The sequence below is a fragment of the Phycodurus eques genome, chromosome 11, assembly GCF_024500275.1.
Source record: "Phycodurus eques isolate BA_2022a chromosome 11, UOR_Pequ_1.1, whole genome shotgun sequence".
In the NCBI taxonomy this organism is placed as follows: domain Eukaryota; kingdom Metazoa; phylum Chordata; class Actinopteri; order Syngnathiformes; family Syngnathidae; genus Phycodurus; species Phycodurus eques.
Window position 1 is genome coordinate 19,999,849 of NC_084535.1, and position 133,507 is coordinate 20,133,355.

Below are 133,507 nucleotides of genomic sequence, written 5' to 3' on the forward strand. Positions count from 1 at the left end.
TAAAATGTTAACTTTTACCTGCAAAGAATTGCATTCTTGTTTGATTCCACTTGCACACTCAAAGTGAATTTGGTGTTGATGACTGTAGATGCATTGTTGTAGCCGGCTTTCACATGAACCAAACTCTGGTACACACACTGAAAAAATTAAAGTACAAACGCTAAAATTACACACATGATATAAAATGATTCGGCTGCGTTTAGGAACCCCACTAAAAAGGTCCCAGTTAAATCTGAGACAAAACACAAGAAAGATCCAAATGTTTTCTCACGTTATTTTAAACAAGAGTACTCAGGTTAAAGACCAATCCAGTTGAGCATCAGAACCTACAAAATATCCAACATAGCCCTGCATACAATCCGACAAGCTTTTACAGAAGTATGTTTCATTTATGCATGTGCAACCATATATAAGGATGGGATTCGGGAGGATACATTGACATATTCTTTGCTGGAGAGAGGACGCAGTTCAGTTCGTGAATTTGGCTGAGGAGACCTTGGGTCATGTAAGATACAAGTCCATATATAGTTAAACCCAAAATGATTCATACGCTGGCCATATTCCGAGTTAGAATGATTCTTTTATTTGGTGGATGGGTATCTTACTATGTTTGAGTAGGAGAGGATAGAGGAAAGTGGCAAAAGACTGTAAGACATGCTATCAGTCCATCCATTTCCTATCCTGCTTGTCCTGTTTTGTGTTCCAGCCAGAAGAAGATGCCCGATCGACAATTAGACATTCACTTTAACTAAAAATTCAGCCAGGCTGATTTGGCTAATTTAATTAACTGTATGGTACCAAATCGATTAATACCACGTTATACCACACAGCACGGAGTGAAAACAGATGTTTTTTTTTTTTAATTAAACGGTATATTTATTTTTATACTTACATGACATTATTATCATTATATTGTTCATCTGGATCAATAGTACATACATACAAATAATAAGTAGCTAAAATACAAACACATAAAAATGAAGAACTGTAATCATGTTTTTTCTAACTAACAAACATTTCGTGTGAAGAGTCATGGAGACACCAGGCTGTATTTGAAAAAAGCCCTAAAATATCCATCCATCCATTTTCTGAGCCGCTTCTCCTCACTAGGGTCGCGGGCGTGCTGGAGCCTATCCCAGCTGTCATCGGGCAGGAGGCGGGGTACACCCTGAACTGGTTGCCAGCCAATCGCAGGGCACATACAAACAAACAACCATTCGTACTCAGTCACACCTACGGGCAAGTTAGTCTCCAATTAATGCATGTTTTGGGGGTGTGGGAGGAAACCGGAGTGCCCGGAGAAAACCCACGCAGGCACGGGGAGAACAGGCAAACTCCACACAGGTGAGGCCGGGGATTGAACCCGGTCCCTCAGAACTGTGAGGCTGACGCTCTAACCAGTCGGCCACCGTGCCGCCGCCCTAAAATATACCTTATTTATTCACCAAGACCTTAAAAAGTAATTGATTGTAAATGAATCAGTTTAGTGGGGATGTTTACCTTGTAGCAATAATCTGAAGTGTACAAGACCTCCACTTCATGGGGCAGCTGGTTATGAAATATTAACAAAGCTTGGTCCATTTTCAGAGTGGGAACTGCAGAGACAAATAAAACTGATTTACAACCTGCTCGTGACACTTTATGCTCATCGTAAATATATGACATCAGATCTTCTTCAAGATCACAATCAGCATAATCTACTTTGTAATGGTGTACTATTATTCTGTTATTGTTCAAAACAGTACAATTTCTACCAAAGCGAAGAGGGAAAGTATCAAAAGGATCTATGTTTATTTAAGAGAATACACTTCAGAATGAAGCGACAAATGGAAGCTGTTCCATGCCTTATCTTAAAATAAATGAAATGACACAACAAGCACGATGCACTCTAGTGAGGCATACAAGAGCCGTCATCGAAGAAAACTTGACTTACCGGATGCGATGTGAGCTCCACAGCCACTGGTGAAAATAACAACTAAAGTCACCAACGCTCGCACAAGTGTGATCCGCTCCATGTTGCCACTTGAAAACGCTTCCCCTGCTCATCTTTATCACTCCGATATAAAGAATGGTCAAAGGGCGACTTGCGTATGAAGTTTGTGGTTCTTGTCATATGGTTGGTGATGTTTGGAATTCACACTAACTACAATTTGGTAATAAAACGTAACAAAATGGGTCGACCTAATGAGAATTTGTTGTTTTGAAAATGTAATACTGCTCAGTTTTGACTGACTGTCAACAATTCATTTAACAATACAGTATGTTTATGTTGTATGTTCCTCTGGTGTATTAGGTACCGTGTTGTCCAAAAATAACATTTGTAGTGGTTATAAAGCCTACATAACCCTGTTCAAATCCCAGGGTTCTGCAAAATAAAAAAGGAGACCAAGATGAATTATTACCATTAATGTCAACTATAACCTGCACGACTTCATTGGAAAAAAAACTGAAATCCTTTCAAGAGGGGAAATTCAAATAAACAACTGTGATAATGTGGTTGCACAAGTAGTATGCACACATAAGGGATGGTGATGTGTTCAGAATTAATCAATCACATTCAAACTCATGTTGAATGGTCAGTCCACACCTGCCACCATTTAAAGTAATCCAGTAATTTACATTTGAAGTGATTTTCTGAAGGGAGTGGAAATCTGTACAAGTGCTCTCAGCTTCATTCTCTCCTCGCACGGTTTTTAAATTGTGCTAAGCAAACAAACAACTAAGTGGCTCTCCATCCATCTATTTTCTTCCGCTTATCCGAGGTCGGGTCACGAGGGCAGTAGCTTTAGCAGGGAGGCCCAGACTTCCGTCTCTCCAGACACTTCCCCTCGCACTTCCGAGGGGATCCCGAGGGGTTACCGGGCCAGCCGAGAGACGAATCAGATGGCCCAGCCACCTCATACTGGCTCCTCTCGTACTCGAGGAGCAGCGGCTCTATTCTGAGCCCCTCGCGGATGACCGAGCTTCTCACCCTACCTCTAAGAGAGAGCCCAGACACCCTGCACAGGAAACTCATTTCGGCCGCTTGTATCTGGGATCTTGTTCTTTCGGTCACGACCCACAGCTCATGACCATAGGAGAGGGTAGGAACGTAGATCGACCGGTAAATCTAGAGCGACGCCTTTTGGCACACAATGGACCGATAGAAAGTCCGCATCACTGCAGACGCTGCACCAACCCGCCTGTCGATCTCCCATTCCATTCTTCCCTCACTTGTGAACAAGACCCCAAGATATTTGAACTCCTCCACTTGGGGCAGAATCTCATCCCCGACCCAGAGAGGACACTCCATCCTTTTGCGACTGAGGACCATGGTCTCAGATTTGGAGGGGCTGATTCTCATCCTAGCTGCTTCACACTGGGAACTGTTCCAGTAAGAGTTGGAGGTCACGGCTTGATGAAGCCAACAGAACCACATCATCTGGAAAAAAGCAGAGATGCAATACTGAGGCCACCCCCCTACGCCTTGGCTGCGCCTTGAAATTCTGTCCATAAAAGTTATGAACAGAATCGGTGACAAAGGGCAGCCTTGGCGGAGTCCAACCCTCACCTTAAACGAGTCCAATTTACTGCCGACAATGCGGACCAAACCCTGACACTGGTCATACAGGGACAGAACAGCACGTATCATGGGGTTCAGTACCCCATACTCCTGAAGCATCCCCCACAAGACCCCCCGAGGGACACAAAACTGTAGACTGGTTGGGTGAACTCTCATGCACCATCGAGGACCCTCCCAAGGGTGGAGAGCTGGTCCACTGTTCCACGGCCAGGAGGAAAACCACACTGCTCCGCCTGAACCTGAGATTCGACTTCCCGACGGACCGTCCTCTCCAGCACACCTGAATAGACCTTACCAGGGAGGCTGAGGAGTGTGATCCTCCTGTAGTTGGAACACACCCTCCGGTCCCCCTTTTTAAAAAGGGGTTCCACCACCCCAGTCTGCCAATCCAGAGGCACTGTCCCCAATGTCCATGCAATGTTGCAGAGGCGTGCCAACCAGGACATCTGCACAACATCCAGAGCCTTTAGAAACTCCGAGCAAATCTCATCCACCCCCGGGGCCTAGCCACCGAGGAGCTTTATAACCACCTTGGTGACCTCAATCCCAAAGATAGGAGAGCCCGCCTCAGAGACTCCAGACTCTGCTTCCTCATGGGAAGGCATGTCAGTGGAATTGAGGAGACCTTCGAAGTATTTTCCCCACCGACTCACAACGTCCCAAGTCGAGGTCAGCAGCGCCCCATACCCACTATACACAGTGTTGATGGTGCACTGCTTCCCGTCCTGAGATTCCGGATGGTGGACCAGAATTTCCTCGAAGCCGTCCGGAAGTCTTTCTCCATGGCCTCACCTGAACTGCTCCCACGTCCGAGTTTATGCCTCAGCAACCACCAAAGCTGCATTCCACTTGGCCAGTCGATAACCATCAGCTGCCTCAGGAGTGCCCACAGGCCAAAAAGGCCCAAAAGAACTCCTTCTTCAGCTTGACGGCATCCCTCACCACTGGTGTCCACAAACAGGTTTGGGGATGGCCGCCACGACGGGCACCGACTACGTTACGGCCACAGCTCCGGTTGGTCGCCTCGGCAATGGAGGTGCGGAAAATGGTCCACTTGGACTCAATGTCTTGGACTCCAAGACAGGTGTGAAGTTCTGCCAGAGGTGGGAGTTGAAGCTCATTCTGACAGGGGATTCTGCCAGAGGTTACCAGCAGACCCTCGCAATACTTTTGAGCCTTCCACCGGGGTGAACCCCAATGTACAGGCGCCGAGCCGGGGGGCAATAAGTATATCCACACCTGCTCAGGGCCTCTTACCGTGGGCAACTCCAGAGTGGAAGAGAATCCAACCCATCTCAAGAGGACTCGTACCAGAGCCCAAGCCGTGTGTGGAGGTGAGCCCAACTATATCTAGTCAGAACTTCTCGACCTCACACACCAGCTCAGGCTCCTTCCCTGCCAGAGAAGTGACATTCCACGTCCCAAGAGCCAGTTTATGTAGCTGGGGATTAGAATGACACGGTCCCCGGCTTTGGCCACCGCACAGCTCACACGGCACCCGACCCCTATGGCCCCTCCCACAGGTGGTGAGCCCTCGTTACCCTTTCGGGCTGTGCCCGTCCGGGTCCCATAGGTGTGCAGGCCCGGCCTCCAGAGGGGGGCCCCGGTGACCCGCGTCCGGGTAAGGGCAACCTAAGTTAATTTATTTTGTTAGTCATCGGGGTTTTTGGAGCCGTGCTTTGTCTGGTCTCTCACCTAAGACCTGTTTTCCATGGGTGACCCTACCAGGGGTGTGAAGCCCCAGACAACTTAGCTCCTAGGATCATTGGGACACAAATCCACCACGATAAGGTGATGGTTCAAGGAGGGGACTAAGTGCCTCTGATTAACCCCAAATACAGTTCAGAGGTTCTATAGTTAGTATAGTTCCATGTTTTTTTTTTTTCTTTCATCAGTTTTGTACAAACACTGACTGGTATTTGGAACTGCTCATAATTCCCTTCTCCTCCGCCAGAAACCGCTGAACTTTATTTAGGGTTAATCAGAGGCACTTTGAATGGGGGCATGAGTTTGATTGTGATTGATCAATTCTGAACACAGCCACACTATGAGGTTGTGTTCATGTGTGTGTGAGGTAAATGTTATGTATGGCCAACGTGCCCCCTCATAAACAAGGACTGCATCATACTGAGGTGGTTCTAATATTATGTATCTCTGACGACTAAAATACAGTATTACAAACGTCTTTTGGTAAGATGCAATATAGTTTTACACCACTGCAAACTACACACACAGCAATAGATGTTGTTAAAGTGAGCAATATAATCTTTGTAAGGGATAATTTTGGATACAGCTTTCTTTGAAGTACACAGTATAGTGGCTTTAATTGAAATCAACTTCCTCTGCATTCTTTTGTTACAAAGCTGAAGTAAGGTTCTCATTTCCAGATCCAGTCGAGTGTTAAAAGTCGGCCACTTGTCACGTCCTGTGCCTTGTTTCATTAAGCGCTTCATTTCCCTGAGCGGTCACTGCGACAGATGAGTTCATGAGGGCGTCCTCATAGGAGCAGCTCATTGACCTTTGACATGAACTCCCCTAGGCCAAGGGGCAGCGCGGCCAATTGTTGCACAGTGACTACTCTCAGTAAACTGTCATATGGAAGTTTAATACTATGTCTAATAAATGCATTACAAAATAGTCTGGTCTTATTTTTGCACTGAGATAGCCGGAAGCACGAGTTCAGCAGGAGGGGGTTTACGATTAAACCACTGTCGTCAGATGGATTTGTGCTCAGGCTTCTACCAGGGCAGCTAAAATGAGGACCCTGGTTGCAGCTCATGTGTTGGTTCATTCCAGTTGCTGTCTGAGCACAGGAAGAAGCTGTTGCTTTCGTGTATGAAAGAAACCACTCTGCAAAAATGGTTAGTACACAACCTCTGATACATACACACCGATTAGAACCCTTAGGTGTACATCTCCTATAGAGTTACTTGTATTCATGATTGGGGTCACAGTAACAGTGGTAGTATTGTATTAACATGATCTAATACTGCATGTTTATTAAAATTGAATGGCACAAGTTTGATTCTGTGAAGATACTTTCACGGCATGTTTGGTGTATGCACATGTACGACGCTAGTGTGTGACTTTGCTTATTGTCTGTTTTCTGCTGCCACTGATCAGCAGATTAGTGTTGCTAAAATACCTGTTGATGTCATTGCTCTCTTGTAGGCTCACACGCGTGTTTTCTTAGTTCACGAGCAGCCTTTTAAAAGGCCCCTCCCCTGCAAAAACACATTATACATACATCCGGAAATAGTGATGTGTGGCGGAAATTGCCATTAGATGTGTAATTCATGCGATTTCGCATCATGTGCCCAATGAACAGAGGGAGGGCAAATAAGCCCCCCTCCCCTCTCATGACGACCAGTACACATACCTTTGTACCCGCCAGTTTTAAAGCAAAGAATGCAGCATCTCATTGTTTCCAGATGGGGTTCCTGCATAGCCAATCACAGTTTCTGTTGGTGTAACTGCCCCCCTGTCTCTCGCTCTCACTCCTTTTTTCATTTCAGGCTGCTAAAATCCAAAGTTTGACTGAAGAGGAAAGAGCTCACCTTCTCCCACTGCTGCAGAGCGCCCAATGGGTGGAGGTGGTGGGACGGGATGCCATCTACAAAGAGTTTCTTTTTAAAGATTTTAACCAGGTTCTTTATACGTCACGCATACACACAGTCAATAAGCACGATGATTAAATCAATATCCCCTCACCTAGGCCTTTGGCTTCATGTCCAGAGTGGCACTTCAAGCAGAGAAGATGGACCATCATCCCGAGTGGTTCAATGTTTACAATAAGGTACAGTGTACCCCCACATATTTGCGGTCCAACATTTACCAATTATCATATTTGCAAAATTGTATTAACTCCTAGCTGGGACCATCTTCATTCAACATATTCTGAGCAATATGCCTCATTTAGACAAAGGTAGTGCTTTGCTGCCATCTTGTGGCAGCTTGGTGCCAAGGAACTACATTGAAGTGAGTTGAGGGCCTTCATTTAGACAGAAGTTGTGCTTTGCAGCCATATTGTGTCATCTATAGGGAATTATATCCCTTTTTAGTGGGACGTCAGTTACCCACTTTTGCTATTGGTGGCAGGGATCAGTCCCTATCACACGTGACTACCAGGGGAACACTGTATACAGCAATAGTCACCAAACTGTGAAACTGAGCTATTTTTAAGGTACCGATTATTGTGAAGGGCTACCAGTTTGATATACACTCCTGAAATAACAGATTTGCTGGAATTTCCTTTAATTATGTTGGTATTAATAATCATTTTCATCATGTGAAGACACTGATCACAGATAATATCCATCCATCCATCCACAGGTAGTCCTCATGTGGTCCTTGGGGGCTACCTGGAGCCCGCAGGCACCATTTGGTGACCCCGGGTATACAGAATGTAGCTTGGCTGCAATTAGGGTGGCGAAGGGGTGGAACATCCATCCATCATTTTATATCGCACTTGTCCCTATTAAGGTTGCGGCAAAACTGGAGCCTAACCAAGCTGACTTTGTGCAAGAGGCAGGCTACAGCTTGGACCGGCTTCCAGACCGTTGTAGGGCAAATACCGTAGACAAGCAAGCATTCACGCTCACATTTTTCAAGTAAATTTTTTCTAAGGGTAGTTAATTCAAGATAATTTTGTAGCTAGATTCATACACAATACAAACATACTATAATATTAACACATACGCGAAACAAACAAGAAAGGCAACATTTAGGGTAAGTGTAGGACTTAATATAGGCAGCACAGTGATTGAGTGGTTAACACATCTGCATCACTCTTCCGGGATCTGGGATTCTAATCTCCACTCGTGCCTTCCTATGTGGAGTGTTTGTGTTCTCCTATTGCATGGGCTTCATCCCACAATGGCAAAAACATGCATGAAAGTTTTATTTTAGACTAAATGGTTCATAGGTGTGAATGGTTGCTTGTTTATATGTACACTGTGATTGGCTGGTGACCAATTCAGGATCAAAGTCACTTGCGGTTGGCTTCAGCTCACCTGTGACCCCAATGAGAACACAGTGGTATAGAAAATTATATTACCCAAAGCAGCATATTAAAAGATCACATTTTAGCATGTGCACAGATGGTAATGAATATACTGTATCAAGTGTTGGTTGTTTTTGTACAAGAATTGGAATTTTGAGACATGGCAGATATACAGTATGGTAATATATTAACATTCATAAAACTGATTGTACATATGCAAGACGTGTTAAATGTTACATTTTCATGTGTCCTTTTGCATGTTATGTTAGTGAATAGTGACACAATTGTCCCTGTATTGTGACCACCCAGGTGCAGATCACACTGAGCACACACGACTGTGGAGGGCTCTCCCAGCGCGACATCACTTTGGCCACCTTCATTGACCAAGCCTCTCTGATGTAACCACAAGCTGGAGAACATACGACATACGTTTAGTTTACTTTCATCTCAACACTGTGTGCCTAAAGTACCCAGAGTAACCTTCTGTGGTACTTCCAATTGTGTTGAATAATGCTGTGGCGTGTAAAGTGTCAAATGTGCTTTTACAGGGGTCTGTCGGTGGTTTTGCACACAGTGAGGTAGCTTATAGAAATTCTCATTGTCAAATGTTCATCTTTCAGGAATTAGTTTCATATCTATATACATGTGTGTGTGTGTGCGCGTGTGTGTGTGTGTGTATATATACACACACACACACACACACACAATTCCAGTCATTTTCAATTAAATCTGGCGCACTGTGACAAACGGTCCAAATTCCAAGATTTTAGCTCACAATAATAGACGATCCAGATAATAGGTGTAAGAGGAAAAGAGACAATTTACCACCAATGTTCCCTTACAATTAATTAATTAGTAGTGGGGAAAACACCTAGATATAGTATATTTTGGCTACAAACACCAGTATTGTTTACAACAATCGTGTGTCTTATTTACACTAAAAGTGTCCTGATGCTTTTTTTTTTTTTGTACTCATACTTTCATCCCTTCTTGTTTTTACTAAAATATTCCACCCTCCTCACCAAAAACAAAACAAAACACAGCATATGTATTTTATTGAAAACATATTGTAAGTAAATCTTAACACTAAATCGTTCATAGTTTATGCTGCTTAATTTTGACTTTTTGATTGTAGCAACCATGGGGGCTATTTGATGCAACTTTGATGAATATCACAAGTACATAGTACATTTTAAGTAAATTGTCCTAGTGTAGACAAATCTCAGACCTTCAACCAGATTGATTGATTGTGTGTGTGTGTGTGTGAGAGAGAGAGAGAGAGAGAGAGAATTTGAGATGGCTTGAAGTTGAAGGGCTGACTACAGTGTCCACCCCCAATAAGCGCACTGGACCTTAATGACTTCTGATACATAACAATCCCTGAGGGTGTTAAGAAGAAATAAAAGCAGTATGAACGGAAACCTTTGCTGGCACAGAGGTGAACGCTCATTGTTACCTTGCATCATAAAAAACATCAATTGACATTACAACACACAGTAAGTCAATCATAGAGCGCTGCTATTATTTTTTTTTCAACTGAAGACAGACTTGTGCAATTCAATTGTGAATATTCGTCCTTTGAAGATATATCATTGGTGGGGAGCATTGTTGCCATCGGTTTTTGAAGCAGGAACTATCTGAATCAACATTAAAACCCTGATAGGAGTGCAGCTCAGGCTAGTAAAAACATTCATATCGTCATCTTTTGAAAACTATTCAACATTTGTAAGAATACAAACACCCACTAGCCTGATGATAAGCTATCAATAAACATGATTACATTTTGATAACCATTATTACAGACCAGTCTCCATTCTATCATTTAATAAAAGAAACAGTTATTGCACAAAGAGAGAAACAATGCCATGAATATAAAACATGGTCCTTTGAGTGCAGAGGTGAAAATGTGTTATCTTGTCAATCAATAGCCTTAACCATGGCGGATCGCTACAATTGTTTTCTACATCAAAAGATAACGCAAATGCCCTGACCGTGTTAAAGTTTTACAGGTGTGACTTTTAGAATATAAAAGCAAACAGTTGCTCTGTAGGTTTGCACTGAAAGTAGAAGTACAAAGTGAGGTAGATTGAATTAGGACAATTATTAAAATATGGAAGAAGTCATGCACTTGACTCCAATCGCTTCATTGATCTTTTAAATGTGATTTACCTGTAGTTACAGTGTTGTTATCAAATGGGTAAGACGACCAATATACTGTAGCTGTTAAGCTTTGGGTTACACTAGCTGTTCAATTTCAAGCATTTGTCTGATATAATGGGATGTAAAACACTTCCACATTTGAAATAATTCTCCCCCTGTCTACAAGTCCAACTACAAATGTACAACAAATGCAGAACATTTGAAAGTAATGACATTAAGTGCTATCAAACGAGGCTCTAAAGTGAAAGTAGAGGATGACTGAGTGGTACTATCAGGTGCTTTAAACAGGAACCTGATTTGTTCCTGCCAGCCCATTGCAGTGCTGTTATGTTAAAAATGCGAGAGAACAGTTTTCATGATGTGCAGAACTGGTCTTGTGCAGTTGGATCCTGTTTCACAAGCGCAGCACAACATGAGGCTCTCAGTGGTCTGTGTGTTTTTTTTTGTTTTTGTTTTTTTTTTGCGGAGTCATCAGAGATTGAGAAAATGACAGCAGCAAACTGAAATGTTGCGGCTTTAAAAACATATGTTGCCTATGCAGATTGGCTAATCTTGAAATGAATCTAATGACAAATACATTCACTATATTATGTAAATCTAATCAAACACCAAAACACATTTAAAAGCGAGCCAGTCTTTGAGTGATTTGCCTCTGGGATGATTACAAGGATGTCTTGTGCTTTAAAAATCTTTGCAGGCGTTTTTATCTGCAGCGACGCAGGGTAAGGCAACCATTCAACGATGAACTCTGAGTAATGGGAGGTGATGTGCAAGTTTCCCCATCTGCAGCGAGGTCAGAACAACCCTGATCCTTTTAGTGGGCTTTGCCGTTACCGTTCATGTGGCTGGTGCCCGACTTGGCCACCTCTGTGCTGTAGAGACAGTCCAGGAAGGCTTGGGAGATCTCCGTTACCATGGACCTGTCTGGGATGGACTGGGCCATGCCATAGATCGCTCCCTTGGAACAGAAGGGAAGGACAACAGGAGCACGTCAGCATACTGCTTTAAGTGTCAGCTTATCGCTACTTTTCCTAGAGTACCTTTACACCTGCATATGTTTCAGGAACCATCACATACAGATCAAATCAATTGGATTTTCTCTTGAGGGATTCAAATTACTACAATAAATAAAATCCCTCTGACGTGGAGCTGTCTGAAGAGTCCTCTCACCATTCCTGTGGTTTTCTCTTTGGGGTTCTTCATAATGATGGCAACCTGTTCTCTGACATCACTAACAAAGCGTTCCACAACACCCAGCTGGGTGTGCAGAACTGTGCAACAAATGTGGATGCTGTAAAGAGAGTATAACATGAAAGCTGGTGAGAACTGGACTGTGCACTGTGAACCATGTTGGAGGTGCTGCTATCTGGCTTCTACATTACCTGGATGGATATTGAAGTGTGTTCAGATTCCAGCCCTTTGACGTCAGTGCGTTAGACAGACGGAAAATATCGAAATCATTCGACCCTATTGCCACAACTGACACTTGTGGATCCCCGAACACAAACACACCTTTCATCTTTCTAACCCTGTCAATAAGGAAACAAATATAGCATTTTATTTTAATGTTGTACTATCTGGTGGGGGAATGACTCAAAGCTATCGCATATCCATAACAGTAAAGCTCTTACTCTGTTTTGATTTTGCGTGCTACACGGACGATCTTCCGAGTGGCGTCAACATATCCATTCTCTCCCATATGCATCATGGTCGCCCAGCAGGCCGCAACAATTCCTCCAGGCCTGGAGCCTGCTATGGAGGGCGAGGCATATATTCCACCCTGCCAGTCTGGAGCCACAAAGTACTGATAGTGCCGGTACTTTTTATCACTGTAGAGAATCACTGAAGAACCTTTGGGGGCGTAGCCATACTAGAGAGGAATGTCAAAAAAATAACACCGTTTGCATTCATTTGGAAAATCACACATACAAGAATGTAAAATGCATCTTGTTTGGTTTTGTGCACAATATGGATCAGATCTCGATTAAACTTGCATAACACATAGTTGTTTAATTTAAGACTTTTTTTAAGTATGCATGTCATGGCATGTATTCTAACAAAAATGTATTTGAACAATACAGTGGCTGAAATAAGTATTTAACACATCACCATGTTTCTCACTAAATATACTTCCTAAAGGTGCTATTGACCTGAAAAGTTCACCAAATGTTGGTAACAACCCAAGTAATCCATACATTCAAAGAAAGTAGAACAAATAAGCTAAGAAATTAAGTTGTGTGTAAAGATGTGAAGTGACATAGGGAAAAAGTATTGAACACATGAAGGGAGGTGCAAAAAGGCATGGAAAGCCAAGACAGCACCTGAAATCCGGCAATCAAACAGCAATCCAACCCCTTGTCAGTGCAAATGAATATCAGATGGTTCAGTCCTAATTGATGGCCTACAAAAAGGTCTCATTGACCTTATTGTGTGAGTCAAGACACATCTCATGATGGGTACTAGCAAAGAGCTGTCTCAAGACCATCGCAAACTAATTGTTGCAAAACATAATAATGGCATTGGTTACAGGCGCACATCTCAGTTTCTGAACGTTCCAGTGAGCACGGTTGGGGCCATAATACGTAAGTGGAAAGCCAATCATGGCACCATAAATTGCCTCGATCAGATGCTCTTCACAAGATTTATGACAGAGGAGTGCAAAGAATAATCTGAAGAGTTATCCAAGAGCCAAGGACCACCTATGGAGAGCTTCAAAAAGACCTGGAATTGGCAGGTACTCTTGTCACAAGGTAAACAGTGAGAAATGTACTCCGCCGTCATGGCCTCTATGCACGCTTAACACGCAGGACCTCATTGCTGGAAAAAAGATCTTGTCAAAGCTCGTTTAAAGTTTGTTGAACAACATTTGGACAAGCCAGTTAAATACTGGGAGAAAACAGTCTGGTCGGATGAGAGCCAAATTAAACTGTTTGGATGCCATAATGCACACCACGTTTGGAGTAGAAATGGCACTGCACATCACGCTAAAAACATCATACCAACAGTGAAGTTTGGAGGTGGGAATATGATGGTGTGGGGCTGCTTTGCAGCAAATGGTATTGGTAAATTTCACATTATTGAAGGAAGGATGAATGGAAAAATGTACTGAGACATTCTTGATAAGAACCTGCTGCTATCTACGTCGATGATGACAATGAAACGAGGGTGGACATTTCATCACGATAATGATCCCAAAAACACTGGCAAGGAAACTCTCAATTGGTTTCAAAAAATAAAGCTGCTAGAATGGCCTAGCCAATCACCTGACTTGAATCCAATCGAACATCTATGGAAATAACTGAAACTCAGGGTCCATAAAAGAACCCCACGGAACCTTCAAGATTTGAAGACTGCTTGTGTGGAGGAATGGGCCAAAATCACACCAGCACAATGCATGCGACTAGTTTCTCCATACAGGAGGCGTCTTGAAGCTGTCATTGCAAACAAAGGCGTTTGTACAAAGTATTAAATAAATACCAGTTGGCGTGTTCAATACTTTTTCCCTGTGTCACTTCACATTATTACACAAACTTTGTGATCTTATTTGTTCTACTTTTTTGTATGTATGGATTACTTGGGCTGTTCCCAACATCTGGTGAAATCTTTCTTGTCAATAGCACCTTGGGAAATATATTTAATGAGAAAAATGGTGACGTGTTAAATACTTATTTCAGCCGCTGGACCTGTCCATTCTTAAGCAAAATCCAAGAGGCTGCACAAACGAATAAATGAATACCAATAAATAAGGAGGTAATAATCAGGGTGTCTGCAGGTTCAAGGATGTCAAACTTAAATACTTTTTAATTCCTTTTTAGGGCTACTTCATTGAAATCTCTCATTGTCTATATGTGATCATTACAAGTGGGACATATGGGCTCAATATTATATATCGCAATATATTCATTTTTATCATTCTTTGTACTATGTTTTCTATACAGTGCCGTGAAAAGGTATCGACCCCCTTCTCAAATTCTTACATTTTTCCATCGTTTCCCCACTTTAATGTTTAAGATCATCAAACAAATGTAAATATCAGATAAATATAAACCAAGTGATCTTAAAATGCTGTTTTTAAAATGGTGATTTCATTTCATTTAAAGTTACCTGGTCCTGTGGGATAGTAATTAACCCCCTTGTTAAATCATGAATTAATTGTGGCTAATCACAATTTTCGGGTTAATTTTCACTGATCACACCCAAGCGTGATTACCTTCAGACCTGTTCAATGACGAAATAATTTAAACAGAATATGTCCCGAAAAAAAATCAAGTCAGACAAAAGATTAAAAAAAAAGCTGCAATAAAATGACACGATCCAGAGAATTTCCACAATTTGAGAAATTAAGTAATTGACATCTATCAGTCAATCTATTACAAAATCAATTTCTAAAGCTTTAGGATTCCAGCGAATCATAGGAAGAGCCATTATCTTAACATGAAGAAAACATGGAACAGTGATCGATCTTCCCAGCAGTGGCCGGCCTACAAAGATTACCCAAGAAAACAGCAATGACTCATCCAGGAGGCCACAGAGGAACTCAGGACATCTTCAAAAGAACTGCAGGCCTCCCTTGCCTCAGTTAAGGTCAGTGTTCATGACACAACAATAAGGAAGAGACTGGGCAAAAATGGCAACCATGGCAGAGTTCCAAGGCGAAAACCACTTCTGACCAAAAAGAACAAAGGCTCATCTTAATTTTACAAAAATGTTTTTTAAATAAATAGCCAGCACGGTGGGCGACTGGTTAGAGCATCTGCCTCACAGTTCTGAGGAACGGGGTTCAATCCCCAGCCCCGCCTGTGTGGAGAGTGCATGTTCTCCCCGTGCCTGTGTGGGTTTTCTCCGGGCACTCCGGTTTCCTTCCACATCCCCAAAACATGCATGGTAGGTTAATTGACAACTCTAAATTGTCCGTAGGTGTGAATGTGAGTGCGAATGGATGTTTGTTTGTATGTGCCCTGCTATTGGCTGGCAACCAGTTCATGGTGTACCCCGCCTCCTGCCCGATGTTAGCTGGGATGGGCTCCAGCACCCCCGCCACCCTAGTGAGGAGAAGCGGCTCAGACAATGGATGGATTTTGTACTACAAATTATTTATATTGCTATTGCTCATGGTACAACCGCTGTCCAAAGTCCATGTACAATTGCACAGTTTTTAAATGGCACGTGAATCTTGATATCTTTATCTTGATATCATAAAATTGTGTTTTTTCACCATGTGCTTTATATATCACAGGTAAAGAAGTCTTACCTGAGACAGCTTCTGTGTTCCATAAAATGTATCTGTCTTCCACACATGATTCCTGCCTGACAACTTTTCATTGTTCGAATGATATCAAAGCACATTGGGTGTCATCTCGTCATATTTGTGCGGTGAAACAAGTTGTACCGGTAACAATTCTTCTTCACACTGTGCAAAATCTTCTGCTTCATTGGATGGTTGACCTCTTGTAGCCAAACCACATCCATGTTAATGAAGCTATTTTATTTTGGCACAAAAAACAACCAAAGGGCGAAACATCTGCTCACCTTGTGAGTGTCTGCAGAGATGCTAGTGACACCTTTTACCCTGAAGTCGAACGGTGCGAGTGCGTAGCCAGCCTTAGCCATGAAGACGATCAGAAAACCGCCCAGACAGGCATCCACATGCAATGGCAGGTGGTTGTGCACAGCCAGCTGCAAAATGGGTCAGGGGGAGTTTGAGGGAAATGTGCCGAGTTTCAATACAGAACAGAATTAAAGGAGAAATGCTTCTGACCTTTGCGACTTCCTCAATCGGGTCCATAATCCCGTGTGGAAATTGGGGGGCTGAGCACACAAGCATGGCTGTATTCTTGTTGATGGCTCTCTTCATAGCCTTATTGAAATGAAATGGGAGAAAAATGGATGGAATAACTGTAGAACTAGACAAGTCAAGTCACAAATGCCCCCCACCCTCCTCTCACCTTCACATCAACTTGCATTGTTTTTATATTGAGGGGAATGTGAACAAGCGTCATCCCAAAGTAATGTGCTGCTTTGTCGAAGGCTGCATGGACACTAACTGGCGCGAGACTGCAGGAATCACAAGAAAACACAATGTCAGTCAAGAAATAGCTTTCAAACTGCCAATGCCTTATACACCTGGTTGAGGAAATTGATAACGGTTTATCAATAAACCGTGATAACGTTTCAGATGGTGAGCATGACTGTTTCAAATTGTAATTACTGGTATTGTTACTATATACTCTGGAAAAGGTATTGGCCCCCGTTCTCAAATTCTTATATTTTTGCATAGTTTCCCCACTTTCTTTAAGACCATCTCAATCTCAACTGTTGTGGAATGTCTTTGGATCGTGTCATTTTGTTGCAGCTTGTTTAGATCTTTTGTCCGACTTGATTTTGTCGGGACAGATTCTGTTTAGGTGATTTCTTGATTGAACAGTTTCTGGAGGTAACCAGGCTTGGGTGTGATCTATGAAAATTAACCAAAAATTGTGATTAGCCACAATTAATTCATGATTTAACAAGGGGGGTAATTCACCATTTAAAAACAGCATTATAAGTTCACTTGGGTTGTATTTGTCCGATATTTACATTTGTTTGATGATTTTAAACAAAGTGCAGAAACTATGCAAAAATCTAAGAATTTGACAAGGGGGCCAATACTTTTTCACGGCACTATATATAGTAAGCAGTAGTTAGCGGCGCATGTGATCACCAATGTTATAAACCAATAGCGTACAAGATGTGGGATTGCAATGGTAATGACAGACACACAGAATGTGCCTTGTAAATAGTGCTGGGCGATATATCGAGAATCTCGATCTGGTCGATATTTTATTCATGCTCGATAAGGAAAAAGGGGATCCTCAATTTTATTTTCCATATTTCTTGCTACTTACTCCACGATACTTCCACCAAGATGGGGCCGTCGCTGTCTGAGCTAACTGTTCCGGACAGTTTTGTATTTTTTTTTCTTTTAATTCGCTTTATTTCCAGATCACCGCATTGTATTCGTTCAACATGACGTCATGTGTCTTCTTAATTCTAGACAGATTGGGCATGTTTAAGTGAATTGCTGCCACATAATGGTTACGTGATGAACACCTACAACAGAGCCAAACCATAAGAAATACATTCAAATAAATATTAAAGCCATAATACATTAACGATGTATTGAACAGTATGGAGAATTATTTTTATCCTATTACATAATATACTTCAATAATTGTCCTGTGGCAATGTTTTTGACATAATTTGAAAAATATGAAAAATTACACAAATTGTTCTGGAAGTTTATAGGTTGGTTGCTCTGCAGTCATAGCCATAAATGCAAATTTACTAATAATTGGCATAATGATTTCTTCCGGTGTTTCGGTTTTCAGCCTTGGGTTTCTCATTTTCGTTTTTTTTTTTGTTTTGTTTCTTTTTTTTTTTGTATCGGTCATGAATTTTCGTTTCAGCGCGTCACTAATTTTGAGACTTTTATATTGAAAAGTAATTTGTTTCTTTGTAATGTTTATGATTAGTTAAATAAACGTTCTGCTTTATAATGTGAATCAATTTGGTCTGGTCCATTTTTATACATTTCTCAACTTTAATACAATAAATAGTTGAGTCATATCGAATGTCGAATATCAACATTAGGTGGAAAAAACAATCGTGATATCAAATTTAGCCCATATCACCCAGCACTACTTGTAAGTCAGTGTAATATTGAAATTATTTCAAAGGTTTTAATTGTACACACAGTACTTTTTTTTTTTTAAGCAGAAAATGCAAATTACTTGGAGAAAGGAAATCACTGCTCCATGAAGTCTAATGAAGGTCATCTTACATTTCTGGGTATTTGACACCTCGTTCATACGCCATGTCTCTGTACGCCTTGCAGGCCATCAGTATGCTCTCCGTTCCTCCTGAAGTCACCTAAACAAAAAAAGGCAATAAGCTGCCATTTTATGTCAAAGTCCTGCTTTGTGTTGATCCATGTAACACAGTACATGACGAGAATGATGAATGTGCTTACTGTGCCACACGAGTTGGGTCCACCGTGGAAAAGCGTGCAAGCCATTCTAACGACCTCTGCCTCCATCTTTCTTACACCAGGAAAGATGTCTGGGTGAAGGGGGTTGCTCCATGCAAAATCTCCATACACCTTAGAACAAAAGGAAGTGTGACTTGGACACAGAGAAAATGGTGATTTCTTGTGAGGAATGGCAAGTTGTGAGTAAGCCACCGAAATACGGGTACAATAATTTGGAAATGTTTGCCACAAAGCATAATATGCCTCATGAAAAAACTTCAAAGGATGCACTGCCACCATGAGGTCACATAAGTATGAGCATATCTTCCTCAGCTAGCGTCTATGGAATGTATCTGGATGTGTTTTGCTTTTTGGGGGGGCTTTTTGCTACACTTACTAAAAAAGATGTACCGCCATTATGTATAATGTTACAAAACACAGCAACATATTATGCAAGACCTCAGGTTACCTCACTAGAGCTCACGTTAGCAAGTAAAGGATTTTCTCTGCTTGAGTTTTTGATTTTGTGTGTTTTACTAACAACAATAAATTTCTTTTTAGGGTTACAGCTATCAAATATTTTAGTATTCGAGTATCCTATTAAAATGTTTCTTGAATAATCGGGTATTCGGATAAATTATATATTTGCTTAGTTAAAGAGCAATTATGACTACGAGAAAGAAAATAAGCCATTTCACTTCAAAATGAATGACCAATTGTTTTTTTTAGATCATCAACTGTTTTATTTCTTAAATTCACATTGAGCAGAAAACATTTTTCTTGTCTTAAAATATTTTCAGTTAGGCAATTTCAAAAGCAGACAAAAATACAACAAATTTCAATTTCAACTTAGTATTTTTTCTCTTCGCATTGCTTGTAAGTATAAGAAAAACATAAGGCATTAATCAAAAAAGGCAAAAGGAGCCTCTTGTGCAACTTTACTTCAGCAGCTAGCCTTTTGGGACATGACAAAGTACAGCAGGAGGTTCATGGCTGTGCGTTTAAGAGCTTAGGCCAGTCTAACCAAACTAAAATGAAGACTCCTCCGTAGAAAACACAAATATTACCTTAATAATTTTTGACGAACTTTGCTACTCACAATCATTGTTTTTCCACCTACAATACTTGACTCAAAATGTAGCCACTTGCAGATACGATGCTACTACGCTGGCCATGTTTCTCACAGTGTTTGAATCGCTTAAACTGTCCCTTGACAAATATGGCAAGCACCCTGAATGAAGTCACCTTATAGTCACACACATACTCTACTTGTCACCATTGTAATAAACTGGCCACAAATTTGACGGGAGCCATATTTAATAGAAGCCTTAGCCCTCCGCAGGGCTAACGTTATTGTTAGTATACTGCATTAAAGTGAAACTCACTGATTTGCATGACGTCCATCTTGGCTCTTCCACCTCATTGTGTGTGTCTTTGCTTAAGAGACGTGTCACGTCACCGGTGTTCGCCTCTCTAATCAGTCTGAAATGCTCCCGCATTTTGGGAATTTTTTTCCTCTTTTTTCGCATTTGTCTTCTCTGACGTCGTCGCCATCTTCTCCTTCTTTTGTTGTGTTTAACGGCGGCTTGTGAACTACCGCGTAGTCGCCATTTATTTTGCGCCTACTTCTTTTTACACTTGTGTTACGATAAAGGATTTTAATACATGAGGTTCAACATAAATCACCTTCATATTTATGCAAAGCAAATTTATTTATGTAGCGCATTTCATACACACGGTAACTCAACATGCTTTACATGATTAAAAGCATTTAAAAGCAAAGAAAAAAAACCATCTTATTTAAGACTACTATGTTTTAATGTTACAGTGGTTAACTTTTTTTTTTTTTTTTTACACCTGTATGACCATACGGCATGTAAAATTATACTCAACAAATTGCTTGTAAAGGTAATACAGGGTTTCTTTAGATTTTCACTATTTACAATGGGGTTGCTGTTCCCCACCACAAAGGTTTTCCTTGCTAAGAACTGAGCTCTGCCGACTGTGACAAACATTAAAATGTGACTCCTCAGGCAGCGGAGGCCTTAATGTGCACAGTGATGCATACCTTCACCAGGAGTTTAGTCAGTGCTTCATCACCCCAGTACACTGCGCCTGAAACACAGCCAGTCTGCCACTGCACTTCATCTGCAACAACACATCATCTCTTCAGACCAGCACTCCAGTCGTTTTGAAACAAAATACAATTGATGGCCAAATTAGTAACATTTCTGGGACTTACTCAGAGTTTGGTACTCGATGATCTTGTCTAGGACTTGGCTCTGCGAGAGGCCTTTTGAAGGCAGCTTTTTAGTGTAGCTCATGCCATTCTTCAGAGTGCACAGACTAGCAGACATGTCATCTAAGGCCTTGTTCAGTTGGCTCTGGATCTATCATGAGAGCAGAATTGCATTAGGAACAATGTCTGGGTGCCACAGAGAAAAGGATTTCACAAGAGCAACAGCTGATTTTATATGTTCAGTGTGTGAAAGCTTCATCTCAATTTGTTGTAAAATGACATTGACAAGACGTGGGTGAACGTTATCTCCAGTGCACAATGTTAAGTGTGCCAAACGTTTCCAACTATGCACTCAGTCATCAGCCATGACTCATAAGAGAATCAGAGGATACAGTCAGTCTGCACGTACCGCCCCGCCAACAAAGGGTATTTTTCTGATGAGTCGAAAGCACTGCTTCTTCATTCTGGAAAGGAGACCTAAAACCAAAAAGAACAAGACAAGGAGCTTTAGTGAATGCTGGCACCTCATCGACCACAAACCTTTGACAGATGACTATATGACACATAATTACATGTCAAGAAAAAAAAAAGAAGAAAAAAAAACACTTCAACTGGTTTATTTCTGATCTCTGGTTCAACCCCCACTACAAGAAACTTTCACTCAGCAATACGATGGACAAAATTGAGCTTACTACTGACAAATTAAGGTAAATTTTTAGTCAAAGTCAATGCGAAAGGTACCAGTGAAGGTACAACAGTGACTGCAGTTCTAGCAGCTATTCTTCTAACATCACTTATGTTACGCTGTCCTCACTTTCTTGCTGGAAGAGGAATCCTTTAAGCCAGACTGCTCCCAGTGTGGTGACAAGCGTCACTCCGATGATCTGCCATGGCTCCAAGTCCCTGCAGTGCGAGTTGACCTGCCGCCGGCCCTCCTCCAGGTAGAGGAGCACCATCTGCTTGTACACCTCCAAGGCACTCTGGATTAACATACAGGCACAAACACACACAGAGTTCTGGTTTCAAGGTCACAATGCGCTATCAGAAATATTTGTACAATAGGAGCCCATCCCTGTCCTAAAATTGTAATCTACACGTTTTAGAATTTCAAGGTCACTGTGTGTTCCTTTTCTAAAGCCAAAGCGTTTCCGAAGCGGTAAGAGTCAAAGGTCAGGGGCACAGAAGCAGTACCTTTGAGGGCACAACCCTACTGTGTCCCCCAACGCACAATGATGTACTTTTTTCTAGTAAGTATGATAACGAAAACATCCTCAAAGCCAAATTTCTTTCAAAGAAAGCTTTGTTTTTTTGCCGTATTATTGCATTGCAAGATGCAGAAAGGCAACACAGCCTGTCAGCCAATAAAAGTAACACTAATACAGATCAGAATCATCTTTATTTGCCAAGTATGTCCAAAAAACACACAAGGAATTTGTCTCCGGTAATTGGAGCCGCTCTAGTACGACAACGGACAGTCAATTGACAGAACACTTTTGAGACATAAAGACATTGAGAAAAACCGTCACTGAGCAATAAAGAGTCGCTAGTTATCTGGTAATGCCGGTACAAGATTGAAGACCACTGTCTTAACGTGTTTGAAGATTGGCTCAGAACAGGTTGCGAAATGTCAGTTTGTCACAGGCCTCTCACGGTGGAACCGCTGAAGTCAAAGGCAACTAAGATCATACAATTTGGAATCAGACCAAAAAGTTGCAACCCTGTAGTACAAAGCCCTGTCATGCATGATGTTACACAACACGTCAGGATATCTCGTGCAACTTCTCTTATCTTGGCATTACAACTTTGTGAGTCATCATTGTAGTTTAGATTGGTTTACAGATTTATGTCTGAATATTAACAGTGGTCAACTTATACTTGCAAGACAGTTATAAATTGTTGAACGCTAAAATATTGCCTTGAAGTTAATAAAGATTTTTGTATTGGCGACTATCGGACCTTGGAGTGGATTAATTCTATTGCTGTTATTTCCTATCGGAAAACTACTGTAGAAACTATTTGCTGGTTGACCAGTGTCTTGGATTGTGTTTGATCATACAGTAGATCATACTGTATCTGATTTGTCAATCCAAGTATGATTCGTCATTCATATAAATCAATGCCTACGTCGCCTGCAAATGACTATTCATAGAAATCAAGATAATATTTTATTCATGATAGCTCCATTGCCCTTGATATACACATTTCTTCAATGAACAATCCAGTCATCATACAGTACAAAGAGCTCCAGAAGAGAAAAATGTCTTCCACTCACACAGATTTAAATACTGTACAGGTACATAATGACCCACGAATGTAATGGCTGCTGATGTACTTACATCGCTAGGCATTGTTGACTCGAGAGATCAGTTTTCCCCTCACACAAATAATGTCAGCAGTTTGCGGAGTTGCTAATGGCTGACGCTCCGCTGTATGTTTTTTTTCTCCAGACAGAAGAGCGAGCTAGTTTGTCAGCTGACTCAACTTCTATCACCACAGACTCCTCCCTGCAGTCGTACTGCCAATCAATACATGAAGTCGCCCAACGGCACAGGGAGACTTAATCGACCTGCACAACACCTCAAATCATTCTAAAAGTCAAAAATGACTAATAACAAATGTGAGATTATGTATGCCTTAATTTGTCATTATCTGTAGGGATTTTGTAACACAATAGGTTTGATAGCATGAGTGCTTGTGCATCCACTTCAACTACTAACAGATAGAGGAAAGTTTAAGGGTCAAAAACTTAATTAATCACAAACTGCTCAACAGAAAGAACACTCCACAACGGTGCACTTTGGGCAGGTTGTATAATTATTTTTTACTATCCTAAAGTCAGTGATGCAGCAGGCGGAAGTGGTGACAATTCTGATATTTAAAAGCAGTATTCTGTACATGGAGTTTGAACAAATAAAGAGTAGAGGGATGCCAACAAAATGCTGCTGTCACACATCTGTTGAGATAACAGACAGGTTTGGCAAGATCAGCCGCATCAAGCGGCAGATGAGCTGCTAAAAGGGACCACATGTTGACAAGAGAGTTCACATTGTTTTAGTCAGAGGTGGCAGAAGTACTCACACTCTGTAGTCTATACTGAATTAGAAGTACATATTCTTGTACTGGTAAAAGTACAAATACTAATTCAAGTCATTTAAGTAAAAAAAAGGAAACATTTTGAAATATACTTAAGTACAAAAGTCAAAATTTAATTTATATACAACACCCGTTTAAAATACTTGGCACACGGAAATAAAAACTGCACAAAAAATATTTTTCCTCCTTTATTAAGTCTTTTTCTGTTTTTAAATATGCATATATTGTGAACTAAGTACCAAAAAAAAAGTAAATTAGCTAAAGAGTGGGGTTTTTTTTCACTCTTAGACTGATTATTTTTGATTTATTATTATTAATCAGAAGCTGGTGGTCTTTAGACTAGCACAAAACAATGCATTCGCCACAAATCATTCTTGGCAGCAACACCATCAACCAATTCTCTTAAATAAGCCTGTGGCTGGGGAAATTTTTGCATAATTGAATTTGTTGCCATCGTCGTTAATGCACCCTGGTTCACATTCCTCCATGTCACTGTCAATCAATCAAGCTCTCAACCACGGTTGGCTTGCCCTCTCTTGTTACAGCTTTCATACTGTATGTCGTTCTGTCATCCACGAAAATAAGGAGCAGAAAACAGAGATATCAGTTTTCAAATGTAGGGAGTAAAAGTAAGAAGTTGTCTTAAAAAAATAAATAAATAAATAAACCAACTCAAGTAAAGTACAAATGAAAAATCTACTGATTTGGAGTATTTATTATATTTATATTATTTATTTTGTACTTCATTACTTCCTACCACCCCTCCTTGAGCCGTCACCTTTTCGTGGTGGAGGGGTTTGTGTGTCCCAATGATCCTAGGAGCTAAGTTGTCTGGGGCTTTATGCCCCTGGTAGGGTCACCCATGGCATACAGGTCCGAGGTGAGACAAAGCACGGCTCCAAAAACCTCTATGAATAAGACAAATGGGTATCAGTTTCGCTTGCCCGGACGCGGTCACCGAGGCCCCCCTCTGGACTCAGGCCTACAGGTGGGGTTCAAAGGAGAGTACCTGGTGCACAGCCCGAAAGGAAACGTGGGTCCCCCTTCCCATGGGCTTACCACCTGTGGGAAGGGCCATAGGGGTCTGGTGCAGTGTGAGCTGGGCGGTTGGCCGAAGGCAGGGACCTTGGCGATCCGATCCCCGCCTACAGAAGCTTGCTCTAGGTACGTGAAATGTCACCTCTCTGCCAGGGAAGGAGCCCGAGCTAGTGTGTGAGGTCGAGACATTCCGACTAGATATAGTCGGGCTCACCTCCACACATGGCTTGGCCTCTGGTACGAGTCCTCTTGAGAGGGGCTGGACTCTCTTCCACTATGGAGTTGCCCACGGTGAGAGGCGCCGAGCAAGTGTGGGTAAACTTATTGCCCCTGGCTCGGCGCCTGTACGTTGGGGTTCACCCCGGTGGATGAGAGTATAGCCTCCCTCCGCCTTTGGGTGGGGGGACGGGTCCTGACTGTTGTTTGTGCCTATGCACCAAACAATAGTTCAGAGTACCCACCCTTCTTCGAGTCCTTGGAGGGGGTGCTGGAGAGCGCTCCCGCTGGGAACTCAATCATTCTGCTGGGGGACTTCAATGCTCACGTGGGTAATGACAGTGAGACCTGGAAGGGCGTGATTGGGAGGAACGGCGCCCCCGATAAGAACCCGAGCGGTGTTCTGTTATTGGACTTCTGTGCTCATCACGGATTGTCCATAACGAACACCATGTTCAAGGATAAGGGTGTCCAGACGTGCACTTGGCACCAGGACACCCTAGGTCGCAGTTCGATGATCGACTTTGTGGTCGCGTCATCGGACTTGTGGCCGCATGTGTTGGACACTATGGTGAAGAGAGGGGCGGAGCTGTCAACTGATCACCACCTGGTGGTGAGTTGGCTCCGATGGTGGGGAAGATGCCGGTCTAACCTGGCAGGCCCAAACGTATTGTGAGGGTCTGCTGGGAACGTCTGGCAGAATCCCTTGTCAGAAGGAGTTTCAACTGCCACCTCCGGCAGACTTCACCCACGTCTAGGGGAGTCAGGGGACATTGAGTCAGAGTGGATCAGGTTCTGCGCCTCCATTGCAGAGGGGGCCGACTTGAGTTGTGGCTGTAAAGTAGTCGGTGCCTGTCGTGGCGGCAATACCCAAACTCATTGGTGGACACCAGCGGCGACGGATGCCGTCAACCTGAATAAGGAGTTCTATCGGGCCTTTTTGGCCCGTGGGACTCCTGAGGCAGCTGATGGGTACCGGCTGGCCAAGCGGAATACAGCTTTGGTGGTCGCTGAGGCAAAAACCCGGGCTTGGGAGGCGTTCGGTGAGGCCATGGAGAACGACTTCTGGACAGGTTCGAGGAAATTCTGGACCACCAGCCGCCGTGTCAGGAGGGGGAAGCAGTGTACCATCAACACTGTGTATACTGGGGATGGGGCGCTGCTGACCTCGACTGTGGACCTTGTGAGTCGGTGGGGAGAATACTTCGAAAGTCTCCTCAATTCCACCGACACGCCTTCCCATGAGGAAGCAGAGTCTGGGGTCTCTGAGGCGGGCTCTCCTATCTCTGGGGCTGAGGTCACCGAGGTGGTTAAAAAGCTCCTTGGTGGCAAGGCCCCAGGGGTAGATGAGATTCACACGGAGTTCCTAAAGGCTCTGGATGTTGTGCAGATGTCCTGGTTGACACGCCTCTGCAACATCACGTGGACATCGGGGACAGTGCCTCTGGATTGTGAGACTGGGGTGGTGGTCCCCCTTTTTAAAAAGGGAGAGGATGTGTTCCAACTAAAGGGGGATCACACTCCTCAGCCTCCCTGGTAAGGTCTATTCAGGGGTGCTGGAGAGGAGGGTCCGTCGGGAAGTCGAATCTCAGATTCAGGAGGAGCAGTGTGGTTTTTGTCCTGGCCTTGGAACAATGGACCAGCTCTACACCCTCAGCAGGGTGCATGGGAGTTCGCCCAATCAGTCTACATGTGTTTTGTGGACTTCAAGGCGTTCAACTGAGTCCCTCTGGTGTCCTGTGGGGGGTGCTTCGGGAGTATGGGGTGCTGTTCGGTCCCTGTACGACTGGTGTCAGAGTTTGGTCCGCATTGCCCGCAGTAAAATAGACTAGTTTCCGATAAAGGTTGAACTCCGCCAAGGCTGCTCTTTGTTACCGATTCTGTTCATAACTTTTATGGACAGAATTTCTAGGCGCAGTCGAGGTGTAGAGGGGTCCGGTATGGTGGCCTCAGTATTGCATCTTTGCTTTTTGCAGATGATGGGGTTCTGTTGGCTTCATCAAGCTGTGATCTCCAACTCTCACTGGAGCAGTTCACAGCAGTGTGTGAAGTGGCTGGGATGACAATCAGCACCTCCAAATCTGAGACCATGGCCCTCAGTCGCAAAAGGGTGGAGTGCCCTCTCTGGGTCGGGGATGAGATTCTGCCCCAAGTGGAGGAGTTCAAATATCTTGGGGTCTTGTTCACAAGTGAGGGGAGAAACAAATCAACAACAGAATGACTTCAGAAAAAGAAAATGCGTTCCCAGTCAAAGTCCTGACCTCAAACTGATTGAGATGCTGTGGCATGGTTGAAGCCATGCCACAGCATCTCAATCAGAGAGCTATTCACACCAGACATCCCATCAATCCTGCTGAACTGCAACAGTTTTGTATAGAGGAATGGTCTAAAATTCATCCTGATCGTTTTGCACATCTGATCTGCAACTACAGGAAACGTTTGGTTGAGGTTATTGCTGCCAAAGGAGGGTCAACCAGTTATTAAATCCAAGGGTTTACTTACTTTTTCCTTCTGTCCTATAACTGTTTATTCTCTAGAAAAATAGGAAAAAATAGTTTGTGTTGTATTAGTTGAAGCAGACTATTTATGATTTAGATGGTCAGACCACATTTTATGATCAATTTATACAGAAATTTAAGAAATTCCAAAGGGTTTACATACTTTTGACTCCCACTGTACAAATGTATAATGATCAGGATAAATAAACTAGACTCCAGAATTGTTTTAGCATTATTCCCAAATGTGGGTATATTTGACAAGGTGAAGGACATCAAACCTCTTTGGCCCAAAGGCTGGATGCAGTCCAGGGTGCTGCTCAGTGAGAGCAGCAAGATATTGGGCCTCCAGCTGACGTTACCAAAAAAGAGGTCCAGAACAGAAAAGAAGCAGCTGTCAATCGTTGCTCCTTTAGTATTGGATCAAAACACAGGACTGCTGCCACTCTAAGTAGAACTTCCTCATGAGGCAGATTCGTTGGTTGAAGTTACATGCGCGTCCTACGTCACCGCGGCGGAAACCGAAGTGATCGTCTTGGATTCGGACTCCGCCCAGCGATGAACCACTGGCGATCCTCACTGACTAGACTCTGGCTCCCTTGCGCCCCCAAGAGCTCCTGGCGGCCGCCGTGGCCAATTACAAAAGTTTGCTTCATAACTGGAGCTTGGCTAACAACAGCTTGGTCATATGGGAGGAATCAGAGTAGAGCCGCTGCTCCACAAGACACGTGACAAGGGCAAAGATAATCTAGCTTTTGGATTCATATCTCCCTTCAGTCTCCTCTTCAGGAGGTAAAATTCATGCTCTATTGGGTTAAGGTCCGGTGATTGACTTGGCCAGTCTAAGACTTTCCACTTTTTCCCCCTGATGAAGTCCTTTGTTGTGTTGGGAGTGTTTTGGGTAATCGTCTTCTTGCATGAAGAAGCTAAAAGGCAACACCTGAGCAACTAGAAGCACCCATCTGTCACATGTTCCAATACTTTTGCTCACTTGAAAAGTGTGTAGCTCCAAACAAAAGGTGCTCTGTCCTGAGTTGTTAAAACACATCTAGATGTAAATACCATGAAATAAAAGCTGGAATTCTGAACTTTTGTCTCATCTTCATCTTTTGATCTGAAACCCAAATGTCTTCAATGTACAACAAAAACACAAGAATTGGCCTTGCCGTTCCAATACTTTTGGAGGGGACTGTATACCTAAGACTGCCAGTATTGTCTTACACATTGCTGCTCCCACTCACTTAACAATGTAGACGCCTTTTGTTGGCTCAACGGGGAGGACGGGTTCTCATGGAACCTTGGTTGTTCTCATGCAACCTTGGTTGTTCTCATGGAACCTTGGTTGTTCTCATGCAACCTTGGTTGTTCTCATGGAACCTTGGTTGTTCTCATGGAACCTTGGTTGTTCTCATGGAACCTTGGTTGTCTCTGTTCAGTACTTGTCTCTGTTGTCATGCGTTCATTGTCCTCATTTAACACATACGGTTTCTTCACATCGCTCCCGTGGCCAAAGCTTTGTTTAAAACTTCCTGCAGGCTCATGCTGAACAGGAACTCTCTTTTTAAACTACGGGTGCCACAACAAACGATTGTTAGAATGAATGCATCTTATTACAGAGGAAGGGTCGTCTGTAAAAGACAGCTGTTAACGTTTAAAATGAGAAATACTGGATTGTGCAGTACATGCACTCTACTGTCGTCTTATTATCTTGAGTATGGCAACAGTTCACACAAAGTGTTCGTGCAAACGGTTTCGCAACCAGCCGTAAATCGAACCCTGATACTTTTTCATCACAGTTCACAGCAAAACAAAGCCAGTGGACTTAGAGCATCCTCGAGAGAAAAAATAGATCAGCTCACGAACTCACGTCAATACTGATAAACAAGTCAGCGCTGTACCATCTTGTAACAATTGTCACCGTTGCCAGTGTAAGTGTCTAAATGTGCATAAACAGGCGGAGAAAGAAATACAATTTACCCAGTAACTTACCCAGTAATCCATGTTGTCACGACGTTTTATCAGCGACAACCTTGCTTTTTTTTTGTTTGTTTTTAAAATCCAAGACAAAGGAAAGTGACCTCCAAAGCGCCTGCTTGACGTCTTGGCTCGCTTCTCATCTACATGCTATGCTAATATCCAACACAGCCGCGAGCTAACGCGGATTCGGGAAGGAAGGAACAGCCTGGGCACGCTTTGCGCATGTGCAGACATGACACCGCACTGGATGCACGTTCATCTACGTCAAATTTGCCTCCATGTCGTTTGTAGATCTCGGATTCAGCCAAAAGCATGGATACACTGTTGAACTCGGGACGCTGCATTCTTGTTTACTTTGTCGTCCGTCAGAGAGAACACAGTTTCACCGTTTGAAACATTTTTAAAATCCATGTGATTCTTCTTATGTTGTGATATTGTTTAAATTACTTGATGGGATTATCAGGCATTACAGTAAAGTCATTATTCATTTATTTTGGAGTGAAAAGAGCGCCATTTAAGTATTTTAAGAATTGTTTCTGCAGTCAGCCGTACCGTATTCCTGTGTTTCCCAACCTTCATTGGGCCAAGGCACGTATTTTTACATGAGCGGGGGGGTTTTTTTTATTTTTATTTTTAAAACCTGCACACCAGCACACACAAAAAAAAGCCCAAAAATTAAAAAGTGGAAACGTATTCATGATGTAATTTCTGCCGTCTAGTGGAAGAGCGTTTAATTGTTCTGCCTATCACTCTATGTCGCTGGCATAGATCTAGACGAACAAAGATGCATTTGTTGGAGATAAGCAGTTTTCATGGAGGTGAAATTGGATAATTTCCTGATGATCTGTCACAGCACACGAATGTACCACTGCACGCTGGTCGAGAATCACTGTATAAAGAAATATAGGAATGTTACCAACATTTTCAAACCACCTGTATATTAAAATAGAGGATATCATTGGATAAAGGATAGAAACATGAATGAAATGAGCCCTAGTTTGTGAGAATATGATAAAAGGTTAAGGATTTTGTGGCATTTTTTTTATTTTGCAAATCAGCCCAAATTTACTTTTGTGACCGAAACCATGACTGTTTGGTAGACGAAAACTCATATGTTAGTCTTATTCGTTGAAAATTTGTCTCAAATGTATTCTCTGTCAATTGACTGTCTGTTGTCATACCAGAGCAGCTCCAACTACCAGAGACAAATTCCTTGTGTGTTTTTGACATACTTGGCAAATAAAGATGATTCTGATTCTGAAGTCAGACTCGAGTCATGAATTTGATAACTTGAGACTCGACTTGACAATGTGTTAAAAGACTTGCAATTCGACTTGGATTGAACAGCAAACACGAGTGCCATTGACTTGAAAAGACTTCGGCCGAAGCACTGACAACCAACAACTTTGGCTTTTTCTTTCTACAGCTATATGTGCAACTTACTTGTTTTACTGCAGGAAATTATGATAGGGGACAACATAATACCTGCTATATGCAATAAAATAAACCCCCAAGTCCCTGTGTGCATTGTTGTGTGGGTTGTATAGCGAGAGAAAGTAGTGCAAAAGACTGCGTCCCGCCGTGTTGCTGAGGCCGCACCGCAGCGTCTATTCACAGGCGCGATCCCACTACTGAGCGGCACGGGGGCTTTGACCTGCTCCGTTTCCGACCTGGGCCGGTGCACCCCTCCTTAGGCGACCTGCTGGTCCCGAGCTCCCCCGGGAGCACCATATCGATACCGAACTTAGCGCGGACACCCGCTCGACACAGTCCGCTGCGGCTCAGAACTCCTGAGCTCAAACGATCCGCCAGCCTCAGCCTCCCAGGAACTTGGATTACAGGCACGCGCCACCGCACCCGGCGAGAGCAAGCGACACCTCTGGTGGCTTTGACTTGGAGGCATGTGACGTCATCACTTGGGACAGCGACATCTAGTGGTGGTAATATACAATCTCGCCACCGGAACCTGTGAATCTCTTCCCCTAGTCCATCAATCACCCTGGAACCTCCATTTTCCTATTGTTGTAAAGTCGTGACCCACTTTTATAGATGTTAAGAGGAATAAAGATGTTTGTGGGGTTTAAAGATGGCCTCTGAAAACACAAGTACAGTATATAACATTTTCAAATGTCATTTCAAATTCGTTTGCAGTACCGCCAAATGTATATTGCTAGCCATGACGTCCGCCAGCCATAGGCTGAGCTACACTGTACAATATTTGTTTACGGAGTACTTGCGTGCAAGGAGGAAACTTTTCTTGTCACTTTCCTACAATGTTCAGTGTGGGAACTTGGTACGCCTCTGTACTGTATTGAGAAAAATCTGAATACGAGTCAAGTGGGCTCTGGAACACTTCAGGAAACCATTGTCAGTTAACACAGTTTGTCACTACATCTACAAATTCAAGTTAAAACTCTACCATGCAAAGCGAAAGCCATATATCAACAGCACCAAGAAATGCCAAAGGCTTCTCGAGGCCTGAGCTCAAATGAGATGGATTGATGCAAAGTGGAATAGTGTGCTGTGGTCTGATGAGTCCACATTCCAAATTGTTTTTGTAAATCATGGACGTCATGTCCTCTGGGCCAAAGAGGAAAAGGACCATCTGGATTGTTATGAGTGCAATGTTCAAAATCCAGCGTCTGTGATGGTATGGAGGTGTGTTAGCACCCATGGCATGGGTTGCAGATCCCTGAAGGCACCATTAATGATGAGAGGTACATACCGGTTTTGGAGCAACATCTGCTGCCATCCAAGCAACGTCATTTTCAGGGACGTCCATGCTTATTTCAGCAAGACAATGCCAAGACACATTCTGCACGTGTCGCGTGGCTTCGCAGTAAAAGAATGAGTACTAGACTGGTCTCCAGTAGTCCAGACCTGTCTTACATTGAAAATGTGTGGCGCATTTTGAAGCACAAAATATGACAACGGAGACCCCGGACTGTTGAGCAACTGAAGTTGTACATCAAGCAAAAATGGAAAAGAATTCCACCTAAAAAACTTTTACAATTAGTGTCCTCAGTTCCCAGATGCTTATTGAGGGTTGTTAAAAGGAAAGGTGATGTAACACAGTGGTAAACATGTCCCTGTCCCAGCGTTTTTGGAACGTGTTGCAGGCAATTCGAAATGAGAGAATATTGGCAAAAAAAATATTTCTTGCACTTTTAGTCTCTTTGTTTTAAAATGCTTTTAATCATGTAAAGCACATTGAGTTACCGTGTGTATAAAATGTGCTACATAAATACATTTGGCTTGCCATCAGTTTGAACAATAAGTAGCTTGTCTTTTTAGCGTATTTAATTGAATATGGGTTAAAAAAAGGATTAACAAATAATTGAACTGCCTTCTGTTTTTATTTGTTTTCCCCAACATCCCAACTTTGTTGGCATTGGAATTTGTGTTAGTAGTTGGCTTTGCTCATCAGAGAATTCCTTTTTTTGGGTTGTGGTTCCAGTTGTTGTGCAGCTGGTGTTGACAGCTGCAATGGTGAACACATGCTTTTCCCCCCCATTTACTTGAGTATAGCAAATACGTTGCATTAGGAAAGCATCCAAAAACCTACCTATTAAATCTGGTGATGGTAGTCTTAGGATTCAGTGTGTGAATAGGTGGACTGCCGAGTTGTGTTTCTCTTCCAGGAGGCGGCGGTGTAGTGCAGGACCACCAAAAACAGCGTTTTGTTAAGGAAGAAATGGAATCCGAAGTTTTATTTGACGTAAAGATGCCATGTGCATTGTTGTAAATCGAGAAGTAGTGCAAAAGACTGCGTCCCGCCGTGTTGCTGAGGCCGCACCGCAGCGTCTATTCACAGGCGCGATCCCACTACTGAGCGGCACGGGGGATTTGACCTGCTCCGTTTCCAACCTGGGCCGGTGCACCCCTCCTTAGGCGACCTGCTGGTCCCGAGCTCCCCCGGGAGCACCATATCGATACCGAACTTAGCGCGGACACCCGCTCGACACAGTCCGCTGTGGCTCAGAACTCCTGAGCTCAACCGATCCGCCAGCCTCAGCCTCCCAGGAACTTGGATTACAGGCACGCGCCACCGCACCCGGCGAGAGCAAGCGACATCTCTGGTGGCTTTGACTTGGAGGCATGTGACGTCATCACTTGGGACAGCGACATCTAGTGGTGGTAATATACAATCTCGCCACCGGAACCTGTGAATCTCTTCCCCTAGTCCATCAATCACCCTGGAACCTCCATTTTCCTATTGTTGTAAAGTCGTGACCCACTTTTATAGATGTTAAGAGGAATAAAGATGTTTGTGGGGTTTAAAGATGGCCTCTGAAAACACAAGTACAGTATATAACATTTTCAAATGTCATTTCAAATTCGTTTGCAGTACCGCCAAATGTATATTGCTAGCCATGACGTCCGCCAGCCATAGGCTGAGCTACACTGTACAATATTTGTTTACGGAGTACTTGCGTGCAAGGAGGAAACTTTCTTGTCACTTTCCTACTAATGTTCAGTGTGGGAACTTGGTACGCCTCTGTACTGTATTGAGAAAAATCTGAATACGAGCTCAAGTGGGCTCTGGAACACTTCCAGGAAACCATTGTCAGTTAACACAGTTTGTCACTACATCTACAAATTCAAGTTAAAACTCTACCATGCAAAGCGAAAGCCATATATCAACAGCACCAAGAAATGCCAAAGGCTTCTCGAGGCCTGAGCTCAAATGAGATGGATTGATGCAAAGTGGAATAGTGTGCTGTGGTCTGATGAGTCCACATTCCAAATTGTTTTTGTAAATCATGGACGTCATGTCCTCTGGGCCAAAGAGGAAAAGGACCATCTGGATTGTTATGAGTGCAATGTTCAAAATCCAGCGTCTGTGATGGTATGGAGGTGTGTTAGCACCCATGGCATGGGTTGCAGATCCCTGAAGGCACCATTAATGATGAGAGGTACATACCGGTTTTGGAGCAACATCTGCTGCCATCCAAGCAACGTCATTTTCAGGGACGTCCATGCTTATTTCAGCAAGACAATGCCAAGACACATTCTACACGTGTCGCGTGGCTTCGTAGTAAAAGAATGAGTACTAGACTGGCCTCCAGTAGTCCAGACCTGTCTTCCATTGAAAATGTGTGGCGCATTTTGAAGCACAAAATATGACATCGGAGACCCCGGACTGTTGAGCAACTGAAGTTGTACATCAAGCAAAAATGGAAAAGAATTCCACCTAAAAAACTTTTACAATTAGTGTCCTCAGTTCCCAGATGCTTATTGAGGGTTGTTAAAAGGAAAGGTGATGTAACACAGTGGTAAACATGTCCCTGTCCCAGCGTTTTTGGAACGTGTTGCAGGCAATTCGAAATGAGAGAATATTGGCAAAAAAAATATTTCTTGCACTTTTAGTCTCTTTGTTTTAAAATGCTTTTAATCATGTAAAGCACATTGAGTTACCGTGTGTATAAAATGTGCTACATAAATACATTTGGCTTGCCATCAGTTTGAACAATAAGTAGCTTGTCTTTTTAGCGTATTTAATTGAATATGGGTTAAAAAAAGGATTAACAAATAATTGAACTGCCTTCTGTTTTTATTTGTTTTCCCCAACATCCCAACTTTGTTGGCATTGGAATTTGTGTTAGTAGTTGGCTTTGCTCATCAGAGAATTCCTTTTTTTGGGTTGTGGTTCCAGTTGTTGTGCAGCTGGTGTTGACAGCTGCAATGGTGAACACATGCTTTTCCCCCCCATTTACTTGAGTATAGCAAATACGTTGCATTAGGAAAGCATCCAAAAACCTACCTATTAAATCTGGTGATGGTAGTCTTAGGATTCAGTGTGTGAATAGGTGGACTGCCGAGTTGTGTTTCTCTTCCAGGAGGAGGCAGTGTAGTGCAGGACCACCAAAAACAGCGTTTTGTTAAGGAAGAAATGGAATCCGAAGTTTTATTTGACGTAAAGATGCCATGTGCATTGTTGTAAATCGAGAAGTAGTGCAAAAGACTGCGTCCCGCCGTATTGCTGAGGCCGCACCGCAGCGTCTATTCACAGGCGCGATCCCACTACTGAGCGGCACGGGGGATTTGACCTGCTCCGTTTCCGACCTGGGCCGGTGCACCCCTCCTTAGGCGACCTGCTGGTCCCGAGCTCCCCCGGGAGCACCATATCGATACCGAACTTAGCGCGGACACCCGCTCGACACAGTCCGCTGCGGCTCAGAACTCCTGAGCTCAAACGATCCACCAGCCTCAGCCTCCCAGGAACTTGGATTACAGGCACGCGCCACCGCACCCGGCGAGAGCAAGCGACATCTCTGGTGGCTTTGACTTGGAGGCATGTGACGTCATCACTTGGGACAGCGACATCTAGTGGTGGTAATATACAATCTCGCCACCGGAACCTGTGAATCTCTTCCCCTAGTCCATCAATCACCCTGGAACCTCCATTTTCCTATTGTTGTAAAGTCGTGACCCACTTTTATAGATGTTAAGAGGAATAAAGATGTTTGTGGGGTTTAAAGATGGCCTCTGAAAACACAAGTACAGTATATAACATTTTCAAATGTCATTTCAAATTCGTTTGCAGTACCGCCAAATGTATATTGCTAGCCATGACGTCCGCCAGCCAAAGGCTGAGCTACACTGTACAGTATTTGTTTACAGAGTACTTGTGTGCAAGGAGGAAACTTCTTGTCACTTTCCTAGTATGTTCAGTGAGGGAACTTGGTACGCCTCTGTACTGTATTAAAAAATGAGAATACGACTCAAGTGGGCTCTGGAACACTTCAGGAAACTCTTGTCAGTTAACACAGTTTATCACTACATCTACAAATTCAAGTTAAAACTCTACCATGCAAAGCGAAAGCCATATATCAACAGCACCAAGAAATGCCACAGGCTTCTCTGGGCCTCAGCTCATCTGAGACGGATTGATGCAAAGTGGAAAACTGTGCTGTGGTCTGATGAGTCCACATTCCAAATTGTTTTTGAAAATCATGGACGTAATGTCCTCTGGGCCAAAGAGGAAAAGGACCAGCTGGATTGTTATGAGCGCAAAAATACTACTTTCACAAAGATTCTTCCAAGTTGATGTATACAGAACTGTATATAACAATTCGAATTATGACTAAAAATACAAATAAAAATTACAATATTCATGATTTTGACTTTTTATGCTTGATGAAGAACTACAGTTGAACAATTCGCAACAAGCTGAAACTTATTAAATCTGGTGACGGTATTCTTAGGATTCAGTGTGTGAATAGGTGTACTGCCTAGTTGTGTTTCTCTTCCATTAGGAGGCAGTGTAGGACCACCAAAATCAGCGTTTTGTTAAGGAAGAATTGGAATCCGAAGTTTTATTTGACGTAAAGATGCAATGTGCATTGTTGATTTTGTTGTAAATCGAGAAGTAGTGCAAAAGACTGCGTCCCGCCGTATTGCTGAGGCCGCACCGCAGCGTCTATTCACAGGCGCGATCCCACTACTGAGCGGCACGGGGGCTTTGACCTGCTCCGTTTCCGACCTGGGCCGGTGCACCCCTCCTTAGGCGACCTGCTGGTCCCGAGCTCCCCCGGGAGCACCATATCGATACCGAACTTAGCGCGGACACCCGCTCGACACAGTCCGCTGCGGCTCAGAACTCCTGAGCTCAAACGATCCGCCAGCCTCAGCCTCCCAGGAACTTGGATTACAGGCACGCGCCACCGCACCCGGCGAGAGCAAGCGACACCTCTGGTGGCTATGACTTGAACATGTACCATTTCGGTTTGTCCCATAGGGGTCGCCACAGCGAGTCACTCACATGATTTGTTTGGCAGTGGGTTTTTTTAGAAGGCGACAGCATGAATGGGCTTCCAGTATGCCCTTCCTGACGCAACCCACCATTTCTTCCCCCGGGCTTTCTTTAAAAACAAAAACAAAAAACACTTGATGTAGCCATACCGGCTGGTGACGTCACATGCCTTCATGCCTTTATCCTTATAGACTAGGATTTTTTTACTTTCTGTTCTGTGAAACACCACTGTTGCTTTTTAAGTATGAAAGGTGCAATACATTATTAACGATTGATCGATGGATTGGGGGAAGAGATTCGCAGGTTCTGGTGGCAAGATTGTATATTACGACCACTAGATGTCGCCGTCCCACCTGCTGACGTCACATGCCTCCAAGTCAAAGCCACCAGAGGTTTGGCTTGCTCTCGCCGGGTGCGGTGGCGCGTGCCTGTAATCCAAGTTCCTGGGAGGCTGAGGCTGGCGGATCGTTTGAGCTCAGGAGTTCTGAGCCGCAGCGGACTGTGTCGAGCGGGTGTCCGCGCTAAGTTCGGTATCGATATGGTGCTCCCGGGGGAGCTCGGGACCAGCAGGTCGCCTAAGGAGGGGTGCACCGGCCCAGGTCGGAAACGGAGCAGGTCAAAGCCCCCGTGCCGCTCAGTAGTGGGATCGCGCCTGTGAATAGACGCTGCGGTGCGGCCTCAGCAATACGGCGGGACGCAGTCTTTTGCACTACTTCTCGATTTACAACAAACAGCCCGTGACATTTTTTTACAAAACATTTATTCCCTTTCTTTTTCACACACATGGCCCTGTGTCCAGAAATGATTGCCCCCTAAACCGAGTAACTGTTTGTGCCACCCTCTGCAGCAATAACTGCAAACAAGTATTTGCAATAACAGTGGAGGAATTTTGCCCCACTCATCTTTGCAGAATTGCTGTAATTCAGGCACGCTGGAGGATCTTCGAACATGAACCTCCCTTTTAAGGTCATGCCACAGCATCTCAATAGGATTCAGGTCAAGACTTTGACTAGGCCACTCCAAAGTCTTCATTTTGTTTTTCTTCAGCCATTCAGAGGTGGACTTGCTGGTGTGTTTTGGATCATTGTCCTCCTGCAAAACCCAAGTTCCTTTTTGCTTTAAGTCACGAACAGATGGCCAGACATTCTCCTTCGGGATTTTTGGGTAGCCAGCAGGATTTATAGTTCCATTTATCAAAGCAAGTCTTCCATGTCCTGAAGCAGCAAAACAGCCCTCAGACCATCACACTACTGCCACCATATTTTACTGTTGGTATGATGTTCTTTTTCTGAAATCCGGTGTTACTTTTATGCCAGATGTAATGAGACGCACACCTTCCAAAAAGTTCAACTTTTGTCTGGTCAGAGTATTTTCTAAGTAAGTCCTGGGGATCACCAAGATGTCTTCTGGCAAAATTGAGACAAACCTTGATGTTCTTTTTGCTCATCAGTTGTTTTCATCTCGGAACTCCGCCGTGCAGGCCATTTTTGCCCAGTCGCTTCCTTATTGTTGTGTCATCAACACTGACCTTAACTGAGGCAAGTGAGGCCTGCAGTTCTTTGGATGTTGTTGTGGGGTCTTTTGTGACCTCTTGGATGAGTCATTGCTGCGCTCTTGGGGTAATTTTGGTCAGTCGGCCACTCCTGGGAAGGTTCACCTCTGTTCAGTGTTTTTGTAATTGTTGATAATGGCTCTCACTGTGGTTCGCTGGAGTCCCAATGCTTTAGAAATGGCTTTATAAAGTTTTCCACACTAGTAGATCTCAATTACTTTCTTTCTCATTTGTTCCTGAAATCCACTGGCTGCCTGTTCAATACAGCATCCTGATCTGCACCTTCAAAGCCATCAATAACCTCGCCCCACCATATCTTTCTGACCTCCTTCCCGTGTTCATACAGTCCAGCTCTCTCAGAACTTCGTCCCCTTTCCACCTCACCGTCCCTTCTGCCCGTCTGTCCACCTTCGGGGACCAATCCTTCGGTCGCTCTGACCCGTTTTTGGAACTCTTTGGAACCTCCGTAACACAGACTCATGCCTCAAGACACATATTTACCTTAACGTTGCCCATATCGTTTGCCAATTTAATGTCATTAAAATTTTTATTGTATTATTCGTTTTCTTTTACTAAATGTTTGTACAGTGACCTTGAGTGCCCGGAGAGGTGCTGATAAATATTATTATTATTATTATTCAAATAGTCTAATGATGATACAATACAAGAGCTGCATCCAAAGTCCTACCTTTTCAGTTTTCTTTTAAACTGCCAGAAAGGTATTCATTTAACAATGCGATGCTTATGCCTTGCGGTTTCTGTATTGCACTGAGGGCTCGTTTGGGAATGAGATTGTGGAGCGTATGTTTGTTTGGTTCCTTTATGATGTGAACAGCACATTTGGTCTTTTATGCACCACCCCAATCCATCAACAACAACAACAAAAAAAACCCATTAGAAATTGGTCAAGACCCAAGCAGAGCAAAGAGAACCTTTGTGCACGCGTAGCTTCACGTGTCCTTAAGCTTGACCCCCCCCCCCCCCAAAAAAAAAAAAAAATACAAACCGTCTCCAAGGACAGCTATTCCACTGTAATTGGTGTACACTGGCTTCAAAAGCTGAGGTGAGATGTACAATGTATTGGTTGTGAAAGGAAACTCCGAAGCACATTAAAAGTGAATTCGTTTTCGTGTAAAGTGTGTTGAGGGTCATTCCGGTCACGACGCGCGCACCTCTCCGAAAAGCGCACACGTCTCCAAAGGCGCACTCCATACTTTCTAAAGGACAGTCACATTGTTGAGGGGTTCCTCAAGAGCTGTGCATATGGCATCAGGGTTGCAATTAAATGTTTTTAAGATGTTTTCCCTTTCTTGAAGAAGTTTCCTTTTCCCTTTCTCTCCCCCGGCAGCTCTTTGGCAGAAGGAGCGAGAGGAGGGGGGGCACATTGTATGGCGTCCCTGATAACAATCTGGTCAGCGAGTTGTTGGTCTTCGATTGGCCTTCTCAAAACGTCCTTCAAACAAAAAAGAGCGAAAATAAAGCCCCACCTGGTACCTCTGTTGGCTAAAATAATAAATAGATTGGGTTTAATAAATAAGCAAAGGAGAGCGTGAAGTAGTCCGGGAGTAAAAACCAGGCGCATCGTGCAGGTATCACCTGCTCGGGAGCTTGGTCGTGTGTATTGTTAAATATTGTGAAATTACTTTTTCCTAACAACTCTGCCGTCATATCTGCTCATATGGGTGCTTATGTTTGCCCACACTTTGCATAACAAACAGGATAATACAACACACTGATAAAAAAAAACCACACACACACACACAAAGATTTGACTGCTTTAAACCAGCACCTGCCCGTCATATGCCAATATGGATAAGGCGTCTTTGATTATTTGTAAATTGGGGGTATTTCGTTTATTTTAGATTTCTTCGTGCCTTTTACAACAGCAAGGTGACATCTCATATCTTGCCCGTGTATTTGTCCACTTTATTAAAAGCATATGGGGATCAGATTGCTCACCAAAACACATATTTGCACAGAAATGGAAGGAGGTTTTTATCCTTAAACTGGCAATGTTTGAGCTCTGCCATACTGCCCCCACCCGCCGCAGATCACAAGTAAAGGACACCTATTGACGTAGCTTGCAGGACTTTGAGTTCTGCCAAGTTCAACTGAATTAGTTCTAAAACGGCTCGTCTTGAAGCTGCGTGACGATATCTTCCGGTTGGCCTCTTGACGCATTCATACAGGCTGACATTATTGTAGGAATCGACATGGTAAAATCAATAGCGTGGATTTATAAATGCATGGTCTGTAAAATAACATACTGCAAGTCTCAAGCGAGGAAGTAGCTGAGATTTATCGCCTCGTGCCAATTAGAGCGTGCGTTGCGCGCATCGAAAATACGCACATTGAATGAGCATATCCGACCCAATTTGTTTTCCAAACCGTCTCAGAGTTTCGATGCATTTGGCATATATTACATTATTATTATTATTATTATTATTTAAAGAAGCTACGTTTTATATTTTGCTGCGCTGAATGACTCGGAGCAGATATTGCTGCTGTTCCACCACCGAGTGCGTCAAACGGGCCATCACACCGGAAGGGAACGTCAAACCTGATGACATATGAATATAAAACCATAACTTGTGCTTAAGCAATTTTAAGCAGGCGCAAATGAAGCAAGAATATCGTCTTGCAACGGAACATCACATTAAAAAAAGATATATTAACAGTGATACATTTTGATAATTATTTCAAAACTATTGATTGGCGCATGGAAGGTCTCAGCTGACCGGAACGTTTAATACACAAGTAGTCTATTTTGTATAGGACAAAAAGAGGAAATGACCATAAATCACAGCTCCGTGTCATTACAAAAAGTTGAGCAAGTTTAATAGAAAGTCTAATAATCAAGGTAAGTGCCTTTCATTCCTTATAAGTCATCAATATTTGTCACACCCCCCGTGTTGTCTCCCCTCATTCAAAACACAGAACGCACAAAGAGATACAGTGGGGCTGATTTAAAAAAAAAAAAATTAAAAAGAAAAAAAAAAAAAAGGGGGGGGGGGGGGCGAGGGTGCAAGACGTGCTGCCTGAAATCCGATTGGCTATCTGACACATGCTGTTGATTCAGGCGTACAAAAAAGATAAGATAAAGGCCTTCTAAAATGACAGAGATGCGCATCCACGACGCACCGTCTTGCTGCCTCCCGCTGCCGCGCGACTCAGACACTCACAGGTACGTACGTGCAAGAGTCTTTTCTTCATGCATGTACACGTACATGGATCTTACAAATGACGCATGGGTTTATCAGAAATAGAATACTGGTCAGTTTTCATTGACAATGCCACGCATGTATCAATTGTATGTTTATTGTAGTTTTCTGTACAGTTTACGTCTGGAGAAGGTAGCATCAACTAACCCCACAATAGTGTAATGGGCCTCCACATTCTGTCAATTTCATAGCTCACTGTAGCTGAACATTATATTCTCCAGATTTCTTTTTAAAATAGTTTTTATATTGGATTAGATTGTGCAAATATACCATTGTGTTGTGAATGTGTTCATGATCACTCAAAATGCGTGAAAATGTTTTCAGAATATATACGTGGTTATATTACGATAAACTATTGATATTGTTCAATTCTGTGTCGCACAATTGCAATTCCATGCTTTTTTTTTTTTGGAATAGGATGCATCCCAAAGAGCACTCTGCACCAAGTGGCGCGCACACATCCAAGAGGGCAGTGACGCACAGGAGCCCGAATTTCCACAGTTCAAAAGACTACAGTGAACATGTGCGTCAAAACGAAACGCAGCAAGCCAAATGTGCGCATTCGGGACTGCGGGGCAGACGCAGGGTGAAGGCCAACGACAGGGAACGTCACCGGATGCACAACCTCAACTCTGCTCTGAACACGCTCAGAAACATTTTGCCAGCTCTTCCCCAGGACGCCAAGATGACCAAGATCGAAACTCTGCGGTTCGCCCACAACTACATCTGGGCCCTGACCGAGACTCTGCGTATTGAGCAGCAAGACTACCCGCCTGTCCTCAGCCGGACTGGTCCGCATGCAGCTGAGGCTCACTCGGCACCATCTGATCTGCCTTGTTGTGCCCCAATAACCTTTTATCCCAAGCTACTCTACCGCGAGAATGAGCTCAGGGATGATTGGCAATATTCAAATTTCAATGCGCACACCATTTCACTTTCACCCTTACTTACTTATAAAAACCTTTAAAAGCAGCTACTTATTGATTTTTTTTTTTTATGTATGATGAGGGTGGACTTTATCTTTAAATGTGCTTTATTTTCCAGATAGATTGTTCTCGCTGTACACGTAGCACTTACAGTCATTTCAGCTCACAGGCATTTGTCGTTTTGCAGAGACAATCAATAAATTGAGAAAATAGGCACTGGACTTACAACTAAAATATTTATTTGGTATGGGTATTAAAATGTTTTTGAGATTTTTTTTTCATTTTTTATATAATAGTTGGACTATTAAATAAAAACAGTACAAAAATTATGCATTTTGTGTGTTGTCGAGCATGACAGTCCCTTGTTCCCATGAGGGTTAAAAAAAGTATCATTAACAAACATCCAGAAAGACAGTGGTTCTTTTCCTGTGAATACTGCCCTAATTATCATTCAAATCAGTGGCAAAACATGAATTTACTGTACTCTATAAGTATGGAGCGTTTACGTTGTATTGCAAATGCCAAAGCTCTTACGTGCAAATGAACATGTCCCGTCCACTCTGCCAGTGTCTACACAAGAGTGTACAAGTAGAAGCGAAATGTATTGAAGTGTCTTAAAAACTAGTGTGCAGTCTGAGGCTGAACTCCTTGCTCTCTCTACTTGGGTAAGACCGTGACCACATCGTAGCCCTCGGGCGGGGTCATTCGCTCGCGTGCGTGCTTCTCGCAGTAAATCTGGTCTTCCACAAAGAAATGTCCCTTCTGTTTCAGGTTGACATCGCAGTCTGTGCAAGCGTAGCACTCGGGGTGTCGGAACTTGTCACGCAGCTTCACCAAAATCCCCCTAAGTCACAAAAGGCAACAATTCAACATCCAAGAGGAACTCGGCTCACTTTCCAATTGAAATGAAAGCATGTGGCATTAACACTGCAAATGCAATACAGTAAATAGTCAACATTAGCACTGATTTGCTGCTGTTCGACCAGGCCAACTTCTACAGTTTTTGTACTATGATTATATTAGGACCAATTTGGCTTTCACAGCATTATAGCAGTGCTTCTTGGTTGATACCTTACAGCAGCCATTCCCAAACTTGGGGTTGGGACTCATTTTCAGATTTTATTGCAAGGGTCCTAAAGCACTAAACCACCCATTTGTTGACACGCATGCAAGTGGCCCGTGGTGCAAAAAAGGTTGTTGTTGGTTGTTTTACTAGGGTGCCCGACTCAAATTTCACCTATGACCCTGAAGCTATTTTTTTCCTTACAAGGCAAAATAATTATTGTTTATTCTAGTAAATTGTCTGCTTTGTTGTTGATCATTAATGTTATGGCAACGCATTATGCATTTATTATGTTTCTAAATTGGTCTTATAGATAAAACCCTTCTTAAAGGTTCAGTAAAAACTTTTATTTCCCAATTTAACTTCATGGACAGCAACATTGCCATACTGAGAGGTAGCCTAGTCTTAAAAGTCAAACCATACCTTTGCCTTAACAACAACTGGTCAGACTTCCTGAATTGAAAATACTCTACAGCAAGATATGATGGCAATGTGCACTAGCATGGCTGAAATATGCCCCCAGGTGGCGCTACAGTAGAAGACCAGAACAGATAAGAGTATACGATCTCTACAATTTAATAATGCATTAAAACAAAATAAACTTCAAGGCATAAACACTTACACAATCCCCGAGCCACATTTATCACAGATGGGCAACTTCTCAACATTTCCAACGGAGGAGCCAATCTTTGATGTCGGTGCTTTCACACTCCTGAACCCTGATGGTCTGTCAGAATTGCCTGCAAACATCAGAGAGACACAAAAAACACTTTAGAGTTGCTTTACATTGTGATCTTAGCCTTAGTACATCACTGGAGAATATGACCTGGAATCAAACAAGTGAAAACCTGATAACATGTTGTTGTTCAAAACAGACTAACCTGTAAAAGTCAATCAGATTATGAGACAAAAAGTAGTAACTGTGATCCGTACCCGTCTCAAGAATCTCCTGAAGCACCTTGAAGGAAGCAGACTGTCGAGGGGGCTGATCAGACTCCTGGTTCTCTTGCAGCATTTTGGAAACCTCGGAATCTTCCGCTATAGGGGGCCGCTTGGTGGACTTTGCTGGATCTGCAGCTCTACAAGGCAGATGGTGTCAACAAATTGATAAGTTTGTATTAACCACAAACAAAAGACCTCTTCAAAGCGGAATGGAAAACTTAGTCTTTCTGTGTGTTGACAAAACAATGTGTCACATGAAGCACTAAGCTAAAGCGGGCCAGCAACATAAAAGCCAGTTTTTAATGAAAGGGCAAACTATATTTAAAGTAGAGGGGAAAACGATTGTCATAGAAACAAAGAAACAAACTACATTTTGATGACAGACCAAAACCATTCATGTAAAATTACCCGATACAAAAGGTTTTAAAAGTGCACTGCAGTTGGTGCAGATGCTCTTGCATTTGTGAAACATCACTGAGCCTTACACCAAATCCCAACACTCCTGCTTCAAGTCCACCCTGAACCCTTTGAATGAGTTCAGAGCATACAGAAATTTATTATCCTATCCTGTATATCCTATACCTCTGCTACATCTTGGGATAAGGACCGGACCGGACGGGGAATAATTGACACAATTATAATTGCATTGGCAGAGAAAAATAAATAAAAATAATTGTTTTAACCCCCCCACAATTCTTGAATAAGCGGGCATAAACCGCCACTTAGCATTTTGGGGGATGGGTTGGGGGAAAAAAAATTGTGAAATTGGAAAAGATTTATTTAAAAAAAATAATAATTAAATAAATAAAAAAAAAAGACTATGTGGGGGTCCAATGTAATAATAATAATAATTGATTGTTACTCTCATAGTGAATCAACGATTTTTTTTTCTCTCATAAGCCCATCCTTACTTTTTACATTTTACCATATGACGCGGTTAACTTATTTGTACACGACAGTTAAATATGTTACACTCAATGAATATTTATATGACCAGTTAAGGTCTAGTGTTTTCAACAATGGTCAACTTATTATTACACTTTTATTGGAGTGAAGAATGTTATGTTACCTAAAACATTGTCTGTACAGTATACAATGGTTTATGGTGGGTGAAGTTTGTTACCTGGAACAGATTGTTTATATTTGTGTAATTTCTTACGGGAAAAAAAAACCAAACAAACATTAAATTTCAAACAAATCTGAGGTCGACTGGAAGCATACCGTGTTCAACTTTATTGAATCCACCGCACAACAAACTGGGTTGATATAGAAGCTTGTGAACACCTCGTGTCCTTACTTTAAGTTAATATAGTTTGTTAGCATGGTATTAGCATTTCAAGTTTAAATGACAAAAATTGTTGTCGTCTCGGTTGATGTTTGGCACTAAGCGTACTATTGTCATAGTGCAAACAGACAATATTGTGGTCTGGTCTGTCATGGTTTAACTTTCCCCAATGTAACACAAGTTCATTCTTACACATTGTCGGCCTCGTTGGTGGTTGTCAAGGTTTTGACTTCATCCACAGCCGAGTTGAAGTTGTTGATATTCTCTGAGGAGTAGAGGCCAGCTGGGTTGTTGTACTGGTTGGTCACAACCTTGGAACCAAAACCGGAGAATGGCAGAGCACTCCGGTTGTGGGCGGAGCCTATTTGTTTCATTTCCTGCCAAAGACAGATGCAACAATGATGTTAAAGCTTTGTGTGAAACTGACCAGGAAAGGTCTGTAACAGTTGTAAAACTTTTTTGGAGCAACACAGCAATGGGCTCTTGTTTCAAGCACAACAAACAGACCGTCAGCAAGCTAAATCACAGATCAAGCAGCTCACGGCACAATCATTTGGACAAATAAAATAGTGCCATGGCATCCAAGTGACACATCACACACAGGCATTACACACGCGTGTTCGTGACAAAACTGCACAGCAACTAATGTAAACTGTGTGGCCTGTGGAGAGGACACAGCCTGCCACGCATCCCACTGGCCTTTGCTTTCCACTCAGTAGGCAGGAACTGAGTCTTGCGTCAGCGCTTGGCAGATAAACTACTGTCGTCTAGGAAACCTCCTGTTGGGAAGTAAACAATGACTTCATCGTTGGCTGGAGGGGTGCGGCGAGGACAACGCTCAGACTTGCAGAAAACTGTGCAACTACCGGTAAGTTGAATCTGACGATTTCCCTCTAAATGACAGACGAGAGCGAGTCATTGTGCAAGTTCCAGTTTAGATGTTGAGTCTGAAGACACACACCCGTGGCTCTGATGCAAGATTCATCTTGTAGGGATGCGACTTTCCTTCTCCTGAAGAGAGTGGCGACCACAACTTATTCTCTGATCTGAAACCGAAGGGAATAACGTTTCTTGAAGTGCAAAAGCCAGTTACCATAGTCATCACATTGATTCTAAGTCTGTAGGTGTTTTCATGTGTATTGACACAGCAAAAATCAATACCAGTTCCTTTGAAAGAAACATGCTGCTTGCCTTTATTATTTTTGGCTTGACCACTTTTAAAACTGTACTTTTATCTTAAGTTAGACTTAAATGTGTCAGGCATCTACCAAACATTTTAACGTGGTTTAAGCATTATTTATTTTATTTTTTTAACCATGGGGTTTTACTGTAAACAGGGAAGCCCGAATTTAGAGTTCCGTGGCTTCGGTACCACATCATGCACTGAGCACAACACGCACACCACTTCGATCTACTGGAAGAGACGCAACGCAAGTAAGATGAATTGGCAGATGAAGAGGCGGAGAAGGTCCCCAACTAAGCGCAGAGAAAATTTGCCTGCGAGTATTGTTGCATGCTCTGTTTGTATGTGTTGCTGCTACATGTGTGTTAAGGAAGCCGTGGTTGTAAGTTTTATAATTACAGTAATCACCCACACGTATACTAATTTCCGTTAGCCTATGGCATTTGGCAGTTTATGTTAGCGTTAAACCAGCAGACTTTGGTAAGCTGAAATTACATGGTTTGGTTGAACATTCTGGTATTTAACTTATACGATATATTATACAATGATTAATTGTCTTTTGTCAGTTTGACAGGAAACGTCAACTGGGAGAGATAAAAGACAGTTTGAAGCAAGCATGCTCTGCCTCTTATTTGGAAAAAGTGAGAGAGTGGGAAACTGGTGCTAAATAATAGTTTAAAAAGTGTGTTTTAATAGCTTTATGTATGTTGTAATAGATTTAACTACGTTCAAAGCGTGGGGAAGGGGTAAAATTATATGAAAAATCAATATGGTCTCCATCTCGCGAATATTCACCTATTACGGCTGGTTCTGGAACGCAACCCCCGATAAACACTGTACTGCAATACAAATCTAATGTTCGATGAGTTAAAAGATAAGGGCTGAGTAAAAGAATGCTCTTTACGTAGGCATGCAACTTTGTCATTGCCTTAACATCTGGATTGGGGGTGAGCTGTCCTCCTTTTAAGCGTTTATAAGGGATGAGTCGATGCAGGTCAGACTGGCGTAGTCCCTTACCTGTCTATAGAAAGTGCCATCTCCTGTATGCACCCCTTAATTTTGTTCTGTGCTTCCAAGTGAGTCATGTTGTCTGTGGCTTCACCATCAATAGCTAAGATCACGTCACCAATACAGAGGTTGGCATCGGCTGCTTTGCTTCCAGGAGTCACCTACATAAAAGAGACAAGGAATGAACAATTAATGTTGTTTTTTTTTTAAAAGAGAAACAAACCCTTAAAGGTTTCACACAAAACGCTGCTTCTCTGGTTTACTGACCTTCACACGCTGGCCTGAATGTGTGTTATTGTTTACAGTTCACACAGAGACACAGTTACCCAAGGGGGCAGACACTGTTGGAAATAAAAGCCCTGAAGACAAGAAACTCTGGCACAGCTCTGGAATTTGTAATCACATTTAATGGGTGGGGAGGACAGCGCAATTAGAAATAAAAATAGCCGCTGCCATTCTTCTAAAAATCAACAGAGCCAGTGAAAATATACCGCCATTACATTATAAAGCACATACGCTTAAAATTCAAACTTTAGAAAAATACAAATGCTGTTCTGATTGACAGTAAAAATATTAAGTAAGAGTATGTTCATTCTTTAGTTTTCTTTTATTTTTTTGAGCAGTTTCTAATATTTGTGTATGTGTTGTACTTGCATGAGGCAGAAGACTAAAGCAAACTAAAATAGAAATCATTTATTTTAACAATTGAGCATGTTAAAACTGTTCCTGAGGAGTTTATGGACCCCTGAACATTTTATTTTTATTATTTTTTTTTAAAACACAACTGAGGTTAAGCATACAAAATATATTGGGACCACCATTTTTCTCAACCTCAGCTTTACAGCCAAACCCCCCAAAACAAGTTCCAAACAAAAAAACATTAGAAATTGCTAAACTTCATTTCGTCATGAAAAAATAAAAAAGATGAAACATTCTACGAAACACATGCCCTGCTAGCTAGAATCTAACCATTACCTAATAACAAACTGCATTATCAGTTCAATAGACACGTCACCACAGGTAGCTTTTGTGTTAGTTATCTCGTTCAGAAAGTTAGTTATGTACTTTCCAGTCGACTCGGCAGAAAGCTGAGTCGGGACCAGCACTCAGTTTGTGACTCGCAGCTACAAACCAAACTTACCCGAGAAATCGTCAGCGGCTGCTCGAAGTCTTTTCCTCCAACCAGCCTGAATCCCCAGGGCCCAGGACCCTGCACCACTACCCGGAGAGGCATAACTAACGCTAAGTGCCCTACAAATGACTAGCGACGTGTTCAAAGTATCGGCCACTCGGTCTTTGCGTTGGTGCTAATGACCTGTGAGGTGCTGAATGGCCAGGGGGGCTTTGGGAATGAGAGGGGCGGGCCTCAGGTTTGTGGGACAAGGAGGTTAGGTTCGTGAAGCCGCTCACATTTGGCGCAGGGACAATTCGAGGATCGTCTATTGCGCACATGCGTATGCCTCGCCGCTCAGTCAGTTTATGACAAATGTGTTGCCTAACTTACTTGTCGTTTTGTTTTTGCGTGACTTGTTTACTTTTACCACCCTAGACCGGAATAGTCAACTTCCACCTGGGAGGCGCATGGTCGTTACGTAAAACGGTTGTAACGAAACCATTCAAGAGTGATTACTCTTATACATAAACGATCTCAGACGCGTTTTTGCAGCAGGCTTTACTGGCCTGTGGGTGCCGTCACTCCTGTGTTACATGCAAGTTTACCATTTATGGTAGAGCTTTAAAGGATGTGGAATGCGCCACTCCCAAATCTTGAATTCCTTCCAGGATTGCTGCTCAAGTGGAGTGAGAAAACTCCTGTCTGCTGACTGAATGATATTTTTGGCTATGTTTACTAACAAATCGAAAGTTCTGAACCTATGCAAACTTGGAAAGTGCCAATTTAATATACTGTACATAAAATATAACATGAACCTGACATAAATGCTTACTTAAATGTACTCAGTGGCATGATTGGAATATGCAATCAATTATACTCTTTACCATGAATTAAAAATAAATGGGGACCAGTTCAGGGTGTACCTCGCCTCTCGCCCGAAGATAGCTGGGATAGTCTCCAGCGCGCCCGCGACCCTCGTGAGGATAAGCAGAACGGAAAATGGATGGATGGATGGTTACTGTTTACTGGGCAGCATGCTGGTAGTGGTTCTTAGAACGTCTACTTTACAGGTGAAGATCAGGGTTAAAATCCCATGTGCCAAATTCTCCAAAAACATGCCGGTTAGATTAATTGGAGTAATTTAATCTAAACTGTCCATTAGTGTCTATGTGAGTTTAAATGTGAATGGTGTACTCTGGCTCTCACTCAAAGTCCAATGGCATAGGCTCCATCTCACCTGCGACCCTGATGAGGACAAGCACTAAAGAAAAATGGAGGGATGGAAATGTTTCCTACTCCCGACTACGATTAACATTTTAAACAGCGACATGCTCAGAGAGTGTTTTCTACAGACATTCCAATGATTCAAAACAAATGGTTTTAAAAGGTTTATTAAATACTGCATAATACCAAAGTCACAGCAGTGTAAGCATCTTTATTTGAATATTGTCAATGTAACAACACTGCAAATTGAAGCAAACAAACCAAACTTGTTGCAGGTCGTGTCGCAAAGCCTAACATAATCATTAAGTTGAAAGCATTATGTCACACTTTTGATACTTCCACAGTAATTGACAAGAGCCTCAGTCAATGTACTCCCACCACAGAGACCAGAAATAAATGGGGAAAGCTTGGTAACTTAAATATGTCATGGATACATGTGAAAAATACTCATGAATGAAAATGAGGCACAATTTTTCACCAGGCATAAGGCATTATGAGCTCACAAATGGCAGCGTAATGTTCATATGCATCAAACTTCCTGTGCTCAGTAACGTTCCACACTGTGGCAAAATCCTTCAGGTAGATAAAACGCTGCACACTGAAAGCTCCATCTGATGCTCTCATCATATGCAGTCTATTTATTATTTTACATATGTACAATCCTTATCTCTGTTACCTCAAGATGACCCTTTAACATATTTTTTATACACTGCGTCACATTCAAATATCGTACATTCATACATCCTGCGATGTGTTATGACACAAGCAATTCATTGTAAGCTACATTTGTTTTACAGTCATGTTACTGTAGTTCTGTTATAGGAGAGAGATGTAAGTCACACAGACTCCCAACAAGCCCAAAAACATTTATGGAGCTCAAGTTACATGAGATTCCCCCGTAAAAACAAAAACAAAAATAAAATGTTTCGGCCAGTTGTGCTGAATAAAAGATGCGTTTGTGAGGTGACAAAATATCAGAACATTCTATAAGTGCTACACAGGCACACTCATAATACAGTATGTTGTAGTCATTGTGACAACTGTAAGGAAAAAAAACAACTTGATTTTTGCCTCTAAACGCACACATTAGTGAGGACAAAGTCCAGATTGCTACAGGGTCCTGTTAAATATGCAATCCAACCATACTGTACAACACTCATCACTGCACAAATGTAGCTAATACGCTGTGATGCAATATCCTTCCATACTCTGTATAATACTGAAGAGCTACTGATAGTCTGGCAATGCTTGATTAGAGATTGACTCTTAAACACTCATACAGTATAAATATTGATATTTTTTTTTTTTTTAACTGCCCTACATACATCTGAAGCAACAAGCACTAAGAATGACTGTGTTTCTGTTCTAGATTACAACTCGTTGAGCACATCTCAGTGTTGGTGCGGAATTTGAGGTGGACATAATTGCAGACCATGCTACATTGTTAGGACTGCGGTGTTCATAAGGTGAGGAGGAAATCACAACTCCTACACAGGCTTTTGGATGACAGCGTTTTATATGTGATTTGGACTACTTTTATTGTGGATGCTGCACTAATGCTGACTTAACTGCACTAACTGACTTAGTCATATCAGTTTGGAAACAAGACGTTGGGAGTTATGAAAATAGGTATCCGGATTTCGAAGGCCTCATAAATTGCTGCACACATTTACACGACAGGAACATCGTATCCCATCAAGAAGGGTGTACAGTAGTTTGAATCTCATGATGCTTTAAAAATCACTATTGTCTGAGACACGTTGTCAGCTTCAAATGTTCATGAGTAATCCTGTGGTAATTTAGTTTGGTGGAAATTTCCCTAAATGACCAAGCAGGAAGTTAAACGCTACCACGCCTGTCCTGTCGTTGCGCATCACGTGTCAGCAAACACTAATGCTTTACAACAATACGTATACAATAATAAGTGTCTGAAATAATGTGCATTATTTACACTGTTTACCTCTGCTATTATGAGATTTTTTTCACTGCCCGACATGTGCTTTTTTGTTTTTAACATGGTGGCTAAGAAAATATAAGACAACAGCACATTTGGAAAACTTTTTCTAACCATGCGCATGATGTGTGATAAAGGTTGTGTAAAACATTGTTTGCATTAAGTTTGCACCCAATAAAATAAATGGCACTGATTGTGTTCTAGCCAATGTTGACTTGAAAAGGTAAACAACACAAAAGACCAGCCCCCTTATATATACTGATGGGACTTGATTAGGAAAGCCACACACACCTGTCAAAATAAGACCTTACAGCTCACAGTGCATGTCAGAGCAAATGAGAATCATGAGATCAAAGGAACTGCCTGAAGAGCTCAGAGACAGAATTGTGGCAAATCACAGATCTGGACAAGGTTACAAAAAAAAAAAAATTCTGCTGCACTTAAGGTTCCTAAGAGCACAGTGGCCTCCATAATCCTTAGATGGAAGATGTTTGGGACGACCAGAACACACGTCCGTGGAGCTCAGAATCAGTCTGCCTGTCCCACAATGAAATTAGCCAAACTCGCATTAGACTAGTGGTCTACTTACTACGCTGGACTTAGACATGGTACAAACAGACATAAATTTAGACCTACTTTCTGCAACTAAATTATCACATGCGCTGGGCGCATGTCAACCTTGTTGTGCCAGCTTGTCATAGCCCGGTCTGCCAAATTGGCTAACATGCACAGCGAGCCTTGAGCTTGCACGAAAATAAAGCTATGCCAGTTTTTGCACTCTACCGCAGTTGCGCCATCTATGAAAATAGAGCCCGTAGTGTAAATGACAGGAGCAGATTGTAAGCCTGTATCTGCAGGATAAAAAAAATATCTTGTGCCAGATTCATTGTGGAGACAAGCACGCGTGTATAAAATACATGTATATACCATGCTGTGGTTTGAGCATTGCGTATACAACCATCTTCATTGTGCAATTTTACATTCTTTAGAATGAATCAATCATTTTGACTAAATGACTACTGTAACCCACAGCCATGCTTGATGACCATAGCTTGACAGGCAAGTGTGTGTTTACAGTTGAGGTTCATACACTTTACAGATTCACCTCCTTTACGTAATTCCCAGGGAAAGTACCAAACTGATTTGTCCTCTTTGAGGTACCTGAAAGAAGAGAAATACGAATCAGATCTCTTCTTTGTTCACTCACAGAACACATTTAACAGTATTAATATACAGCGTGAGCAAATGTCTGTTTTGATTAATCCTCTGCTTGTTTTAAGTAACCCCATATGACATGATATGGCAGTGATGAATCAGTACCCTGAGCTTGCACATTATAAGGAACTCTTTCATCAGAAGCCCTATATGGACGCACACTGTGACACAGTAAGACTGACTGCATTTGTCAGGAATGTGAGGCCTGCTGTACATACCAACAAACCAGCCATCATCACACTTCTCCATGACACTGACGAGATCTCCCTCCTGCAGCTCGAGCTCGTCTTCGTTCTCCGGTGCGTAACTGTATAGAGCTTGGAAACTGGAGCGAAGCAGAGGAGACACTGGTAAATGCTATGGACAGGACGGACATCTGAGACCAGTAAGGAAGATTCAGTCAAACTAATGATACACTATATGGCATAGACTATATGGCATGCACTATACGCATGTGTATACACATATATATATATATTATATATCCAAATTTATACACATATACATACATATATACACGTATACTATGTACACGATATGGTGTTTTCTGACAGCAGTCACATTATCATTAAATACCATGTGTTCCATTAGCAGCCATACATGCCTGTGCCATATATTGGCTTCACACGTGATGTGGTCTGCTTCGGAATAAAGTATCTTATAAAATACTAAGCAAAGATTGAGTCTCCCGTTTTAAAAGCGAATACTGTTACAGTTGTGAAGGAGGCACCCCCATTTATGCTTTCATGTTCACTAATATGTGCAATCACCACGTCCCGATCATTTTGCCCATATGGTGTCAAAATTAAACCCAAATGTACATGGTGGTAGGTGCTACTTACATTCCACAGTTGAGACGGCTCGGCTCTGGGCTGCTGCTGTGGGACAGGGGTTGCTGGGAAATGATGAGAGATTGTTTACTGGGGTGGGAGTGCAGACCATGAAGTGCGTTGAGAGGGTGATGGGACAACGTGCCGCAGTACCTCACTGAGGTCTCAGCTATATTCAAGATCTCATTACACACTGCTTCCTAGTAGTAGTAGCAGCAGGTGAGTCCCAGAAGAGGTTTAGGTTGAAAGGTGGGAAGTAAAGGAAGGGGTTAAAAGAGTGAGGAGTCAGGATTGAGGCAGGAAGGTAGGCCCAGTAAGTAGAATGGAGGAAAGGGAAGTGATCCGTTAAAAGCCACAAAGGAGCAGATGATGGTGGAGACCAGGAAGGAAAGCATGGAAAGGCAAGACACCAGTGTGAGTTCATGAACAAGCAAAATGAAATATTAGTTCATTTTTTAAAATTGAGAATATATTATATGCACGGAGGATTAAAAAAAGATGTAGATGCAGCTCTTGAATATTGCATTTTAATGTCATGTAGCAATGAGAGCAATAATAAGGATGATTCAAAACACAGTGGGTGAATAAAGGCAATGACAATGAGTTAAATTTCAATGTTGCATAAAATTTAATTAGACAGAATTCAAATAAAACATCTAATAGTAAAGACACTTACCGCAAATGAGTTCACATTGTTGTTATCTTGGATATCAAACAGCATCACAGGGCTTCTGGAGTTCCGGCCATGATGATCAACATCATTCCGTACAAGCTGCAAGAAAATTGGCATCTCATTAGTGGGGACCTTTCAAAATAAAAGCATACTCCCAGGAGATTGCACCACAGTTTCTATTTCAAAGCTTTATAAATCCATTTCGATTTTTCTGCAAAAAATATATTTTTTGACATAAAGCTGCAAATTGGACAAACATTAATTGTATCCTGTTAAAAAAAAAAAAATCTCTCAGTCCGATCATGTTCAACAAAATAGTCTTTACACAACAAAATGACATGACAACATTGATTTTGGTTTTTTGGAAAAGAGCTCGACATGTATCCATTCTTTAGCGACAAACATTCTATTCTATTAATTAAAATACAGCTAGTGTGAATTACCTATCAACCAAAGATCAGACTGAGAACCATGACAAGATGCAATCAATGTTGACTTCTTTGGAAACTCAAAACGCTTGTGTGTTAGTCGCACACAACATGCAGCTCTGTATCCGACAGCATTGTGATAAGGTTTCTAATCTAAGCCAATAGCCAAAACACTCGTTAGACACATCTTCCACACACAAAAGTTAGCCTCACTTCATCAGCAAACACCTATTCGAAGGGTCACAAGATCCCAGAGTGAGCCTATATCACGGCACACCATGCAGAAAGTACCTCTGCAGGGCTATTTTGTCTGTTCCCAGGGGCAGCACAGCTACTGCCCCCGTTCCCCTCAGCACCTTCCCCCTCCGCCCGAAGCCAGCCTTCCAACACTGGCCCACCACAGGGGCTAATGCTACGTGACTGATGTGGTGAGGGTGGGGAGAGCAGAAAGCCCTCCCCCTGAGGAGGAGTAAAAGTGAGGAAAGGAGTGGCGGAGTTGGGCCTTGGTGGGTACGGCGGGGGCAGAGGGGAGGCAGATGGCGAGGTCATGGGGGAGATGCAGTAAGGGCTGCCGGTAATAGGAGGCACAGGGCTGGCAGAGAAAGGTGGGGGCAGGTACTCGCCGCAGCGGTAAGACACAGTAGGCAGAGGAGGCAAGGGGGGCGTCGGGGCGGCAGGTGGACTTCCACCTCCCACGGTCAGAGAGATCCACTCAGAGGAGACAGCGTGGACCTCAGGGGACACAGAGCGGCAGGGGGAGCGAGGGAGGGGCAGGGGCGAAGTGGTCAGGCGATTACGATACAACTTTTTATAGGAGAAGAGGTGGGTATGAGAGGAAGAAAATGGAGAACAAAGATGAGACAACTTGACTAGACAGAAGAATGAAAATTAAAAGTAGGGTGTCAAGGTGAACATAGATGAAACACAACTTTGTGAACTTCAGTCGTCATGTTGCAGCTCCTTACCTGAGGGGAGGCATTGGTGCTGCGTTGTGGCGAGGAGCAGAGAGGAGGTTCTGGGTAATCCAGGCCGTTTTTGACACGTGGCCTTTTGTGCACTTCGACATAGGTGACGGGGAAGATGCCTTGGCGGTTTGTGCCTGAGATTTTGCCTTCATACCAATTCTCATCCACTCTACGAATCAGCGTGATCCTTTCTCCCTGCATACATATTGTACATGATTGCATCAAATTGAATTAGTTTTGTCTAATGTATACAGCAATATTTTTTCAACTCTGGAAAAAAAAAAAAAAATCCAATTTAAATTTTTGTGTGTATTATTATGAATGCTTGAGGATTGACACAAGAAACAGACCAGCACCTCTGCTGTATATGTTAACTCTTTCACACCTTTCTGAAAGACATCTCCACCACCGTGTCTCCCGTGAAGTTAAAGCGGGCAACAGCATCTCCGTATTCCAGCACTTGCACTGGGACATTTTTCTTGGGCTGTGCTTTCTCTGTGGGGGGCAGGAGCTGTGAAAGTAGACACATAACAAATCTAAGAGAGTTGGAAAAATATACAGTGGGTACGGAAAGTATTCAGACACCCTTAAATTTTTCACTCTTTGTAATATTGCAGCCATTTGCTAAAATCCTTTAAGTTCATTTCTCCCCTCATTAATGTACACACTGCACCCCATATTGACAGAAAAAAACGGAATTGTTGAAATTTTTGCAGATTTACTAAAAAAGAAAAACTGAAATATCACACAGCCAAAACTAAGTATTCAGACCCTTTGCTCAGTATTGAGTAGAAGCAGCCTTTAGAGCTAATACAGCTGAGTCTTTTTGGGAATGATGCAACACGTTTTCCCACCTGGATTTGGGGATCGTCTGCCATTCCTCCTTGCAGATCCTCTCCTGTCAGGTTGGATGGTGAACGTTGACGGACAGACATTTTCAGGCCTCTCCAGAGATGCTCAATTGGGTTTAAGTCGGGGCTCTGGCTGGGCCATTCAAGAACAGTCACGGAGTTATTCTGAAGCCACTCTTTTGTTATTTTAGCTGTGTGCTTAGGGTCATTGTCTTGTTGGAAGGTGAACCTTCGGCCCAGTCTGAGGTCCTGAGCCCTCTGGAGAAGGTTTTCGCCCAGGATATCCCTGTACTTGGCCGCATTCATCTTTCCTTCGATTGCAACCAGTCGTCCTGTCCCTGCAGCTGAAAAACACCCCCAGAACATGATGCTGCCACCACCATGCTTCACTGTTGGGACTGTATTAGACAGGTGATGAGCAGTCTCCACACATAGCGCTTAGAATTAAGGCCAAAAAGTTCTATCTTGGTCTCATCAGACCAGAGAATCTTATTTCTCACCATCTTGGCGAGTCCTTCAGGTGTTTCCTTGCGGGCTTTCATGTGTCTTGCACTGAGGAGAGGCTTCTGTCGGGCCACTCTCCCATAAAGCCCCGACTGGTGGAGGGCTGCAATGATAGTTGACTTTCAAGAACTTTCTCCCATCTCCCAACTGCATCTTTGGAGCTCGGCCACAGTGATCTTTGGGATCTTCTTTACCTCTCTCACCAAGGCTCTTCTCCCCCAATTGCTCAGTTTGCCTGGACGGCCAGCTCTAGGAAGGGTTCTGGTCACCCCAAACGTCTTCCATTTAAGGATTATGGAGGCCACTCTGCTCTTAGGAACCTTAAGTGCAGCAGAATTTTTTTTTGTCACCTTGGCCAGATCTGTCCCTTGCCACAATTCTGTCTCTGAGCTCTTCAGGCAGTTCCTTTGACCTCATGATTCTCATTTGCTCTGACATGCACTGTGAGCTGTAAGGTCTTGTTTTGACAGGTGTGTGTGGCTTTCCCAATCAAGTCCAATCAGTATAATCAAACACAGATGGACTCCAATGAAGGTGTAGAACCATCTCAAGGATGATCAGAAGAAATCGAGTTAAATATATGAGTGTCACAGCAAAGGGTCTGAATACTTATGGCTGTGTGATATTTCAGCTTTTCTTTTTCAATAAACCTGCAAAACTTTCAACAATTACAATTTTTTCTGTCAATATGGGGTGCTGTGTGTACATTAATTGAAAAAAAAATGAAAAATGATTTTAGCAAATGGCTGCAATATAACAGAGTGACAAATTAAAGGGGGCCTGAATATTTTCCGTACCCACTGTAAAATGGATTACAACAAAATAAGTTTGACAATGACATGATAAAATAAATAACTGTATTCATCTTGAGTCAAAGTACCTGAACATAGCTTCGAGGGAAAATCCCAACTCTTCCATGATGCTCCCCTTCATACCAGTTCTGATCCACTTGTCTAATGATGTACACGATGTCTCCCTTCTGAAATGGTAATTCCCTAAAACATGTTCCAGATACATTTACTTACATTAGACGGCACACATGATATTGGATGAAATATTTAAATAAAATTTACTGCACATTGATTTTGGTGAAATAAATATTTCTTGTGTGATTCTGCGGGACAACATCATTGAAAGTTACTAAGCCTATCAATATCTTGCTTCAGCATTTACACACAAACACCGGCTATAACTCCTACAAACGTCTATGCCAAGTAAATGCTTTAGGATAATTTGATAAGCCTCTCTTTAAGATATATCACTCAAGAAATTTCATTTTCATTTTTATTGGGACATTGATCCCAAGCTCAATCAAACATTATGAGGCTGCAAATTTTGATGTACTGTATGGTTGTTGAGCGATCAGCTTTACCCTTCACATGCATTGTAACTGCATTCTGATTACGTGCACTTACTTTAGAGTTTCCGCTCTGAAGTCGAAGCGTGCCATGGCTGGAGTTCTCTGTGTAGACACACACACGCACACAAAAAATCCACTTTAATTAATGGGTTTGAAAGGAAACATTCACAATTTAAAACAGGTCCCACGTATCGTAATAACAAGTCTGTGGCATGCTTTCATCAAAACACCCCACAAAATTACCCAACAACATTTTACAGCATATTTCTTCACACGGTGAAATTGTCTCATTTTAGGGGCGGATCGGTCTCATTCAAGTGAGCCAGTCGTCATCCTGCCCTACATACTTTTGGGCCAATGGCGAGGCCGGCTTTCGTCGGAAGATCCCCGGTGGTGGAAACGAGCGAGGGCCCAAAACTTAAAAACAATGAAAGTATTTTGCTTTTAGAAGCGAACACTGTTATCTAATGCTAATCTGTGAAAAGAATAAAGGTTTCTTTATACTCGCGCGGGCGGTGACCGCGCTGACGTCACTGCGGCTATCCCGCGCGCAGTTTGCCTTTATCCACAAAACAGCGCAACGCACGTCCGCTGTTTTGAAAACGTGCTGCAATTCCTTCAAGTTGCCGAGGGTGTCGCTAAAGCTGGCATTGGCTAGGACACCACAGGGTGGAGTTTCCTCTGCATTTTATGGCCATTTCCGGTAGCTGTTTTTACTTTCCTTTCCAGAACAAGGAACAAAGCCACAACAATGGCGACCGTGGAACAGTGTCTGCTAGAACAAATATACCGAGATGACCAGATGATATGTTTAATTATCCTGCAAAATCGATCAAAAAGGCGGCGGCGGTAGTATGTGGAACCAATGATAAAGCTGAGTACGTCATCACTAGCATGTGACTAAAACGGACCGATCTCCAGATGATCTCCGCGGCATTCTGTGCGTGTGCACGTCAAGTGCCACATAGGGGCTGCTGAGAGCAATGCGTCGGTCACGTGATGCAATGTTGGCTGTGCGAGCGCGGGAGTATAAAGAGGCCTTAACACTTAATCAGTGTTGCCACAGTTACCTTGTAGAAGTAACTTAGTTACTTTACTGATCACTTGAGCTTAAAAGTAACTTAGTTACTTTACTGATTACTTGATTTCAAAAGTAAGAAAGTTAGAAAAAAGTAACTTTTTAGTTACTTTCAGCAGCTGTCAAGGGGCAGGAATATCACTTTTCCACAGTACAAAAAAAGCATTAGCTAAACCGTTCCCATTACTTGGTAATGTACGCCACATGTAGCACCTGTGCCATTAGGCAGAGGGAGATAAGCTACTGGGATAGATCTAGATTCGATGAGTGTGGACAGTGGACAAAACGACAGTTAACATATTTTTGGGCACATCATTTGGCACATGCACCTTAAAATAAGCCCTTTTTTGTTATATTACACCTTACTATAGACTTAAGAAGGGGGACAAAAGTGTTTAAGTTCAATCACTTTTTCAAATTTTATTTCTGTTTTATTTTATTGACCGGTCATTTAGTCTAATTTTGGATAATTTTGAACCTAATATCCATCCATCCATCCATCCATTTCCTGAGCTGCTTCTCCTCACTAGGGTCGCGGGCGTGCTGGAGCCTATCCCAGCTATCATCGGGCAGGAGGCGGGGTGAACCCTGAACTGGTTGCCAACCAGTCGCAGGGCACATACAAACAAACAACCATTTGCACTCACATTCAAACCTACGGACAATTTAGAGGAAACCGGAGTGTCCGGAGAAAACCCACGCAGGCACGGGGGGAACATGCAAACTCCACATAGGCGGGACCGGGGATTGAACCCCGCTCCTCAGAATTGTGAGGCAGATGCTCTAACCAGTCGGCCGCCGTGCCGCCAACCTAATATTATTTGCTTAATTTTCAGTTCAAGCGCAATTGTAGGTTTATGAAATCAACCAAAATCACAAAACACTTCAAATCGACCATACACTGTCCCTTTAAAGCTCACAATAATATCAAAATTCAATTCAAAGACAATAGGAATTACAAAGCAATCATAGAACAATGCTTCAAATGTCCTTTCCTTGACAAAAAACCCAAGAGTCCACAAGCAATGTGTGTTGAGTTGCACAGACAACGCTTTCAAAGTTCCATAAATCCAAATAGAGGAAAATTCCAATTCCTACCACGACCTTGGTGTAGCAACAAGTTTACAGTGAAGGTGGAATCACAAGTAGTCCTGGTAGCGGTCCTAGGAATCGCAAATCCATTGGTAGCTCGCCACTCGGAATCACCGAGATTCGCGTCTGAATCCAAAGGGTTTCTCCAAGGGGAAAAACCTGGCCTGTGGGTTAGGCCACGAAGGAAATAGATTTAGTCCCTTAAGTAAAGATTGAGATTAAAATGAACCTAAATCAAATCTAGCTATTCACAAGGCTGCGTGTCAAAGGAAAACATAACATTGCATTCACAAAGCCACGTGACAAAAAAGCATGAAATGGCGGCTGCTCTTAGCTCCAAGCCGCTCGTGTTTTCCATCCACTGGCATATTTACACATGAAATGAACCAACATTACAAATATATAAGACAAAGAGGCATTAAATATAGAAAAGAACTCCAAATACGTATAAGTATTGTTCTCCGCTCTTGACGGGGGCATAATGGCTCGCAATACAGCATTATAAAAGTATACAACTTACAAAATGAAACTTAGCAAAAAGTTTTTTTTAGTCCTTCAAGGTTCAAACCCTTCCTCCGGTAAGGGTGAAGAGTCAAGGCTCTTCGACAAAACTCTTAATAGTCTGACGTTGCAATATTATGCGTACTTGCTCAATCAAGTCAGCAGTGGTGGCGGGATGGCGGCACTTTAGAAAGACTTTATCCACAACAACGGTTTACCAAATTTCAAAATACAAATGTTCACCTCCAGAAACATTTTCAATGGATATTCACATATTTCGCACAACGTTAGTTTTGAGCTTTTCTTTGTTTTTTAATATTTCATTGACGTATTTATTTATGAATTCATCAACTGTTCCTATACTGCTCAGTTTGACATTTACATTACTGGGGTTACACACACACGTTACAGAAAGATGTCATCATCATGAACGAATAACTTAAATATTACTGTCGTTGAAGCCACATTCAATGAGCAACTTCGTGCAGACTTGACATGTCAAATAGCCACCTAAATGTAAACACATTACAGCACAAAGTTCACAAATCTTACAAATTCAATTGTGTAATATTTTCTATTATGTCCCCTTTAAATTATATGAGATGATTCTTGTTCGTTTGGCTATGCTTAGTCATATTCATGTTTCTTGTCATTTTGCATTAATAATGATGATGGCAATAGTTATTTCGTTGGTCATTTAGCGCATAGAGTATGCAAACTGCCAGAAGCTTCTCCAGGTTATTTGTATTATCTGGCCTTTCACCGAGAGGAGTCACAGCTGGCACAGAAAAGAGTCAAACGAATAGCAGTGACCGATATATTTGAGTAGATGTGTACTGGGGATATATACACATGGAACACAGTATTAGGTACTCTTGCACAATATAAGTACTGTAGTTGCTAAGCAGGAGTTTTATTAAAAATACAGCCTTATATTGTCAAATAGGTGATTGAAAGTTATCTGATTTGCAAACATTGTACGTGAAGCTAAAGTACATAAGAGGGTGAAAATGTTAGAATCCTTCCAGTAAGATGTCGTGCAGTTTAACACCATTGGCAAATCCAACCACAATAAACAACATAAGGTTATATTAATGTCTGACAGTGTTGATCAAAAACTGCTGCCGTCACTCTAATGTTCTGCAGGAAAAAGCCATACAGATATGCAGAACAACTGCTGACAAGACCATCACCAAAACCTCTCCAGCTCCCCACCGTCGGCCACCCTCAAACTCCCTATTCTCGCCCAAGCCCGACTCATACACTAATGGAAAAAGCAGCCGCTGTATTTTTCCTGTTTGCAACAGACATGGCCTGAATTTGTACCTCAATGCCTGATTTCCGTTTCTCTGTGTTATCTGTGATGTTGAGCAGGTCTCCAAAGCGCTCATTGGTGATGAACTGGTGATGTGTTGGTACAATGCCAGTGTGACGCCTCGATGCTATGTCAGCCTCTTCCTGTTCCCGCTTGAGCCGCCGCTGCTCCTCCAACATTTTCTGCCAAGGAAATAGACTGGACTGTTATTCCCTCCAGATAAGGCCCCCCTTAAACTGTGACAGTAATAGAAGTGTTTAACACATCTGTTGCTCTATTTTCCAATATGCTAACCTTTTCACCATTATAGATAGTGAGGTGTATAAATGTAAAATAAAATAAAACAAAATAAAAATCACCTCTTTGTCACCATGACGCCTCCTCAGCACCTCATCCTGGCTCTCTCCATGTGCTGGGGATGAGTCTAGCAAAAAGGAATTGACACTGTGAGGAATTTGCTTCTTAGAGACAACCACAATGGAAGAACAAAACATTGCGGATATAAGATGATATTGCAGTCAAATCTCTGATTCCAATGAGTAAAATAAAAAGATAATCATAAAATAATGATGAATGTGTACTTTAAACCAACTTAATCTCTCTCACACAAAACCAAAACCCACACATGCTAAACCTTAATTCAGCATGCACAAAGGAGAAAATGAATGAACACAGAATGATCAAATGTGTCCATGAAGAAAATTAAGAGATTCAGGAAACAAAAGTAGTCAACCTACTATGTCTTGGCCAAAATGCAATTAGTTTGTGGCACTATTGATGGCATTGATCTTCAAGCCTCTACACAATATTTTTGACCTTTGTAACTAGAAAGCTCGATTAGTACATTTGTTTGCAGTTTCCTTTTGTAACACATTTATATTCCACGCTTTATTTACCTTGTACACTAAACAAGTACCAGCTACTACATAGAACAAAGCAGCATGTATCATAGTGCGAGATATTAAAGGCTGCTTTGTGTGCGACTCAAATCTGAGGGTAATGACACATGATTAAAAAGCTGCCTGAACCTCCTACAGTCACTGCAGTGCATAGATGCAACCATACTGATTCACATTTGAATGGAAGAGTATCAAACACCACACACAAAATGACATGGAGGCTTCACTGTCACTTTGTTAAAACACCTCACAGAATAAAGATGGATGGTGTTGCTTTGAAACAGGAGACAAGGTGAAGAGTCGAGCTGAATGAGTGACCACAGAAGAAGAGAGGAGGATGACAGTTGTGATGGAATGGAGATAGCCACCTCTGTGGTGAGCTGCCAGCGGCTGCAGGAGGTTCCCGTTGGCATCCAAGCCCTGTCCATTACTCAGCTGCTCAGAGTTGTCTCCTTCCCCGTTACTCAGCCTCTCCAGGACCTCCAGTGAGGACAGACGCTGAGGTATGAGAGGTCTGGGTTCAGGAAATGTGCTGTGGGGTCTCTGAGGGCCTGTTATCACTTTAGTGGCTGAAAGCGTCCTCCGAGGCTGCTGGGAGTGGAGGCTCTTCCGTAACCTGAAAGGGGCGGGGCCCATGAGCAAAAGATTCCCAGGCAGCATGGTCTTCTTCTCTGGTGGTGGTGCTTTCTCTTGCTGGGCTGTGGCCTGTTGTCTCTCATGCCTGAGAATTGTAGTGAAGCGGGTGTAGGAAGCTGGACAGGAGCCTTTGCATTTGGTGGGTTTAAGGGGGAAGTGATGGGGGTTCAGATGGTGGAGGTGGTGGTGGTGGAGTGGGAAAGACACTGGAGGCAGGGTGGAGGGACTCTTTGTTCCACTGACAGCTGAGTGGGTCTGTTCCAGGGAGCTCTTCTTGAAGATCTGTACAACCTCAGAATCAGTAGAAGAAGCCAACTCAGCCTTAACCTGGCCTCCATCTTCTGTGGGGGAGGCTACCACCTCCACAGTTTCATTGCCTGGTGACAAGAGCTCCTCTGTGTCCTTTCCACCTGCCTCCACAGGGGACCAGGCATCCGTCTGAGCGTTGTCTACCACCAAAAGACACTCAGCTGACACTGCAGATGGCAGGTAGAGGGAGCCACAGTGTTCTTGGCTACGGCTGTAGTTGGAGTTCAATGTGGGCAACGAGGAGGAACGACTGGGTGTTAAAGTGGACTGTTGAATGAACATTTCAAACTCAGTGACCCGTGACAAAACCGTGTCCCGTGGAATGTTACCCCCGTCGTCAGCCTCTGACTTTTCACTCACGTTATCCTTTGCCCCTTCAAAGAGATAAGCCAGGCTGCGGACACTGCCTTGGGGGCTGCAGCCCACTGAGCTGGGCCGCTGGATGTGATGCATGATCCTGTACAGGCTAGAAAACTCTGACGTGCTCCTCCTGACTCCAGGAGAAACTTCTCTGAGGCCGTCAGCACAGGAGTCTGACCACTGGTCCCCTTCCCTCACCTCTGTCCCAGCTCTGTCACGATCACATGTACTTGAGTACAGATCCTCACAGCTCTGCGCCTTCAGTTTCCTCACAGGTCGTGTGCTGCTTTCCTGGACATCACCACCAGGAGACAGCAGCTTGGGCTTGAACTTGGAGGGCAGGATTTGGGGTATACAGGCTTTGGCTGCAGAAAGAGGCTTCTTATGCTTACATTGGTTAGCTATTGCATTACTGGCAAGAACCGATTGACTATTTTTAGAGGAGCAGGGTGAATCTATACAGCCATTCCCACCTTTATAATCCACTGGCAAGCATGCAGGACAACAGAATAAACAACATATTAGATTACAATGGTCACAGGTTCACACACAAACACGTTAAAACAGAATTAGCCACATTTCTGGAGGAAAAAACAAGATTAAATTAGATGAGACTATGGGGCAGACTTGATGCAGTGTACATCAACTTATAGATGACTACTATAGAAACAGCAGTGTAAAATGAACAATTGTGCTCTGTTAAATTCTAATAGAATTGACATCAACATTGTTGAAGGAGCAACATAAACATGAAAGCAATATGCAGTGAAATGTTATGTAATGTTGGAGGCCACGAAGGAATCTGAACTCTGACTGCATTATCAATACATTAAAAACAACATTCAGAGCAATTGTGTTTTATCTATTTCATATGCATGTTACGGTTAAAATTTTCACCCACATCCCCTGTGCATGTCCAACATATTGATGAATTACAGCAATGCTTGTTTCTTTTTCAACATTTGGAAATAAAAACTATTTGTCAGAGTCCAGGTAAACTTGACACTGAGGACCCGCTGCGGAATAATACTATAGTGATCCAGATGGGAGCAGGAAATGACACAACACTTTCACATGACGTGACATGCATCTGGAGCATAAGTGAAGAATCTGTCACTTCTCATCTCCTGCACTAATAAACACACGTGAGAGAAGTCCGCCTGATATTATGATAGCCTAAGCATGTGTCAATTTATCTGGTTTTGCCTTCATGGAGGAGAAGGAAGAGGCTCTGTTCTTTGAAACCTGAAGATAGAGAAAGTCTTTCATGAGCAGCTTTGTACAATCATTCTATTGCAAGCCCGGTGAACAGTGACTTGAGTTGAACGGTCGCGCGTCTGGCTGGAGATAACAAATGACAGTGTGTTTGTCATTTGACTGCAGTAGCAAATGCATTTAAACCAATGAGCTTCTAAGTTGACTGTGAAAGTCGGAACACAACGTCTTCATTAATATTGATAATGCCTAAAAAAATAAAAATAAAATGTCTCTTATCAATGGAACAAAACAGATTTGCTATGTGTATGCAGGGTAATGAGCTTGAATGTTTAATCTGAATTTGAGCTAATTTGCATATGTTTACATGCTTATGTTTCTGTATTTGTCTACAATTTAAATAGGAGATCCAAGTTTTATCCAGGTACAGAATTACTTTCTTTAATATAAAAATCTTCAGGATTGTTCAGGTGACTACAATGTATAACTAGATAATATAAAAATCGTATATCATTATAATAAACAATGATAGTTTAACATTTTGAAAAGGTTATACACAGTAGTGCAATAATTATCTGGGGGTAAAATCTTGAAGTTCAAAGTGCCCCAACAGGTTAAGCCTTGGAAGAGGTCTTTGCTTGCTGATCACTCTTGTTTACTTACAACATAGAAACAACCAAACCGTGTGCCTTGGTGTGACGTGATGTACTAACGTAATGACTCATGCTGGCTCACGAGCCTGATCTGCCCATTCTCTCGCTTCCTTGCATTCCATCTTGTCTACTCCCACAGTGTTGCACTCTCTGGCCATGTGCTCAGACATTCCCGCCACTGACCTCACACTGACAGCTGACTTCCTCCAGCCTGCCCACCCTCTGTGTCCCTCCTGTTTATCTCACCCTTGCCCTGCTTGGTTTTGAAAAGCACAGCTCTTGTTCCTCTCACACTCATGCCTTCTCATCCATCCCCTCCCTGGCTCTCTGTTCTTTGACGATGGAACACTCTGGAGTCCTGCCCTACCTAAACCTGCCTAGCGACTGCAGCAAGAAGGGAAAAAGTCCCCAAGGTTAGCGTTCACAGACTTAGAAAGACAACCTCACGTTGTCCTTAAGTTTTCCAAAGCAGATGTCCAGTAATGTTATCATCCATGTCATTGATAATAAATCAAAAGTGACTGGGGATGAATGCTGCAGGGTGATTGGCTAAAGCTGTGAAGCCTGGGAGCAAAGATGTGCAGACTCCAGCAGAACGGAAACACATGTTCATCATCAATGTTTTTATAGCTCAGTGCTTCTGTCTCATTTTACACATACTGTAAGACCAATGGTGCTGTCTAACCGTTAATGTCCATGCACATCCATAAATGCTTGTGTCCATATTAATTGGCTGGTATATACCTTTAGAGGAGGACGAGCTGCCATGGCGCTTGTTTAAGGCTCGTAGGCCTTGTAAGGGAATGTCACCACCTTCCAGAACAGTCTTGTAAACATGGCGGTCACATTCTGGAGCCACAGGCTCATTTTCTGATGATCCTCCATCCTTCTCCACCTCACTGTGTCCAGACCTGCTTGAGGAGCTAGATGGTGGAATGCAGACAGCAAACGAAACAAGTCAGTTCATTCAGAGGAGTGTTTTTGATGATAAACACATGCATACTAATTGGGCAATGGGCTTCCATATGGTTCTTATTTAGGATGTTTTGTGGTCATTCCTGTCTAAGGAGAGTGGTGGAGTCAAAATAATGAGAAGAACTTGAGAAAATGTAGAATTTAGAGGTAGCTCTTTCAGAGAAATATCTCACAAGCACATATATCTTGGCATTCCGTAGAGGCCAACAGGACAGACCTCTATAAATATTCACTGAGCATTCCTGCATAGTGTATCATCCCTTACACCTGCATGAGATCTCATGTTCACTCTCAATCTTCTGCTCACGTGCCACTCATGGTGCTGCTCTATTTCAAGACAAACGTGGCCATTAAACTGGACAGGGCCTCTAGGATCATTGACAGCAAACAAGCATTCTAAACCTGTCTTTTGCTGTTAAGGGAAAATTTGGCCTCTTGCTAAACTGCGTTTTACCTCAGCCAAGTCAGTTTTACAAGCTTGGACACATGCATGGATTCTTTATGCTGCTTGTTCACTAGCTTTACAAGAAGCTCTTTCATAGCTGCTGGAAAAAAATGTGAACTCCCAACTGCAGCAAGCCAATAAAATCATGTTGGCTCTCTGTAAGGAGTGCTGCGGCTAAAGTTCAGAAGCTATGTGAAATCCAAGATAAAGTCTTGAGAAGGTTCTGGTAAAGTCAAGAGAGTATATTGCCGGGGCCAAAACTGTGAACTGAGCTAATCTTTTTAGTTTGGACGCTGGGATGAATTCTCAATGTACTGTCAAAGGTTTAATTTGGAGCAATACCAGCATGAAGACTAATGTAATCTACAGAAGCAGCCGCTTATTAGCTCTGTCTTAATGCAAATGCCCTGTTAAACACAAACTACATTCATTGATGCCATAATACACAGACGTTTTGCATTTTACAATCAAATAGCATCTTCACATGACCCTTCTATAAACATCTTGTTTCAAACAGATCTCAAAGGAGAAAACACTAAACATATGTGCCTTCGAAGGAAGTCACTTTATGACTTGAGATTTCCTTTGGAATGTTTGTGTGGATGAACTTCCACCGAAGCAACTGAAGATTAAAAACCTCCTCCACAATTAAAAACAAATCCGTGACCATTCTAATTCAAGACCATGAATTAGCAAAGTCCCTGCTGTGACGACATAATGCATGTACCAGATGGGAGTTGTGAGCATAAAAGGGAGGGAAAAGTTTCTCATCCCAGTGGATGCTTTACATTTTATTGCAGACATCGCGAACGAGACAATGGAATTGGCTTTGCTTTAATATCAGCTAATACGATATCTACTGAAATAATACAGTAGCTGCTAAGTCTTGCCTAAAACCCTTTAAGGGGGAGATCACAGTTTTTAAGTTATGCAGCAGCTGAGCGACTCTTCCCTCTATCCTAGTGACATACAGGTTGACAAATGAATCACCACATTGCTGCCATTTCTCTCTACACAACCAACAATCTCTAACCCCTGCCTTGCCTAAAAACAACAAACACTAATAGAGAACATTGTGTTCTGGTAGCTGACTGCCATATTAAAAGGTTCCCCTCAGGAAGCAGGAGTCCCCTGCTGAAGGCGGGTAAGCTCTGTAAGGGGGAACAATCTCACAGTGACATTTATCCCCACACCACGCCAAAGCAATAATCAGTATAGTGGCAGTATAAGCGTAAGTATTTGTACGAGTTTGAGAAGCATGAACTCACTAGTTCTTCAGGTCGGAGGCTGTTTCCAGGGGGCTGAAGGAGGGGGCACTCTGCAACAAACCAAACAAAGAAGTCATTGATAGATCCACAGGATGGTCTCCTCCAGCTACAACAGAGGCAGACACATTAGCAATGGCCAGATTCTCTTCTCGCTTTTCTTCTCTCTAGTTCACTGGCTGGTGTGGCTTTCAGTCTCCAGAACCCAGGGCTCTTAGCGTCTCTGGACTGGGCTTGGCATGAAGTAGGAGTGCGCGTGTGTTTTGGCCTGCATGCGAGTTAGAGGGAAAAAACGGCAGTGAGGAGAGTGGAAGAAGGGGAGGGGTGTGTGAGTGGGCGGATGGGTTTGCATCAGTCAGGGGGCGCCCAAGCGGAGAGGGGGCTGTCACAGGCTTAGCCAATGGACTGCTGTCTCCCAGTGAAGCCATCTCTTTTGTCTGGTATTGATTGAGTCACTCTCATTACCGCTGGAGCAGACCGGAGGACAATTAACCAGCTGGTGGTACAAACAGGCTGAGTTACACACTCACACATATTTGATACTCTACCACACACTCAAGTGTCCAAAGCCAGGAGTGTTCTAAGAATTTGGGAAGTTACATTTGGAACAGATAAATAAAATGTTGTTGAGTGGGAAGAACATAGGATGATAGGTGTACGAGCAGTTGTTATCTGGGAAAAGTTCATTTCTCCAAGAGTGGCCATTCAGTGCACCAGCAACTCGCAGCACTTTGAATGAGGCTACTAATTTTAGGTCACTGTTTCTGTTGCTTTCCTCTTCTGAGACGTCACAGCAGGTAAAAATAACAGACGCGACACGGACACTATGAATATGAGCACAAGTGTTGTTTGCAAATACGATTGCACAATCCCCATCGCAGCCTGCTGCTAATACCACATCCACTTCTCCACCATGGCGCTTCCCTAACCGTTGGCCAGACAAGAAGCATTCTCAACACCCCATTTGCCACAACATGCCTTTCTCCTTAGTTGCCAGGGCAGAATGATCATTAATAACCCATCAGAATAAATGCCTGTCTTTATAAGAACAGGACATCAGGCTGGGAGGACTATGTTCTGATCTATTTATAAAGCCAAATGTTCCATGTTAACTTGGAGAGAATGCGTGTGTCATTGAATAATCTCATAGTCTTCCTTGCACCTCAGTGACTTGTACCCCCCTGAAGATCTGGCGCACACACACACACACACACACACACACATGCACACACTCACAGCTTCAGTGGGAAGTAGTCAGGAAACAAGTATGGAAGGCTGATTGGGAGTAAAGTCATTTTAATCAGCATAATTCCACGATGCCTAATTTGTGTCACTTCGCTTTAGACAAAAGGTAGCCCCCCTCCCCCTCCCCAAAAAAAAAAATCATCTGACATGCATCACTGAAAAACCTAACCTTATGCAGAAATAGTTGTTTGACTTAAACTACACAAAACACTCCATAATCATGTTGAAAAGCAGTACATGGACTGAACTGACACCTCTGCGAGTCAGTGCCAATGACAAAATTTCTGCAGAATTCCATTTTTCCTAACAGGTGTCCCCAGTTACTCAGAGGCGAGGCTCCTATGTGCTGCTTTCATATTCAAAATAGCGATCATGAGTAGGTCATGGTAACATGAATCCCATTCTTTCCAGCACCTTCTATACGTTGATATGTTCTCATGAAAACAAACAGCTCCCCCAGTGAGATAGGTCTGCTACAGCCATGCGCCACTTATCTCATCTGCGCTAAATGCTTAAAGGTAAAGGTTAAGTGAATAACAGAGGTTAAATATGAAAGCACAATGAGCCGGTGGGCTTACAATGTTGCCCCCTTTAGAGGATATCAGGTGGTCAGGGAGAGGCTCCAATGATACTCAGTGCGGAGACAGTGTGGCAACAGCCCCCTCCTCAACAGAAGGAGTCACTGTGGCACTTATGCGGGGGTGGGGGGTGGGGGGTGGCGGCAAAATACTCGTCCTGTATGCGTGGAATTCTAGCTCCCGGTCGTGCACCTCAATGAGACTGTTTGACCGGAACTGTCGCTGTGTGTTTTTTTTTTACAGACTGCTCCTGAATTCAATTTGTTCATATTATTCAAGGGGACAACTCTGGCCGTTATATACGACAGGCTGGTTGGGTGTTGTACAAATGATAGCCATGTAATAATAATTCAGTTAATTGAGAGGAAATCTTAAGTAGTCCTGTGTCATGTTCATGTACATGTTGCTTAATGTTACATATGTTAGATTTAATGTCTTTTGTCTACACACAAACCTTTTGGTAAATTCTTCCCTTTGTGTGACATCAGGCACCTATCTCCTTACACGAGTCGTATTTGTCCCTCTTAATTTTCACTCTGAATCCCTCCTTTCTGCAATCCCATCTGTTTTTAATGTGCCTTTTCTGGAAATTACATTCTTCAGGTGTCCTGATTGTTAGGGGTTATAGCGGCACCTATATAACCTTTCACGTGGGCAGATTTTTTAGAAAGAAACTGCCATTTGTGTGGATGACGAATATGCGATAATAACAGTAAAGCAGCTCTTTAGGGTTGACAAAAAAGGCTCTTTGCTATGTTAAAACAACAAGCTCAACCAGGCTTTAGTTCTTTCAAGAAGTACGTGATGTGCTACTTTTTAATTAGAAGTGCTCCCCCACAGCACTCCAAGAGCTTCCTGGACAAGAGCCATGAAGGGCTTCATTAACTCTTCAAGACCTGGAGTTTCTGTCTTGATAACAATGCATAAGTACCGATATGTCAATCAAAGTCCAACGAGGCAGTATGTCTGGCTGAGTCTTGAGGTCAAATGCTTCTCATACCAGGTGTCGCTTTTGAAGTGACTTTGACATTAAACAGGAGGCAGCTCATCGGGCAACCATCCAGGCTGAGAGTCGGACGCCTCTAGCGCTAAACCTCCTCCACATTTCCACTAACTTGGAGCTGCTATCCATGGGAACCACAGAGTCTGACCTACAAGCACATGAGCTCATGCCGGAGTCAGCGGTGCCACCTCATATGATCCAGGGTGCGGTGGCGTGGCCCGAGAATGAGGAGAACATTTGCTCGTGACAGGCCAGCACCACACTTGTTTGGGCCAAGCACCCGAGGCATGGATGTCCCTAACTTTGTCTGTTCCATAAGTTAGACAGTTTGGTAAATATATCAGGGAGAAGGCAGGCAGGAATTGCTATTCAAAGGCCTGGGATTATCCTGGAGCCTGATGCTTAGAGAGGCCAGCAGCATTTCTGTGTGGCGTGTGGACTGACTGATGGATGAATTGCCTCTTGTATATGATGTGCATTCCACTTCTCAGGCTGCACCACAAAAACAATTTGTCACTCTGAGTTAATAATGTGGAAGAAGTAATCAAATATTTTTGGACTCTGTAATTTAAAACGACCTATTTTACTCTCCTGATCTATAATGTGTGGAATTATCAAAACCAAAGGCACAGTGCTCAGATTTCTGCCCGAGCTGATATGATGTGCTTAGTCAGACACACTAAAAGAAAAAAATTGCTCAGAAACACTTTTGAAGAAGCTTAAAATAGATCTCAGTCGACTATTTTGGGCACGATTGAGAAGAATGGCCAGCGTTATCAGGTACGTTTACCGCTAAAGAGATTACAGCGAAACCTCTCATGTTGAATGATACCCTGTCACACAAAAACTTGGAGATGGAAGCGTTGTCATGTGTGACAATATATAAGACCTTAGCGAATCGTGCAAGAGTTTAGCTCAGTAAGTATCTAAAACAGTTACTCCACAATTGTGTTTTTCTTTTTATTTGGCTTTTTGTTTTTTTGGGATGCTACCACAGATGGGTACCAGTGATGACAGAGGATTGGTGTGATAATACCACTGAACCGGAAATTGATCTTTTTCTGACTCTGACAACTTCTTGGCTCAAGTGACAATAAGCCCACATCATTAATAAATTAGGAATTGAATGTGGAAAATGGAATGAAATCCCTCCTCACATTTGCCACTGCATGTCAAAGTTAAGGATAACTTAACTGCTGCTCTTCATCAGGTTTTACTGTAAAGTGGTTAATTTATTTGTACAATTGTGTGACAGTGTAGTTAAAAAGCATGACGAATGAAGATGCTTCAGCGAGCCCCTAGATTGGACGTTTGTTATACAGCATACATTTTCATTGAGCTGCTATTTATGGGTTTGGGGGTTGACTCTGTCTTCCTCCAGCATTCCAAAAACATCCATGTTAGGTTCACTGAAGATTCTAAATTGTCCATAGATGTGAATGTGAGTGTCTATGGTTGCTTGTCCATACACTGTGATTGACTTCTAGCCCAAAGTCAGCTGGGATAGGCTTCAGCCCACCTATGACCCTAATAAGGATGGATGGATTTTATAAAGTGCGTGCTAAACGGTACAGGTTTTTACGAATCTCAAACAAATTGGAGGTCAAACAGTGCCCCATACCCAATTCGACAATAATTTATGACATAATAATGTAAGTGCAAGTAGAAATCAGAGTCACAGAAAGACAGTTTGTTTGGCATTATTTAAACATAGATGTTATCACATGCAATTAAATATGATAGACTGACATTTTAAAGGCAGCAACAACTTACCGCTTTGTCAAACTCCATCTCTGAAAAGAATTTATACCACGGCTCATTCTCTAAATCTACATCTTCCGGACATACATCCTGAGTCTATAGGGGCATGGCAACAAGAGGAGGAGGAGGAGGAGGAGGAGGAGAAAGACAAAGAGAAGACAGTTCAGACAGCATGGAATAACACACCAAGGAGCCATCAGACATTATCTCACGACTTACCCACGAATCCTGCTTTTTAAGGGATAGGTTCACATTTGATTACAAATGTCTAATTATGGAGAAAATAGCATTTAAAAAATACAGTATCTTTCTATTGTAAATATAATAACTTATAGTAAAAAAAAAAAAAAAAGTAGAAAAGCCTGACTGTGGGAATAAAACCTTGGTCAGCATCAGTCTCCTCTTGGAGTTTTGTTAATTGTGAGTTGCTAGGTAACAAGTAGAGACTTGAAAATGTTATTGGTCAGAGTGACCTTTAACCTCCTACATATTTGGACTATACAAAAGGAGGTTTCTGTTACAAGTTTCCACAATCAATGAAGCTATCCTTTTAAAAAGCAATTTACCCCAGAGCACTGCCGTTGAAACTTTCATATTGTCTCATATCTAATCAACAGATATACAACCATAATGAATGAGCATGCAAACTGTGACAGTTGTGAGCTGTAACATAATCTTCCATGAAATATGTGAACTCTTAAGTCTCACAATGAAGTCAGGAAAAAAATACTTTACAGTATAATAGCCCTACAAAATGAACAGCTGAGCTGCTAACTGAAATGCAATTGTCAACCTCGGAACAACTAAAGCAGCTTCTACTCGCAAACAAGACGGTCAGACAAACAGTAATTACATAATCAATTACAGCCTCAGCATCCTGTGTTATATAAGCTTAGTTGGAATTAGATCAGCAGAAAACATTTTTTTGTGTAGATATTATTATGGTAGATACCACACTTGTGTCAATCAAAGACTAAGCTGCACATTGTCATGTAAGGAAGGACAGCCCTCAAGGACAATGACATTTGGGCCAGCACCATGTCGAAAGGTTAGCATTTTAACTCCTCTCACAAAAACACAGCATCCATGATCTGTGTCTGCCCTGCGATCCTGTCACCGTAAGCCGTTTCAGCCCAGTAACCTTAAATTGAAGAAGAACGACCACGGATCCCCTTGTAAGCGATACCCCTGCCTGACGGAAGCTGGGATCATTTGTTAAAGAAACGGGCCACCATTTAGGAGTGTGCCCCACAAGGCGATTCAAGCTATGTTGCCTTCGGTGCTGAAGCTGCCACCCGGGAGCTTCGATGCAGAGGTGGGTGGGGGATGGATGGATGGATGTATGAGTGGAGTGCTGCTCACACAGCAAGCAGCGAGAGAGTACGAGAGAGAGGGATAGAGCAAGGAAGGCAGGCGGCTAACATACCGTTCTCTCCAGCTTCAGGACCGATGATTTCCCCGGCTCATACTCAAAGATGCTCTTAGGCTGAGCACGGTACTTCCTGGTGTCTACCTTTTTATCCGGGGGCTCCCACTCATTTCTGTGGAGAGACGAGAGACAGGGCGGGTTGGGTATGGGATGGGAGAGAGAACCATTCCTCATTATGCAGTCACCATGGCAACCATCTTTGGCTAATATGTGTTTTTTACTAAACATGATAACAATCCCCCCAAACCCTTGTCATCTTCCTTGAATGATGACAGAAATCTTCAATTTACAGTTAAGCCTAATTGGTTCAATCAGGTAAACAAGAAGAGGCCTGGTGACAAAAAAAACAGAATGGTTCATTTCCCAGTTGAATTCCACAACGACAACAACAACAACCACAAAAAATGTATCTGAACAAACTACATTTGTGTTATTTTCATTCTCACTGGCACAATGTTTTATCGCGTGTTCAGGCATGGACTTCATCGTAACCAAGGAGGGAAGGTCAGATCTTGACGTGTCATCTGCAGCTGTAGTGGCTCAGGCTTCCAATCTTCTAATCCTACATCACCTGTTGTCCTTCAACACTCATCTCTCAACAAGCACATCCTCCTTTGCCAACTTCTATGGGAGCGCGCATGTGTGCGTGTGTAAAGGGTTGACGACACGCATCACGAGTCAAAGTTGATGGATGCGGTTGGAGTCACATGGGACGAGCCGACTCTCGATCATACGCTAATGTACAAGACAATTCATTAGGTACACCTTCACAATCTAATGCCACCAATAAAGATAATCATGCAGTTTTGATTAACATGGACATAATAAGCTTTGTACAATAGCATGAAGCAGTGTACTGCCCTAAAACACTGCATATACAGTAATACTAGGGCTGCACGCTATTTTGTTTGAGCATCGTCATCGTGATGTATGTGTGCGCAATAGTTACATTGCAGGGTCTGCTGCGATGTTAGTGTACTGTAATATAGTAGTCAATGAACTCTAAAATTAAAAGTGACCAGCAGAGGGACCTGCTTGGAAATGCTCAAACATGAAAAGATTGTACACGTGCTACATTTCTTATTTCGCTCTTCAGAATTAAACTAGCCAGGTAGGCGGCAGCTGCGAGAGTGCACAAAGTGCGTTCAGTGACACTGCGTAAATGGGAGTGAATGTGTTCTTTTGTAATCCAGTCGATAATTGTAAAAATGGATTACTAGGAAAATAATTATTTGTATCAGAATGCTTTAGTTAAAACACTACGATCACACTATGATAATATGGAAATTATTAATTTATTTTGTTTTGTAATATTAGAATAGATAAATTATTTTGTTAATATAGTTAGCCAGAGTTACGAGGAATGCAAAATTATTAATGTCCTTCCACTATCGCTCCTGTCATACTGTGTTGCGTGTTTTTGTTTGCACATTAAGGACAAAAGTCATGTTTTTGTTTTAATTTCTCATTTTAAAAATCAAGAATTTTTTTCTCATGTTTTTGAGATTGTAGGGTGAATGCTGCAGCTGGCTACTAATGTGGAATGCCAGTATTTTGAGGGTAGTAGCCTGACAGCAACATTGAAAAAAAAAAAAAAAAAGAACTACAAACTACTTAGTTTTTGGACCGTTGAACTTCGTTAAAAATTTTAAAATATGTACTATGAACTGGCAGCTGACTGGTTAGCACAGCTGCCTCACAGTTCTGATCCAGCCCCTTGTGTGGAGTTTGAATCTTCTCCTGCGTGTGTACTCCAGTTTCCTCCCACATCCCAAAAAAGATGCATGGTAGGTTAATTGAAGACACTAAATTGCCCATAGGTCTGAATGTGAGTGCGAAGGGTTGTTTGTGTTTATGTGCCCTGCGATTGGCTGGTGACCAGTTCAGCATGTACCCCGCCTCTCGCCCGCAGTTAGCTGGGATAGGCTCCAGCCTACCCGTGACCCTAGTGAGGATAAGCGGTGTAGAAAATGGATAGATGGAACTATGAACTGAATCAGTTCATTTTTGGGACAATGAACAAAACTTTGAAGTAGTTTACGGAGAAAATGAACTTTCTCAACACTGATCCTGTATCATTTCACATCGCAACATAAAACGCAGGTTTAAAAAATAATTGCAATGTGATTTTTTTTCCACTATCGTGCAGCCCTAAGTAATACCCACAATTATACAAATATTATTTCAGCGATACTTTACTGAGTATAACAATGCTCAACGGCGCACATAGATTTATTTATTTAAGCTATTGCATTGTTCATTTTCAATCAAGCATTCGATGTTGTGGTTGGTGGCTGTATCTAAATAAATTTGGAAATAAGTGCTTACTTTCACTTAAATAATGCCCATACATTTCTGTATTGACTAATCTGATTAAGACCATATCATTCTCAAAGAGGGCATTATGATGATGATGATGATGCATGTTTTATATTGAGGACACTAACCTCTTAGTATAGGGCTTGAGCGATGAGGACCGCGTCGGCACTGGCATCGAACTTGTTCTTGAACCAACATCTGCATCGCTTTGAGATCGTGACACACCTTTCACTAAAAAAAATAAATAAATAACTCAAAATGAATTCAAATACCACACGTACAACAAACTAACAACTCTATTCATTGCTCACCTGATGTGAGATGAGTAAATCAATTTCCAAACTCACCATCTTCCAAGTAGCCAAAGCGATTTGGGCCATTTTCTACACATAGAACAAAAATTTAAATCTTTATATTCATTTGTCATCTGTAGGTGTGGTGTATTTATGACTCAACTTTTTCAAAAGGCAAATACATAATTCAGAAGGCACTAAAACATTGCTTACAGTATTTCCCTGTGTTCTGCACACTGTGAAGTACCAGTTTCACCAAATGGAATCAAAGAGTGTCAATGCAAAGCACTCAACAGAAGCATTAGTGAGCTAAAATGGGATCCGAGCATCATTGAGCATCAGCCAGAGTAGTGCAGTATCTGGTGAGGCAAAAGCTGCCACACTAAAAGACCTTATAAATAAATATGAATAATAATAGAATTGGCTCTTGGCCAGGGGCGACGCCGCCTCTTGGCTAAAGTCAGCTGGGATTGGCTCCAACTCACCCGTGACCCGAATGAGGACAAGTGGTACAGCAAATGGATGGATCGATAATATTAACAGAATTGACAAACACATACAGATCACACATCATGTTGTGCAGAGGGCCACACTTGTTTGTTGCTGATGTTGTCCTTCATAGCAAAACAAAGCAAAGCAAATTGATTGATATAGCGCATATCATACACAAGGTAACTCAATGTGCTTTACATGATTAAAAGCATTTTAAAACAAATTTTTAAAAAAAACAGCTTATAAACATTTAAAACAAAGAGAAAAAAAATAAAAGTACAATTGTAGGATCTGTCTCCAACCCCAACTGTCACTAGTCATTATTTGTTCATCAGACTACAAACTGATGCTTAGCTTTGTCATACATTAAATGAATGGATGGATGTGACGGATACCTTGCAAGAATCAACTCAAGAGGTGGTTGATGTTGAAAAGCCTGCACCACCATCTAGTGGCGACAATACTACACAACATGCTCATATGCTGATGGTTTCCGTTGGGATGCACCCACTGTCTACCCACAACATTAGGTACATTTGCAGTTTCCAATAAAATGGCAGTACTATTCAGTAATAGTTTTATAAACTCTGTCATTGCAAAATACCTTCCATCCATCTCTATGCCACTTATCCTGTTCAGGGTCACAGCTTTGCAAAAAGATGTTCTTTTTTTTTTTTTTTTAATGTACACTGTGAAAGAAGAATTAATGTTACAACATGCGTTTTATTGTGAGCGTCGTTTGCATGAGCATACAACTGCCATTTTTCTATTTAGCTACTTTTACCGACATGAGAGAGGAAAACATAACAAACATCTGTCATTGCAATAATGCGGTGCAGTTCTACACCATTGCCAACTGACCACAAGTATAAACCCACCTGGCAGTGTCAATCAAATTAGACATTATTTTAAAGGCAGACATTAACACCCAATGAAGTGTATCTGAAAAAGTGTCTGCTGAGTGTTCACATAAAGAGCTCTTTTCCAAAACACTCTAAATCAATTTACAGTATGGTTTTTCTAAGAAAAATAACATTTCTTTACCCAGATTTGTACAGCTTGCAAAAATGAATTATACAGTTAACAATTCATTTTTAAAGTTAGATAATACTGCTTCTACCCAATAGAATGCCATGGCAAGGTTATTATTTTCCTTATTTGGTGATCTCACTTTGGAAAAGACCTCTTCTCATATAATATGAGATCATATACAGCAGATACAGATGAATGATTTAATAGATTAATAACATAAGTGAAACGATAAGGCTTTGTGAGAGAGATCCTTGTGCTATGAAATGATAATGTAAATAAATTGCTGACATTAATGAATCATTTCTTGTCACCCAGCTGAAGGGTTGTACAGTATGTTTGTTATTTAAACACAATCTATCAGGCTAATGTTAGATCACCTTTGTATTTCTGTGTCTAACTAACAATACAACTGCTTGGGTGCAACCTTTTGGCAAGGAAAAAAAAAGGAATTTATTAACCATTTCAATTTCTTCCTCTCAATTAGACAAGAGGAAGGAATATACAGTATTATTCACTATAGTTTTGTAGTTGATGAGTGTTATATTATACTGTCAGGTGTGACAAGTAAAGCTGGTAGTACATAATAAGTATATAAAAAGATCTGTGGATTAGTAAAGCCAATGAGAATACTGTAGAGTTGTACAATTCGATACCTTTTGATTTCATGTGAATGTCATAGTTTTCAGGGAACATGTAGGTGGGGCGGTAAGGGTTTTCCTCATTAGGCTCTGAGTCAGGTGATGGAGAGACACACCACAGTGTGACATAGACACTCACATACATACGCACAAGCACACGAGCAATGAATCATGACCACCAAATTTCATTAGCATGTAAAGAGTTAAAATAATCTCTTACCAGGTATGCTGTGAATCTGCTTGAACATTGTCTTGTACCAGTCTTTGGACTTTTCAGTGGTCTGAAAGAAACATGAACAGCAATTCCTGCTTGAATAAGGCAGACACAGAAAGTATGCAAGCGTTTAGCATTGATAGTAACTTTCTATTGATATTTTAGAGTTTCCAATGCATGCATCTGGGAGTAAACAGCTCTTCATAGGAGGTTTTGTTACTCACCCGCACTGGCACAATAGGCCTGTTGAGTGGACTGTGGACGGGGGAGTGTGGCGACAGTCGCAGCCTTTTGCCATCCATGTCTGCAAGTGAACTGACCAAATCTCTCCCAGGATCAGGACTTTTGTCTCTTTCTGGGGTGGGGTCTGTAACCCAAGATGAACACAATGCCACAGTAATTGTAAGACAAGTAAAGATCAAGATGAACCTTAGAGTCAGAGTCAATGTGGCATTGTGGCATAATATTAAGCACACTTGCTCAGTGTAATGAGCTCCAACACAAATGCTGTAAAATCAGAATCAGAATCAGAATCAGAATCATCTTTATTTGCCAAGTATGTCCAAAACACACAAGGAATTTGTCTCCGGTAGTTGGAGCCGCTCTAGTACAACAAACAGTCAATTTACAGAACACTTTGGGGACATAAAGACATTGACAAAAAACAATTGTGCAAAAAGATGCAGAGTCCTCTAGCACTTAGAGCAGTTCGAACGACTAATATTGCAATAGTCCGGTGCAATGACCATTGTGCAAAGGGCGCTGAGACTTCAAGGAGTGTATGCGGTTTAAAGTGACGAGTAGTGCGATCATCTGGGACAATGTCGGTTGTGCAAATGTTACAGATACTCCTCAATCAGTGTGCAAATGGAGCAGATGCTACTCTGGCATGAGTGGCCAGTATATGCAAATAGTGCAGCATGGCGAGACAACTACAGTGAGTGCACGAGTAATACATAATTGGCCCCACAGAAATGTGACAACGAACTCAAGTCAAAAAATTGCCAGCTTGTTGTAATGGAATTATAGGTTAGGTGTTTAAGAAGTTGATCGCAAGAGGGAAGAAGCTGTTGGAATGTCTACTAGTTCTAGTTTGCGTTGATCGGTAGCGCCTACCTGAGGGAAGGAGCTGGAAGAGCTGGTGACCGGGGTGCAGACGGTCCGAGAGGATTTTGCACGCCCTTGTCTTAGTTCTGGCAGCGTGCAAGTCCTCAATGAAAACAATCCACTCAAAAAGATAATAATGCTCAACTTCGATTGACGCCTTCTGAGAAGGTCAAGTTCATTATTGTGGTTGAAGTCTGTAGTGTTGCACTGCACCATGCCGACTGCCCTCTCATGTAAATAAAGTCACCAAAATAATAATAATACCTCTCAGTATAATGTACATAAACTACAACAATGCAAACTTCAAGCACAATAAATGTATAATACTCACATTATTATTCTTTTAAATGCATGTTGTGCAATACAGCCCTTATTTTGGATCCCATTCGTTACGTGCATCATGAAATTAGAACAATTCTACATGCTTCATTAATGGGAGAGAGGTAACAGAGAGACAGACTTTCATGAACAATGTAGGTTTTGGTGATTTGAAACAAATATCAATAAATAAGGACACTTCAATATACTGTATAATATATATGTCATATGTTTGCCATGATCTGTGTCTTGTTTATATCCTATGGTTTTTTTTTTGCGTGACATTGGTACAGATGATTTCATTTTCCGATGTTGTGATTTAGTTTTGATTTTGTTTTCCTGTGTCTCCTGTTTAGGTTTTCCCTGTGACGTCTTTATATGCACTTGGTCTTATCAGCCCTGTTCCCCTTCTTGCATCAACCAATCAGGTCTCTCCATCCGCTCGTGTCTCTTCCAGGTGTGCCTCGTTTTTCTTGTCACTTCCCGGTATCGGTTCACTCAGTTCATTGTCAAATGTCACTTGTCCCGTGTAACGTGTCTGATGAGCATGACCTTTGTGGCTCAGTTGTTTCATACTTTGCAAAAAAAACAATTTCAAATAAAAAATCCTGCTTGCCAAAACCCTTGTTTTGTGAATAAATACATTTTCATATTAGCCCTACATTCCTGAATTCCTTGCCTGCTTTCCTGCACTTGAGTCCTTCTACCTTCTTGCCTGCACACCACTGTGACAAAACCCCCGAATGTGACAGTGGTCAAAGCAAACAAGGACGCAAAGGGAAGCACACGGCATCGTCACCTCCTTCCACATCTGTCTCTTCCCCACCTCATTCCATAACAGTTTTGTCATCACTTCATTCCATCCCTGTATCTGCATCTCCTTGTTCCGTGTCTGTCTTGACCCTGTCACCACATTTGTCACTTCATCTGGTTGCCTTCACTTCACCTCCCATGGTGCAAGCTTGTCCTCCTGTTTTCCCTTGTTCAACTTCCCTGGTGCTTGCACACTCTGCCGTCCTTGTTCTGGTGTCCCTCAATCTCTATGGCAACAGGCTGATGCAGCCCCATTTCGGGCTCCATGGCAGGTGACGGTCCCGTACAGGCTCCACAGCAACTCGGGGTTATTTTTTAAATTATATTATTTGCTAATATATTTACAATTTTACTTTTTTTTTCTTCATCAAATTTATTCCAAAATGTGATAACTAGAGGAGAATTCCATTGGAAAACCTAATTATAATAAGTAATACAGGTTCATATAATACAAAACAATTGTTTCAACAAACAATAACAAAGCTTTAATTAATTATATTTGGTTTAACCCATATGTGGTAAGGGTCCATATTCCTATTTATTAAAAGCGGAATTAACATGCCCGTGATTTTGCCATTTTAATGGTTCAGTACAATTTTGTAATTAGGAAATATTGCTTTGTTATGAAATGGTGACAAGAGTATAAAAATACAGCAACATTACATCAGCAAGAGCTCAGAGCATACCTTCCAAGTGGGAAAGATGCTTTTTCTGCTCTGTTGTGAAAGGAAGACAAGTACGAGGTCAGCGTGATGACAAGTCACAGGAGAACAAAGTAACAAAGTGGAAGCACTGGTTAGGAGCAGCACAGAGAATGATGAAGCAAGCGGACAGTCCAAGTTAAAACATATAAAGTGACGGACATATATATAAAAGCATGTATTGAATGTTGAAAACAACATCCCCCAACTCAGAGACTGGCGTGACTCACCTCTGTTGTGTTGCAGCAGAACTATTGTGGGATTAACTGTGCTAGTGCATGGATAGATGGCGCTGGGGGTTGATGGGAAACAATTGTTGCTGTCACATGTAGCTGGAGCCTGATTTTCTTTTATGCTTTCTAGGGAATTGGTCTGAAAGTGGCACAAAAGACACACAATGTACTGTATACTGATCTGAACGTTACACTCATTTAAATTGGGACATACACATTTGACAGGTACCCAAACAACACTGACCTAAGGACAGAGAAAACATACCTGACAGCAGTGACTGTTGTTTCCAGGAGGGAAATCAGGTGTGATATTAGCATCTCCCTCAGCAAAGCGTCCATTCATCTGGCTTGAGCAGACACCTGCAAGACGTCCAGAAGACTGTTTGACAGCCAGTACAGCAAAAATAACAAGCAAATTTAGCCAATTAATGATCAAACACCAATTCTATGAGGAGCATGTTTTCGTTTCGGTAGATATGCTGATATACCCTGGAAAAAGAAAAAAAAAAAGAAATTCGCCCACAGTCTCTGAATTTTGTCATCAGAACAAAAAGTGCCCATTCAGTGAGCTGCAAAGCCTCATTGTAGCAATGGCCTTTATAGTCAGACTCTACAACAATTAAAGCATCGCCCCAAAAGACTTGGCTGGCCTCCAGCACTGTCCCGATGTGCTCATCGTAACAAACAGGCCCACAGTCAAGGCCTCTGTAGCAAAGTGCAGTGTGGGCACGCCGCTACAAAAGCGCTCTTTGACACACAAATGAAAATATGAGTAATTGCCCTTTGTCATGACCCCGAGTTGCCTAACGACGACAGATACAGCGACTGAATTAAGTATCTAACACGTCACCATTTTTCTCATTAAATATATTTCCAGGAGTGCTATTGACATGAAAATGTCACCAGATGTTGGGAACAACCTAAGTAGTCCATGCATACAAAGAAGGTAGAACAAATAAGCTCAGAAATTAAGGTGTGTAATAATGTCAAATGACACAGGGAAAAAGTATTGAACACGCCAACTGGTATTTATTTAATACTTTGTAAAAAAGCCTTTGTTTGCAATGACAGCTTCAAGAAGCCCCCTGCATGGAGAAACTAGTCGCATGCAATGCTCTGGTGAGATTTTGGCCCATTACTCCACACAAGCAGTCTTCAAATCTTGAAGGTTCCATGGGCGTCTTTTAAGTACCCTGAGTTTCAGTTCTTTTCATAGATTTTCGATTGGATTCAAGTCAGGTGATTGGCTGGGCCAATCAAGCAATGTCTGCTATCTCGTGGTGAATGGTATTATTACAACAAAACAAAACAAAAACTGCTCTGCTACGGTAGAGGAAACTTATTTATCATTTTAAAACTAAAATAATCTGGGGGCCACATATTTTTCTAACACATATTAAAAATAAAAAAAAAAAAATAATTTTTTAAATCATAAAATATATTAAAAAAACATTTTTTTTATTATAAAATATATCAAAAATATATATTTTTGTCCCCGAAAATAAATGTGGGGGCCACTCTGAGTGAGGATGCTGGCCAGATTTTCTCTACCACGTTTAAAATTCCCGCTCTCCTTAAAAATTCCCCCCAAAATATTTTTTCCCTAAAATTAATTGAGTGTCCACTCCATGTGTGCTCACAGGTGCAGGGCTGCCAGTTGCCCATCCTTGATGAGTTATTGTGACGCAGCTGTGGCATCCACTTACTTGGTTTTGCGACCACACTGGATCCCGCACCGCTGTGGGCTTCGTCATCTAAGTTGACGAGGGTGGCCCTCAGTGTCACCACTCCTTTCCCTTTGCACACCCTGCTGGGGTCCAGGCCTGCATGAAAATGGTCATCATTAACTTCTCAGAAAAAATACAGTGCTTATCCAAAAGAAGTACATTCTATCATCGGGTTTTTGCTTCCTCACGCCCCAAATGATCAAAATAGAAGATTGTAACCAGGTCATCTTATTAATATCCTGTCATGTACATCTAATTGCCAAGATCAAGCAGTCAGAGCAGGAAATAGATCACAGACCACTTAAGCAATTAACATGTTTCCACATTCTTTTAGGTTTTCTTTGAGGAGTATGAGGTGTCCCACAATTGTAGGTGCTGAATGATTAATGAGGAGAAGGAGGGAAATATCACCTGCAGCAGGAATCAGGTCTGGGGATCCTTTCATGGTTGACAGAGGCGTGATCCTGATGGCGCTCACAGCCCTAGGACCTGACGGGACTCGAGAAAACACACAAGTTCATTTTAACACGTTCTGTATTATAGAAACACAATTCCATCCACTTTGTGTAGACTTACTGGGAGTTGAGGTTGGTGTGCCCTCTTCTGGAGAGCCCTGGGGTGTGCAGATGTCAACAAAACAAAATCAATGCTCATCCATCAAGCACTTTTAAGATAAAGGGTTAACTTGTACAACAAACCAATGCTGGTGTATTCTGTCTTGCTGCAGGGAGAATGTCACCAAAAAGAATTAGATTGAAGGCAACTGTGTTGCTGGTTGATGAGTGTGACTTCCTCTTCCCCAGCTGCGCCAGACTAAACCACTTTCCCACTATGAGGTTCTAATATTAGCTGTGGATCAGGCTGAACTTTTTAACCAGACATGGATTGTATTTATAATGAAGAACTGTGACAACCAAAGCAAAACACCATGCTTGCTTGCGTGCTTGGCGGTAATCAGACCATATTAAGACCAGAAGGAAGGAAGGGAAGTTGTACTGTAATATACTCAAATAAAGGTTTGACCAACACACACGGGTGTGTGTTGTTAAATCAAAATCCTGGGTAAAACCTAACACCTAAAAAGTAGTACAAGTCTAACAAACTAATTAATCTAAGTACTGTAACTCTGGAATGTAGATTGTTTTCACCGCACCCTTCTTACTTATCCATGCTTTTATCTCAAATAGACTTGACTATTGTAATAGTATTCTGACTGGACTCCCCCAAAAGAGCACTAAACAGCTGCAGCTCATTCATAATGCTGCAACTCAGTTTCTGACCAGAATAAAGACATCAGAACATCCATCCATCCATTTTCTGAGCCGCTTATCCTCACAAGGGTTGCGGGAGTGCTGGAGCCTATCCCGGCTATCAACGGGCAGAAGGCGGGGTACACCCTGAACTGGTTGCCAGCCAATCGCAGGGCACAAATAAACAAACAACCATTCGCACTCACATTCACACCTACGGGCAATTTAGAGTCTTCAATTAACCTACCATGCATGTTTTTTGGGATGTGGGAGGAAACCGGAGTGCCCTGAGAAAACCCACGCAGGCACGGGGAGAACATGCAAACTCCACACAGGCGAGGCCGGGATTTTAACCCCGGTCCTCAGAACTGTGAGGCAGACGCTCTAACCAGTCGACCACCGTGCCGTCACATCAAAACATATTACTCCAATTCTAAAGTCTCTAACATTGGCACCCAGTCATCTTTAGAATAGACTTTAAAGTTCGGCTAATAGTCTATAAATTTTTAAATTATTTAGGTCCTGAATACATTAAAGAAATGCTAATGGAATATAAACCCAGTAGGGCTCTGAGATCTACTGATTCAGGTCAGATAGCAGAGCACAGAGTCTAAAGAGAACATGGTGAAGCAGCTTTTAGCTGTTATGCTGCACACAAATGGAATAAGTGACAACAAAAGTAAAGTCAGCCCCAAGTGTCAATGTTTATAAGTCCAGGTTAAAAACTCTTCTTTTTTCTCCTGCTTGTGATTGAGTATGTCAGAACATTTCCACTTTGAAATGCTCTTTCTTGCACGGTATGTTTTTAATTTTTATATTTTTTCTCGTATTTGCTTTCAAACTGTCTTTTAGTTTGGTTTTTATTTTGAAATGCTTTTAATCATGTAATATCTAGATCAGACTACAGGATTTTAGCACCAATATTGGCTCGATTAGCTATCGCTGGTGATTTCCCAGATCGGGCCAGACATATCAGGAATGACAAAACGTCTTGATGGGTGACATCATCCGCAACCAACGATTTGGCCCTATGATATCCCTATGACGCCAAAATGAAAAGCCGAGCATGTTGTAGTTTTTTGGATATCTTCTGTGTAGTGTGACATATCAACGACAACTCTCCGACAGCGCACCTTGACGTCGACCAATAGGATTGCGTATTGTGACCGGCGCTTCGCCTCCTGTGATTGCTGTTGTCAACTTACTTGGTCGCCGTTATCAACATTTATTCACGCGCATAAACCAATGTTTATCGAAGCTTTAGAGCATGATTCGACAGAACGCTGGCACGTTTACATACAACAGTTAGTACCGTAATTTATCGTGCATAATGCGCACCCCCCGCCCCCAAATGATCAAAAGTCAATAGTGCACATTATACATAGGTATAGGAGAAAATGAAAACAACTTTCACATTTTATAAATTTATGCCGCCATCTAGAGGTTATGAAAAAGCTGCACACTTTCATTCTAATACGCCACCGCCACCTAGAGGTTATGAAAAAGGTGTAGCCTACACTTTCATTCCAATATGACAGGGCTGCGTACATGTATGGACAGTTGTGCTCAGAAGTTTACATACCTTGGCATAATTTGTGAAATATTGTTTTTTTTTTAAATACGACTGATGGCTGAACAACGACCATCATTAATTTCTTTATCGTTATCTTTTGTTTAATGATAATGATTTCCTGAAATGCTTGACAGTTTAATTTGAATCACATTAAAATAAAATTAAATGTGTTTCGCCTGGCCCTTCATGTTTTCTTTAAAGAATTGTACCCATCTTACAAATTCTGCCTGGGTAATCAAACATATAAGCACAACTGTGTGTTTTCTCATTTACTAAATAAAAGTAGGGATTTGAATAGTCAAAATAAGTAAATAAAAAGCATTACATGTTCAAATAAAGTGCTTAACTTCAGAATAATTATTTTAAAAAACTAACAAAATACAGATAATACTTCATGTTTCGATCATATGGGTAGAAGCAAAATCATGCATTGTAAAAATGCATTATACATGGGTAGAAAGAAGGGTTTTCCAGAATTTTGAGGTCAACTTTGGGGGTGCATGTTATACATGGGTGCGCATTATACACGAGAAATTCCGGTATTAGCACTAGCTTGCTAGGCTGTATAACGTTCTGTCGCCTGCTTGCGAGCCTTACCGTATTAAAAGTACGTGAACATACCTCAAGCAATCCTTGAATGAACGTGCGCCGGTGACGACCACCACACATTTTCTCTCATTTCGTTCTCCCCACGACACAACACATTGGCGCGATGCATTGTTGTTGTCGTCGCCATTGGAACGCGTGTATCCAGTCACGCTGACCAATGACACGTTTTCTGGTTCTGCCTCTCCGACAATGTCTGATTTGACAAGATAAAGCCCAGTGATCGTAAAAGATGGGATACGGTGCTATCGGACTAAATGCCGTGTAGTGTTGCCACTGTCTGCTTCGAGATACGCCAAGATTTGATGGTGGTAATTTGACAGAGTGCAATCGGGAAAGACAAAATTTGTCTTGTAATCTGATCCAGGAAGCACTTGTAATCTTGTTTTGTAATCTGATCCAGGAAGCACACCTTGTGTAAGAATTGTGCTATGTAAATTAATTTGCTTTGCTTCGCTTGGCTTAAAATAACTGGGCCCCTCTCTGCTCCCTTAAGTGCCCCATGGGGATAGATAAAGTTTGATGAATCTGAATGTAAATTTAAAAATGTTGGTGACATCAGCTTTCAGGTGATGCTCATGTCTAAAGTGAGATTTGAAAATTTATACAGAAGACAATGTAACAAAGGATTTTACATGTAAAATGTGCTACTGCTAAAATCACTGCTAAATGATAATGTCACAAGCTTTCTTCATGTCACAAGTTATCAGATTTGTAAAGAAATTGGTCATGTCCCTTTAAACATATGTTTGTACTTGCTTCATCAGTATTGCATGCAACGGGAACACCAAGGGCACCAGTCTAAAAATAGTGAAAGTTCCATTATTCTACCGGGCCTCCCTTTGAGGACAGCCAGCACCACTGATTTAGGAGACTTCGATGTTTGAAATTTCAAGAAAAGGCACAGACAGACTGGCTGTTTAGGGGGGAGCATTGCAGAATCAGAGTCAGTACCATAACCATGACTTGCGAAAACTGTCACCTCACTTGACTCACATACTTAACTAATGCCAACGTGTCCAAAAATCATCCCAACTGAAGGACCGAGCACACAGAATAGGCCGGGTTCTACAATTGATGCAACTTCTAATATTGAGGAGCTTAAACAGCCTAAATGGATATGAAACATGTCCCAAGGGGACATGAAATAAAAACCTTTTAAAGATATCACTCAGCTTTGATGATAATCTTGCAGACTATCACAAAGTTTCTATAAATTCACACACACTTTAATACATCAATCCATCCATTTTATGTACTGTATGTATTCTCACTAGGATCGGAGATGAGCTGGAGCCTAATCGAAGTCAAAACATGTGTCAATGATGTCATTTTCAAAACCACTACTTCCATCAGTTACATCAGTTGGCCTACTTCTTACAGATCCTCAGATGAACCTCAAAGCAGTGAATGTAGAGTAGAACGAAGGGTAAAGGACGAGATGACATCTTGGAGATGTTCAGTTTGCTGTATAAACATACAGGAGCAAAGATTACTCCTGGCCTTTTTAGGAAGAGATGCCTCAGAAAAGATTTATCTGTTCTGTCAGAGGAAATGATGAGTGACTAGTTCAGAAGCTGTGGGATGGCCAAAAGTGATCATGACAAGAGAAAGTATGAGAAGAAAAAAGTTTTACTATTCATTATAAAATAAGAAGAAACTAGACCAAGTCAGTAAGGTAACTAAAAATTAATATAATGTTTCAAATTTTATCCAGATTATATTCTGATTACTGAGAAACAAGGATTCGCAATAGCGTCATTAGGCCAAATTCTATGTGTAAGTCTTTTTTTTTTTTTACACGCCTGCCTTACGCACCTTTCACCTATGCTCATTCTCTCATCCAGACTTCTGACACACCCACCGTGTGTTACCTTGAAATTTGTGCGCAACCACCAAAGAAGCGTGACTCATTGAAGTCTGAGGTTTGCTGTAAATCATGAAGCATAGAGTTTTCCTGATATTTGTGGAAAAATTGTAAAAAGTCAAGGGTGCGCATTATACATAGGTATAGGGGCAAATGGAAAAAAACTTTCACATTTTATAAATGTATGCCGCCATCTAGTGGTAATGAAAAAGCTGTACACTTTCAGTCCAAAATGCCACCGCCACCTAGTGGTTATAAAAAAAAGGTGTAGCCTACACTTTCATTCCAATATGACAGGATATATGTACAGTTGTGCTCATAAGTTTACATACTCTGGCAGAATTTGTGAAATATCGTTATTTTTTTTTTTTTAATATGACTGATGACTGAACAAAAACCATCATTCATTTTTTTATGGTTATGTTTTGTTTAATGATAATGCTTTTCTGAAATGCTTGACCGTTTAGTTTGAATCTCATTAAAATAAAATTAAATGTGTTGCACCTGGTCCTTCATGTTTTCTTTAAAGAATTGTACCCATCTTACAAATTCTGACTGGGTAATCAAACATATGAGCACCACTGTGTGTTAGGGCTGTGAATTTTAAAATAAGAGCAAGTAAATTAAAAAAAAAGGATTACGTGTTCTAATAAAGTGCTTAACTTCAGAATAATTCTTTGAAAAAAACTAACAAAATACAGATAATACTTCATGTTTTGATCATATCGGTAGAAGGAAAATCATGCATTTGTAAAAACGTTACTTACACGTCGAAGGGCAAACTTGTCTTGAGAGGGATGGTAGGTCCAGCTCACGGTCCATCTGCGTCAGAAACTTCTGAAGTCTCCTGAGACGTCTGGCTAATGTGAGGGGATCTGAGCTGGACGTCCCAGCTTTGACCTTGACCTTGACAATGTAGGGGGTCTGTTTGTTTCTGATAGCAGGTGTGCCCAGATGGCCCTGTCACCACATGCCACCTGGGAATGTGACACCCAATCTGCAGAATCCGTGCAGACTGCCGCATCAAATCCTCCTCCCCCTTCACATCGAGAGTTTGCAACTCGACTCAGCCCTCCATAACTCAGTCAACATGATGCACTGCTACAATGTCTACTATTGCTTGTATGGTAATTGATAAACGAATGTTAGATATGTTGCCAAAAGAGAAGAAATAGTTTGTTAATAGTTACAATAGTCTGTGACTTTGGTTGTATTGCCACCATGATGTGTAGACATTCATGGGGTAAGGTAAAATTTAGAGTGATTCAAATCGGAAGTTAATCTTTTTCTCAATTCAAACACTTTTTTTCCGCACCAAAACATTAAAAAGAAAAAGAAAAACTAATTATGGGGCATTGATGTCATAACATTGCAATAAGATTTGAATGTAAAATGTAGTATTAAGTCTATATTGAACAGAAATTTTTTTTTTAAATTACGAGAATAAGTCTTGTACTGGGAGAATAAAGAGATACTATTCAGAGAAAACAAAACAAATCATCTGAGGATAATCGTGTCTGCATTAACATAGACATGAATTAAAATGAGAACTGTTGGGGATGTTGTCAAAATACCCTTTTGTAAGTTTCACAAACAATAAAATATCTGCTGTTTTGCATCAGCACTATCATCAGTATGCACCATTTACTATGATTGTGTAAAAATCTCTGTCTGTTCCTGAGAAAGAACCACAGTACATGGTTTAAAATTGCTGCTTCTGTGGGGTTAGTCAACTAGTGTGTGGTTGTGGGTGTGCGCGTGCATGCATGGGTGTTGGCGTGTGTGTGTATTGCATGACATTACCTAATGAATATGTATCAGGTCAAGACTAGAGACCAATACAAGGATAACAAAACTTTGTAGAGGTATGGCACAAATTCTAATTACCGTGTTAATTTGTCTGAATCAGGCTAAAAATACAAATGCACTTTCTGCCCTCAGATAACGAAGCAAAGGCCAAGTGATCCAAGATGGCCTATAATGTATTTCACACAGGGGCTGTCGTTCAATGTGAACAAAAAACGTCTTCACCATACACTCAACAGTAAAATGGACAGAGAGAAAGGGATGTTATGTAACGCCCTTTGACTTCTGTTTTGTCAACGAATGGTAGATAGGTGAGAAGCTATCCAGCAGCGTTTGTAGATCCCACCAAACAGCTCCAAACATGGCTCGAAAAGGCTGCACCAGAGCAGCAGCTTATCCTTCTAATTGAGAATCCCCCTGCCTTTCCCTGCACACTCCCAGCTCTCTCTCCATAAACAGCTTCCACCCTGGACAGCAGCCTGGGATTCTACACATTCCTCCACCAAGCTATTTGAAGTTCATTTCAAACAACTGCAGCATAAAAGGAAATGTATGTAACATACACACTACGGTCATTACAGGCCTCGCAGAAGGATTACATATTCATGTTGATAATGGAAGGAGCTTAAAGTGTATCTTTATGGACACCACTTCAATGAATTCTTTAAAACCTCGCTAATTAAAATATCACAGTAACATGAGAAGCAACAGCTTTGATGAATTAATCTGTTACATTTTAGGTCTTATTTTGAGGTCTGAAATAGAAATTTAAGTGAATTTCTATCTGTCCTCTTGTCCCTGTCTTTTTGGAGAGCCTCACAGACAGGAAGTGTGTCCATGATAGAGTAGGTTTGGGATGTGATCTTGGCCAAATCTCAGGGTTAGAAAACACTGTGATGGCATGATGTGAAGGTTCTGGGGACAACTACAGTTGGCCCATTTGGACAAAATGCCCATGACTTTCATTGTTTCCAATGCCAGGCTTTTAACAGGCTTGTTAGGCTTTAAGAGACAGCGCAATAAGAATCTCAGTAAACTGACAGTAACCAGGGCGATACTAGTTCTCAGTGAGCCCTTCAGGCGACACTTGAACAATGACAAGAATGAATGACCCAGACCATATGGGATGTGTTTACTACTTGAAAATATGAAAATAAAATTTGAGGAAAAAATGTATATATATATGGCCAACTTTGGCATGTTGTACTGTTTTCCAACTGTGGGAGGACACTCAATACCTTGACTGAATGCATGCAAACAAAACAACTATATATATATATATATATATATATATATATATATATATATATATATATATATATATATATATAGTTGTTTTGTTTGCATATATATATATATATATATATATATATATATATATATATATATATATATATATATAGTTGTTGTTGTTTTGTTTGCATGCATTCAGTCAAGGTATTGAGTGTCCTCCCACAGTTGGAAAACAGTACAACATGGCAAAGTTGGCCATTTGTTATGGGAAAAATTCATTTTAAACCTGAACAAACTGATCAGCATCATGAAAAAGATTGTGTGTGACTTTAGTGTTTCAATTACATGTAAAGGGGGTCCTGACATACCATGTTTCGAGGTTGCGAACGGTCTTGCAGTTAACTAATTTCACGCGGCACAAGAAGGCACGCTATAGTTACTGCTCGGGCTGGGACCACTAAATTCCCATTCGCGATTCACGTTGACAGTAATGAATGACTTCCAGATCAGAATTGAATCGCTACTCCTTGTACTATTCTGAAATAAAGAATAAAGAAAAATCCAATTTTATTATTTGAAAACTATCTATTTAACCGGAAAGAGAGCACATTGGCGCCTTTTGGCTACTGCTTCTCCCTCTGGAAAGGCTTTCTTTTTAGTTTAAAATGGCTTACTTTAACCAGTATACCTTGCCGTTCAATGGCCAAAAGTAGAATCCAGGTTGGTTTTGTGCCTGTTTCGGTGCCGTAAAATGCATAAATGCATGCTGGCTTGGACCATCTGCCTACTCTTTAATCAGCTAGCAATAATGATAACTTATTTCCAAGATCTTTGGATAATCCGTTTTATTCTATTGAGGCAAAAAACATGTTGCTAGCTCGTGGTAAATTAGCTGCTGATGTTTGCTGACGGAGTTGCGATGACTAGCTTAGCTGGCGATTACTGCGTTAGCTTCAGAAAATACCTGAATGTGTGTCCTTAAATTTGTGATGGACGTCTTGGTTGGAGACAGGTGCTTCTTTTTGGAGTTGCACAGGAAACACTTGAATGTGTAACTGTCCTGTGAGGACTCGATAAGTAGCATAAGTTTGTTCAAGTATGGCCAATGGGATTCAAGAGATGTACGAACCCATCTCTGCCTCCTCCTCTGCCATTGTCTCCAGCTGCGCTCTTTCCATCCTGCTCCACTGCATTATCAAACAATTTGCGGCCATCTTTTTACACACCGTATAGGACGGACAGGTACGTGACGTCAAATGGAAGAGAACGGTCTGGTGAAATGTACTGTAGCTTCTGTGGACGCTGCCACGAAATGTGATCACGAAAGTAGCGTCACTACTGAAAAGCTATTTTGATGGTGAAAACAGCCACGTTATGACTCGCTACTGAGAAATACAGCAAAGTTAAACTAGTATCACCGCTACTTATGACGCCACTCCTGGACGACATAGATTGTTTTGTATATATGGCCTAGAAATGTTATTCGTACAAATATTTACTGTACCAATGACTTCTATAGCTTTAGCGAAGGTTAGTGATAGACCAGTGGAACTCTCCACGAACCCGAGCTAATAAAGCAGGACAATGCAGTTAAAAGTAAAACTATTGCAGCATATAAAGACCAAACCAGAAAGGATCAGACTATCTCCTGACAAAGTCAGTAGGCAATATAGACCCGGAAGTGCATGACAAAACAGCAAATTTACTGACACATATGTAGTGTGCATTTAAATTGTAATAAATGTAATAAATACATTGCACAAAATGCATAGCACTGTAACTCCATGGTATCAGTTTACCACTAGTTATCTTATTTATATAGTTTTTGATATGATAGCTCAGCTGGTAAAAGCTAAATGATAAAAGGCTAAAACAGTATAATGCCACCTATGGTTTTGGATTGTATGTCTAAAGCGAGTGATACAGCAAAATAGCTCGACCTAAAATATAACGCATGTTGAAAAAAATAGCATCAAATGTCATTAAATGCCCTGCAAAAACAACTGCAGTCTTGTAAATATAGCTGGTGCCAAAAAGACTGACATTAATTAACTGACACATGAAACATTGGAGGACATATGAAAAGGATGAAAGACTACAAATTACTGAAGCAATGCTCCCAATGTTGTTTGATGCCATCACCAGATAACAAGCTCAGCTGTACTCAGATTCCTTGTGACTTAGCTCATAGGGCATACTGGACAATAGGTGGGTGGAAATGACCAGTCCAATCTTTGTCTGAGAGTGCTTGAAGAGTTTCCTCATCTCTGCTGGATGTTTTGACTGATGTGTGGAATGGAAGCTCTGAGCATGTTCCCTAATATAACTTTTGGAGCACTTCGTGCCACAGGCCTACTTGATAATTGAGTCAGAGGATATGGCAGCTAAACGTGAATAGAAACAGCAATGTGATAATCCAACAATTTTAAGCACTATGAAGTTATCCTCGTGAGAAATAGGCTCATAGCGGGACGCCACTGGGTCTCCATGCCTATTTAAGGAACACACGCGCCCAGTCAGACTTGTCTCCTTACCTCAAGACACAACACGCAAGTCAAATCAATATCAGCGCCTGGCTTCTTCGGAAGTTACACAAACCTCACATTGAAATGTACTATTTCGAGTATACCATAAACTACAGTATTATCTTTGTGGCCAATTCCTCTTCTAATGACAATGTTACTATCAAACACACTCACAACAAAAATAATATATAATTCATTATGAAACTTCACAACTAAAATAAAAACGTGGGAGGATGCAGCAATGTACTGTAGATCAACAGAGTAGCTCTTTTCTAATCTTAATTCTTTCCCTTGGCCATGCCTCACGCTTGTCATCATAAATTTTGCCCTCTAGGCCAATGAAACTTTTTAGCAAGCCCACAGGCTGTGACTAGCATATGCAACTGATAAAAAGTTGAATTAAAAAACAATTTCGGAAGTGAGTCACTAGTCTGTATTATGCATATGAAAATCATAGCGTGTATACAAAGTAAGGTTATAAGATCACCAACATTTCTGCGCAAGTCCTGAGCAAATCTAGTGAGACTTCAGTTGTTTTTCTTTTTCACTGTCTTTTTAGTTTTTGCTGTTGTTATTTATGATGCAACCACAAGAGGTTACGATAATCTGTGTTATTTGTTCTTTCCATTTTCAATTGGCAATCAAAATCAAAAAACAAAAGTGAGTGATTATTTTGTAATTAGTTTTTTTTTTTTAAATCTAACACAAAACAAAAACAAAAACAAAAAAATCACAGATTTAATATAATTCAATTTTTGACTGCCAATTGAAAATGGGAAGAACGACTGATACTGTCTATGGGTTTACCATTGATGGAACAGATGGAACATGTGTTGATGACCATAGACCAGGACATTTAACTTCCTGCATGCGTAGGGGAGTGGTACCGGTGCCTCTGGCTGCTCAGTAGACTATGGCTATATGTGCATTATACAATAGTTAGACAATAAGATTAAAGGCAAGGGAAAAGCAGAATTGACACAGGAATGAGCAACTTTTGGTCTTAATATGAAGAGACTCACCTCACAAACACAGTAGTACTAATCTCCCTTGCATGTTGGTCACCATTTGTATGTCACTTGTTATAAAAGTTAAGGTTGAGTACACAATTCATTGTTTTCAAATGAGGTTTTAACAGAACCTCTTTTGACACTTGTACAAAATCAAAATTATTGACTGCATAGTTAATAAAGGTTCTATGTGGCAAGGGCATGACTTCATTATTTCCTCGAAGAAAAATCAATTCTAGTTTAAAACAAATTGGAGGTTTCCCAGCATCCAAAAACAGATTGCGATCTACCTTAAATGTTCCACCGTACTAGAAAGGAAGAACATTTGCATTTTGTTGCTAAGTTTCTGTGAGGACAGCAAAATAAGTGTGACTAACATTTGCAGTATATCAGATCATTGTGGTTTGTATGATGATGAGTCCCCTCACATGCTCATTCTGTTTTCAATATTTGCCAGCAGCTGTAGTGACACTGTTGTTTTCCATCAGCTGCTGACATGTAACAGAGCAGGGCAGATGGGTGCGAGGGGTGTGGCGCTGGAGGCTGGCACTGTTCTATTCCATCATCAACACACAAATTGCATTTTGGATGCTTTGTTTCCATGCGTCCATACATGATGAACCTTGAAAAGCCAAAGCATCACACATCACTCTCCACTTCACCCAAAGGAGAAAGTGGACAAGGGGGAGAGGATGTGGTTGCTAAGTAACCTGTTGCAACATTAAGACGCAATGAAAACAGAAACCTGGTGTTTGCCTTTAACATCGACATTATTCCAAAGGCTGCCATTACTGTACAAGATCCAGTCAATGCGCTTACCATGTAAAATTTTCCATTCCATCCATTCTTGAAATTGTAATGAATAATGCTGCATTGTTCCTCAATGTGTTTACAGCGACTCAGAGGAGATTACATGGGCCTCAATTAGCATATTGCTCATACAGCAGCAAATAATGGACGAGCCAGCTAACAAATGCAACCACAACTCTAAAGGTTTACCATACTTCGAAACAGTTTGGTTAAAAACATGTGGTCACCTCAGTGGTATATGGTTTTAATAAATCTTTAACACAGAGTTTTGACATCCAAGTTTTGCAGCGATTGCTCCTGAAACTAAACCAATGTGGGACGTACGGGGGGCGGCGTAGAGTGACTCTTGAAAAGCTTCATGAATATTCAAAACTGCGTAGGGTTCATACCAAGAGGTCCTATTGCTGACAAAGGGGATTACCCTTTGTCAGCAATATATTCTTAAAAAGGAAAAACAAGATGTAGGATTTTCAACACACAATAATTTCCCTGACGTCCTTGAGCATGTCTGAAGTGTTTAAAAAAAAAAAAAAAAAAAGGGTCACTTCTAGAGTATATGATATATTTCACTTCAATTGCATAAGAGGACAGTGTAAAACTAGTAGTTCCAGCTCTTGGTGTGACAAAACGAACCACGGTTGAGCCAGCTGCTACCTAACACGCAAACTGAGCACCCTCTGTGTGTAAACACTCACATCTCATATCATGCCATGTTGTAAAGCAAGCGTACACATTTCTTTCGCTACTGTGTTACCACTGAATCAATACTTGGAAGCTAAGCAGCTTGCTGTCCTCTTGCTATTAGGACTAGTCAGCACAGTGGAATCAAGAGATACTTGTGACATCTATCAACATACAGTATTACAAATTTGAGTTTAATATATCGATGCTCTTTTAGGGTAGATATAGGCAGCGGATAGAGGCCCTGTTCTTTTTCAGTAAACACAGGGTAGGCAGATACTTACTTCACTGATCCTGTCAGTGTGAGGGGATTGCAGTGTCTACTCAAGGGAAAATGGCAGAGTATTGGAAGAGAAGTTGCACCTCTCGTCCAGCATCCAGTCCTACATTTTTGGCCTGTAGTGGGACTGAAACCAGCCACTCAGTCCTTACACGAGGCGACAGTGGGAATGTGGCAAACGTAAAAAAGCCTGGCTGTCGTCTGTCCTCAGACCCATTTGATTAATTATTTGTTTGAGGTTAATATTTTATCGAGTCTGTGTAGCGTCACGTTACGCACATCCCTTGGATTGAAAGCAAAAATCGTAACACAATGAATGAGAGTGCGGAAACAGTGACCGAGGGAAATTTGAATTTTTATGAGGCAGGTGATAGTTTCTTTGGTTTTTCTAAGATGTGGAAGCCACACTTCATGTCGAATTTGACAAATTGCATATAAACCCAACGATGTAAGGAAATGGACCAATAAGAAATCTAATCAATACAGGGGTCACCATTTAGTGAGTAGTATGTTTCTGCGTCTTTTTAAAGTCACGTGTGCAGTGTGACAGTCGGTCATGTCACATGCTGTTCTGTTTGTCCGGGTGCAGTATGTAGTTAAACATTCAGGACGCCTGTGTCAATAAGAGCAGGTAGTAGTCACGTTATACTACTGTGCACAGAACACTGCTAGGTTAAACTTAAACATAGGATGGGGAAGATGCTCAGCTAGGATGAAATAAGGGTGGTGTTAACCATATATGATATCGATACTGCTGTGTTGTAGGCAATAAATCAAGCATCAAATTCACAAAGACCTGATTTAAAAAAAAGACAGCTCAATAGAGACCTTTTCACTCAAATGTGAACAGAGTAACAGAGAAGCATACGTAAATCCATCCATCCCGTTTCTATTCAGTTAATCCTCACTTAGATCCCAGGTGAGTCGGAGCCTATCTCAGTTGACTTTGGGTATGAGGCAGAGTACAATACAGTACAGTACAGTACAGTACAGCCTGGGCTGGTCACCAGCCAATTGCAGGGCATTCACACTCACATTCACAACTATGCATCATTTAGAGTATTCAATATGCATGTTTTTGTTATGTGGCAGAAAGACAGAGTACCCAGTGAAAATGCAACCATGAGGAGTCAAGTTTCAAACCCCAAATCTCTGAACTGTGCCATGCTGACAAGTGATGTTCCTGACCGAACTGCCAAATCCATATAATTCTGTCTCTTCTCATACATTTGCTCAAAAGCGCTCACCCTTAAAGCCTGGCACCATAGGCGAACCCAAGCCGCAGTGTAATCTAACAAGTGAGGAGATACAATGCAGTGATAAATCATGTCTAGAATCCTTAACGCCACTGGTGGGCAATAAAGTCATGGATGGGCTCTGTGATGGGCATGCGGCAATAAAACAAACACTTGTCAGTGATCCTAGCAATGAGAGCATGTGCTTACCTGTGTTTGCTGATAATAATCCAGTGCTGTGAAGGCTCGTGCAGTCCGCACTGTGCTCGGATGCGCTCTGCCGGTCTACCAGCGTCGTGTTCGCGCGCGCGTGCACGCAGCCAAACCTCGGCTGCGTCAAGCTGCAGTTGAACCACCGACCCTTCACGACAAAAGCACACTGCACAGATGCTCTTTTAATGTGAAAGTTCAAAGCGGTAGCCCGGAAGTGGCGAAACTTGATCTAACTTTGTGAACATGTAATTATGTTGTTTTGCGGTTGTTGTTTTTTTTTTGCTATCTGTAAATACAGTCATAGGAGTGGTCCATTTGAGTCATTTCACTCTGCGTGGGTAATTGGATGACTGGAAATTTCACAGTTACAAATATAGTCAAGAATTCTGACTACAGTATATAATGTATCATATTTATTTACGAAAGTAAACAAAGAACATTTTAATGTGCTGTTTGGGTTGACATACTCTATTTATTTCAATGTTTAGAAACTCAAAGAGGAGGTAATGTGCAAAACAACTATTATGCATATCACTAGATGTTTGATACACTGTACATATTGGGAGAAGTTCAAATGTCATGTTTGAATATTGCGGCTGTGGCAAGCTAATTTCCCTCACGGGATTAATATTGGGCAGCACGGTAGTCAAGTGGTTAGCATGCGTCTCTCACTGTTCAGAGGTTTGGGGTTTGAATCTCTGCTCTGGCCTTCCTGTGTAAAGTTTGAATGTTTGCAGGTTTTCTCCAGGTATCCTCCTACACCCCCAAAACATGCAAGTTAATTGAAGACTAGTCCAAATTGTCCATAGGTGTGAATGTTAGCATGAATGGTTGTCTGTTTATATGTGCTCTGGGATTGGCTGGTGACCAATCTCCCCCCAAAACGTCTATCCATCCATTCGTCTATCTGTATATAAAATAAATACAGTAAGGTCAACACACACACAAAAATCTAAACTTCATGCTTCTCAGACACATCCAACAAGTATCTTAATCACACATTCCACAGTATAAGCATCTTTTTGCAAAGTGGTACTGTCCTTATAATCAATTAAGAGAAGGAAATGTCTTATGTGGGCAGTTTCATTTGTTCTTTTTTTTTTTTTTTTTGCTTGCCCCACTGAAGTGCACACTATCCAACCTCTTCACTTCTCTTCTCTAACATTAAAACAGCACACTAATGATTGGACACAAGACTCCGACTTCTGTCCATCACCGCAGTCGACGTGGAACAGGAGGAGCAGACTTTGTGTGTCTTTGAGGAGGTCTTTGAGGTGGTGCTCGGGTCGGGCAGGGGACGTAAGGCTCGGGCAACATTTTATCTGACATGCTGTAAGACAAAGTGGTACATGTGTAACAATTACGTTAGCATGTGGTTGTAGTCAAGAATGAAAACATTTAATTAACATTGGCACATGATAGTTGGCACATCCACCTCACAGTTCTAAGCTTGGGGGTTCAAATCATGTCATCAGCATGTTCTTCCCATACGTTTTTTCTCTCTCGATACTTCAGCTTCTTCCACATTCCAAGAACATGCATGTTAGGTTCATTGAAGACTTTAAATTGTCCAGCATTGTGCATGTAAGTGTGCATTGTTGTTTTTCCATACTGCATTATATGTGCCCTGTGATTAGCTTGCAACCAGTCCAGGGTGCACAAAAAGATAAATTATGTAAATGATACCACATAAACATCCAAATGTCTTCAACATTTGGTGTGGGTCTTTGTTGGTGGCTATCATACAACCCCAATTCCAATGAAGTTGGGACGTTGTGTTAAACAAATAAAAACAGAAAACAATGATTTGCAATGATTTGACCTATATTTAGTTTAATACACTACAATGACAAGATATTTAATGTTCAAACTGATAAACTTGATTGTTTTTAGCAAATAATCATTAACTTCGATTTCGATGGCTGGAACGTGTTCCAAAAAAGCTGGGACAGGGTGATGTTTACCACTGTGTTGCATCACCTTTTCTTTGAACAACATTCAATAAACGTTTGGGAACTGAGGACACTAATTGTTGAAGCTTTGTAGGTGGAATTCTTTAGGCCTCCAAAGTAGTGGGATCCAGCATCATAAAGGCATGGTTTGATGAGAATGGGTTTTGATGATCCTGACCTCAACCCGATCAAATGTGTAGAAAGTCTTCCCAGAAGACTGGAAGCTATTGGAGCTGCAAACGAGAGGACCAGCTACATATTATGTTCCAATTTGACTTCTGGCTATGTGGCCTAACACTTTCCCTTGGTTTACAATCTCCTCATGTAACCTAAGTATATTTTGGGAGTATCCAATGTCACATAATAATTATTTTTACCATGAATATGTTCATAGACAGGCTGACCTTTGTGAATTTCGTGGCGGAATTCTGGGTGGAATTAGTGGAGCTGCATCGGAAGGTCGTGGTGGAAGGGGGAGGTTTTCTAAAGAGTCCTTGGAAAAAACAAAATAGGTGATACTGTACTCTCATTCTTAAATAGACAAACATTAAAAAAAAAAAAAAAAAAAAAAAAAAAAAGATGACGGTAAGACCGAACAGAATGCAGCAGTTTTTAGACTTACCTCGAAATCTGGCTCTGTCCCGCTACTGTAGCTTACGTTGCTGTGAGTGCTAAGTCTGTTGCTCTCACTACCTGATATAAGGGACAATTCACTGTTCATATTAGATATACATACACAATCTAAGGACATCCAATACATGAGCTACACTGCGTGTAAAATTCAACTTTTAAAAGTATGTTAAGATTCAGGTTTGAATGACACTGTCAGAGCGGTATCATCCATCCAATCATTTCCTATACAGCTTGTCGTCATCAGGGTCACGGGTGAGCTGGAGCCCATCAGAGCTGACGAGAGGCTGTTGTACACTCTGCACTGGCACATATGGACAAACAACTTTTCACATTCACAGAAAACCAACACATGCAGGGGGAGTAAATGCAAACTCCAAACAAGAGGGCCCCGGGGCTGCGCGGGTCCCCCTGTGGTTCCCTGTCTTCGGCCATCCCCGTCGGGGAGCCCCGCCCGTCCTCTTCTCCTCCGAGCACCTTTTACGAGCTCACCCACCTGCTGGGACGGCGACTGGCTACTGTGATGGGCTCTGCTGGCTGGGGTGGTTAGTGGGTAGCGGTCCGACCTGGGTCCCTGGGCCTGGATTGTATCATGTCAGCGGGGATGCCCTGGCCCGCCCTTCCCTCTTGGATAGTTGGGGCGGAGTCCTCCGTCCCAATTGTGCCTGCGCAGCAACTTAGGACACTTCTGATGAACGTCTTGCATGCTTGATGGTGTTGATTCGCTAGTATTTGTCTGTACACCACACCCATTGGACTTGGTTGCTTGGTATGTGGTCACTCCCTAATTGCTAAGCACAACTATTATGACTTTGAGAACTTACTGGACTGGCCTCTCATATATATATATATATATATATATATATATATATATATATATATATATATATATATATATATATGTTACTGCTAGTCCTCTGTCTTTACTTGTATACATTTTTTCTCTGTTCTCTATTATCTCTCTGTCAGTCCCTTCTCAAACCTTGTTCTGTCCTACTACATGTTCCCAAAAAATATCCATTATAATACAAATAACCGCAGAGGACATATATAAAAGAAAAAGATGTTGCTCTGTAAAAAGGTAGACAGATCGTCCATTCTCCGTGACCAAGCAGCCGAACTGGACAGGTAAAAAAGCAAAAACAAGCTCGAGCCAAGATTCAAACCCAGAACTTCTCAACGGTGAGGCAGACAAACTAACCACTCGATCCATGTACTGCAAGAGAACTAGTTTGCAGTGGCATAGAGGTATATTGCATTATACAAGGAAGTATTTTCAGCAGTATCTGACGGTGTTGTGGTACATTCGCCTGACTTTGATGCAGGCAGTGCGAGTTCAGTTCCAACTCAGTGACAGTGCGCATGTGAGTGCTAATTGTTGTCTACCTCTATATATGCCTTGCTGTGACTAACTGGTAACTAGTCTGGGGTGCAGTTGGCCTTTCGCACAAAATCAGTTAGGATACCAGGCTCCAGCTGCTTGCAAACCCGAATAGGAAAAGCGGCATAGAAAACGGATGGATGGATGTTTCTATTAATCGAACCGTCTAGTGTAGCATGATAAGAAAGACACAACATATTAGAAACACGAGATCCCTTTTTGTGTTTACAAGGAAACATGAGAAACTGCCGAACCTAATCGTAAGGTCGAAATAAGAATTACAGTAGGACCCACTGGATGTACTGGATGTGCTCCCTGTCTTCCAGCTGCCTCTTTGGATAAATTGAGCTGCTGAGGAGGATGGAGGCACCATTCTGGGTGTTCCGTCATATACAGGACACTCCAATGTCACAGTGGCCCCCCAAAAGGAGTTTCTTTGCAGTGGGGCACTTATCTCATAGTCTGTTAGGAGACACACCACATCACATCCTTATTTAGCAAATCTTGAAAATGCAATTTCCCTGACTGCCTTTCTAAATAAGCAATTAACCAAGTGGTATTTATTCACAAGACACAACATACAGTGTACAACATACGGTATATTACCAAGATCCTTTCCTGCCTTTTCTCTCTCATTGTGACGCCTGTTGATGCTCTTTCTTAATCTTCTAAGATTATCCTGAGAGAGAAAAACGACATGCAGGAGATGTAGTTACTGATGATTATTTAGCATTTCACACTAAATATTTCAACTGTTCCTACGGTAACAGTTTTACCTGCTGATAGCGCACTGAGGTTGCTCTGCTCTCATGGTCCAGCTGCCAAGCTTTGAATGCACAGACAGCTTCATCCACAGTAATTTCTCCCACTTTTACCCTCTCCTGCAGGGTTATAAGCTGTCTCTGACCGAGCGTCTTCATGCCAGCAAAAGCGTCATATACAGGTATGGAGGAGTCCATCGCAGGCTGAGCTGCAGCTGTGGAGAGGCACTTATTAATTGCTATGGAGTGTTCCACTTGGCAAAAAATATACCGCAAATATAATGTGTCGTACAATGTCACGTAAACTCTGAAACACAACTTAACAATGGAACCTTTAAAGTCAAATGCCACTGAAGTTGATGATTTACACTGTGGGACCAAACGCTCAATTTTAAAAGTACAGTATAGCCAATATTTTGGGAGTTTACATCTACATTTCAAATGACACATATCCGATATAACTGTGTTAACATTCACTCAACACATCAAATAACATACAGTACATTCGCAGATGCCCAAATTGCACGTAAACCACTACCCACTTTAACTAGGTAGGTCATGCACGATGTCACGCAAGATGTACGCTCGTCAGATGTTGTCTGCTTCTGCTTCGCAATGAATTGATTTTAAGTTTTAATGCATGGTGGTCGGCTAACTTCTTTTTATACTGGTGAATGTTAAAATGCGTGACTGTAAAAGTTAAAAAGTCAATTAAGCCTCCTTGTCTTCATTTCCCACACACTCACACAGACACAATATAGAGGTCTAGTCACTTTTAGTTTAATATGATGATTTATGCTTTATGCTTAATTACATTATTTCTAGGCAGCGCAGTTGCCTTGAGCTTAGCACGTATGCCGAGGTTTGAATCTCGGTTCCAGCCTTCCTGTGTGGGGTTTGCATGTTCTCTCCATGCTTGTTTTCTGTGAGACATCCAGCTTCCGCCAGCATTCTAAAAATAATGCATATTAGACTCACCGAAGACTAACTTATCCATAGGAGTGAATCTGTGTCAATTGTTGTTGTCCGTATGTGCCTTGCGTAGTGTGTTATAGAAAATGGATCGATAGATAAAAGTATTTCCGATGGGAACAATTGCTTTCAAATTCAAACTAAATGGAGGTCGACCAGTTGATTGCACTCGACCTCAGAAATTCCATTACTTCAGTCTGTTTACCTTCCTGATATGTTTCCATGGCTTGACTTTGGGACATAGCTTTATCTGAAAATACTATCAAAAATACAGTTAGTGGTGTAATCCAGGAGCCAAATTACAGAAAGTTTCATGATTGAATGTGAAGTACCTCTTGCAATATAGGTTACAGGTTTTTCAGGTTCAGGCTCAATTTCAGGTCTGGGGATCGGGGCTGGTGGTCGGGACAGGACTGCTGCATTGTGGCAATTATTGTCATCCAAAGTATGATAGATGTCTTCACTGGAGAGGTTGTACGGTTCGAACTCATTGACAATTTCGTTCAGGTCATTTGCTTCTGCGTTTTCCATTTGCTCACATTTAAGTTGCTCTCCCTCATCCAGGGCTACACTGTTGTGAGGTTTTGCTGAAAGTAAAAAAAAAAAAAAAAAAAAAAAAAAAAGGCATGTATGTATTATACATTTTACATCATTGCTATCGAAGAATGTTTTTGTTAAGGTTGTTCACCTTGAAAAAATGTCCTCAACATAGCTTCCTCAGGGTTTTCCACGACTTCATTCATAACTTCATCTACAAGCACAGCGGCAACATTTTCAGCTCTCCAACATTCACATTTGGACTAATATGAGCAAAAATATATCAAATAATTACATAGGTCATCAGCACACTCAGGGTTTATGCTCAGCATTGACACATACATGTCATTGGGGCAACTTGAGTACTTGGTAGTTGACATCTCTTCATAGTCCTCTGTACTCTCATCTGCACCTTCTTTGTGAGATTTGAGCATATCTGCAGTCTACACCATTTGTTAGGAAACAAGATACGGTCAGATTTAAACTCAGACATGCCAATTGGACAGTGAAAGGAATCTATTAATCGAGAAAAAAAAAAGAGAACATGTAATTATTGGACATACAACAAATTCATCAATAAACTGTCGGAGATCTGGGAAGCCACTCTTTTCCGCCAGCGTATTTGGATAATCTCCGTTCTTGTTCATCACGCTGTAAGCTTGCAGCGCCCCAGGAATCCGAAGGAGGACCCTCGTCAGCTTCTTCAGGCCGTACTTCGCAGCAAAGTGGAGCAGCGTGGGAAGTTCCTCACTACGCTTATCTGAAGTACAAAGTGTCAGTTATCTTTCCGGCAAAGTTATGGGATTCTCAAGTCGAGGGTCAAGTGGCAGATACATTTATGTCGGTGCTCTGTTTTCAACTTTTCAGTTTAGATAGAACATGCATCCCACACAAGAGCTTTGATCTCACAAAGACGTCACAGTAAATACTCAGCTATTATTTTTTCTTGTTTATTGACGGATTTGTGTTTATTTGTATCCATAATGACACAACATAGTTTCATTCGAAATTATTCAACTCTCATTGCCAATTCTATTTGTTTGCATCATAGATAAACTCTCACTAGATACGTCACTTAAAAAAAAAAAAAAAAAAAAAAAGGCTTTTTGTATTATTAGTTGTGTTCAGCTGTTTAAATTGTTTTCTGTTTTGTTGGTTAACCTACAAACTACTGCATGTTTGTAAACGTGGCAAATAAATATCATTTTGCATTGCATCAAATTGTACAGTATGCAACTGTAGTCATACTATCTAAATGGCAAACATCAGACACACTACATGTCGTGACATTACTTGTAGTAGTCATTGGTATAGAGACTCAGATGTTTATACATATTGTCATTGTAGCTTGGCTAAAATAAGAAAGCTAATGGTGATTTAAGACTTTTGCAGAGTTCATGGTTTTAGTCGACATAACACTACTGTAATTAATTTTATTTTTAGGAAACAGTACACTATCGACTGCGATAGTTAAGTTCCATAGATCTGCCTCAAACATTAGGAAATAATTTAAGGAATTCGCTCAAACAGATTGCAGGAATCGGTGTGCTGCACTCACATGCTGCCATATTGTGCTCCTCAATCTGTCTGATCCCAAACAGCTGCAGACATGCTGGCATCTTGGATTTTATTGAGTCAGTTAGAATGTTGTCCAAAAACTCAATTGAATTGGACATCAAATTGAAAGCCTGGAAGAAAAACAAAACAGGATAAATATCAACACCTAGGAGATTAGCGTTGGGACTCAATAAATAATAGAGTGTCTCACCTGGCAGAGGAAATTTATGGGATCTGCAGCATTTTCAAGACACTGACTGACTTCTCCCATGTTGGTATAGTATGTGACACATTTCAAGCTTATACGTGGCTGAGTAGAGCACAGAGTGAGTGATACCACCCCTGCTTGCATTTCTAGGAAGTAAAGTAGAAATCATATATTTCAGTAGAAAAGTATTTTCATCACGTGAACTATTTTTCAAGTGATCCTACAAATAAGTCAGTTTTCCACTGATTCCATAGCACTACTTTTTGTAAAAGTTGTCCAAATTGAGGTTTTGTACAAAACCCAAATTCTAATCATCGTCATGAGAACAGGCTACCCACAATGTTATGATCAAATAAAAAAAAAAACTTACGTTTGGAATACCTGTCAGTGAAAAAACAATGAAGGAGTTGAATTCTGAAACGACTTACCGGGTGCAGTTAGACTTATGGTGTACTCATTCTCAACAGTGCATGGAACTATTTTTGTTGGGTTATTTTCAGAAGAAAACTCCACCTCTGGTGATGAGAGATCATCTACTTTATCGGAAAAGATGATAAAAATGCTTTCCTCCACCTGAACAACAAACAGAAGCAGATCATGGAAACAGGGGATCATTTACAGAGCATGTCAGGAACAACTCCTGACTTAACATTTCCTTTTGTGTGGTGATGTAATGACCACATGCAGACTTACTCCACACAAAAGTCGGGTTGGTTGGACAGTGAGGCAGTTGATGTGTGAGCGTGGATTCATTTCCTTGGTTACTGAAAGACTGACGGTCACAAGTTCATCATCCTTCAAGGTTCTTTTTCGACACTCGTCTGACATCACTTCCCGTGTCTCATCTGTGGTGGGATCTTCACTTGAAGAGGCTCGTGTGATGTGCGGCTGTTCTGAGGCTGTGTATTTGATCACATGTTCAGCCTGTAGCTTGCCTTCGAGAAAACAAATAAGAAAAACACAAACAGCTAAAAATGATCGTAGCAATCAGGTATATAACATTAAAAAAAACCCTCGTGTTTAGTTTATATTTTGGAATAAATGTACAAAGAACCAAAACCTGAGAGGTATTCAGTTCACACTGCGTTTATTACACAGAGCTTTTCGCCTTCCTTATTGACGTACATGAAAGTGGCACACTATGAGAAACAACTCTTGTATGATACATTGTGCTCGATGCTGCTGCAGTCACAACTTCAACAAGATAACTTGTATTTTCAGAAATGTTTAACTGTGGAAAATATTACAGTATTTTATTGTTAATAATTAAGTGACTTGTGTATTGCATTGTAACATATCTTTTCCTATATATATATATATATATATATATATATATATTTTTTTTTTTTTTTAAATAGTAGTAAAAAAACGAATTACAGCCAAACTGAGACCAAATTTATAATGGTCTGTAGAGGCAATGATGAAGTGCACCCTACTGTTAGTGATGGTCTCCAAAATCGTCGAGACATAGATAGCAGGTTCATCCTCAGCGTGAAGTTTCCTCCAACTGGACCATTCTTCAAAGCCATCAGCCGTCAGTATGTCTTCTTCGGAGACGCCACACAACAGCGCCACCACTCTGTGTGATGGGTGGAGCAGCCTCTGAAGGGCTCCATGCAGTTCAGGCTCAGACATGAAGTCTATGAATGCTCCAGTGAGGAGCAGCACAATGCAATTGAAGCTGTGGACATTTTCAAAGTTGTACCCACGATCAGCTGGGCCAATGGTATAAAGCAAAAGTGAGCTTTTGTGGAACTTCCTGGAGGACTTCTGCAGGATCTGCTGCAAATATGTTGCCCATTCCTGTGCCTCAGCAGTGTGCAGAATTAGTAGCTCATGCGGTGGGAGGGATGTAGAATTAACTGGAGAAAAAAAATAATTCAAAAAAAAGTTAATTAAATACACAGTTCGCCGTACAAGTAGTATAAATTTAAAGTAAACCTGCATTTACTTTATGCCCAGAAGAAAACAAGTATATGTATAGTAGATCGTAACTGTAAATATACAATTTTCTGGCTAAATTGGCTTACTAGTCTGTTTAATAATGATCTTAAGGATCATGTCAAAGAATTAAGCTTTAGGTACAAAAGTAGTTCACTGCCTAAGTGTGTAAATATTACACGCCGAAGAGTGATGTTAAGAAGAAGAAGCAGAGGGCGCTTTGCTCAAAGGCCCCTCAGCTGTGCTTTGGAAACGAACTGACTCGCTCTGCAAGAGTCAGCCGGTCCTAATTCCCATATTTAGTCGCTGCAGGTCTTCAACTTGCAAGACTCTACCAGGCAATAGAGCTGAATTGTTTATTATTATTATTATTATTATTATTATTATTATTATTATTATACTATATACTAATATTGTGTGTGTGGCCCCCCCCCCCCAAAAAAAAAAAAAAAGATTTATAAACATGAACAAGTGCATAAAATGTCATGTGTAATGCAATAAGACCAAATGCGTACGGTACGCTATATCGTAAAATGAGCTAAGTAACAGCTATCGGCACATCATCAGCTGAAGCAAAGTCATCTACAGTACGCGAACCACTATACTATCCTTGGCTTCGGCCAAGTCCCCATCCATTTTCTTTAGGGCTTGTCCTCACTGGCGTCTCAGTCACCAGGGTCACGAGGTCATCGGTGAGCTGAACCTATCGTGTGACTTTAGGCGAGAGGCTGAGTACACCCTGCACTTGTCACCAGCCAATTGCAGGGCACATATCCAGTAGACACATAACCATTGATGCTCACATTCACACCTTTGGACAATTTAGCCTTCAATGAGCCTACTGTACATGCATGGTTTTGCGGTCTAGGGAGGGGAGAAATCCACACAAGCAAGGGGAGAATATACAAACTCCACAGGAAGGCCAAGATTCGGATCCCCAACTTCTGAATTGTGAGGCAGACGTGTGCGAATCATTACCCTACCATGCTGCAGGTCTCCTAAAGTACAATTTCTTTCAGCGCCTCTCTGAGGAGTACTGTCTAAATGGTAAATGGTAATTACAGTACTTAGTTTTATTGAAAATAGGTACACAGTATAAACAATATACTGTACCTGAATCTCCAGTATGTTTGATGTAAGTAGCGTGCAGTGAATGTCACTTCATAAAACTGCAAATGTAAGTATTCATTTGTGTTAAACGTCTGATCTAGCCAAACCATGTAAAATTCATCAGAGTCCTCATAATCATTACAAATATTATGCTAATGATGTGACACTGGCGATATTATACGTTCATTTCCATGTAGCTGCTGCCAGTGTTTATCATGGTAATGCTCGACAACATACCAGCTGTCCGGCTGCGGAATGCCAAGGTGAGTGCGGTTTGAGCATGAATGTCCAAACTGTTGTGGCTATTTCAGTGCAGAGAGTCCACAAGGAATTGCACAAACACTGCACTGTGTCAACAGCAGTCAGAGTAATTTAGTTTGACTCATTAAAGTGTTTAATCAGGTCAAGTTCACCTCTGTGCGCAGTAACTGGGAAAGAAACCCAACACGAGTAATCACAGTTCATCACAGTTCCCACTGATGGCAGTTCTGAGAGAGTTGACATGTATTTGTTAATGGGCGGCTGCCATGCGCCATCAACAGTTGGACTTGTGAGACAGAAAAGCAACTGACATATGAATTTGACCTCAGAGGAGGGCTGAAAGCCTCTCTTCCTCTTTTGCTGTGCTCATAAATAATCCAATATATATATATTTGTTCGAAATAAATCACATTACAGTAAATTACACTTGAGTACGACAACAAAAATTAGACATGCAGTGACGTAAGGAACGTTCTAGAAAGGGATTACTAATTTACCTGATTCCCCACAGGAGAGGTTTTCTTCCATGTTTATGTCTTGAAGGTGTCTAAAATGATCAGGCCTCAAGAATCATAGTTCGAAGAAAGACGTTTTTTTTTGTTTTGTTTTTTTAATTCTCCTCCAAAACCAGTTCCAGCGTTCTGTATAGGAATAAGTTAGCTTTCACCCGTTGCTGTGGTATCAATAGCAACATTCAGCTTCCTGGTTTTAGCGACTCCCCCCTCCCCCGACTTCCTGAAACAGTTGAAGAAGTGAGAAACATACCACAGTCATGACTAAAATGTGCAACATATCAGTCATGGTGCTAGGCATTGTCACCTCTGGAGGATTGATTATTCAAAAGATTGGCCCAGAAAGGGGTAGCCAAGACACACACGGCAGTATTAGTATTCGGTATAGTATCAATAGGACTCCATGTGTCATAATAGTATCACTATGAGTCATTTGTGGTTCTTCATATGCAGTAGGTTCTTCACTTCCTTTAACAAGGTAGAAACTAAACCCAAAGGGTTTAATGCTACGATGGTACAACAAAAGCAGTAAAAGCTGTTTTGCTCTCATATGGTAATAACATGAGCAGATGTATACAGTACTTTGACCAAACAGGCAACAACAAGAACATGTAAAATATAAAAAAAAAAAAAAAGAGGTGCGTAAGTGTGAAACCGTCATACTTACACGCCAGGGATTACTGTATACTTTCAGAAAGTAAACAATAATCCATCGTTTATCACTGGGTTAGGTTCCGGACCACCCTCGTAATAGGTGAACTCCACGAAGTAGCAACCACGTTTATTAGATTTTCTATACATTTTTTGGAAAGCTCTATAAACCTCCCCAGACTCTTATTAATCTTCCCCACACTGCTATTAACCTCTACCATACTCTTATAAACACTTTCTATATATTCTCTTAAACACTTTTTAAAACCTCAAACATACAATAATGTACAGTACTAATATACTGTATACAGCCGTATTATTTGTAATATGTTTTCATGATTTTTTTTCGTTTTTACAGTTTTAATGTTTTAGGCTAGGAGGCGTTTATTTTACCACAATTTTTTTTTTTTTTTTTTACAGCATACACTTAAAATCCTGCAATATGGCAAATTGTGCACGATATGAAGTGAAAAAAAAAAGAAAAAATCCGCAATGCACTGAATCCGCAATCGTTGAACCGCGATATAGGAACGCTATCTTATGCAGCCCAATGTAAGGCAAGGCCTATAATTTCACCCATTATTTGTGAGGTCACGTGCTATAAAATGAATGGATGCACAAACAGACCATTCACACACACGCACACGCACACACACACACACACACATAGTTTAGTAAACAAGCGAAAAGCTCAATAACTCTTTTGTACACGCAGTGCAACTATTTCGTGGCATTTGCAGCGCTCCCAAATTTCTCATCAAGTACAGTTGAGTAACAGGTTGCTCATGTTGTATGTCGCCACGTTAATACAAACACTAGAGGGCAGCAGAAAATCACTTACCTCGGTCGACCGAAACGTCTTTCACACTGTGACTTTGTGTGTAACAACCATGTAACGTCCGAGGAAGTCATTTATCATGTATAATGCACTTAATGTTACTTACAATGATTACATTCATGGATATTACTGTAAGAATCTTGTTACTGTTCATGTGCGCAAGAAATTCCTTTCGTGACTCTTCTATTCCTGTAGAGGCACTCAAATACATTTTCACAGTCTAATGAGATCCAATAAAAGACCTGTACTAAATATTATTTGAATGCTAACTGATAACAATGCTAAGCTTTAAGTGCCTGTTAGTTATTTCGTTTGATTATTATTATTTTGATTTTACATTGGAGATATACAAATGAGAAAGATGTACGTCATATCTTAAGGACTCAAGCAAACGCAATTCAGGCTCTCTTTAGTCTACCACGACGGGCTAAAGTATACCTGCTTATTATAGCCAATTACACAGTATTTACTTAGTGTCATAATATCGCCACAGCTAAGTCAATAAAGTTTCATCATATCTTTTCTACCTCGGTACAAATAAGCCAAGTGAAAGCCTCAATCTAAACAAAGAGTGAAGGTTTGGACTGTAAGTGGTTTCCGAGGTAAAACACATTTTTATTTATGTCTAGTTGCAAGTGTTTAAGCCTACACTAGTGGAACATTTTCCCAAGATTGATGTATCCATATCTGGACGACGTAAATGCCAATGAACACACAGTAATCATGGATGATCACAGCCATTGCACTGAATAACCAGGTCTTGGCACTCCTTAACAATTCTGTGGTAACGCCTAAAACAGCTATTGGCACCGTCCAGCGACCAAACCACCACATTTCTTGTAGAAATTCTGTACATAACCAAATACACTTGTCAAATGAAAGCCAAAAAAAGATGTAAGCTGGCCACTTAAACATTTATAGGCCAGTCTAGTGTATTTTGGCATCACCTGTGTATTTGCAATGGCCTTAATCAAAGTTTCCTAATACTGTAGTTACAAAAGACAGCTTATTCACTTGTCTTACAATAAATCCCGGCCATGACATCAATTTACTTAGCTTCGCCTCTCTCCAGTTATACAATTAGTTTGGTTTCTACTTTGACCTTCTGCCATGGAGACCTTTTAATGGCTGTAGCAAAAGTTCACCCTCTGCCTTTTGAAGCTCCCTGTGAAGAACAGGGTGATCCGTGACCCGTCTTTAAGAACAATTTCCTGTAGAAAACGAATCCCCTAATTTTTTCTAACCCTGCTATTAGCTGCCATATGCATGACCGTCCCGTTACCTTTTGTTTGGTCTCCTTTAAAACCACTATCTATTAGGTGGCTCAAGTCAAATCCCTACAGCCTGAGTTTAATAAGAGAATAATTTGCTCCTACTTTAACCTTGTTATCTAATATCCTGTTTTTTGTTGGGGTTTTTTTGGCTTTTCCAAATTTTATCTTGCACACACAGCGACTCCGGTAGAGATTGTGTTAGGTCACAACTGAGACCTGACAGCCCACCACTCAGCGCACAAAGTATACCCAGGAGCTGCATTGCTAAAAGCTAATCTATGGAAATACAGTATAGATGTATGTTGCGCATACTGTAATGTTGTGATTTTTGCATTGCTTATTGTTTTTTTGGTTTTTTTTTTAAAGAAGTGATCATTTGTTAATCATTTGTCTCACCTCTGTGAACGATATAAAGATTCATTTTAATGTAGTCTAATATATCATTGGTTTAAGTGTAGCCTATCACCTAGACAATTTTAAAAATTGGAATTAAGTATTTCAGCTCCCAAGGATTTGTAGAGTAAGGGGTCGTACATCCAGTGTGGCTGCACATTATTGTTTTCCGACCTTCTCATTTACTGTACTTGCCCATCTCGAGAAAGCCCCAGGTTATTGCCACCGCCTCGCCAATTGTTTGGGAGACTTATAAAGTGGAGGAAACTAGAAACAAAGCCCAATCTGAGGATACAGGGTACAATCTTGAAATGGAAAACTGAAATGGGCAGTGGGTCTCTAGTTCAAATGTTATTTGGATGATAGGCCGCAAAAGAAAGGGAGTGTGTTTGGTTTCTCATTGAGAGTCACCAGCAGGGCTCATTGTGATAAGAAAATAAGTCTAATGTTACCTGATCTGGTATAATGCGGACCAATTACCACTCCATTGCACTTCATTACAGCACTGTAATAGGGCCGGGGGTCAGGGTTTGAGAAGGAGCAGCAGAGGGAAATTGAGTCGTCATTGATAATATGATAAACTGATGGCGAGAGGGCTCCTCCAACAAATTATTGAAATTTACAGTTGGTAGGGAAACACTATAACCTCGTTTGGTAAGCAGCTGGCAAGCACTTGTGGCAGGCAGGTCCTCTAACACAATGAGAGGCATACAGAGAGAAATTCAAAACGATCACGGAATAGTGTTCGTCTCCTACTGTTTTGCTGTTACTAAATGTACTGCCTGGTTTTAGAAATATCTTAAGTAACAAAGCTTAGCACAAAATACAAGTCAGAAGAAAGTATTGTATTGGTTCCTTGTGTTTTCCTGCCATTGAGTCGACACAGATATGCTAATAGAACATAAAGAATTCAAGGGGGAAAAAATCCCTTTGCTGTTGAAAAGGAACAGCAGCCATTTGTTTGCCTTAAACCATCTTCAATTGGGGCCCCTTGAAGAAAAAAATCAAATAAACCGGCGTCAGACATGTATTTTCAATCCATCGAGGTAATCAGATTCTGTTTACCTGAATGGGAACTATTCAAAAATGTTATTAAACTTTAAATGGAGTTTAGGGGTGGAATAACTAGGAGCAGGAAATGATGAGCAAACAGGAGGATAACAATCCAATTACTATTAAGCAAGCAATGCATTGAGTGCTAAAGAGAAAAATAGCTTTGACATTTTCCACAAGCGCAGCTCCCACCTGACAGCGTTACGTCGTACGAGTGCTCAGCAAATTCAGTTCAAGGCTTGTGTAGGCATGCGTTCGGCACAAGCTTGCACCGATGTGGTGCTGAGCTATATAAAGTAGTACACTGGCTGATTGGGCCCAACGTGCAGATCTGAAAACCAAATACCGAGTAGGTTAGAATGGACACTTCATCGTCACCTGATAAAAAAAAAAAAAAAAAAAAATTCCAAATAGAACTAAATAACTGTGAAAGAAAATGATCTCATAAACTATAGCACTGTATAAACGGACAGTAAATGAATTTTCCGCCTCAAATATAGGAGACAACGAGGTACGCATTGAAATTGTGCCCTTTCCAAAACACTTCATCAAGTCTTTGCCAGATGGTGAGGAAAATGCAACTTATGAATCATTTACAAGAGCAGTTAAGTTTATCTTACATATCTAAATAGGCAATATATTGAAGGCATGCTTCATTGATCAAAACTGTTGTGGAACAACTTATCAAGCAGCAATCTTTAACTACTATTTAAAGATTATTTTGCTTTCATCTACAGTCTCCACTCAGCTGAAAACCACTACAACATGATAAGACAGTCAATTTGGATGTCAGCTCTGTAATCACACTGTCCACTAGATAAGTGCAACTTTTAAAAAAAAATTATTTATATTGAGTCCCTGTCGTCTAGTTGAAGATAATAGTTTCATTTTCCAGGCAAAGTTTGCCAGTTATCCTCATTGTGGAGCAAATGTGACACAATTCTGCTTCATTAGGATTCGCTGGGTTGACAAAGATTGCGTCATGTGATGAATTCACAATGGCTAAGGGAATAGGAGGCATTCCACCAATGTCTTTGCACTTCTTGTAATGGTTTTCAAGTACATTGCTGATCAGGGGTGAGAGAAAACGAATATATCCTCATGTGCAAACACATTACATGTATGATTTTCGCAAATTCAAAAAGAATTGTGTAGGATTCAGACTGTAAACATCTTTGTAATAAGGCTGGAAAATGCTCGTAGAGGGTCTCTAATTGTTTTATTAAGCTACCGACTGTGCAAAGATGCACAGACGTTTTTCAAAAGTCATTTCACAAACTCACTCATTCATACTAATTCAGTATATTGGGCAGAAAAAAAACAACCATTGCGGGTTTTTGAAGCCATAGACATGTTTTTACAACTGATTTAATGCAAATGTGTGTCCTGTGAATCAATCAATTACGAATTCTTCTGTAGCACTATCAGGTGGATATCTGACACTATTAAAACTGGTCCGTTTCCTAAACTTATCTATGGCCTCAGGTATTGTGTGATATTGTGCTGTGCTGTTTAGTGACTGGGACATTTATGAACTTTTATAAGGTCACTTATTGAACTGCTTAATTCCATACAGGTTTAGACTAAACATTCGTGTAGGATAGTGATTTTTTTAATTTTTAATTTTTGTGCTCTATTTGTCTTAACAGTGTGCAGCAGAGGGTGACTGAGAAGATGAAAAGAAGTCAGGCAGCAAAAATCCTAAACCATATGGAACAACAGAACCACTTAAAATGCAGATCAATGAAATGAGTATCTGACCATGAATAAAATCCATTGCTTTGTTACCGACGTGTGCTTTGAGAAAATGTCCTTCACAATTCCACAGAAACTTCGCAGAGGAATCTTTCTATATAGTCCTTTCAAAACCTGATCAGAACCATTTCTAAACGAAGCCTCCTGGGGGTTCTATCAAGCACTCTTTATGGTTGGACTGGAAAATGAACCTTCAAGTAGTTTCTGATGTATTTATTTTTTTTTCTTTAAGAATTCAACGTTTTCTACAAGAGCAGCTTGAAACTGCACTTTCACGATAAAGCACAAGAGGTCAGAGCTCCACTACAAATCCGAAGCATCCAATCGCTGTATGCCACATGCCAGACATGTACTCTTCATTGTTATCATCGAGACCGCTGCTTGGAAGATGTCCCTTGAAATAAGTTTGCTTCAAACATCATCGAGTGAGGCATTCAACTATAATGAAAAGAAAAATCTTTGAAATGACATAAAATCCAAAGCAGAACTCCAGTAATACTCTGACTCGTGGCATTAAACACCGATTGATCAAACCCGAGGAAGGAACAACAATGGATAGAGACAAATATTACATTATTTGACAAAAAGGTTCCAACCACCTAAAACGTCCATTTTAAACTGTTGTGTGTGTGACCACGTTTTGTTCATATTACTCCTAGTAATACACGAAGCATTGAAAAGCTGATATGAGGTGTGAAATATAACATCCATAAGCTTTAGCTGTCAGTTCATCAAAGCTTATGTCCACAGTGCACGGAGTGAGTCTGTAAGCTGTTGTACTGCTGAGAAACTGACCACTGAAGAGAAATCACACTGACGGAAATGGCTTGCTAGGAATTTACCATCTGATCAGTGATGTCGCGCTTGTTTGCAAGCGGCTGCCATTTTCAGCAGAGTTCAAGTAAAATCGAGATCAAGTCTGAAAGCGGAAAGAAAGAGTGATACAATCGGGTTAAGTAGGAAACACATCAAATGAGATGAGAAAAAAATTGGATTGTACTTTTAAGTATTCTGCAAAGTAATATGTAAAATATATGTCATCGCATCCAGAAGGAGATAAGATAACAGTTGTGTTGCACTATTCAACAGACAATATATTATTGTTGCATTGACTATGTGCATATTCATACCCATATTCAAATCACGATGTCAAGTTGTCACCTTGATTTATTATGGATTTATTAGGTTGCATACAAGTCAAGACAACGATGCAATGGCATCATTGTCACGAGTAAACTGAACAACATTTAGAAAAGTGTTTTCAGACAGGACCATCATCAGTATTCCATTTATGCTAATCTGTTGTCCCCGTTTTGCTGACAGAAAATGTATCCTTTGATCCGAGCTATTAGCTCTTTCTCCTATGTCACTGACAACATTAGCACTGAGAGGATTACAAGGAAAATCAATAAACAGCACAGGCTTCGTGAATGGGTCCATGTTACATGTATGGGCTGGTGATAGGATCGCTGTGGGAGCTTGCTCTATCCTATGCGTGTGGCTACCATTGCAGTCAAACCCCAATCCACTCGTGTTGAAAGCCATCTCCACTTTGAAACAACTGATAGTCACCGAGAATCCACCAAGGATGCGGTAGTCGAAAACTCCACCAAATGAGTCTGAGCTAAAACAACATTTGCAATCGAACGCCTCCGATGAGATGTTTCTCATTTCCTGCAACTGAAGTCGAAGCGCGGACTTTGCACTTTTGTTGATCTCTAACTTGGAGCAAATGGCGAGAGACAAGACTGCTATCCAGACAAGCTAGTGTTCCACTCGCCAGCTCTTAACAAGCATAGTAATACATCAGTCAAAAGCAATAATTTTACTATTAATGAAATTCCAATTTGCCTTCAGTGCATTTCACGTTGACATTTTCCACATTGCAACAGCGGATTGATAACGTTTTTAAAATGCAACAACGCATCTAAGAGGCTAAAGACCAGCCCGGGTGTCAGCGTGCCTGGCAGAGGACTATGGTACTTAATTTTTTATCGCCATATGCCCAGGGCATTGGAAGCCTGAATGTTAACATTGGCTCCATTTTCATTATCACCGTATGATTATGGATTTTACTGCATTTAGCTGATAATACAGTTCGGCGCTCACCTTAAAAGTAGTGGCTCCGAGGTTTCATTTCTGCCCAAATGAAATTTTCATTTGACAAACAAGTATAATTAGGCTGCACTTCTTATTCTGTGTCAGTCTCTTTTCTGATTGAACTTAGACCAATTTGCTGCCACTAAATGAGTTTGAATAATTTCCATTCCGAATGTCTTGGGGACATTAGCTTTAGGAGTGCTAAGTGGCAGCATGCTTTTTGAAGTTGCTGATGATTCGATGCCACCCTCGTCTACCTATATACATTTTCAGCAAACTTCAAAGTTAACAAAAGGGGCAAAAAAGCTCCATACAGCCTACCTGGGCGTACAATGAAAATGTGAATGTTTTCGCCCAGGTCTAGGAGGCAAAGTGAAAATTACTTTAATAAGTGTGTAATGTATTTCGTTAGCTTCAATCCTCTTCGCTTCTTCACTTTATTTCTTTGATGTGGCCACTTGAATTGCATTGAATGAATGGATTTGCTTCAAAAACTATACACATAATAACTAATTTTGCAATATAGTTACATTAAACCTCCTAATTGTTATGTAAGACATGAATTATAAGAGGATTTGAATTAGCTGGCTCTCCTTTTGACTCCTTGATATTGACAACAACATTATATCATCAGCGAATGAGTTAATACCAATTATGAAGTTTTAAGAGAGTGCAGCAGATTACTGAGGTTGAAAAGCATTTAATGGCACTTGTGCAGCTAAAATGAGAAAAATGGGTTTCTATAGATGGCAAAGTTGGTTTATATGTAGATTTCTTCTCGAATGGATTTACTAGATTATCTTCAATCTGAATAACAACTATTTCATCAGGGTTAATCCAGTCCTTCTCACCAAAATAAATATAAACACTGAGAGAAATTGAATGAGTGGAATAGGCTGTATGAAAACGTGCAAGGGCAAAAGCAATGGAGGATCACAAAGTGCAACGTAGGGTTGATGAAAATAAATGGGGATTTTCACAATGTGATTAAAATATGAGAGCAGGGGTAAACAGAGAATAATTTATGTGGTTGAAAGACTATTGCGTGTCAATAAAGGCCAGAATTACATTTCATTATCATAAATACAGGAAGCCAAATAGTGGCTGGGTTATGGAGAAATTGAAGAATGAGACAGTTATCCTCCGAAGGAGCACTTTCTCTCTCCACAAGGATAATCTTCATCTCTTCCAGACATAATTTTATTGGGTAAAGGTTTTGACATCACAGTAATGTCCATGGGTGGCGCTCTGACAAGGCCTGTTTTCAAGGTTCAATGTACACTATTTACAGTGCAGATTGAAGACTTGAAATAACATCTCAAGGGGATCACAGACCAATAGACCAAAGGGAGTCAATTGTAAACAAGGCTAGGGATGTGCATTGCAATTAATTTGTACTTATAAACACAACCTCAAACTTGTGTAGCTTTGTTCATTTTTCCGACAGCATTTCAACAAGTAAAATGTGACTGATGTAACTTTGACCAATAACATGGGATTAGTTAGGACTGCAGGTAAAAACACCCTCTGCTTGATGTACTGACGAATGATTTGTTATTGTTTTCATTGACTTTGACCAACTTAATATTATTATTATAATATTATCAAATGACTGGTGGTATGGCTATGTCTTCATTGCATCTTAATGCTCAACTCTCACACTGATTGGATACACTGGACCTTAATGATGACATCGCGATGATCCTAGAAGTGTGGGAAGATGGTACAGCATTGCGAGTATAGTACAGTAACGGTATACGGATCAGCAGAGATTTCCTTAGATACACATGCACAATCAAATGAGTATACATTACAGTAAAAGAGCTGTATTAAAAAATTGCATGCGCCAACTCTGCATCACAAATATATGTGAGTTTCATAGACTATCTACAGTATATGTCTCACAAAATTCTCATGAGAACAAGTTAAACCATTATATAGGAGCCCACCTTTGGCTAACAAGCTGTCGTGTAAACAGAAAAGTTTAAAAAGTAATGCGAACATGTTGATGAACTGTCATCTCCCCTGGTATGGATTTCCAGAGATGAAATCTCTCAAAGCCCACTCCACAAACACTGATAAAGCCAAAATCAGATTTTGGTATCTACAACCCACAGTTTGCGTTGCTATCCATAAGAAAGCTGCTTAGCCTTGGCATATGATGCATATTTGAGCGACTCCAGTGACAGTGGCGCAAATGATACCTCTGACTCAAGTAGTTCAGGGCGTTATGGATGACCGTGAAGAAACAATACTGCAGCCATAATCATGAAAGCAACCGAGATCCCGTTGAAGGAGCTCTTTACCAGCAGCCAAATTAATGATATGGCACTAGGAGTTTACTCAGCTTCAATAAGCTTAAGAGTCTGCCCATTCAAGATGTGCAGTTAAATCCCAGGTGAGTGACAGGTGCCAGCAACAGGGCTGTTAGGAGAGAGCGTTTGTTGATACAACCATGTTTTCCTCTCTTTGAGCGCGTGATCTGCAAAGGTACACATAAAGGCCCTCCTTCAGCAATGCACACAGAGCACTTGGAAAAGAAGCACAAAAAAAATGCTCCCCCCCCACCACCACCTGCACCTCCCTACACATTAAACAGTGTGGAGGAGGTGCAATGGAAGGACAAGAGGGAGGCTGGGGGACTCAAACAAACGCTGGAGAGTGGCAAGTTTGCATTTGCCCATACCAACAAGCTCCTATCTCATTAACAAACCGCTGAAATAAAAGAGCGCTTTTTTGGCTCACAGCTATAAAAAAAAAAAATTATCATAGTGATGATGTTTCTCAGCCGTCAACAGAGCTGTGATAACGTTGTTTGATGATGACTTTCCCATGAATGTTAAGCAGCCGCCGCGGCTGAGGAAAGGAGCTTATCAGTGCCTAATGCCCATCTCTAATTCCTGCCCTTCTTGAACTAGCCATTTTCTAACAGCATTAACTGTCAAATTTACATCCCGTCTTAATGCCACTAAAGAGTACGGGGGATGAAGAGTAAATGACAGCAGTGTAATGAGGAAGGCAAGGCATTCCGTCTCCCACTTTCTCTCCCCCTCTTTCTCTGTGGAAAAAAGATTTTGACAATATGGGGGCTTTTTTCCTGCTCCTGTGCCATGATGCCATCATGGAGAGCTTACCTGTGAACTTACAATACTCTAAAGGTAGAGTAATAAGGTAACAAGCAGTGTGTTCATTTGTAAAGGAAAAAAAGTCCACTATATATTAAAACACAGGGAGCTTTTCCAAGGTAATGTTAAAAGGGATCGATCGGCCTTGCAGCTTAGAGTTCAGCATGACAAGCATCTGTGTCTTGTTTGCTGTATTTATCTATATACAGTATTTGTTAAATTATACCCTTTCCCACTTCCAGGCAAACAGACAAAATTCCTTTCCTGACTTTAATGGATATTTAACGTACTAAGGAAATTAAAAAGGATGAATTATTCCAGGAGACAATCAATTCTGACATTCTAATAAAATTGTTTCCACAGCTTCAATCTGAAAACAAATTTAAAGTCATCAATTATAACCTTTACTATGGCCAGCTGTGAACATCTTTTCAATTAATTATTACATTGTATGATTAAATTCTGTGAGCCATTATTTTTCTTTTCATTACAGGCTGATCTATAATGAGGATAATATGGTGATCGGGTGTTACCTGTAAATCTGTCTGCATCATAATAAACAATTCTGGTCTTGCAATTTGAATTTGTCCACAAGGTTTCTTGTGTCTCAGATGGCATTTAGGCGTCCGACCCTGCATGCTATTATCATAATTAAATCATTTTATTAAGGTTTCTTGCACGCAATGAATTGATGCACTCTATTAAGCTATAAAACATACAAACCCTTATTTCAGTGTCCGTTATACTAGTGGAAAATTCAGAACCATTTCCATCTCTCGCCATCAAATATTAACTCTTTGTTTGCAGACTTGCATTGAGGATGGGTTCATATTTATCATGACATTTTCTCCTACAGTTGAAGGCTCAGTGTGCAGGAAGTCCTAGTACAATATTGTTGCTTCCTTTTCTCAGAGGAATATTGGAATAACGATAGAGAAAATGCTTGCACCTTACATCTTAAGATATAATCAACCATACAAGTGAACCTATGAATATGTAGTCCATTTCATCAGAGGGGTCAGAGTCTGGTGAGGCAGGCTGGTCCAGATTAAATCTGAGCTCATCTGATTGGACCGAGTAAAGATTCAAACTGGGCTAATTTCATGCCAGTCTGGTTGGCTCCAGTGAAACTATGCAGAAGGCAAAGGGGCTATAATTATTTGGAAAGAAGGAGACAACAGATAATGGGGAAATAAAGTTGAAAGGCCTCCTCACCTTCGAAAGATAATGATTTCAATTTAAATGTATCGCTGTATCAGTATAATATGTGATCCATCTTTACACCTCAGAGATCACATTTAACATCAAATATGGCACACAGGCCTGATGTGCCCGTCGTTGATGGTTTCTCTGTGTAAAGAGTTTAAACAGGCAAGGTCAGCCAGTGATCACATAGAGTACATTTGTACAATATGTACAGTGGTGCCTTCAGATAGATACAAGTACGGGTTTTTCGAGATACGATCCGTTGCTCGGCTGATTTTTCGCTTTGACTTGAGAGCAAAATGTTTAGATACAGCCACTGTATGAGGACTGAGTGAGCTCAACTCAACACACTTCACAACAAGAGCTCGTTTAGCAAATGATGAACAATTCTTCAAAAAAAGAGGCTTCAAGCTGTTACATGCCACTGCCAGTGGAGGTTTACTGTCATACTACCCATAAAGCAAAGAGAATAATACTTTTTGTACAACCCCAATTCCAATGAAGTTGGGACATTGTGTTGCACATAAATAAAAACAGAATACAATGATTTGGACATCATTGTTCAACCTATATTTAATTGAATACACTACAGAGGCAAGATATTTAATGTTCAAACTGATAAACTTGATTGTTTTTAGCAAATAATCATTAACTTAGAATTTTATGGCTGCAACACGTTCCAAAAAAGCTGGGACAGGGTGATGTTTACCACTATGTTGCATCACCTTTTCTTTTAACAACATTCAATAAACGTTTGGGAACTGAGGACACTAATTGTTGAAGCTTTGTAGGTGGAATTCTTTCCCATTGTTGTTTGATGTACAGCTTCAGCTGTTCAACAGTCCGGGGTCTCCGTTGTCATATTTTACGCTTCATAATGCGCCACACATTTTCAATGGGAGACAGGTCTGGACTGCAGGCAGGCACTCTTTTACTACGAGGCCACGCTGTTGTAACACATGCAGAATGTGGTTTGGCATTGTCTTGCTGAAATAAGCATGAAAAAGACGTTGCTTGGATGGCAGCATATGTTTCTCCAAAACCTGTATGTACCTTTCAGCATTAATGGTGCCTTCACAGATGTGTAAGTTACCCATGCTATTGGCACTAACACAGCCCCATACCATCACAGATGCTGGCTTTTTAACTTTGCGTTCATAACAGTCCGGATGGTTCTTTTCCTCTTTGGCCCGGAAGACACGACGTCCACAATTTCCAAAAACAATTGGAAATGTAGACTCGTCGGACCACAGAACACTTTTCCACTTTTCATCAGTCCATCTCAGATGAGCTCGGGCCCAGAGAAGCCGACGCCGTTTCTGGGTGTTGTTGATAAATAGCTTTTACTTTGCATAGTAGAGTTTCAGGTTGCACTTACACATGTAGCGCCAAACTGTATTTACTGACATTGGTTTTCTGAAGTGTTCCTGAGCCGATGTGATGATATCCTTTACACATTGATGTTGGTTTTTGATGCAGTGCCGCCTAAGGGATCGAAGGTCACGGGCATTCAATGCTGGTTTTCGGCCTTGCCGCTTACATGCAGTGTTTCTCCAGATTCTCTCAACCTTTTGATGATATTATGGACCATAGATGATGAAATCCCTAAATTCCTTGCAATTGTACGTTGAGGAACATCGTCCTTAAACTGTTGGACTATTTTCTCACACACTTATTCACAAAGAGGTGAACCTCGCCCCATCTTTGCTTGTGAATGACTGAGCAATTCAGGGAAGCTCCTTTTATACCCAATCACGGCACCCGCCTGTTCCCAATTAGCCTGTTCACCTGTGGGATGTTCCAAGCAGGTGTTTGATGAGCATTCCTCAACTTTCCCAATCTTTTTTGCCACCTGTCCCAGCTTTTTTGGAACATCTTGCAGCCATAAAATTCTAACTTAATGATTATTTGCTAAAAACATAAAGTTTATCAGTTTGAACATTTAAAATCTAATTCAATAGCTATAAAATACTTACAAAACTTGGATAAAGTTTACAACACATTTGTGATTACAGGTACATTCCAACGACAGCGGCCGAGTTGTACTACTACTGCATGTGCGCTGATGAGCCGATGACATGTCAGCCAATCAGTGCGGCATGCACGCGTCATGTGATGCATAATGTAGTACCCATGGCTTTAGGTAGATTTTACGAAATTTTTCTTGGTAACACTTTTTACTGTTGTCAAATAGATAGTGTTGGTAAAATTTACCCTATATTTTAGGGTACCTTACTTATCTAAAAATAATAATGTAAATTTTAGATGATTTTCATGGATTACATTTACCACTCTCCAAATCGTTTTTTACAGTGTATCCTAAATTTCCAGCTAATTAAGAATTCAGTATCATGGCCACATCGAATAACACTATTACTGAGAAGCTTTAGAATGGTAATTAGTACGTCAAATTCGATCATTATTTGAATCAACAGTTTCCACTGTTGCATTGTACTATTTATTCCAAAATCTTCCACAATTCAATATACATACGTGTGTATATGCGTAAGACCTTATGGCCAAAATGACACAATTGTAGGATAAATACAAAATCAACCTTCAAGTACAATGGAACCTCTAATATCAAATGCCCCTGAAGTCATACAAAATTAGAATTCAACCAAATACCACCAAAACTGCACAAAACCCACTCGTACCACATGTTAACATGAGTGAGCATCAAAGCATGAATGCTGGTTGTGTTTTGCTTTTTCTTTCCCTTTTTTGTGATACTGAAGCATATCGTGCCATACATAATTGCACCGCGCGAGAGCTCAGTTCAAGGAAATTCACAGAATGAACTCTTTGTGTGTTTTGCGATTTTCTTGGCTTTTTTTTTTGCTAAATTTATTCCAAAGAATCAGTAGCCTTAACGAGGTGTAATAGTGGAAGTAAATGAGAAGAGAAGGGGAATATACACCAGCAAACTCACACTCAAAGCTATAACCAGCACTGTCCTAATACCGTTGTCCTGTTTTACCATGCATGTTGTAACTTGTTATCAAAGTTTAAGGTACTTTAGAATTTGCACATTTTAAAGGGTTAACTTCTTTGTACCCTAGTGTGGCAAGTCTTAGTATTACAGCGTAATCACTGTAGGTAAGAATGTTAATCTACTGTACAGACAGACACATACAGCTACATTCCAGGATGATTTTGATATTTACATTATATATTGCAGTTGCATATTAAAAGGGAATCTAAAATGATGAATAGGTAGCACTATAAATCCCTTGGAGAAATAAAGTTTGGATTATTGCAACCAGTGTTTTGAGTTTGCATTTAAGATGTGCCAAGCATTTCATGCTGCAAACACATTTTGGCATTTTAAAAGGCGTAGTACTGTCTGCTTAAAGAGCACCTATTAACCAAGGCACATTTAGAGGGGGATGCAGCTGTGCTTCTTCTTCCTCCTTCCCTCCCTGTACAGTTGGCTGGTGCTGAGCTCTGCCTGTGGGCACACTAGATTTGACACAAGAGTGCTGATGAATCTCATCACTTTAATGTGTTTATGCTTGCTAAGCCCTAAAAGCTTACTGGTGCTCAATGGAGTGCTACAAAGTTACCTAATTTTCTCCCTTGGTTGTCTGTCGCTGCGTGGCCTCTCACTGGGTGTGCTATAGAGACAGACTGTCAGTACCTTGATGCAGTGTGCAACTACTTGTAGAAGACTAAGGGCACGCTGTCTCTGCGATTTGTGTTATCGAGCACAAAATAGACCTTGACACAAATACAGTGAGCGCAGATATTACAGTTTCTTTCACCACCTCATGTCTCTCACCCTACACATTGATCCCTTTTTACAGCCTTTTCACACTAAATACTCTACTCTTATCTTCACTGCCCCCACCTCTCCTGTCTCCTATTGGAGCCAAAGAGACCGGCTGCCTATATGACAGCTAACACCCCGTATTAATTAAAATGTCATGCCTCCAAATCAATAATGTTAAACAGTTTAAACACAATTTATCACCGCTGCGGTAAGTGTTTTTTGGGTGACGGCTAAGTTCAAAGAAGGAGATGCAGCTGAATGCTATGATTGAATTATCCCAAGAAGACACATAACACTAAAATGTACAACACCCCACCCCAATGTATTACGTCATAGACACAATTACATATTATCTACAATGTCATGAATTGTGCGTCTTTAACCTGCACAAGTCATCAGCAGCAGACCAGGAGACACAACTTAAGATGACATCCGGCCGCAAACAAAGTGTTAAACAGATTCATTTGTGAATGGAGCCTGTCGTGGTGGGGTTTATCGGCACTTCTGAAATAGATTCACTCCATCTGATTATGTTACTCAGCTTTGTTGGATGAAATAGGGAAGAGGGATGCTGGGCAATTCTGTAACAAAAGGTACGCAATTACACCGTGAAAAGTTTCCAAGAGTTACAGCACTGAAACAGCGGAAAACATAATTACAGAATATTCTGCATTGTGTGTGACAAATAGGGTCATGTCAAAACTTTGTGAGGTTTGGACATGTTCACGTATTCTCATTGAGAGACATTGTTCCAAAGCAACGCTCAGGATACGGATAAAATGTGACAAATTCTGTCAGAGTAAATATGGTTTAATAAATGAATTAGCTTCATAAATAATGGCTGTAATGACATTTTAGGGGACAATAAGCCAGAGCGTTGTCAGGAAATAGTTGATGTATGAGTTTCATGCCTCAGCGGTTCCTCAAAATGAACAGGCTCGGGAAGATAGCAGAGGCCTGCAACTAGCCTATTTCCTCGAATTATCTACTTGTTGTCAATTTGCACAGTGGAATTACACATGCAAATTGAACTGCCTGCACAAACACCACTTGGAGATGATAAAAACAAATTAACAAAGGCTATAAAAGGAGGATTTATTTCACTGGCTAACCAGGGTCAAGCAATACATGTATTTTACAATTGTGTGCACCCAATTCTGGTGTAATTATCTCAGCAAACTATTTCTTGGATTCGTAACCCCCCCACCCCCAACCTTCTGCTTACACACATAATTAACTTCATATTCTGAAAAAAATAAATACAAATTTTGATTTGCAGCACTCTCGCTTCTCAATGGCTGCAATAGGCTACAGGAATGTGAAATGTCAAGAGTTTAGTGAAGCTTCTGGCTTAAATAACAGTCAGTCTACATAGGACAAGCCATAGTATTAAAATATCTACTATCACCTCTTAACATCTTACCTCCTATTGGCGAGGACCTCCATGTTTGCTATTAGATATCTCATTTACTTTGTACACACAGTGCTAATCTGCACTAATGAATTCTGCCACACCACGCCAGATCGAAATGACTTAAAATTATTACCACTTCCGCAGATTTGCCTCCCCTCATTTGAGGCTCAATTTGGTGGGCTCGCAAAAACAGTCTGTCACAGCAAGATACTAATAATTAGGGTTTTAAGATGATTAGTTTATCTCTGTGCTCTTACAGGCCTGACTCTTATCCACCATGGCCAAAACTTAATAAGAAACTTGAAGTTTTAAACAGCCAACTCCAAATTACCAAGAAATGATGGAAATAATGGACTAGAGCAAGTGGCAGGGATTGGAAAGAGAGAGCCAGAGAGGTCGCTGGCGGGTGTGAATTAGAGCACAAAGTCTGGTGATCAATTAGGACATTATTTGCACCTGTAACAGCAAAATAGTATAGCATTAGCGAACCTTAGGACTCTAATTTACCCTCAGATGCTGCTGTGCTCATCAACTAGTCACACATGTAATTGAAGTCCCCATAATGCTGAGTGAGTGATACCAGTTAATGGTTGCATATTTTAGAGGATGAGTTTGAGATTTTCCATGTTCAAGATGACATTCAATATAGCATAAGCCTTATCTGTCCAGTTTAATATGCACTGCACTTTGCAAAACTCATCTCTCATTTGTGGTATCGGGAGGTCAAGGACGCTACAATGTCCCTGTGATTGTGTCTTTCTTTCTTTCTTTTTTTTACCCACAATGCTGCCTCGTTCGTGAAAAAAAATAGTTTTGGTCAATTCATTCATCGTTAGGGAATCTATGACGAGCATAAAAATAATGAATCAAGTCTTGAAGCAATTGTCACATTTTGATTCTATTGGAACTAGTTTCTGGTCTAAATAAAAACAACATGCCACTTATGGGAAGTTGTCCTCGAGCAGGGGTTTCGAATTTACAGCCTGTGGGCCATTCGAGGTCTGAGTGATGATATTTTGTGGCCCCCTACTTGACATCAAAGTTTGTTGGTGCAGCCTGCATGTTTTTCTCAAACACACCTTTTTTGTTGAATACTTGACGCAGCCCAGCCTCACCCAGAGTCTACGGGTACGTCCAGCGGTGCCCAGTTTTGAGTTTGAGACCCCTGTCATAGAGCCTTCAAGACTCCTACAGGCGTTTATGAATGGACAAAGTATAACAAATAAAGCAGGAACTTTAGTCAAATGCATAACAAAAAAAATCTAAATACTGTATGCCACTGTGATTGTAGGTCAGTTGAACAGCTATAAATGTGTTTGCATTTGAATAGCTTAGATCTTCACAAGTGTAAGAATAATAAGCCAATTTGCAATCCATAAAAATACGGGTAGTTTACCTGAAAACATAATTTTGCTCACTCTTGGTCTACTTCATGAGACACAAAGTGCAATCTTATTGCAGTTCTGCAATGTGACGTTACGAAAAGAAAACTTGATGGGAACGAGTGTGAAAGAGCAATTTAAGGGGAGATGTGCATGTGCCAGTGCTGTGGGTTATACAAGATTTGCATGCTAATCATCCTAATAATAATGTAATGCCCAAAGCAACGAGGGCCATAGAAGGAAGCTTATCTCACTAGGAATGTGGCACAAAAATAGGTTAACATTTGAAGGCTTCCTTGTAATTTATGGACCTCACCTCATTTAGACATACATCACGAGAACCTGCTAGTTTCTTGATGGTGCTGGCTCAAACTAGCTTGGATTGTTGCCAGAAATTATGACTGTTTATCATCATGAAATACTCTAAACTGTATATATATATATATATATATATATATATATATAATGTATACACTGTGATTTAGTTTGTATTATTATTGTTAGTAGTGTTATTATTCTTTTCATACATACTATTAAATCATGCTCAATATTAAATAAGCATAAACTGTATATTGTTTAGGCGGCACGGTGGGCGACTGGTTAGAGCGTCAGCCTCACAGTTCTAAGGACCGGGGTTCAATCCCCGGCCCCGCCTGTGTGGAGTTTGCATGTTCTCCCCGTGCCTGCGTGGGTTTTCTCCGGGCACTCTACTTTCCTCCCACATCCCAAAAACATGCATGGTAGGTTAATTGAAAACTCTAAATTGCCCGCAGGTGTGAATGTGAGTGCGAATGGTTGTTTGTTTGTATGTGCCCTGCGATTGGCTGGCAACCAGTTCAGGGTGTACCCCGCCTCCTGCCCGATGATAGCTGGGATAGGCTCCGGCACGCCCGCTACCCGTGTGAAGAGAAGCGGCTCAGAAAATGTATGGATGGATGGATGGATGGACTTCAACCGGTACCTTATGCACTGGAGAGTGTGCTGGGAAACAGCTGGCAAAATCAGTGTTGCCAATTTGGCTTCTCATATTTGGCTTATTGATTGACAGCCAATGAGGTTGTTGGGAAATCCCTTGACCACCTCGTTTTTTAAATTTTAAATTCAGACGAGATCTTTTGTGGTGCTGTCAAAGAATGTTCCTCAATT

At 41.3% G+C, this 133,507-nt stretch overlaps 6 protein-coding genes across 12 annotated transcripts in view; 1 reads left to right on the forward strand and 5 right to left on the reverse strand.

The window, feature by feature from the left end:
- si:dkey-192p21.6 (uncharacterized protein LOC565246 homolog) overlaps positions 1 to 2,015 on the reverse strand; it is a 30,863-nt gene extending 28,848 nt beyond the window's left edge. Inside the window, exons 1-3 of the mRNA XM_061690861.1 lie at positions 1,934 to 2,015; positions 1,501 to 1,595; positions 19 to 137 (exon numbers count right to left, since the gene is read on the reverse strand). Of these exons, the coding sequence (XP_061546845.1) occupies positions 19 to 137; positions 1,501 to 1,595; positions 1,934 to 2,015 (296 nt within the window). The remainder of the gene's footprint in view (positions 1 to 18; positions 138 to 1,500; positions 1,596 to 1,933) is intronic.
- A 4,317-nt stretch (positions 2,016 to 6,332) lies between these two features.
- Positions 6,333 to 9,525, forward strand: pcbd1 (pterin-4 alpha-carbinolamine dehydratase/dimerization cofactor of hepatocyte nuclear factor 1 alpha). Its single transcript, XM_061689359.1, has 4 exons — positions 6,333 to 6,423; positions 7,078 to 7,209; positions 7,278 to 7,358; positions 8,874 to 9,525. Exons 1-4 carry the CDS (start codon positions 6,421 to 6,423, stop codon positions 8,964 to 8,966), a joined length of 309 nt encoding a protein of 102 aa, XP_061545343.1. The 5' UTR covers positions 6,333 to 6,420; the 3' UTR covers positions 8,967 to 9,525.
- A 1,618-nt stretch (positions 9,526 to 11,143) lies between these two features.
- sgpl1 (sphingosine-1-phosphate lyase 1) lies at positions 11,144 to 29,972 on the reverse strand. 2 transcript variants are annotated; one of them, XM_061689356.1, is made up of 14 exons: positions 29,800 to 29,972; positions 21,783 to 21,948; positions 21,378 to 21,445; positions 20,972 to 21,119; positions 20,798 to 20,877; positions 18,733 to 18,861; positions 18,544 to 18,632; positions 16,670 to 16,778; positions 16,483 to 16,581; positions 16,254 to 16,400; positions 12,356 to 12,594; positions 12,107 to 12,253; positions 11,895 to 12,015; positions 11,144 to 11,682 (listed from the first exon to the last, which is right to left on the reverse strand). In XM_061689356.1, the coding sequence occupies exons 1-14, from the start codon at positions 29,809 to 29,811 to the stop codon at positions 11,539 to 11,541; spliced, it is 1,698 nt and encodes a 565-aa protein (XP_061545340.1). In that variant the 5' UTR covers positions 29,812 to 29,972; the 3' UTR covers positions 11,144 to 11,538. The 2 variants fall into 2 exon arrangements, with proteins under 2 accessions (XP_061545340.1, XP_061545341.1); XM_061689357.1 differs by lacking the exon at positions 29,800 to 29,972 and adding an exon at positions 23,305 to 23,453.
- Positions 29,973 to 43,323: 13,351 nt separating this feature from the next.
- On the reverse strand, positions 43,324 to 50,164 carry pdlim1 (PDZ and LIM domain 1 (elfin)). Its single transcript, XM_061690725.1, has 7 exons — positions 49,865 to 50,164; positions 48,733 to 48,884; positions 47,494 to 47,578; positions 46,725 to 46,909; positions 45,239 to 45,384; positions 44,928 to 45,045; positions 43,324 to 44,086 (listed from the first exon to the last, which is right to left on the reverse strand). The coding sequence occupies exons 1-7, from the start codon at positions 49,955 to 49,957 to the stop codon at positions 43,900 to 43,902; spliced, it is 966 nt and encodes a 321-aa protein (XP_061546709.1). The 5' UTR covers positions 49,958 to 50,164; the 3' UTR covers positions 43,324 to 43,899.
- Positions 50,165 to 51,221: 1,057 nt separating this feature from the next.
- On the reverse strand, positions 51,222 to 102,547 carry LOC133409392 (sorbin and SH3 domain-containing protein 1). Of its 5 annotated transcripts, XM_061689289.1 has the most exons (28): positions 101,574 to 102,547; positions 87,064 to 87,100; positions 86,899 to 86,985; positions 86,467 to 86,583; positions 85,026 to 85,120; positions 84,758 to 84,899; positions 84,513 to 84,542; positions 81,813 to 81,955; positions 81,595 to 81,655; positions 81,390 to 81,464; positions 79,267 to 79,302; positions 79,048 to 79,150; positions 76,598 to 76,712; positions 75,184 to 75,267; positions 70,588 to 70,637; positions 68,644 to 68,822; positions 65,095 to 66,516; positions 64,187 to 64,251; positions 63,839 to 64,009; positions 59,897 to 59,943; positions 59,362 to 59,476; positions 57,512 to 57,637; positions 57,127 to 57,321; positions 56,453 to 56,965; positions 55,737 to 55,832; positions 55,073 to 55,260; positions 54,449 to 54,555; positions 51,222 to 54,176 (listed from the first exon to the last, which is right to left on the reverse strand). In XM_061689289.1, the coding sequence occupies exons 3-28, from the start codon at positions 86,930 to 86,932 to the stop codon at positions 54,109 to 54,111; spliced, it is 4,377 nt and encodes a 1,458-aa protein (XP_061545273.1). In that variant the 5' UTR covers positions 86,933 to 86,985; positions 87,064 to 87,100; positions 101,574 to 102,547; the 3' UTR covers positions 51,222 to 54,108. The 5 variants fall into 5 exon arrangements, with proteins under 5 accessions (XP_061545273.1, XP_061545268.1, XP_061545269.1 ...); XM_061689284.1 differs by lacking the exon at positions 65,095 to 66,516 and having other exon boundaries at positions 55,073 to 55,125; XM_061689285.1 differs by lacking the exons at positions 65,095 to 66,516; positions 84,513 to 84,542 and having other exon boundaries at positions 55,073 to 55,125.
- Positions 102,548 to 102,653: 106 nt separating this feature from the next.
- On the reverse strand, positions 102,654 to 113,603 carry pik3ap1 (phosphoinositide-3-kinase adaptor protein 1). Of its 2 annotated transcripts, XR_009769402.1 has the most exons (18): positions 113,384 to 113,603; positions 111,011 to 111,436; positions 110,268 to 110,509; positions 110,003 to 110,147; positions 109,578 to 109,720; positions 109,368 to 109,497; positions 108,373 to 108,569; positions 108,105 to 108,252; positions 107,961 to 108,023; positions 107,605 to 107,859; positions 107,478 to 107,531; positions 106,316 to 106,515; positions 106,146 to 106,218; positions 105,834 to 106,001; positions 104,151 to 104,221; positions 103,933 to 104,021; positions 103,557 to 103,761; positions 102,828 to 102,906 (listed from the first exon to the last, which is right to left on the reverse strand). XR_009769402.1 is itself a non-coding variant. In XM_061689290.1 (17 exons), the coding sequence occupies exons 1-17, from the start codon at positions 113,412 to 113,414 to the stop codon at positions 102,789 to 102,791; spliced, it is 2,553 nt and encodes an 850-aa protein (XP_061545274.1). In that variant the 5' UTR covers positions 113,415 to 113,603; the 3' UTR covers positions 102,654 to 102,788. The 2 variants fall into 2 exon arrangements, 1 of the variants encoding a protein (XP_061545274.1); XM_061689290.1 differs by lacking the exon at positions 103,557 to 103,761 and having other exon boundaries at positions 102,654 to 102,906.
- Positions 113,604 to 133,507: the final 19,904 nt, after the last annotated feature.

Bases quoted from the DNA above. Each gene is read 5' to 3' on its own strand.
- pik3ap1 (XM_061689290.1), bottom strand. From the start codon at position 113,414: ATGGAAGAAAACCTCTCCTGTGGGGAATCAG. The intron at 111,437-113,383 runs GTAAATTAGTAA...TTTTTTCTCCAG, and splicing joins CCTCTCCTGTGGGGAATCAG to TTAATTCTACATCCCTCCCA. The intron at 107,860-107,960 runs GTGAACAACCTT...TTTTACTTTCAG, and splicing joins GTTGAGGACATTTTTTCAAG to CAAAACCTCACAACAGTGTA.
- sgpl1 (XM_061689356.1), bottom strand. The intron at 21,120-21,377 runs GTACGTGCAGAC...CTCTCATGATAG, and splicing joins TACCCTTTGTTGGCGGGGCG to ATCCAGAGCCAACTGAACAA. The intron at 11,683-11,894 runs GTGAGAGGACTC...TTCTGTTCCAAG, and splicing joins AAGAGAAAACCACAGGAATG to GGAGCGATCTATGGCATGGC.
- pdlim1 (XM_061690725.1), bottom strand. From the start codon at position 49,957: ATGCCTCTCCGGGTAGTGGTGCAGGGTCCTGGGCCCTGGGGATTCAGG. The intron at 47,579-48,732 runs GTAAGGGACTAC...CTTCGGTTTCAG, and splicing joins ATGGCACTTTCTATAGACAG to ATCAGAGAATAAGTTGTGGT. The intron at 44,087-44,927 runs GTAAGTGTTTAT...TTTGTGACTTAG, and splicing joins AAATGTGGCTCGGGGATTGT to GGGGATTTTGGTGAAGCTGC.
- pcbd1 (XM_061689359.1), top strand. The intron at 7,210-7,277 runs GTTCTTTATACG...CCCCTCACCTAG, and splicing joins TTTTTAAAGATTTTAACCAG to GCCTTTGGCTTCATGTCCAG. The intron at 7,359-8,873 runs GTACAGTGTACC...GTGACCACCCAG, and splicing joins GGTTCAATGTTTACAATAAG to GTGCAGATCACACTGAGCAC.
- LOC133409392 (XM_061689289.1), bottom strand. From the start codon at position 86,932: ATGAAAGGATCCCCAGACCTGATTCCTGCTGCAG. The intron at 81,656-81,812 runs GTGAGTAACAAA...TGTTTCTTTCAG, and splicing joins GGCCTATTGTGCCAGTGCGG to ACCACTGAAAAGTCCAAAGA. The intron at 59,944-63,838 runs GTACAAATTCAG...GTGTCTACACAG, and splicing joins AACGGAAATCAGGCATTGAG to AGAACTCCAGCCATGGCACG.